Source organism: Thamnophis elegans, chromosome 6 (assembly GCF_009769535.1).
Source record: "Thamnophis elegans isolate rThaEle1 chromosome 6, rThaEle1.pri, whole genome shotgun sequence".
NCBI lineage: Eukaryota > Metazoa > Chordata > Lepidosauria > Squamata > Colubridae > Thamnophis > Thamnophis elegans.
Genome location: NC_045546.1, coordinates 36,447,844 through 36,561,187, shown reverse-complemented (window position 1 = coordinate 36,561,187; position 113,344 = coordinate 36,447,844). Strand labels below are relative to the sequence as shown.

The 113,344-nt window shown below is 38.1% G+C and overlaps 3 protein-coding genes across 8 annotated transcripts; all 3 read right to left on the bottom strand.

Annotated features, from left to right (window-relative positions):
• Nucleotides 1-9,356: 9,356 nt before the first annotated feature.
• TAGLN3 (transgelin 3) lies at nucleotides 9,357-21,940 on the bottom strand. The gene is made up of 5 exons (XM_032220155.1): nucleotides 21,740-21,940; nucleotides 21,212-21,393; nucleotides 20,024-20,198; nucleotides 13,465-13,567; nucleotides 9,357-9,903 (listed from the first exon to the last, which is right to left on the bottom strand). Exons 2-5 carry the CDS (start codon nucleotides 21,389-21,391, stop codon nucleotides 9,762-9,764), a joined length of 600 nt encoding a protein of 199 aa, XP_032076046.1. The 5' UTR covers nucleotides 21,392-21,393; nucleotides 21,740-21,940; the 3' UTR covers nucleotides 9,357-9,761.
• A 9,438-nt stretch (nucleotides 21,941-31,378) lies between these two features.
• Nucleotides 31,379-43,716, bottom strand: ABHD10 (abhydrolase domain containing 10, depalmitoylase). The gene is made up of 5 exons (XM_032220159.1): nucleotides 43,557-43,716; nucleotides 41,506-41,689; nucleotides 37,852-37,963; nucleotides 35,937-36,074; nucleotides 31,379-34,170 (listed from the first exon to the last, which is right to left on the bottom strand). The coding sequence occupies exons 1-5, from the start codon at nucleotides 43,654-43,656 to the stop codon at nucleotides 33,835-33,837; spliced, it is 870 nt and encodes a 289-aa protein (XP_032076050.1). The 5' UTR covers nucleotides 43,657-43,716; the 3' UTR covers nucleotides 31,379-33,834.
• Nucleotides 43,717-50,537: 6,821 nt separating this feature from the next.
• On the bottom strand, nucleotides 50,538-107,329 carry PHLDB2 (pleckstrin homology like domain family B member 2). Of its 6 annotated transcripts, XM_032219855.1 has the most exons (21): nucleotides 107,207-107,329; nucleotides 97,771-97,883; nucleotides 95,813-95,898; nucleotides 94,224-95,560; nucleotides 84,478-84,858; nucleotides 83,294-83,437; nucleotides 80,097-80,234; nucleotides 71,574-71,702; nucleotides 70,325-70,480; nucleotides 69,643-69,753; nucleotides 68,642-68,731; nucleotides 67,304-67,447; nucleotides 64,905-65,039; nucleotides 64,062-64,161; nucleotides 62,577-62,591; nucleotides 59,949-60,156; nucleotides 58,986-59,076; nucleotides 57,180-57,326; nucleotides 56,402-56,621; nucleotides 54,966-55,051; nucleotides 50,538-53,196 (listed from the first exon to the last, which is right to left on the bottom strand). In XM_032219855.1, exons 4-21 carry the CDS (start codon nucleotides 95,547-95,549, stop codon nucleotides 53,056-53,058), a joined length of 3,762 nt encoding a protein of 1,253 aa, XP_032075746.1. In that variant the 5' UTR covers nucleotides 95,550-95,560; nucleotides 95,813-95,898; nucleotides 97,771-97,883; nucleotides 107,207-107,329; the 3' UTR covers nucleotides 50,538-53,055. The 6 variants fall into 6 exon arrangements, with proteins under 6 accessions (XP_032075746.1, XP_032075744.1, XP_032075745.1 ...); XM_032219853.1 differs by lacking the exon at nucleotides 95,813-95,898; XM_032219854.1 differs by lacking the exons at nucleotides 62,577-62,591; nucleotides 95,813-95,898.
• Between the last annotated feature and the right edge of the window lie 6,015 nt (nucleotides 107,330-113,344).

The window sequence follows — 113,344 nt, the reverse complement described above, 5'->3', positions numbered from 1 at the left end:
CAGTTGGCATTCATCAGAAAACCCAGGCTCTGCAGACTGCAAGGCCATGTCCACCCCGGCAAGAGCAATGGAAGCCACAGCAGAGGGCAGAGAACACAGATGCCAAAGACACATTCCAAACAACCATTGGGCAAGCAAGCACCCTGCAGAACATGAAGTTGTGGATCTCCATCCTTCTTGAAGGATTTCCATGCAGCATGGAGATAGACACCAGCTCATCGCTGACCATCATGTCCTGGGCCACACTGAAAAAGGCCATCCCTAATCTATGGAAGCACAAGCTGAGGGTTCCAGACATACGCCTAAGCAACTACCAGGGGAACCAAATTCCCGTTTTGGGTCAAGGCACCTTCCGGTGCAATTTAAAATATTTGACAGCTTGCTTCCTGTTACCATGGTCGGCAGAGAACTGCAGAGCCTCCTAGGCTTAGACTGATTCAAATCCCTGGACTTGGGGGTGACCGGCATCAATGCCATTAAAGACAACAGCATCAAAGAGAGTTTGAGGAGGTCTTCAGCACCAGTCTAAGTATGTGGGGACTCCAATTTCATTTAATTTGGACCCCAATGTTGCCCCCATTAGATTAAAGCCTTGGGAGGTCCCTTTTGCCCTCTGTCCAAAAGTTGACCTTGAATTGGACAAACTAATTGGCCAGGGAATTCTGGAGCTGGTTGATCACGCACACTGGGAGACCCCTATAGTGACCCCAGTCAAGCCTGATGGGTCTGTCTGCATCTTAGCAATAGCAATAGCAGTTAGACTTATATACCACTTCATAGGGCTTTCAACCCTCTCTAAGCGGTTTACAGAGTCAGCATATCGCCCCCACAGTCTGGGTCCTCATTTCACCCTCCTCGGAAGGATGGAAGGCTGAGTCAACCTTGAACCGGTGAGATTAGAACTGCTGAACTGCAGATAACAGTCAGCTGAAGTGGCCTGCAGTACTCCACCCTAACCACTGCGCCACCTCGGCTCCTCCTCTTGCAGAGTTGTCTTCTGTGGGGGGACCAGGTTGTTGTTTCCACCCAAACTGCGAGTTGCAGTATTAGAGGCTTTGCATGTAGGACATCCAGATGAAGTCTTTGGCAAGGGTTACGTGTGGTGGCCTAACATGGACGGGGAGATAGAAGAGTGGGTGGCTACCTGCACATAATGCCAGGAGTCCAGACCAGCTCCCCCAGAGGCACCCGCTAAGGAATGGGAAAGGCTTCAGTCACCCTGGTGGAGGGTTCACATTGATTTCGCTGGCCCAGTTCATGGCCAAGTCTTTATGGTAGTTGTGGATGCCTACTTGAAGTGGTTAGAGGTAGTCCTCATGACCGCCACCATGGCAGAGGCGGTTATCAAGGCACTACGGAAACTCTTCTCCACTCATCGCCTGCCTGACATCCTACTCTCGGACAAGACTTATTTAGCTAGTCAGGGAATCAGATATGTCCTGGTTGCTCCCTTCCATCCGGCCAGTAATGGACAGGCAGAGAGAACGGTGCGATCTGCAAAAGAAGCCCTATCCAGGATGGTGCTGGGAGACTGGCAAACACAGGTAGACCAATTCCTCCTTTACCAGCACATCACTCCAAGTGCTACCACTGGCAGAAGCCCCACCAAGCTTCTGATGGGTTACCGGCTAAGATCGCCCTTAGACCGGCTACACCCAAACTATTCTGCCATGACTCCCCCAGATTCAACCAGCAAAATCAGACAATTTAGCATAGAGGATCGAGTTTACGCCCACAACTATGCAGGGAGGGCTCTCTGGATCCCTGCACTGTTACAGTAATTACAGGGCCTCGCTCTTACCAGTTGGAGCTCGAGGACAGTAGAATTTGGAGGCGGCACATTGACCAACTCCAAGGCTGCATCTCCAACTCCAATCTTAGACAGCTAGAGGTAACTCCAAGAGTCAGCCAAAGTCCTACCCAAAAGAAGCATGAATTCACTCCTTCCACAGACAACTCAAACCCAAAAGGTACCAGGGTACTTATCTGATGAGGTTGCAGGGCTGCAGCGAGTTCTGAGTGCCCCAGCTCCAGAAACTTCATTTGCTTCCTGGAAAGTTCCAGGAGCTTCCACCAGGCAAAGCCAGAGAGACAACAGGCCCATCCAACCTGTCCAAGGTTCCAGCACAAACTGAATTATGCAGGTCAGATCGAGTCACCAGAAAACCCGCCTACCTGCGTGAGTACATAACCAGCCAGATCAGCCCGTCTAAGAGGGGAGGGGTGTTACATACTCATAAACAGTATGGTAGTTTCCACCAAGGTCTCTGATCTGGCAGGAAAATACTCAAAGGTGATTGGTTAAGATGTCTGACAGTTCCCTATAAAAGGGCTGCTACCAGACAGAGTCTTTGCTGGATTGTACATAGTGTTGACTAATAAAGAGCTGTTGTTACTGTTAGCCTGAGTCTGCCTCATCCATTCACCCGCTCTAACACCTTTTATATCTTTACATCTAAAGCAGGCAATCTACTGGGAACTCAAGCTACAGAAAATCTTAGATTCGTATTCTTAAGGGGCTCCTCATATGACACAGACTGTCTGCTTTCGCAGCATAACCTATTATGAACATGCAGCACATGGGATTTAAAACAGTAACTTTGCAGTTTTACAGTGGCTCATAAATAGCCAAAATCTTTCTCTTAGTCAGAATTTATTCAGAAACATAAAAGATATCCACAGCTCCATTTAAGATATCACTTTTCACCGTTTGCTAAAATAAATGTATGATTGTTGTCTGAAAAAGGATCTTGAGAGTTAAAAAAACAAATATTTTAATGTTCATATAAAAGCTGTTACCAATTTCAAATTTTTAGCAGGGGCGACTGATTGTTGTGCACAAATTGCAATAATACAAGCATGCAGAGTCAGGTATCAGTTCTGTGAAGTGATCACTAAAAACTCAATGCCAAGATTCAGTGATAGACTGGCTGAAGACTTTGGAATCCAGAGAAGATGAAGACCTTGGTGATAGTTTAGGGAAAGGAGGACTCTACTCCATCTATGGATTAAATTTTTAGAAGGAAGAATGCCTTTTATTGTTATGGGTTTGCTTGCTCCAATCTCGAATCTTTCATTTGTTTTGGAACCACGATTCTCAGAATTAGAAACCTAATACTGTATCTCCATGAGTATAATATAGGAAAGATTGCTTTAGCACCATAATTCTCAAACTTGGCAGCTTTGTTGTCCAATATATGGACTTCAACTCCTAGAATTCCCCATGCTGGCTTTTTCAGGCCAATGAAATTATAATTATCTCTAGATTGTTTGAATAGGGGTCCCCAACCCCCAGGCCCCAATCTACTACCAGGCTGTGGTCTGTTCGGAACCGGGATGTGTGAGAGGCGGCCTGGCATGCACGCGTAAACACAGCGCAACTCACACAAGGGGTGGGCCAGCACAGATGCATGTGCAGCTCCACTTTCAGTTGAGCCACATGTGCATGCACGTGTAGGTTTCTGATTATACTATCTCATCCCCCCCCCCCCCCATCCAGTCAACAGAACTCAAAGGCATATTTGCCAACTCATCTTATTGCAAACATTACTCTTTTCCTAAGGAAGATTTTCAAAAAGGAAAATAACCTATATGAATATGTAAAACTTTTTTAATGGAAGCATTAATTAGTTTACAATAATATAAAAAGATTACATATTTCCATATTTATAATCTAAATGAAAACATGGCAATTGAACAAGTTTTTCACAGTACTATCAAGTCATTCTTTGATACATTTTACTAAATGAACATTTTCCATCCTAGAAAATCTATCTCTAGGGAGGGAGGGGAACGCAAAGATGTACTCAAATTAATGAGACAAAAGAAAAGTATCTATTTGAGATCTCAGCAGTTTGCCGTATCTGGGCCTGATTGTTAGATGTAAGATGATCAGAAAAAAAAACAGGGGCATAAGGTAGTCCAATGAGAAGTCCAAACAAACAAACATCCTAGAACAGAACAAAGGAAACTACTTCCATAGATGTACATGAATATATCCATATACTCAACTAGAGTTGAACATACCTTGAAGGAGACTCTTTCATATATTGTAGTATTTTTTTTCTTAATGCCAAGGTGAGCAGCTTGCAGTGTCAAGCACCATTAAATATGTCTCTACGCCTCAAAGAACGCCTTCCGCTGCTTTAAATCTCTGGCTTATAAAAGGAAAGTTGGGATATTCTTATTGTTCCTTCAAATGTCCCTATAATTTCTAAGACTTAAGAGATGCTGTGGACCAGGTAGACATATTGTTCCAGGAAATGCTAGGGGCAGCAGAATTAGTACAAGTTGTCTGTAGACTGTCAACCAAGTCAAAAATTCCATAAAATTTAACAAGGAGCTTTTGTGAGATCATGTGAGATTGCTCCAGCACTGCCAGGAGTACTTTCTATCCATTTCAGAAAGGGTATACAGGCAATCCTCGACGTACAACAGTTTGTTTAATGACTGTTTGAGGTTAAAATAACACTAAACAAAGTGACTTACAACCTTTTTCACACTTATAACCATTGGAGCATCCGCATCAATGGTAGGATTCAAATAATTTAACAATCGGTTCTCTGCCCCTAATGACCAGCTGGGTAGGCGTGGCTCAGTAGTCATGTGACCATGGGGTCGTGGCCAACTCAATGTCATTCATGTTGAGGGGCGCTTCACCTTAACTGTTACAATGTAATAAGGGTTAACTGGAGAGGCAGTTTATGTAAACAGGGCAATAAAGATTAGGCTAGGAACAACCTGTAAAGTGGAAAAAACCAAAATAAGATTTCTTCCAAACAACCCGTTCTCTGAACTGCTTAGAAAGTTAACAACCGGTTCTCCCGAGTAGGTGCGAACTGGCTGAATCCCACTACTGATCCCCATGGTCATGTGATCAAACTTCAGATGCTTGTCAAGTGACTCATATTTATGATATAATGATATAATAGAACGACTGATGAAAATATATGCCTTTTAATAAAATGTGCTAGTTGAAAAAGTTGCCTTCAGATTCCTTCTGATTAGATGCCAGCAGGTATAGAAAGCTATAGGCTTTGCCACCATATAGCGTTCATCCATATGTCTGTAGCCCAAATATTGTATGCTTATTCTAGAATTTTATTTTAAACAGATATATTTCATGAATAATACATTATGACAGGCTTTGCAGTAGTGTAATTTTTAGATTAAGCCTAATAGCTTTAATTGTCAACCAATGCACCCATGTTGTTTATGAAATATGGCACTAAGAGGTCAGCTTACACAGAAAACATTCAGCCGAGAAAGAGTATGCTATATAACAGGCCTCAAGTATGAAACATAATGCTTTTTCTGCTACTATCCTTTCTATTAGAATTAATAAATTACAAGAACATCTGGAAGATGTTTCCAGCGAAGAAGTCCTGCCAGACAAATCTAATTAGAAACAAAGGTCATATCATACCATTAAATGAATTGCAACTATATCTATTACTTCTGCTGCTTGAACATAGGATCAGATCTTTATTTTATAACATTACTGAAGGTCACAGATGATGCATTCATAGAGACCCAAGGTTATTGCCCCAAACAACCGCATTGTGGTGAGGACACAAACCATATGTCTAATCATAAACATTACCATATCCATTCATTTGGAAGAATGGGTAAAATAATTCTTTAAGTAAAACTGTCCCAATTGCTAATAAGCTATGCAGTAACAGTTTAAAATAGTTTCAAAATCTCCTTTATTTCTCAATTCTTATATTTGTGCAGTTCCGTCTGTAGTAGTGAAGAATCTTTTTTGTGAAGAAACTCAGAATACTGAAATTGAACCTAAATTGTCAACTCTGCTAGATTTGCAAAATATTTGCTAAAATAAAAAACTCATATTTGTCATTTATTTCATAAACTCAGCCAGCATGCCCATTGCCACAAACACACATCTGGCTGCTATAAATTGAACTTTTCAGTTATTGTAGTCTTGCATTGTTGGCATTAATGTAGTGAGCCTTTAAAACTATGCAACTAATAAAGTCAGAGCATATTTAAGAGTTGTTTATTTTCAGACATCCCAAAAAGTAAATTTAAATCACCTTTCTTGCTATCGTGAGCTTATAGTGAATAAAAAATTTAAAAGACCAATAATTCCAACAATGAAATGATAAGCCTAATTCTTCAACAATTTGTTCACAGCAGTTTCTTCTAAGGGAATATTTACTAGAAATTACAAATGTTCAGTCAGAACTCTGGTTGGCCATACCTAAAATGTGGTATCTAATTAAATAGACAAGGATAATCTAATAGAAGTGAAATTCACCAGGAATCCAAAATATAACTTGAAACATTCCACCATCAAAATTATTTAACTCAATCCAAAATGTGATAAAGTGGCAAGGAGAAAAGAATTACCATTTTCTTCTCCTAAAATCAGATCCCTATCTTAGATATTGAAGGGTAAAACGAAGCAAAGCTATTATCCACCTGTTTTAAAAATAGTTATTACTAATAAATAAAATAAAAAGTAAAATCACAGAAGGTGATGATAAAGTGCTCTATATGGCTTAGAAAAATATATAAAACTGTCCAAGTTCTCTCCAGAAGCTGAGTCCAGTTTGAGGAATTCTTTACTTAGTTTACTCAGAGGAAAGACGGGGTCTATGAGTACAAGTTAAGAAGCTTCTTCCAGGGAGAAGTACGAGAGTATCTTTTTTTGCTCTATTTTCAGATGACGTTCCCAGTTAAATGATACTGTTGCATATAAAATAAGATTGTTGCAGATAATAGTTGTCTAGTATGTTTAGATATTTCCATTTGCAAAGGTAAACAAAAGGAAATGTTTTGTCTTAGTGAACAGTTTATCAGAGAGCTGTTTATATTTCCATAGATTAGTTAACTATATTAAATTTGTTAAGTGACATGAATAAGTTGTGTTGAGCCATTAGAGTTAGGGTTAGGGCTGAGGTTAGGGTTAGGGTTAGGGTTAAGACCTGGGAAGGGAAGGAAAAGCTTTGATGTGCATGGAATTCAACCCAGCTTCAGAGTATCGCTTTTGGAATTATTTTCAACTTCTCAACCAGCAATGGCCATGGGAGATACATGTAATATATTACATTTCTCTGGGTGCTACTGCACTCCATCCATATTTCATCATGTGTGTGGTGAATAGCATGTGATAAATTGCATAGGCTTAGCTCTTGAGTCACATAGCCAGAAGGAAGAAAGGATGAGGACTAAGACTAGAGAGCTTAACAGAATTGGAGGTATTGTCCAGCTCTATCATATTGTTGCACTGAAAGGTTTTTTTATGTATGATGAAGATATTGTTGTTATTGATAATGAAGATAGTGAGGATGATAAAATATTTTTCCAGAGTCCCTAGCCAGATTTGATACACATTTGGACACAATTTCTTTTGCCAGCTTCTCTCCTACACCAAATTTGCTACTGTTGGATTCAGTTTTCAGCAAAATCTCAGAATGATGGATTGACAGATGGATGATTTCTGGGCTCCTTTACATAATTTCTTTCCAACATTACTTTGAGTGGGAAAGTATAACAAGGCTGAGAATGAAGAATTTTAATGTTATTTTTGTTACTCATTTAATATCAGCATAAACAACTATCATCAAACATCAACCAGATTTGATAACAATATACCAATCTAATATTGTATTCCTGAGCACCTATTTAAGGGATAACTGTACATCTTGGATTTCTGTTCATTATATTTCCTGCCTATCATAATTATAGATGAGTTCAGCTGAAAGCAGACAAAAGTAAAAAGTGAAAAAGAAGGTGATAGAATCCTACAACCATAAATAATTAGAAGCAGGTGTAGATGTCCTGATCCTGTTGCCATAATAGTCATACTCTTGATGCAAAAAGCAAAACACATCCCATACCTTAGCCTTGGCTGGGAAAAGGGTACTGCTGGAGTGGATATTTCTATCTTCATCATCCTTTCAAGTTCCAGAGAAAAGAATGAGAATACCTGAGCATCAGTGTAAAACTACTACAAAAGGTAAGTTGATAAGACAAGTAACATCAACTTATGCAATCACAAAAGCAAAGCATAAAATGAGATCATCATAGTAAAGCATTCTGAACTCCTCTTCCCCCAATAGTCAAGACCCAATTTCTCTTATAAAAGTTAACCCTTTATGTTAATCAAGCTTGATGCAGGTTTTATTAAACAGAATCCCACTGAGTGCATTATAATTTTCTGAATGTATTTAAGCCAGCAGAAGTATGCTCATTGTAAGCAATTAATATTTTGGGTAGACAAAGGATAACAGAGAGTAGGAGAATTACACAGAACAGAATCTTGTCAAATACAAATAAGGTGATAATGTATTTTTCACAAGTACGTGTGCTTCTTTTTTGAATTACTGCGTTAAATATTTGGGCACTGTACATTTCTATTTGTTTTGCCATTCCCCAAACAGCAGCCACCTCTGAGTTAAGTTTGGCACTTCTGATACAAGAAGAAAACCATAGGGTATAAAAAAGGGTTTGAGAACCAATGAAGAACTTGGGAAGCCCATTCCAATTAAAAGCATTGATTAAATCAGCTTAATTCTGATTTAAAGATGCTATAAATTTTAGTTTATGAATGGCAGGGGAAGGCGTTAGTCCTTTTACTTGATAGTAATAAAGCTGTAACATGCGAATTCAACGGCAAAATAATATAGAATAAATTATGCAAATATCCTATTCATTTTAATATTTTAAATTTCCTTCAACTTTAAATAAAAGATACCCGAAGCCTCTTAGACTGAAGACTAATGGTAGGATAAGCTTCCTTTAACCATAATAGTTGAGAAGGTTATAATTTAAATGAAATGTTTTGTTTTCCATGTCAAAATCATCTGTTTTATATATATAAGTAATTGGTCCAAATGGCTATTGATAACCAAATTATTCTTTGATTAAGCTAAACATTTGGTAAGTGTATTCAGAAGAAAGTATGGTAGTGGGGTTGAGCATAAATCAGCAAAATTTAAAGGGGTATTTTTAAAAAACCCTTATAATAGATCAGGCCTTTGTCTACACGTGAAAAACTGGCTTTCAAGAGTTGAAGGCAGAATATGACTGGAATCAATAAACATCATACTTCCCATCAATGTCCTGCTTTGATTGTCCAAATTCTTCCTCTGATGCTACAGCTTTTTCTGGAATGATTTTTCTTGGATTGGGGATCTTCCTTCTTCTTAGGTTACAATTCTTATTCTGATTTGGGACACTTTTTGCCCAATCACATTTGATCAGCTAAACAGTGTGTCTCTCTCTCTATGTCTGTATATTGGCAAATCATATTCACTCTCCTTTTAAAACATTTATTTCAGAGAGCATAGAGATACTGCAAAAGAGATATCCAGCCTACATCTTTGCAGTTATTCATCCCATTTTATTTTTATTTTTAGAAGACGAAAGTAGGATAGAGGAGAGAAGAAAAGGACTGAGAAGTTATAGGCAGTTCAATAAGACAAGGGTACAGAAAATAACGAATTGCAAATAAATACAGAAAAATAGTCTTTGCATAGTTCAAAAATGAACATCATATGGTGTCAGTGTGCTATGTGAACTAACACGCAACAAGCACACAGATCCACAATTTCAGTTGAAAGATTGTGTGTATGTGTGCACATGTATATATTTGCATACACACACACACACACATACATAAGCTTAGAGAAAAAACCTAGAAGCAGATCTCAGCATGAACATTAATGAGCTATGTGTTTTTCAGTCAGCCATGCTACCAAGTGGATAAGTGAGAAGTTAAAGGTGGTTTTAAACTATATGATCTGTCTTGGCATTCCATATCCTGTCATCCCTGACTGGGATGCTCCCTTGTTACTTCCCATTTGAAGACCGATGACATTCTGTCCTTGGCGAAGCTGTTCTTCAGAAAATCCTCGCTGGTTCCTCTGTGCTTTCCTGTGAAAATGATTCTGTTTTAAAAGTGACAGGTTTGTTTTGCTTTAAATTCTCAAATGTTTTTTTTAATCAGATTGACTGCCACAGCCCCTGTGTTTTTCTATAGTATAAGGTTAGTACTGTCCTGATTTTGAGAACATGAGCTATTTTGTAAGACAAGAAGAGGTTTCTAACACTGAATTCCACCTTCTGAAGCTGTAGGTGTGTCATAAGATAATGGAAGCCAGCAAGTCCTAAGGACCCTAGGAATCTTTCTGAGGGTAGGGGAGGTCAGGGGCTTGAAGTATGAATATCTTTATATATCAGAGATTCAGACATTCATGCTTTCTAAAACTCTATTCTATTTCCTGAACATATTTAGCCATTGTGGGGGGAAAAGAATAGTTAGGACTCAAAACAAAATGCATTACTTTGCATTTATGGTCCTTCAAAAAAATATTAAACACAAGGAGATAGAAAACATCTCAGTCAGTGGTGGTATTCAGCCGGTTCGGACCGGTTCAGGTGATGGGCAAACCAGTAGCAGTGACCTGTGGGTGGGCCCGCCAACCCACCCCGGCACTATGCCATCCTATTTAGCTAAGTTTTCTAAGCCGCGCACATGTGTGTGAGCCACACATGTGAGCAAAGCACATGCACGGAAGGCCATGTGCATGCACTGAAGGTGTGCAAGCGCTCACACATTCAGTGCATGGTGATCTGGTGGTAAGATTATGTGAAATCCACCTGTGATCTCAGCCAATATGGCATGTTGAAAGTAGCATTAATTACAGTGATATTTAAAGTATTTCATCACCATCCAACAAACGATACAGCTCCCCCTTGGAACCTAGTAGGTGCCTTGGCCTTATTCAAAACAATTTTTTAAAAATTCAAAATTATTACCAAATAAGGATTTATAGTGGATGGATACTACTCACTCCTGTATTGGATTAATCTCATTCAGCATCTCAATACCAGAGAACTAAATCAACCTGGTATTTTGCTACATATAGATAAGTCATATTTGAGAAAGAGTAGAAATATTGTTAATAGCAAAATAGCAAATCATTCAGCCACTGTCTTGGTAGTAATGGTTTTATGTTATCTGGCCACCATCCAGAAAAACACTTAGGTAGATGTTCTGCTTTATTAAGATGAGAGCGTGCAAGATTAAGCACTATTTCTTCAGAGGTTGATGTTACAAAATGTATCAAATATCAGTTTGGGAAAATTGCTTCAGGAACTGTTAGGCAGCTTTCTTAAATATATGTTCATTTATCAACAATCAAGAAGTAGAACAAAATTCTGAGGAAGTATAGTTTCAGAACTGTCTTAGCAGATAGTAATGGATTGCAAATTATGTTTCATATTTCTGTTAATGCTTGGAAAATTGCTGCTACAGATATCTGAGTCATTGCTGTGACTCAAGCATTTTAAGCAAGACATACTACCCTATCTACTAGTGGCACAAGCAAGAGAAGACTCCTTGATACACAATTTATATACTGGGGTGGGCAAGCATTGGATAGTAGGGGGCTCATCTAATGTTTCTAGGATGAGTTCTGCATTGTCAGGGAAGAGACAAAATAAATGGGGCCATATCACATAATTGAGGGTGGTGCAATGGCTCAGCGGTTAAGACGCTGGGTTTTTCAGCTGGAAAGCTGACAGTCCAAGTTAAAGACGAGCACCACATGATGGGGTGAGCTTCCATTCTCTCCCTGGTTGCTGCCAATCTAGCAGTTTGAAAGCAAGTTAATGCGCGTAGATAAATTTGATAACTTTGGTGATAAGGTAACAGCACAGATGATGTTATGATGGCCACATGACCACAAAAATGTCTTCAGACAGCACTGGCTCAATGGCCTTGGAACGATACGAGCACTGCCCCCTATAGTTAGCAGCAGTGGCATGCGGTGAGGTTTATGGCTGGTGAGGCAGTGCTCTCCCCCGACACCCCACTGGCGTTTTCTTTTGCCCACCTGAGCCTAAAGCAATTTCTTTCGCCAACCTGTGCTCGCGGCAGAGCTCAGGCGGGCTGCCACAAGCTCAGGTGGGCGAAAGAAAGTGGTTTAGTCAGTGAAGCACTTTCTTTCGCCCGCCTGAGCCTAAACCACTTTCTTTCACCCACCTGTGCTCGCGGCAGAGCTCAAGCGGGCTGCCGCGAGCTCAGGTGGGCGAAAGAAAGCGCTTTAGTCAGTGGGGTGTCAGGGGAGAGGAGAGAATGCCTGAGCATTGCATTTATTAAAGAAAAAAGAAAAAAAAGGAAATTTGAAGAAAAAGAGGGAGCGGGGGTGGGTGTGGGGGGCATCAGAAATGGAGAAAGAGAGGAGGAAGAGGGAGCATGATGCTGCAGCTTTAAATAGAATGACAGAGTTGAAGCCTCTAAAAAATGCGCCCTCTACTATGAAGCAGGAGAACTGCATGCCTCAACTACCTCAGGATTTTTTAGGCTTTTAACCCTTGCTTAACTCTAAAAAGACAGACTAGATGAGGCATACAGTTCTCCTGCTTTGTAGTAGAGGGCACTTTTTAGAGGCTTTTTTAAATAGGCAGTCATTCACGGTGTGGCAGCAGTTGGTTAGCCTAACCTCAGCACTCGCCTTTTCCCGTTTAGATTTTTTTTCCTTTTCATGCTTGACAGTGGTGATGCTGTGCCTCCCCTGGCTCCCCTGACTGCACGTCACTGGTTAGCAGTGATTAGTGGAATCAAAACTGCAGGGATTCCTTTACCTTTTTAAAAAAAATAAAAATCACATACTTGGAATAGGGAAGGATTTGGAATCGTTTTTGTTCTTTCCCCTTTTTTAAAAGCTACGTATGCTATTAGAATTTATACTAAAGGTTTATATATTTCCTGTCTGAAAATAGTGGGATTCTATGCTTTTCATTTTCAATAGTTTTAGGTCAGAGGTGTCAAACTCAAGGTCCAGGGGCCAGTTCCAGCTCACGGGGTGCTTAGATCACCCTGGAAACAGCGAAGAACCACCCGCCTCTGACAGCAAAAACGGAGCTTGGAAGGACTGTGTGCAACACTCCTGAGCTCCATTATCGCTTGCAGAGGGTTGCAGGAGGCCATTGCAGCCTAAAATGGGGTTCACAAGGACCGCGGGTGGTAAAAGCTTCGTTTTTACTGGCAGAAGGTTGCAGGAGGTCATTGTAACAAAAGACAGAGCTGGCAGAGCGTTTGAGCCACCACAGCTGCCCCCAACATGAGTTACATTGAGCTGGCCATGCCCACCCCAGCCCCCCAAGGTCAAACATAACCCTGAGGCAGCCCTCAATGAAATCGAGTTTGACACGCCTGCTCTAAGTCAATAAGCAAAGGAATTTACTCCTGGGTAACCATTCTGCATCAACATAATTCATTATTATAAATGGCATATTTTTCAATATCTATTCTAAAGAGATCGTTAACTCTTTAATTAACAGCTGAAAAGGGCCAATATTAAGGTGTCTCGCTTTAAAAAACACATTTTCTTCTGTCTAAGATTTGTTTTTGATTAAACAAATGTACATTTGTTTTTCGTTCACATTTAGTCTATGTTTGAAAAATAGAAACAACAAACATATTCTTACCTGTGAAACCAGGAGGGATCCCCTTTGTAACATCCATCATCCCTTGTAACAGCTTCACTGCCTAAAGCCATTAGAGTCCTTTGCACGGCAGCCATGTCTTTTCCTAAAAAGAATTATTCATTTGTTATTATTAAATTGTTTGGTTGTACTTCAGCAGCATTACGTAGACACCTGTTTAACCTCAAAATCCCCAGAGCTTTTATTATTACATTATGTTTTCTGTTTTTATTCTGGTCTCAAGTGAATTTTCCTTGACAGAACTCTTCCTACTTTTAGCTTGCAACCTGCTGGATGACTGTCAGTGTGTCACTATAAAAAGTTTTAGAGATTTAGGAAACCTGACCATATGTTTGAACTCTATGTTATTGCATTAGAGCATGCTAGCTGGGGAATTCTGGAAGTTGAATTCCACAAGTCTTAAAGTTCTCAAGTTTGGACACCCCTGTATTAGAGGCTACACTTTTCCGTAAACTATATCTTTCTAATCGGGTTTGGCAAATTTTTGTGGGGAAAAAAATTGAAAGTAGCTTTTGAGGGTGGGAGTTAGGATTTTCCCCCCTATTCTAACTACCAACGAATGAAGTAAAATACAAGACCCAGAAATAAATCAATGGTTTGCTGCAAGTTTCACCAGCATAAGCTGCATATAGGCTCCAAAATATGATATTATGAGGGAATACAGCCCATTCATGTTCAGGCTATTTTCTATCTATGTCTTTTATAACTCACTGGCCTTCTTCCAATATAGATATATCAGGCTTTTGCTGATTCTCGCTGGACTCTTCTTATGTCAAGCACTTTGTTTTTTCTTTCAGTCTCCAGCTAGTTCTTTTAAACCTCCTTCAATCCCCCCCCCCCAAATTTGAACATATATGAAGCAGGAGGGAGAGAGGTTGCACAGGATAGAAGTAAAAGAATGTTGGTTCTGCCTCACTCTATTATCTTTCTTGTCAGCTTCATGTGTCTATCTGTGCAGGGCTTCTCATGCTAGCTAACTGGGGAGTTTTGGAAGTCCACACACCTGTATCATAAACACTGGTATAGAGAATCACTCTAAAGTAATTCCAAAGCAGTGGTGGGTTGCAGGCAGTACGCCCCGGTACAGGCATACCAGAGCCTGCCCGGAGCATTGGATACCGTACTAGTACGATGCTCCAGAGGGCCCGCCTGCCCGCCTGAGCTCCTTACTGGTCTTTTAAATCTTTGGCGCTTCTGCGCATGTGCATGGTGAGTACAGCACTTGTGTGACGCTCCATTGAGCAGCTAGAGTGTTGCAGAGGCTCGCGGAAGCGGTAAGATGCATCTGCGTCCATGTGGATGATGGTGAGCCCGTTTCAACCGTACCAGTTGGAACAGAATCCAGAACCCACCATTGTCCCAAAGGTACTTTTTCAAGAGGCAACTGGGCTTTCTGATATTCTTTCATACTCCCACACCATTTGAAGCGTGTTCATCCCAAAGGGCATAGCTAAATGCATATGGAGATTCTCAGTAAATGAGAAAGTCCAGTTGCCCATTGAAAAAGCACCTTTGGGCCAACCATGACCTGGATGACTGAAAATCTCCATAGATACTTTAGAGCAGGGTGTCAAACTCACATTGTCATGTCGTAACATGACGTATCCATCACTTTTTTCCCTTTGCTAAACTGAGGGTGGGCGTGGCCAGTGCATAATGCATCCGGCCCCACAGACTGTGAGTTTGATATCCCTGCTCTACAGGGCAGCCCTGTAATTCCAGATGTTTAAATTATGTGAAGCATCTCTACAGATGCAGGAAGTTTTACTTTATAGATAAATCATCCTTTGCATATAGAAGGCAGTATGATGGACTATAGCATTATTTTCATTTTCATTCTCAACACCACCACTCTTTGCATTGACAATTTACACTCAGAGATCTGCTGAAGGAAGCTTTAGATATGTAAAGCTAATATTTATTTCAGCAGCCAAATACTGAACACCAATGAGTTAAAACTCCCTCTACATTTACAAAGCCATACCATCTGTCAAACCCTAGGTGACAAGACAACATAAAAAATCACAGAAAAGAATCCACAGATGTTAATTTCTCATGGCCTACGCTAACAGTAACATCTTTTCAAAAGTTGCCCAGCACTGTTTTCAGAGCAGTCCAGTGGTGGGTTTCTGCTGGTTCGCACTGGACCGGGAGAACCAGATGGTGAAATTTACCGATCCAGTGAGAGGAGGTTCGACCGGTGGACCCAGAAATAACTTCCAGAACGCCTGCCCCGACCTTGTCGCTCCTCGCTCACCCCCGCCCGTCCGGAAGCCGCTTCATCACTCGCTCCCCCCACCCGTCCGCACTATCCTAGCCCAATTTGGTGTCAAGTCCCATACCTGGGAGTGGAGGTAGTAAACGGAGAAGCATGGAGAGGTCCAGCAGCACAATCCACCAGACAGCAGTGGCAAGCTCAGGAGTTTTCTCCAGGATTCCTCTCTGTCATGCCTCCTCCGAACTCCCAAAGTTCTTTCTCCAGAGTGTGATAGCTTTCTACTGGATTCCCCTGTTTTGCCTCCTCTATTCTCCCAAAGTTCTTTCCCCAGTGTGTGATAGCTTTGTCCTGGATTCCCTCTGTCTTGCCTCCTCCAATCTCCCAAAGTTCTTTCCCCAGCATGTGATAGCTTTCTACTGGATTCCCCTCTGTCTTGCCTCCACCAGTCTCCCAAAGTTCTTTCCCCAATGTATGATAGCTTTCTACTGGATTCCCCTCTGTCCTGCCTTCTCCGATCTCCCTAATTTTGGCCCTTAATCCTCCAGTTGTCTATTTTTGGGAGGTTTTCCCCTCTCTTCCCCCCCTCTTCATAGAAGTCCCCAAAAAATTTGCCACATGGCTTGCCCCCACATGGGTGGCCATGTGACTGAGTGTGCATGAGTGAGTCAAATCGGCCATACCTGCCCAGTCACATGACTGCCAAGCCACACCCACAAAATAGGCCACACCCACAAAATAGGTTCTAAAAAAAATTGAAACCCACCACTGGAGAAGTCCTTATTTTGTTCATAAGCAGCTGCTTATGAACAAAGATAGAGTGATTAAATTGACTAAGGCCACAGAAAAGTTAATATTAAAGGGGGATTGTGAGTCACAGAGCCTTGGCTCATTGTAATAAGGAACATCTGTTAATTCCATGACAATAGCACCTTTTAAAAATTGCTTTTAAAAGCCACATTTTTAAAATTACTGTTTGTAGTTGTTTGTAGTTATTGAGGGCTACATGGGTGAAGTAAAAATACAATTCTAAGATTGTCATTTAACATTGGATTATTACAGGCCAGAGGGGCTCTCAAGGGACTAGGCAGCCCCACGGCAAACTAAGGATTTATTTTTTTAATGTAGAAATAATATTTATAAGGTATTACATAATAACTTAATTTTGTATGCTAGTTTCCCTCCCACATACATACACCTTCTGTAATTTTAGGGCATGCTGATCTATATAGAACTGTTTTAGTAATTCAAAAGAATAGAAGCCAACTATGACTTGATAAACAAGAATCACTTTCATTACTTTGGTGGGACAATCACAATACAAAATCCTGCTTCCCAATTTGGGGACAAGTTTGGTGTCTTAATGAGCATGAAGGATTTTTGAGAAATGTTATCTACATTTAGTTATTCATTATTTGCACCATTTGAAAAGACATAATATATCAGATGAACATATTTGCCAGTTTTTGCTCAAGAGTACTATGCTTGAGTATGTGCTTAAGCGTACTAATCATTTTTTTTCCTTCACAACAACGCTAATGTCACTAGAGCTTGGGTTTTTCTGTTCTTACTCCAAAGCATAATATAGATCTAAACTATGAGATCTGTAAATGGCTATCCAAGTAAGTAATCTCAGTGTAACCCATAGTATATGTAAACCTTCTCCAACTTGGTACTCTTCATCTGTGAGAGCAGTACAGTTTCCAGAATTCCTCTTCTGTGAATGCAGCTATAAGTAACCGGACATTACCATTATTGGAAGGCTTCAATACCTTCATCCAGTTTCTGATCCAAGCTTCAAAAGAATGCTGTTTGAATTGTAAAGATCATTTCTCTTTGTCAAAATCCAGAATTTTCTCTCTATATTACTTGACAGTTTTTGATATGGGGATTACTGGCTCTTATCCTGCCTAACTTTTTCTTGGAAACATCTGAGATGTGATTAGTAAAGGAAAGCAAAGATTGCTTTATCATTTTCTCCTCAGAGCCAGTAGCCACATCCGGCAGGGCTTTTTGCAGGAGCTATTTCATTGCTTCCTGGCTATCATTATCAATTCACATCTAAAAAATGTTCCTTAGATACAAAAGTCCCTGTAAATAGGTTAGGCAGGCCTTCAGGCTCATAATTTAATTTAAAGCACAAAATAAATATAAAAGGGAAAGCAGAACTCCTACAGTTGCTGCACAAGACTAGGAAATGGAGGAGGAGAGGAAAAACAAATATAATAAGAATGGGCAATTGTTTTAAATGGAGAGTGCAAGAATTTATTTTGACTCATATACATGACTTCCATCAGAGTGCTCATAAAGGATACATATAAGGAAATATCAAATTCATCTTACAAGGACAATATTATTAATTATATGGATTCTTCTAATACTAGGAAGAGAACTTTTGAAAAAAAAACTCTGAATTTAGGCACTGGACTAAATTATCAGGATATAGAGCAGATATTAGTATTTTACTTCCATTAAACCAAGTATTTCCTGATGCTAAGAGACATACAAGGAATGTTCCTTATTCCAAAATATAATAAAAAGAGGGGCATATAAAGTTACTTTACCATTTTACTGAGAAAAATGTGGAGCAGTGACTGTGCATATGCTGTACATTCTCATTGGGATAGTCAGGAACAGCTTCTAAAACATTCTTGAGAGTTTGGTAAAAGATTAATCTGCTTTTTCAGTTTAAAAAGAGTTGTCTTCTACCTGCTCTGCTGGGTTTCAAAACATCTTTTTGTAGGATTCACATAAATCAAAGTAGGTACTACTCTACTTGCATAAGGTCCATTTTCAGAAGAGAAATGACAACATACAAATTTGAAGGTTCACCCAACAGAAACTCAGTCTAAACTATCCTGACAATATTATTATTGTCACGTTTCAGACCTATTTGTCATGAGTTTTCTTTCATTCAAGAGAGTGGTTATTGTTCATGAGATGATTAATTTCATGTACTACAATCAATGTGAACTTCTCAAGTATGTTTTCCCAATCTGAAACTGAATCAATCGTATGAAAATCATACTATGAATGTCCCAGGGGTGGACCCTGCCAGTTCTAACCTCTTCTATAGAAGAGGTTCCACAAATCTACAGTGCCGTTTAGAACCGGTTCCAGCTCCCTCCCCCCGCCTGTCTGCACATCATCAAGATGAAGAGCAAGAGGAGGAATTCTGGGAGTTGAAGTCCACAAGTCTTAAAGCTGTCAAGTTTGAACACCCCTGGGGTTTTTTTCCTAAAGGATTAGGGGTGCAAGGGTCTTGTAACTTGACAGCTTTAAGACTTGCATGCTTCAATGCCAGAGTTCCTAAGCCAACATGACTGGACGAGGAATTCCGGAAGTTGAATCCATAAGTCTTAAAGCTGTCAAGTTTGAACACCCCTGGGATTTTTTTCTAAAGGGTTAAGGGTTCAAGGATGTTGTAACTTGACAGCTTTAAGACTTGCTTGCTTCAAATGCCAGAGTTTCTGAGCCAACATTTTGGTTTCTAAGCAAGAGCATTGTTAAGTGAGTTTCACCACATTTTACAAGTTGGCCATGCCCACCCAGTCACATGGCCGGCAAGCCACTCCTACCCGGTCACATGGCTGGCAAGCCACTCCCACCCGGTCACATGACTGGCAAGCCACTCCCACAAAGCAGGCCACACCTACAGAAGAGGTTCTAAAAAAATTTGAAACCCACCACTGGAATGTCCCCAACCAAATTTCACAAGATTTTTAACAAATTTCTCCAAGTATACTCTTTCTATATGTCTCTTTCTTAATGTATTGATTTAGGTAATGGGTTCCACTAATATAATTAATTTCTGTTTGGACTTTTACCTAATATGTACATTTTAAAATTTCTGTGCATGTTTCCCATACATGTAGGTTAAAATTAGATAATGAAATTCAGCAAGTATTGTTAGTATACATACTAACTTTGTTCCAAGCTAAATATAGAAAATGCAAAGTGGTTTAGGTTTACAGTTAAATGAAAGCTAATTATATTTCACCATCCTTAAAATCAAAACTTCTTATTTTTATGAAATATTTGCTATAATATAACTTCTATTTGCTTAGTTTTGATGTGCTTCTGTAAAAAAAAAAACCATATCTTTCACTTGGCTATAAGTACAAAATATTTCATTAAGTCTTGCATCAAAATAGGTTTCAAGAGAAAATAAGGCATTACTGGGAGAACAGTGCTTAAAGGCAATCCAAATTAGAAATAATTGTAATGGCATTTGGGAATTTTCTCCATAAAGAACTATATAGTGAATAGCAGGTTAAACAGTGTTACAATTAAAAAAAAAACCTTTATTTATAAATAGGTTTATACCTTCCCATAAATCTACTGTCTGGAAGATATCTGTTGTTCGTACTCCATAGATTTCTGCAGCTTTCAAGAACTGAGAAATTTGTTCCATTTGTTTGAAAGCCATCTTTGATTCTGTGATTCTTGCAATAGGTTCTTTTCCCTTGGGATGAAGATTGTTTATTAACTTGCAGAGCAGCTGGGAGATTGACCATTAAAAGCAGAATTGAAAGAGACAAAATCAATTAATTCCACCAACTAAAGGCAACACAGTGTGTGTATATTACTCTGTTTATAACATAGATATCCTAATGCCACTTAGAAAGTGTCCCCTGGCTCCCTGCCCTTCAAACGAAATACATAATACAAACGTAAGTGTATGCTACTGACAGCATTTATTATGGATGCATTTGAGTCAAAGGCATTAAAAATGCTTGGCAAAGCTTCCCTTTCCACAGATAAAACATACATGGCTGTAATGAAGCAGGCAAAATCAAATTATTCACTTCAGATTATATAACAATTGATAGTCACATGGGAGAGCAAAACACAGCTTGAGCTCAAGTGTAAGTAGTATCAAGTAGTAAGCTGATAAAAACACAATCACTACATTTAATAATTTTGCCAAGTGTTTGGCAAATGAAAGCACCTTTGTGCCACTCTTTCAGTAAATGAATAAATTATCACTTAAAGACTTAGAATTGCTTATTCCTTGAAAAAAAAACAGAATTGTGGCATTTCATAAACATAACTAGCCCATTTTTAAGGAAGATAATACTATTAGGGAAAAGCTCAGGGTTGTAAAGGAGCTGTAATTAACTATCAAAAATTGTAATTTATATTCCTCATATTGCATAACCATTGCTCCATCTGTCTCTGTACAGCTCTATACACTGTTTTTCATACTGTCCTCTGCTCATAAGAGCAATCACCTTCTATGTTTGAATTAGTTTATTGGAGTCTAGAGAAAGGCAGTTTACAGATGGAGATAATAATTGCTCTTAAATTAAACAAATCAAATGTACTTTGTAATCTCAGAAATATTACTTTGTTACTTATTGATTTTATAGGACATGCTACCTAATGAGGTCAGGAATGCATGCAAAAGTTAATTAATTATCTGATATATTTTTGAAATGATAGAAATTTAGGAACAAATGATATTATTCAAAAATGTTACATTTATAGATGTAATATCAGATTATTACTTACTATTCCGTCCATTAGCCATTTCTGAAAATGTTGTTTTCCAGGAGGGGGGTGCTCTATATTTTCACCACATTGTATAATAATCCAATCCACTAAACGACTTTCCAGTTCTAGATCATATTTTTGTTCAATCTTTTCTTGAACTTCTCGGCTTAAGCCATAGCTTGGTCCTCTATTGGCCATCTCTAGGAAGAAAGGAGAAAAAAAAACACATTAACCTTTAAAAGCTACGAATTACCTATCAACTATTATTAAACATCTTACTAAAGATAAAGATAACATCAAAACATCTTTAAAAAGGGGAGTGAGCCTTTTTTTTTAAAAAAAAAAAGCATTCCAAAACAAGCTCTCACGATGGTAAGAGTTTGTGAATGTTTGCTATTACAGTGCATATTTTAAATTTCCACATACAATTCCATCAGCATTAGAAGTTGCTAATTGTACTTCAGATTAACGTTGCAAATTCAAAGTTCTCTCTTTAATGAACAAAAAGCAAGCCACCAAAGCCAGAAGTATAAAAAGCATTCCTACAGAACAATTTAGAAGATCCCTTCAGCGAGGCACGTGAAGATTTTTTTCAGCAATTAACTATATCCAAAACCCGAATCCAAATCAAAGGAAGAAATCTTGATCAAATTTAAGACGAGACAAAGGCAGCTGTGATGCTCTGCTGGTCGTGGTGCTGCTGCTGTGGAAGCATTGTGGTTCGGAGGGGGTTGTATTGATTTGATTTCCCTCACAGTCGAGTAGGGTCAAAGCAGGGGCGTTGCTAAGAGCTATTAAAGAGGCACTCCTATTCCCTCATAGTCAGAGAAGGAGTCCTATTCAACTCAATCAGCTGCAACCAGCTTCTCTGCGCACACTTCCGCTGCTGTCAGACTGTTATTCTGTGCAATGCTCTTATGCTGCAGCAGTTGTCATAGCACCCAAGAACTTAGCTGTTTAAAATACTCTCAGAATCACAGACAACAGTGGAATTTTATTAAACTAAAGACAATCCTGTGCCTATAGCAATGATGTAAAATCTGGAAATGTGGAGGCTGAGTAGAGGGGCATCTGATAGTTGTGAAAAGATGCACAGATTTTTTTTTTTTAAAAAAAACTTCCGCTCCTAAATAATATGCTATAAAAAAACTAGATTTTTCAGCATCCCATCCCAAACCAATAGATCTGCAATGCAGAGCAGAAAGCTTCAAATTCTAAAGCATTATAACTTTCCAAATCCCTGCCAAATCGCAGCTGTTATTTGCTGAACTGCACTTAATAAGCAAATGGAGATAATATGGATTTTTCAGGACTTGCCCAAGTGATTATGCTTTCTTGGATAGAACAGTAAATTATACCATGTAAGCCTCAGTTGATATATAATGAATGGATGAATTTAACCATTTGTTATTCTACATTGATTGTATTTCTCTGGAAAGAAAGTTAATCTCCTGCAAATATGAGCTTTTTGAGGTTGGGACATTATTTTCCCTAATGTAAGACAAGCTTTGTGTGCAAATCACTATGAAGGGACATGACGGTGCAGCACATAGCATTGATTGTCCTTTTCTTTGAGGACATTAAGTCAAGGCTCTCTTGGAAAAGCTCAGGCTTCATTCATAATGTAGCCTTTCTAAGAGAGGCTTTTTGGGTCTGCACCATTTCAGACAGAAAGTTCTTTTGAATATCCCTTTTTATAAAACAAGCTTCCGAAAAGAGCACTTTTTAATGTTAATTTTTGCATGCCTGAGGATTATTTTTTTTTCTCCAGCGGAGAGGAAACTTATTCGTCCAGTTACTTGCAAACAGCCAAGAGGTATTGTCTGTCATCAAAAAAAGAAGAATGCTGACATTTTCATCTCTCTCGGGGCCCATCCTTTAAACGTCATCAAAACACAAACTGTTTAGGCTGAAAAGCTAACTACAGTTGCATAGTCGGAAGCTAACATTGGAATAAATGTACAACCTAAAATACTTTTTTATTTCAATGTAAATTCTTCACAGTCCCTATAATAAAAAAAAGGAAAGCAGATTCCATCATGCTACTTAAGACATTTGGATAGTCAACATTTCTTTTCACATTAACCCCCCCCCCCCCGTCCTTTGTTATTGAGTTCTGATGCAAATAATGAGCTCACTGCTTTATATAAATCTCAGATTTCCCTGGACTTGAATACATGAAAAATTCAGTAGGTGACCTCATTTTCCTGTCAGTCTTCTGTACTGTGCACTGATTTATTTTTATTTTTCAAAGGCTGAAATCTACTTCTCTTAGGGTTATCTCCCTGCATCCGGTATGCTGTGGGTATTAAATAGTGTCTGAGAAAAATGATTTTTTTAAAATTTAAATTTGCAATGAATATGGTCAAACAGTTTGACTTTCATTATTCTAGAACAGAAAACATTGAAACAATATTTATGATTCATAATCAGTTTAAACCGCTCCGAATGCTTGCGACCAAGAAGATATTAACCGTGGCGCCCAGGACCCCTAACATGGTAACGGAGGGGTTCCTTTTGGGCACCAGCCTTCAGCCTTCCCAGGGAGGTGGTCGTTTAGGGAGGGGACCGCCCTTAAGCGGCTCCAGGAACAGCTCCGGAACGACGAGATCCTCCCTGGCGTGGCTTTTTGCATCGGACTTTCTAAACAGCTGGGAAGCGGCGGCGACGGCTTTGTGCGAGAGGCGGAGGCTTTGGCCCTGCCGTTTGGAGGAGTGCCGAACCCCCTCACTGACTGACCAACATCGTGGGGCTGGCTTATGCCCCGAAGAGGAGGTGGGAGGCCCAGGAGAGATGTCTAGACTGGACTGGGACTGGGACCGGGAGGCAGAGGAATTGATTTCCTGTCTCCGTTACAGCTTCGCTCCTATCCCCCCCTGCATTTTAAAAGGGCGTTTTGCCACGATTTCAACGCTGTTTCTGCAGGACCTTAAAAGGTCTGACCATCTATCGGCTTGGTTTAGGAGTAAAACTGGAAGAACTAATTTACGGACTCCCTGTGGCAGCCATTACCATCAGCTGCCACCATTACAATTATCACTGCCTCAGGAGTGCTGTGTTAGCTGGGAAACTGAACTCCCTCTAGTGGCCATTACGGGTACTTATCTGAAACCTTTACCATCATCCAGCACTATTACATCAGAGAGGCAGTGTGCCAAGAACTTAGACTCCCCCCAGTGGACATTGTTAGTATTTCTTTTTGGACATATACTTTTCTGGACCATTTACAGCTTTCTATCGGACTCCCATTAGACCTTATTAACGAGAAGGCCAATCCTAAGATCCTGCCTTCACCAATTCGCACAACCGTTTAACCGCGCAATTTTTTATCTGGTATGATGAGTGCATGGGATTGTATGTGCTTGAGTGAATGATCCCACTTTTATTATTCATTATCATTGTATTTTTATGTGTTTTAACTTTCTGTGGGGACTGCTTGGGTGAATGAATGAGTATGTCTGATTCGGAGGACCTGCCAGGAGAAGCGGGGGCCATGGGGGTGGTTGAGGGAACTAGAGACACGGGAGAGGGTCGGGGTATTATGGTCGTAACAGGGAGGGGCAGATACGGCGGAGACTTCAGGGCAGGCCATTACCGGGGAAGGAGGGTTCGCTACATTACAGAGATCCCTCCTTCCGGCCCTGTGAGTCCCACTCCGAGACCAGATGGCGCAAGTAATCAGGACCCTGGACTCAGGCTGCTGTCGCTAAATGCCAGGTCTGTGGTACATAAAGCTCCTCTCGTCCGGGACTTAATTTTAGACGAGAGGGCAGACCTGGCATGTATTACTGAAACCTGGCTGGGCCCAGAGGGAGGAGTCCCCCTTGTAGAACTGTGCCCAGAAGGATTTCAGGTGCTGCACCAGCCGAGAGCCCAGGGAAGGGGTGGGGGTGTGGCCGCTGTTATCCGGGAGTCGTTAGTTCCTCGTAGGGTCCCTGCTCCGGAGCTTGTCGGGTGTGAGTCTCTGCTGATAAAGTTGGACCTCAAGGGTCAAGTGGGTTTGCTGTTAACGTACCTGCCTCCCAACAACGTTGCAGCAGCCCTCTCCTCGCTCCTCGAGTCGGTAGCCGAGCTGGCAATTGAGTTCCCTAGGTTGATGGTCCTGGGGGACTTCAATTTGCCTTCGCTCGGTGAAAACTCTGATGGGGCGCAGGAGTTCATGGCTTCCATGACAGCCATGGGCTTGACCCAAGTAATTCGGGGCCCAACCCATTCGGCGGGTCACATGCTCGACCTCGTATTCCTCTCGGAGCAGTGGATTTGTGATCTTGGTCTGAGGGGTAACGACATCATACCCCTGTCGTGGTCAGACCATTGCCTACTGAGGCTCGACTTCCAGAGACCAAACCCCCACTGTAGGGAGGAGGAACCGACCAGGTGGTTCCGCCCCAGGCGACTCATGGAACCATTAAGGTTCCAGACGGAACTTGGGGTCATTCCTGATTCTTTCGCCCACAATCCGGTAGAGACTTTGGCTGCTGCCTGGCATTCGGCAGCATCAGAGGCCCTCGACCGGATTGCGCCACTACGGCCCCTCCGAGGCGGCGGATCCCGGAGACCCCCTTGGTTTACCGAGGAACTCCGGGAGATGAAGCGCCGGAGGAGATGCCTAGAGCACCGATGGAGGTCCAATAAGTCCGAATCGAACCGAGCAATGGTAACCACCTGCACCAAGGAATACACCAGAGCACTTAGGGCAGCAAAAAGATCCCACATAGCCACCTTGGTTGCGTCCGCTGAGTCCCGCCCAGCCGCCCTGTTTAAGATAACCCGCTCCCTATTAAATAAAAGGGAGGCGGGGGAACCCTTGCAGGGCAGAGCTGAGGATTATGCCCAATTCTTAGCGGACAAAATTGCTCGGTTTCGGTCGGACTTGGACTCCACCCCTGCAGTTCCAGCTGAGGCACAAGAGGATCAGATGGAACATCTCTGGGTTGAGTTTCAGGATGTTACCCCCGGGGATGTGGACAAGGCCATGAGAGCTGTGAGTGCCTCCACCTGCGTACTGGACCCGTGTCCCTCATGGCTGGTTACCAGCAGCAGTGAGGTGACACGAGGCTGGATCCAGGCGGTCGTGACCGCCTCTCTTCGGGAGGGGAACTTCCCCGCCGCACTGAAAGCGGCGGTGGTGAGACCCCTCCTAAAGAAGCCATCTTTGGATCCAGCTGTCCTTAATAACTATCGTCCAGTCTCCAACCTTTCCTTCCTTGGGAAGGTTGTTGAGAAGGTGGTGGCCTTTCAGCTCCAGCGGTCCTTGGAGGAAGCAAACTATCTCGACCCCTTCCAGTCAGGCTTCAGACCCGGTTACAGCACAGAAACCGCTTTGGTCGCATTGACTGATGATCTCTGGAGAGCCAGAGATGGAGGATTTCCCTCCATCCTGGTTCTCCTTGACCTCTCAGCGGCTTTCGATACCATCGACCATGGTATCCTTCTGCGACGACTGCGAGGGGTGGGAGTGGGAGGCACCGTGCTGCGGTGGTTCTCTTCCTACCTCTCAGACAGGTCGCAGTCGGTGTTAGTGGGGGGGCAGAGATCGTCCCCTAGGCCCCTAACATATGGGGTGCCTCAGGGTTCGGTCTTATCCCCCCTACTATTCAACATCTACATGAAACCGCTGGGAGAGATCATCCGCAGGCACGGGATCAGATACCATCAATATGCGGACGATACTCAACTGTATCTGTCCGCCCCGTGCCAACTCAATGAAGCGGCAGACGTGATGAACCGGGGCCTGGAGGCGGTTATGGACTGGATGAGGGCTAACAAGCTTGTGCTCAACCCAGAAAAGACCGAGTGGCTGTTGTGTTTCCCTCCCAGGGATTCCACCAATATTCCATCTCTCAGGCTGGGGGGTCAAACTCTATACCCCTCAGAGAGGGTCCGCAACTTGGGAGTCCTCCTAGATCCACAGCTATCGTTCGACCACCATTTGACGACTGTGGCTAGGGGGGCATTCGCCCAGGTTCGCCTGGTGCGCCAGTTGCGACCCTACCTGAATCGGGAGGCACTCACAACAGTCACTCGGGCCCTCGTGACCTCTAGGCTGGAATACTGCAATGTGCTCTACATGGGACTGCCCTTGAAGAGCATCCGGCGTCTTCAGCTGGTACAGAACGCAGCCGCGCGAGCGATTGTGGGTGCACCGCGGTTCACCCACATTACACCTATCCTCCGCGAGCTGCGCTGGCTACCTGTCGATTTCCGGATGCGCTTCAAGGTGCTGTTAATCACCCATAAAGCCCTACATGGTAGTGGATCTGGATACTTGAGAGACCGCCTTCTGCCAATCACCTCCCTGTGACCAATAAGATCACACAGATTGGGCCTCCTCCGTATTCCATCGGCCAGCCAGTGTCGGCTGGCAACTACAAGGAGGAGGGCCTTCTCAGTAGTCGCCCCGACCCTTTGGAACGAACTCCCCATGGAGATTCGTACCCTCACCACCGTCCAGGCCTTCCGCACAGCCTTGAGGAACTGGCTAGCCCGTCAGGCCTGGGGATGAAGATAGTTGCCCCTCCCGAATGATGAATGCATGTTGGTTACTGTTTTATTATATGTGTCTTTGTTATTGTCTGCATTTCCCCTTCCCTGATTTTATGTGAGCCGCCCTGAGTCCCCTCAGGGAAAAGGGTGGCCTACAAATGTCAATAAAATCTAAAATCTAAATCTAAATCTAAACAAAACACCAGAAACAAGATTTTAGCACATAGCTCTTTATTTGAAGTCCTTTATAGCTTCCATGGCAACAACTACAGAAGCTAGAAGCTACCTATTCAAAGATGGAAGGTTCTTAGGCAAATATTGTGCACCTATTCTGTGTAGCCACATGCCATAGATGTGTGCTTTTAAAAAAAAGGAACTTGAAATGTATGCTGCTTATGGTCTTTCATTCCATGTTTTAACATACTTGAATAAAAATTAAACACATAATTACACAGATATATTCAAAATTGCATTCAGTATGTATGGGCACCCCTTAAGGATTTCTTTAATAGTAAATTGCTAATATTTTGTCATTTGTTTTCCATTTGGTAGTATGGAGCCAAAGGCAGCCATTCAGAACAGTCCCCATGGGACAATGTCTTCTGTTTAGTAGACATATAGTATGGAGACAGTGCAAATAACAGACTGATTGATAACTCAGAGTTAATTAAAAACCTGAGCCTCCAACAAATCCGTGATATTTTTCACGGATTAGTGAGACTAAAAGAATCCAGCATCTAGTGGCTAAATTCAGGATACTACACAATAATACAATAATCTCTTCTAGCTCCACTTTTTAAGGATTATCAAGAACCATAGTATTCTATGGGATTTATTTATTTTTTTATTTGGTTATTAAATTTATTTACCACCCATCTCCCTATCCAAAGCAATAAGTTACATAGTAGACAGGGGGTTTCAGGGTAGCAGTCGACATGGACAAGTAATGGACCTGGGTTTCTACCTGCTTTGATGGACACGCTAATGGACCTGGGTTTCTACCTGCTGAGTGAACAGTGAATAGATTGGTGCACATACACAGGAGAAAAAAACCATGAGATAAAATTCATTAGAGAATAGAAATAATTTGATTCATGAAAATAAATATTAGATACATAAGGATATAATGCACAATATAGTAATTATCAAACTATATATTAAGGCCCATTTAAGATGGATGGCTAATAAATTCAAATACAAAAATACCAATTTATTAAGCCTTATGTTGTGGTATAATGTAATCTCACACCAATATATGCACTATCTTACCATTTTGGAATGCAGTTGTTGAGGAGAAACTGATTGTTATATTTTATCCGCAATTACCCCTTCCAATTTTGGGATTGGTAGCTTTTATGTGTGAATTTACAGGATTTTTTGTGCTTAAGGAAATCTACTAAAAGAATAGTCCTTGTTATTCTTGCAGAGATAACGGTGAAAAAGCTCTTTGAGGCCTTATAACAGAAGAATGTTTGAACAGTTGACTAGAGTCTGTTTGATGCTTCCAGGGTGTTATAACCGTGTCATCTAGCAGTGACATAAACATGATTGAATTCTTTGTTTTTTAACAATCCTTGATGACAGATCAAAAGACCATCATTTTCCACTGAGCTTGTTCCAAAATAGTGCTTGCCTGGATAAATGCAAAATGTCATATTCTGATGTCCAAATGAATGCTCCCTGACAGGATTTATGTTTTTAAGTCTTGATTGATTTTTGGATAGCTGATGGTGATTGCCAACTTCACAAGGGGAAAATTGTTTTGAATCAAATTGTTTTCCAGTCATGGTTGGGGAGTTTCTAATCTGATGAGAAATTCTAGGTATACCTGGTTGATTTTTGGAATATTAAATAGGGAAAGGTGCTAGTAGAATAAGCCAAATAGTTTCTCTCTGGCCTCAGATTTAGGATACCCAGAGCAGTTTTGGCAGATAAACCAACATAATAAATACCTATTTACCAATAACTGAATAGGATCACAAGTACAAGCCCAGATCTGAATGTACACTGTGATAATAAGGATGGTGAAGCTCAGTACTTGGAGCCGAGATGGTGCAGTGGTTAGAGTGCAATACTGCAGGCCACTTTAGCTGAGTGTTAGCTGCAGTTCGGCGGTTCAAATGTCACCGGCTCAAGGTTGACTCAGCCTTCCATCCTTCCGAGGTGGGTAAAATGAGGACCCAGACTGTGGGGGTGATATGCTGACTCTGTAAACCGCTAAGAGAGGGCTGAAAGCCCTATGAAGCAGTATATAAGTCTAACTGCTATTGCTATTGCTAACTGCTAGTACTTCTGTGTTATTACTAAAACCATGCGATATTGAATTGTGGCACTATTTAAGGCGATCCAGTCATTGATGGGAAATGAACCACAGGTTTATGCAGTCTTTATACAAGTTTATACCCTATAAGCAAGTTTACAAAAGATTTTGTGGATAAATTTGTTCATATTCACTTAGAAGTAGACACATCATAGTCAGGCACTAATGAGGAACATGGGCCAACATCTTGCATATGGGACTCTGTTGAAACTTTCAAATTTGACAAGTTGACAGTAATCCCTTAATAGAAGTAATATTTAGCAGTGATGGCTAACCCTTTTTCTCGTGGGCTGAAATCATGTGCACGCATGCAACAGTGTAGGTGAGCATGCCCACAGCCATAATGCAATGTGCACCCCTGTGCATGTGCACATGACCCACCCTTCCTCCACATATAAGATTGCCTTGTGCATGCGCGAACCTGCCTGTGCCCTGTTTTGGGCCTAGCCCTAGGAGGCCTTCCTAAAGCCTCCTGAGAACAAAAACGGGGCACGGTGGGGACGCCACACTCCCTGTGGCCTGTTTTGGGCCTAGCAGGTCTCCCTGCAGCCTCCTGAAACCAAAAATGGGTTGTGGGAGGCATGACCCCCCATGCTCCCCCCCCACATGCACATGACCCCCACCCTCCACATGTGTGCATGACCCCCCATCCCCACAGATGCATGCACAAACCTGCCCCCGCCCCACATGTGCCATAGGTTTGCCATCACGGATATATACATATATATAGTGTGGATATATATACGTACTATGAGCTAAGTAATAGTATGAACCCAACTCAGGGTTGGGTTCCTCTACCTTCTGTTTCTTTCAGCTGCCAAGGAGACAATCTTGTGTTCCACTTGGCTTGGAGTTTAAAAACTCCAGTAAATGCAACTGATTCTAAATGCAGCTACTTGCTGATGAGCAAGAATTCACCAGAAAACATACTGTACATTGCAGGTGCTCCATTTGTTGCCAGTAAGTTTTTAATACAATTCAAAGTATCAATCAATCAATCCATTAAATCTTTATTATGGTCATAGACCAGCATAAAAATAAAATAAAACACAATTAGGAATTTTAAAAGTTAAAAAATATAAAATACATAAGGTTAAAACATTTTAAAAGCTAAAAATAAACAAAAATTAAAACTATAAAAGAAGTTAAAGAAATTAATGACAGGAAAACACAAAGGTTTGTATATGGCTAATTAATCTATTGTAATGCAAACATTCTTAACAAGTTAAATACTCATTAAGGCTGGTTTGAGATACAAATCACCATCTGATTGGGATTTTGCATTCCTTGGTAAAGACTGTTCATCTGGTGAAGACTCTCTACCAGGATGTCAGTGGGTAGTCTTAAATGATAGCTGCTATGTATTTATTCTGTTGCTATGATTTAAAGTGTGACTTTTTTTCATCCTAGAATACTATGCTTCATTACTGATATAATTCTACATTTTTAAAGTTTCTTTGAAAGTCTATAATTGGAGAGGCATGGCTTTGGTTAAATAAACAAATAAATGCCCCTAGTCACGTTCAAACATCTTAGCATTGAGATGTAAAAAAAAATAATTACAGCCGTTTATTCAGTTGTAACTATGAATGCAACAAGATTTCAAAGGCCAACCCTCTCGCTCACTCAGCTGAAAGGAACATCCTTGGCCTTCAGGCATTTTTGCATTATGAGTGTGTGTGTATGTGTGTGTGTCAGTGTGTTTTTATGCATATATAAAAAAGGAAAACATCACTTGCTCTAGATTCTGCTTTCAAATTTACTGCTCTATAGCCAAGATAGAACCAATGTCAAAATAATGAAATAATTAGATCTGTATAACATTAGTTTTATATTGCCCTCATTTCCTGCTGATGTTTGATTTCTGGAAAACAAGCTATTGGGACTTTGTTTTAAGCCAAAAGTTTTCTTTTTATAACAATATAATAAATCTGAAAGTCGTTCCAGACTTATGTATTTCTCCTGTACGTACTTCATGATTAATTACCCATAATGAATTTAGGTCCACTAATTTCATACTACTTCCTAATTTTTGTGATTTAGAACATTTTACAACATGTAAAATACCTCTCCTCCCGCTCTCACTCATCTGCATTATATATCTTTGTCAAAGTCCTTCAAAAACTATGTGCTTAGGTAATTCTATTTGCAATAGTTAGCAACAAGATATCTACAAACTGCCATATACTTAGCTATTGAATATTTGAATCTTTACTTTCATGCTCCATGTCACCTGTTTTGCAGCTGAAATGGATTCAATGTTTGTCTTGTAACATACAAAGTCAGCCATTAACAACAGGAGGTTAGTAATTTACTAAACTCCTGTTGTTATGACTGACTTTTAATGGTACCTGAATTTATTTTCTGTTCAACTAGGGAAAAACAATCTTACATATACATAGCTTTTGTAAGAAATAAAACTTTGAATAGCATTGCCTAATGTTGAACAATGTTTCCTAGGAATGATCAGGTAAAGTTAAAGTATTATGTAGGTCAAAAGGTTTTATACAAATTAACTTTATTCTGAGGATCCTTATCACTTACAAATAATAGAATGGTAGCTCAATGTATGAAATAACTGAACAATTGTATTATAAATTTTAAAACTACCAGTAGAAGCAGTCCAAAACAGAGTTTGACCATTTACAACTAAGGCTGTGTAAACATTAGTTTTACTTTCTATTCCAGCAGGTTCCAACTTGTGCGAGTGACAAGCCAGCGTGCATGCACATCTGTGCAAAACTCAACTTGTACAAGTTGAGCTGCATGTGCACATGTTCTAGGAAGGCTGCTTGTGGGGCCCGGTCCTGGAAAGTCCCAGCCCAGTAAAGGGCCAAAGCCTGCGGGTTGGTGACCCCTGCTCTATGACTCAGAATTCAACTTCTTACAAGGAATGCGTTGTTGGCAATGATCAGGTAGTCTCACTCAGACAGGGCATTCCAGTCCAAATTGGGACATCATACTGGAAATTAATCTCAAAATCTTCTGTAACCTTAAATAATAGTAAATAATCAGCAAATACTAATAATATTGTAATGTGATCCTTTTCTTTTGTTTCTTTTTAATAAACAACAAGAAGTTTTTGCAACTGATTTAGTGCAACATTTCCAACTCTATGCAGGCAATATATTTAGAAGAAAGCTTCACTAAAATCTATATAAATAATTCTGCTTAGGATGTAATGTTATCAATGGAATTTATGTTATTGAAAGTTACTTCTTCAATGCAAATTGCAAACCAAACTGTTTCATAAATTTCTATTTCCTGAAAATAACCAGTATTTCAAAGTAATCTGTCTTGAGTACAGGTAGAAAGTGGGAACATAGACATAAAAATTAATAATTTAAATTAATTCAATAGAGAGCATATTTATCCCTAGTTTTTAATATTTCCCAATGTAAAAAATACCAAATTATATGCGTATACACATACACATAAGAAATAATTTTAGCTAAAATTCTAACATGCACAGAAAACCTATATTTTACAAATCAGTTGGAAGAACAGTATAGTTTGCATTTAAGGTATAAAAAGGAAAATAAGTCATGCTGCACCCGAAGATAAAAAGCATACTATTTATTGACATTAATCAATCAGAGTACAAAATATTAGAAATGCATATTGCATAGTGATGATTTATATGTGGTAAAATGTGGTTAACAGTAGCATTTCTTCATTTTATTACTTGTGCAAATGCAGCATAAAGAAATTAGTGTATTTACAGAAAAAAAAATTTTTTTAAAGCTCCAGCTTGTTCAAGTTGACCAGTCACCTTTTGAAATTTTCTTTTTCTCTTCTAGAACAATATGTAAACTTAGGTACAACACAATTCATATTAAGTACTTAGCTGCTCAATTAAATCTTCCACAGTATATACAATAACTTTGATATCATCTTTCTCTTTCATCCGATGTTGGCCAGATTTGCGGAGAATAATATCCACATCTGCACTGACAATATTCTCTGCAAGTTTCATAGAAATCTGCCATGGAATATCTTCATCCTTTAAGCCATGGATAAGTCTTACAGGACACGTAATAGGTAGCGGACTGCTCAACACACAGTGATTTTCTGCTTCCTGAATGAGTTCATATGGCACAGAGTAAAATCCTTCTTCATTGTGTTTGGTTGCGAGTTTCCATTCACCCTTTTCTTCTATTTCTTTTTTTGCCTAAGATGTTAAACATGTGTAAAGTTGATATACTGGAAAGAAAGGCAAAAATGCAGGAATGGCACTATATAAATGATGAACAGCAACATTTTATAAATTAGTGCTTTGAGACTCAGAAACCACCATTTTACAAAAGTACCCACAAAATGTTCTCAAAATTATTATTCATTGGCTAAAAACTGATCAATTTATCTTTCTGAAAGACGGTTCTGGTTCACATAAAGTATTATTTAATATAAACTTTAGGAGACTTATTAGACCTATCATAAACCTATCTATACATAATATTACTTCCCAGCAATAAAGACTTATTTATTTATATATTTGGCTGCTTATTTATTCCTCAATGTTTACAGCAAGAAAAACACAATAAAATATAACAGCCAATGAAAACACATGCAAATAAGGAAATAAACCAGTAACCAATTATTTCTGAAAAGCTATTTTTTAAAAAAAAAAACATTTTCTGGAAGGCTAACAATGAGGGTGCCAATCTAATCTAGAGAGAAAACTTGTACATAATATGGGGACTGAAATAGAAAAAAAAATGCAAAAATGCATGGTCCTTTTCATTTGCCTTTCACAGTTTTGCATTAAATTATGCTATTAGGAACATTAGGCTACATCCTAATGAATGAACTTTACTGCTCTTTTAGGCAGAAACATCCCTTCTTCCAATGAAGTGTTATATTCAAGAGCTGTGGTGGCGCAATGGTTAGAATGCAGTATTGCAGGCTAATTCTGAGAGTCTCACAGGCTCAAGATTGACTCAACCTCCCATCCTTCCGAGGTGGGTAAAACGAGGACCCAGATTATTGGGGGCAATATGCTGACTTCGTAAATCCCAAGGCTGTTGGGATTGGCAGAGGACATCGCCACCATTTGCAGCCTCTGTGCATCGCATTTTTTGCATTTTAGGCCTTCTGCATGCCATGTTTTTGGCCTCTGTACATCGTGTTTTTGGGCGCCAATGTGCTTTGGTAATCCCTGCAGTCTTGAACTGGTCTCTAACAGAACATTTGAGAGTTGAAAACATGAGGCACGGAGCCCAAAATTGCAACCCAGAACAGCTGCTGCCTTGTCTGTTTTTCCCTCCTGAGAGCACGTGCATTCACTCACAACTAGCAAACTAATGTGCTGAAGCTGACCAGACTAAGGACCCTAGCCAAATGATCACTTGGTAGGCAGAATTTTTTTTTCTATTTTCCTCCCCAAAAACTATACTCCAGAGCGTCTTATACTCCAAAAAATATGGTATATCAAATTCTGTCCATGAAGAGCAAGATTACATTGAATCTGTGTGTTTTATCAAAAAAGGTTCCACTAACTTTTTTCTGCTCAACATTTCCTAATAAGCTTTAAATCATCATGTTTTATCTTTTATTTATTGGCTTAGATTTTTCATTGACCTCACACCAATTCAATCCTTTGGGTCTTCACCTGAATCATACACAACGGAAAGTACAGAATTATTGCACTAACATTAATTTTGATAAATTGAAATTAGATGAAATTTTGTAAACCCTGAAGCAGGGTGAAGCAACATTTTTGGCTAAGGTATTTTCAACTTGGTTTGTTGTGATAACCCTAAGTTACTTCAGTTAACTAAGTATTTTAAAAGGGGGCTTTTTAAAATATTAACACATATACTTTACATAATAAAAGACTATTACTCTTCCTAATTCTCAAGTGGTATCCCAGGTCCTTAACTAGGATTGTATATTCAAAAAACATGGTGGTACTTGCATTTGAATATTGGTACTTACCTCTAGAGGAAGTTGTTGAAAAGTTGATATAAGATGGTCTGCAGCTACAGCTATTCCAACTAGTGCAGCTATTTTTTCTGGACGGGCAATTGCAGCATGAAGCATCAACCATCCACCCAAACTGGAACCAACTAAAATCTTAACATAAAAATATTAATAGCACTTTTATTACATAAAGAGACATATACATCAGTATACTTAAAAAGGTAAATGATAGAAGCCTATGAAATATACATTACATTGCCAAAAGTATTCGCTCACCTGGCTTTACTTGCATATGAAGTTATTGTAAGTGACATCCCATTCCTAATCCATAGAGTTCAATATGACGTCAGTCCATCCTTTGCAGCTAAACAGCTTCAACTCTTCTGGGAAGGCTGTCCACAAGGTTTAGGAGTGTGTTTATGGGAATTTTTGACCATTCTTCTAGAAGTGTATTTGTGAGGTCACACCTTGATGTTAGACGAGTTTACGTGGCTTACCACTTCGTGGCTGAGTTGGTGTCGTTCCCAAACACTTCCACGTTCTTATAATACAGCTGACAGTTGACTGTGGAATATTTAGGAGCGAGGAAATTTCACGACTGGATTTGTTGCACAGGTGGCATCCTATCACAGTTCCACGCTGGAATTCACTAAGCTCTTGAGAGCAACCCATTCTTTCACAAATGTTTGTAAAAACAGTCTGCATGCCTAGATACTTGATTTTATACACCTGTGGCCATGGAAGTGAATGGAACACCTGATTCTGATTATTTGGATGGGTGAGTGAATACTTTTGGCAATATAGTGTAAGTGTTATTGAACATGGAACTGTATTGATTCATAGTATTTTACATATCTCTTATTTTTAATAAGTCAATATATAGGCCTGTTCACAGTACCACATAATTTTAAACTATAGTTCAATAGCTTTACTTAATTTGACAATGTGACTAGTTTAAGGAGATTTTAATTATGTGCCATGAAATCATTTCTGACTACTAGTGACACACAAAAGAAATGTAATGAAAAAAATAAAATTAACTCAAGACTCCATGATTTCTTCACATAAGCAAAAATTGCATAGTACCATGATATTCATTTATCTATTCTTGGCTCATCTGGAGATAAACAATAGCACAGCAGTTAAACTGGAACTTGTATCCCTAAGGTTCTTATTATTTAGCATAGTTTCAACTTTTCTGTGTTCTTAAAGCAGTTTTATTTAAAAGGCAATTTTGTAGAGATAATAAGCAACAATACTAACATAGTAACCATCGTCAATCAGAAGTTAATTTTATGAAAGTATTTTACAAATCAAGACTATATTTGCCAGGATGACATAGTGATCCAGGTTCAAGAGAAATAAAGTGATCTGCATTGTATGAAATTGTCTACATTCCACTGTCAGCAATTCCTTAAAGAATGTGTCTTTCTTCCTAGGCTTATGTAAAAGCATTATTTGTTTTGAAGGAATGCTAAAAAGTGCTATGAGTAAGCCTAGGCAAGCTCTGAACCACCTTTTCTCTTTTAAGCATGAATAGTTGAACAGTCTTTATACCAGCTTCTCTAAAACAGCAGCTGAATATATTCAGGGGTGGTTTCCGGCAGTCACTGCCGGTTTGTTCATGGGAGTGCCCCACATGCGCTTGATGCATGCACATGCGATGCGTAGTGCAATAAAAATTGCGTAGAATCAAAAAAACAAGATGGCAGTGCCTATAGCGCCGCCCAGAGAACCGGTTCGAGAGCATGGCAGGCCTCGGTCACTGCCAGTTCCAGCGACCCAGGCTGCCAAACCACTACCGGTTAGGCTGAACCGGGCCGAACTGGTAGGAACCCACCACTGAATATATTCATTTATTTTAAAAAGAAAGGAAGGAAGTAAAAGTTGAGCAAACAATATGCTTTGTTTAAAAATAAAGCTAGGCAACCTGTGGTCCCTCTGTGAGTTCATCCAACACTGAAAGCACATCTTTCCGCCACTTTCCTAAAGTACACTCTTTTATACTGCCTTCTGAACTCCCACAGCCTCTGTAATCAAACCTGTGAATTAAAAAAAGGAGTCCAAATAAAATTAGGGTTTTACAAGCAACACTCAATGGGGCTACCAATAGTTATCAAAATAAAGATGTTATAATTTCTGTTCATGCAAGATTTGCAGCAGAAATATTCTTGACAATTCTGATGATACATACAGTACTGACAACTGAAGTGCATGTCTTATTATTCTTTCACCACTGTCTCAATACTATCAACATTTGTCTGAAATGGTATAGGGTTTCCTGCCTAGGCAGGAGGTTGGACTAGAAGACCTTATTATTTTTGAGGTGCAGGAGGCGGTGAGCGTGGTCACCTCATGGCTGCTGCTGTGTTGCAATATTTTGAGGGGGGCTTATTATCGGGGGAGGTCTTATTTTGGGGTAGTATTTGCTTATGACTATTGCTTAGTGTTGTATCTTATGATTCTTGATGAACGTATTCTATTTTATTTTTCTTTATGTACTCTGAGAGCATATACACCAAAGACAAATTCCTTGTTATCTTGACCCATTCCAGTCCGGCTTCAGGCCTGGCTACAGCACAGAAACCGCTTTGGTCGCATTTGATTTTTTTGATTGATTTGATTTTGATTTATTTATTTATAGGCCGCCCTTTTCCCTGAGGGGACTCAGGGCGGCTTACAATCAAAAAAGGAAGGGGGGTGTAGGACAATACCAAAAAGAAATGTGCACAAAGTAAATTAGACAGTAAAACTCAACATTCACTCAACATTCGGGAGGGGCAAAAATAAGATTATCCCCAGGCCTGACGGGCTAGCCAGTTCTTGAGGGCTGTGCGGAAGGCCTGGACGGTGGTGAGGGTACGAATCTCCACGGGGAGATTGTTCCATAGTGTCGGAGCCGCAACAGAGAAGGCTCTCCTCCAAGTAGTCGCCAGTCGGCACTGACTGATGATGACCTCTGGAGAGCCAGGGACGGAGGCTACGCCTCCATCCTGGTTCTCCTTGACCTCTCAGCGGCTTTCGATACCATCGACCATGGTATCCTTCTGCGACGACTGCGGGAGGTGGGGGTGGGAGGCACTGTTTTGCGGTGGTTCTCCTCTTACCTCTCGGACAGGTCGCAGTCGGTGTTAGTTGGAGGGCAGAGATCGACCCCTAGGCCCCTAACATATGGGGTGCCGTAGGGTTCGGTCTTGTCCCCCCTACTTTTCAACATCTACATGAAACCGCTGGGCGAGATCATTCGGCGGCACGGGATAAAATACCACCAGTATGCGGACGATACTCAGTTGTATCTGTCCGCCCCGTGCCAACTCAATGAAGCGGTGGACGTGATGAACCAGGGCCTTGAAGCTGTTAGGGACTGGATGAGGGCTAACAAACTCGTGCTCAACCCAGATAAGACCGAGTGGCTGTTGTGTTTCCCTCCCACTAATTCGGCAAGTATTCCATCTCTCAGGCAGGGGGGTCAAACACTACGCCCCTCAGACAGGGTCCGCAACTTGGGAGTCCTCCTGGACCCACAGCTGACTTTTGAACACCATTTGTCAGCTGTGACCAGGGGGGCATTTGCCCAGGTTCGCCTGGTGCACCAGTTGCGCCCCTACCTGAACCGGGAGGCTCTCATAACAGTCACTCGTGCCCTTGTGACCTCTAGGCTGGAGTACTGCAATGTGCTCTACATGGGGCTGCCCTTGAAGAGTATTCGGCGACTTCAGCTAGTCCAGAATGCGGCCGCGCGAGCGATTGTGGGTGCACCTCGCTTCACCCACATAACACCTATCCTCCGCGAGCTGCACTGGCTACCTGTCGATCTCCGGGTATGCTTCAAGGTGCTACTTGTCACCCATAAAGCCCTTCATGGTAGTGGATCTGGGTACTTGAGAGACCGCCTACTGTCAATCACCTCCACTCGACCTATTAGATCCCATAGATTAGGCCTCCTCCGAGTCCCATCTGCTGGTCAATGTTGACTGGCAACCACGCGGAGGAGAGCCTTCTCGGTGGCAGCTCCGACCCTATGGAACGATCTCCCCGTGGAGATTCGTACCCTCACCACCCTCCAGACCTTCCGCACAGCCCTCAAAATCTGGCTATCCCGTCAGGCCTGGGGCCAAAGACTGTAACCCACCCAAATGGTATGAATGTTGTGTTTTTTAATGACGTACTGTCCTACGTGTTAAATGTTTGTTCCCCCCCCTTTTTCGAGTTGTAAGCCGCCCTGAGTCCCCCCAGGGAAAAGGGCGGCATATAAATAAACTTCTCAAATCTCAAAAAAAAAAAAAATCTCTTGTGTGTCCAATCACACTTGCCAATAAAGAATTCTATTCTATTCTATTCTCTTATAGTGGTAGTGTATGGCTTGATCTCTTGGCTGATTTTGTCAGACCCCTAGTTTGCACCTATCGTTTATATTATGTATACTGGAGATAATTTGACATGTAAATGCTGGATTGTTTAAACTTTGCACTTCTTCTTTTACTAATGTTAATGCTAAACCACTGAAGGACTAAATATGGATGAAGATTAAATGCAGGTAAATAAATGGAAGCTCAGTTCTGTCAAAACAGAAACAGTTCTGATAAGCAGATGAAGAATTTTACAAAAAAAGAAGTATAATCACGTGATCTGAAGTAGTGTTTCTGAAACTTCTTGGGATGCTCAGAGATCCAGTACCAGACTACATTTCATCAATGACCTGGAATGCTTTATATAGCCTATGTCATTTAATGTATCTTTTGAGAGATAATTACAATAATTTATGCCTTTATAATTTCTTATTTGGATTACTCTGATCTGCTTCATGTTATGATAGCTTTGCTTTTATATTTTTTATTATATTCCATGATTTTATTATTATTCATTTCATTAATAATTATAGTTTCACACTTCAACAGACTCTGGGTATCTCATAAAATCTAAAAATAAGTTAAAACAATGAAAGCGGACAAAACAAAATAGCTTGGATTAAAAACAGCCATTAAAATACACTATGACAACCCTTCCCTGCTGTCAAACACATGACCACACAGCCAGGTTTTAAGGGCTTTTCAGCACCTCAGGAGAGTGGATGCTATCTATATATTGGGGCACTCCTATTCCAGAAGGTGGGAGCAATAACAAAGAGGACAAGCTTCCTAGGTTCCACAAATGGCAACAAAGGACTCGGAGTTTGCTCATTTTGTCTGAATGTATCAAATGGCAGAAACAATGGGAGATGGTCCCTTGGATAACCTGGTCCTTGTTGATCCTACCTTTATACCTCACTATCATCATTGCTAAAGACCTATTATATGTCACACTTTCAATAGAGGATAGGTTTGGATAAAGAACCCACATAGTAGAAAATAAAAGTTACCAGTTCCACTTTAGAGGATCGTAATATTCTATACTAGTTTTTCAATTTAATGAGTGAATTATCATGCATGTGTTTTTAGCAGTACTGTTAATTTATATATAACATTAAGGTACCCGAGAGGCAGGATTTATAAATTTAACGACAAAGCAATAATTTAGAAAGTCACATATAAATTAGTTAATTACATGTTACCAATCAACAGGAAGTTTTTTTAAAAAAATATACCTTACAAAAGCATGACCAACTGATTTGCAGAAATCTTCTAATGCAAGTGCCTTTACACCATTCATATTTGAAAAAATACCAGGCAGGAAGACAACCCCTGGACTCCTGCCTTTCAGCTTATTATAAGCTAGCTTGGGTTGATCAGACCGGTTAAGCACACTGTGTGATGATTTCTGTTTACAACCTAAACAAAATAAATAAATACATAAGCAAACCATTCATATTTTGGTGACAATATTAAAACATTTTTATACAAATAAAAAGAAACTGACATTGATTAAATCCACATGTTAAGGCTGAAATTCACAACTTTTAGATATGGAGTCACAACATAAAGTTTGGGGCATGTTTTGGGATCCCAAACACTTTGAAAAGACATGGTTGAATCTAGGAAATTTGAGAAAATGATTCTGATTTATAATATTTTATTAATTTTATATGATGTTCAACTTTTAGTTTTACAATTTCCACCTATGCTCTTTCACAAATTTCCACATAGTGTATTTGTGGGAAATTCATATGCTAATGTCTGACTTATTAACTATGTCTGATTTATAAACTATGTATACGTATTTATAAATATAAATATATTTTTTAAAAAAATCTTTAAAATGTTTGGAGGGAGTTAAAACTACTTAACCAGCACCTCCCACTCATCACAGAAAGACAAAGGTCAGAACTGTTTCTGTATACATCCTAACGAGTCACAAAATTAATTAAGTGTGGAATCTACCAAACAACACTATGTTAGATCTGTGAATGTCCAATAATCTTTTGCCATAGACTAAAAGCTAACCAGCTCACAATAAAGAGGTATTCCTTAATAAGTACAGAATAACAGAATTGGAAGGGACCTTGGAGGTCTTTCCAGCTTAGGCAGGAAACCTTACACCACTTCAAACTAATGGTTCTCTAATCTCTTATTAAAAACTTCCAGTGTTGGAGCATTTACAACTTCTGGAGGCAAGTTGTTTCACTGATTAATTGTTCTAAATCAGGAAATTTCTCCTTAGTTCTAAATTGCTTCACTCCTTGATTAATTTCCACCCATTGCTTCTTGTTCTATCCTCAGGTACTTTGGAGAATAGTTTTGACTCCCTCTTCTTTGTGGCAACTTGAGATATTGGAACACTGAACCTGGATTACAGATGTACTAGTCTACATAAAAACAGACACAATTCACACACTTAAAAGTTTATTTATTTCAATGGTTGAGGCAAAAACGGGAATAAAAAATTCTATTTTTATGAAACCATGATTACTTTTTTTAACACTTAACATGCAAAGGATGGGATTATAATTTTAGATAAGAAAATAAACAGTGTTTTGTAATAGTTTTACAATCTATTTGTAAACTATTTTCCAAGCTTGCTCTACAGGGGAAGAGATACAGGGTGACTTATGATAACTATTTCCAACTTCCAACTTCTTTCTTCCCTTCTGGAAATACAATCATCTTAATCACCTTCAGTAAGTGTGACCACACTAACTGGCTATTCCAAATATTGCATCTGAAAACCCTTCATTCAATAAACAGGTTTACAGCACTCAAAATGTATGCATTGTTGATTTTTGCTGTTAACAATAAAATAGCCTAGATCGCCCAGGTAGACTCAGACTTACAAAACTGCACGTGATTCAGCATTACTTGGATATCTGGGCAAAATGCCTATATAATAATTTATACACACACAAAAATAGCACTCTTTAACATGCTCAATCTTGAAGACTCCACGCAATGAAAGGGGATTAAAAGGGAATTTAGACTTGATTGAAAGAACTTACAAAACGAAGCTCAATGTTTGGGGGGAAAATCTGTTTGTGATTTTTTTGAGGGGAAGCCACTAGGACAGAAGAATATATTCTTTTCCATTGATGCATAAAAGACACGTGCATTTTCGTTCAGGTGCTAATCCGGCATCAATCGTATCCCAATCTTAATTACAAATTAGCGCAAGTGGAGGCGTCTCCTCGATTGCTGCCCTTTTCGGCCGGCGGGACGAAGCGGGATCTCAAGGACAGGCCACTCGCCTCACCCACTCCGCACTTACCCAATAACTGAGGGAAGCCTAAGCCTGTCCTATGAGCGACAGATGAACCCCATTTCTGCTTCCCCCGCGAAAATACTCTCGTAACGCCCGCTACTGCCATGTCCCTCCTGCCCGACGGCGGAACGGGCACACGCCTTTTCCTTCGGCTGCTTTGCCAGCGAAAGAGCATGCGCAGAAGGAGGGAGATGCAGCGTCAATTAGGCATGCGCATAAGCCAACTCGGTACCGCTCTTGGTGCACAACCGCTTTTGTCTCTATGGTGCATATCTCTATGAGGTACAATAGAGCTACAAGCCTGGTTTTTCTATAGTAGATCTTCCAAGTGAGAGATTTCTAAATTGGCAGACAAGTCTGTTTTTTCCCCAAATTTTATTGGAGGATTGGTTGTTTACTTTAGTTTTTTTTCTTTCCTGATTTTTTTCAATAGCTGACCACTAAACAGCAAGGACCCCCTCATTTATACATTCATTTGATGAAGTGCGCTTTGAGAAGTGGATTTAAAAACTAGTTTGAAGAGCATCTGTTAGACTGATGCTTGAAAGCGTAAATAAACCAGAACATGATATGAAATGTGTTACTAATATATACATTATTATCTCGCTGTGTTAGTCTGTAGAGGCAAAAAAAATCAGAAGCAGTCTGATAACACTTTTTTCAACTAGGAAATTGTTCCGATTAGTGCAGTGTTTCTCAACCTTGGCAACTTGAAGATGACTGGACTTCAACTCCCAGAATTCCCCAGCCAGCAAATGAGGTTGAGAAACATTGGATTAGTGGCTGTTTTTGAATAAGAGGTTGTTGAACTCACATGCATCAGTTGATTGGGGCAATTCCAAAAAGTTTCAACAAACTGGATTATAAAAAAAGTACTGTAACTATTGATAAGGTAGTTGTAACCTGTCTCACTTGCGATCTTTGTAACTACCCTATCTTATTAAGCCACTCAATGCATTTAATAAACTGCAATTTCACACAAACTTTAACACACTTTGTTAGTTGGAAAAAATGCTATCCGACTCCTATTACATGGTTATTTATTAATAATGTGAATAGTTTTTCTTAAATTGCCAGAGATACAGATGTTACATTATATCATGTCCCTATTTATAAAGGATTTTGCTTGATGTTTACCCCCCTCCCCCTTTCTGTTGAGGGAAATTCTGTTTTTATCCAGTGCATAGCCTATATGATAGCCAGTAAAGTAGCAGAAACCGCAAGAGTTGTTAGAATGCAATGCTGCAGGGCTAGCTCTCTGCTTACTCCAGGAATTGGATTCTGACCAGCTCAAGGTTGACTCAGCCTTTCATCCTTCTGAAGTCGGTAAAATGAGGACCCAGATTGTTAGGGGCAATATGTTGACTCAGTAAACTGTTTAGAGTGGGTTGTAAAGCATTATGAAACGGTATATAAGTCTAAATGCATACATTTTGGAAGTGGTATGGTGGCCTAGAGATGGAGCTCTCACCTCACAATCAGGAGGCTGTGAGTTCAGTCCTAGGTAGATGCAGATATTTCTCTCTGGGCACAATGAGAATATATCTGCTGAACAAAACTGCATTGGCAACAGGAAGGGCATCCGGCCAGTAAACACTCCATGCAGTTGCCCAAATTCCACCCTGCAAGGGATTATGGGGTGATGATGATGATATAAGTCTAAGTGCTATTGCTTATACGTCTCAGGTCCCAGTTGGGTGGACTTTGGACTAGTCACTTTCAGCCCTGGGAAGGAAGCTATGGCAAATCACTACTGAAAAACTTTGCTGAGAAAACAGCAAGGACTTGTCCCGGCAGTCTATGAGAATTGGACAGGATTGGAGGAGGGGAAAAAAAATCTGGTGTGATGTTGACCACTAGGAGGCAACATGAGTCATTTCAATCTTTTACTGAGACTTTTCAGTTACATGGTATTATACTATTCAATGTATGTCTTCTTATATTTTATTATTTTAACAGTAAACATTTTTAGAAAGAAACCTATTCTGATCTGCCTGAATTGGTGCACTATGTTCCTTAAACAATGCTGTCTATTGGAAGTGTGCCTTTTCCTTAATAATGCCTGCTCTACAGAATGAGCTTCCTCCAAGATTCAAACAACCCCGACCCTGCCAGTATTTGGAAGGGCCCTGAAGGCTGTTTCCCCGCCCCTTTTCTTCTTTTCCTTTGTCCCCATTATGAATCTTACGCCATCTTTGTTAGTTTTGTTTTATGATGATTTTGCCTTTTTTCTGTTGTTTTTAAAGAAATTTGACTCAGTTGGCCTGCATATAAATTTAATACGTTATTACTGAATGCAATAAATAAGTATTTAATAAAAGCCAACTTTGAATGAGACCAGATGGTAGCACACCTCCAATTAACCTAAAGTGGTTCAACTGCTTCTATTATCATATATTGCGCATGGGCGAGGAAAATGGCTGCCGGGTCTTTCGCTCGGCTTCTACACTAAATTTAAAAAACTAAAAAAGAGTCTGTATCCGCACTGGGGAGCCTACCCAAAGGAGGAACGAGTGGCTGAACATCTAGCGATCCAGGATTGGCAGCGAGAACGGAAAATTCGATCAATCCGGGCTGCCAGTCCGAAAAAACGCCGAGCTCCGGAGAAACACCGATCCTCGAAGAAAACGCCGAGCTCCGGAACGCCGAGCTCCGGAAGGCACGGAGGCGCTGAGATACTGTTGGTCGTGGGCGTGGGGGCTGGCAGCGGTAATGGAGAATTACATCACTCCAGGCTGCTAGCCCGAGAAGTCACCGGACAGTTTGTTGAGCTCGGGAGGAAGCTTTGGAGGAAGCGGAGTTGCGGCGGAATTGCGGGAGACGCTGAGTTCTGAGGGCCGAGGGAAGCGCTGAGGGGTCTTACGGGCGTTTCTGAACATCGCTAAACACCGAATGCTACCAACATTGTTGTTTAATGGTAGGAACTGGGGAGAATTATAAGACCGCTGTGGATTATTTGAGACAACTGGTGCTGTGAGAGAGAGCCTGGGAAGCGACGCTGACGCTGGAAAGCATTTCCCTTCCCATTGACGCTGGTGCTGGCTTGCTGGCTTCCGACACTGTTGGTTAGGGAGGCTGTCTAGCGCCGATGAACATCACGTCGTAACCAAAAGAAGAGAACTGGTGAGGGAGGAAACTGCTCGAGGGGACGGAATTGAAGGAGAGTGTGATTGGTGATTAGAACATCTCCCCCCTATCTTTTTCCATCAGAGACAGATATTCTTTCCCCACCCTAGGACTTAACCTGGAAATAACATCAAGGGGATGGCTGGAATTGAACTTAACCATCAGACTTTCTTCACTATGGTTAGCCCCTTGACTCCCCGTTACAGCTGCTGCCCAGATCCACCTTGTCCCCCATCCTCCCCCCCCCCTTGGACGATATTGGTCTCCTTAGCGGAGCTCCCATTAAGGTGCTACCCTCCTCAGGAGAGGTGGAAGGCACCTCCGGACTATTACGAACTTAACACAGACGCTGTGAACCTGCGTGACTTTTTCCTATATTTCTTTTAATCGGTATGTTGAGTGCATGGGATTGCTTGAGATGATATGAATGATCTCACTTTTTATTATTATATAGTTGTATTGGTGTTTTTAACTTTTTCAGTGAGGACTGTTTGTGTGAGAGTTTGGGTATGAGTGATTCGGAGGACCTGGCGGGGTATGCGGGGGCCACCGGGGTGGTTGGGGGGGCTATATCCACAGGAGAGGGTCGGAGCATTGCGGTCATAACAGGGAGAGGCAGATATGGCGGGGACTTTAGGGCAGGCCATCATCGGGGAAGGAGGGCTCGCTGTGTCATAGAGATCCCTCCTTCCGGCCCTAGGAGTCCCACTCCAAGGTCAGATGGCGCGAGTAATCAGGACCGTGGTCTCAGGCTGCTGTCGCTAAATGCCAGGTCTGTCGTTCATAAGGCCCCCCTCATCCGGGACTTGATAACTGATGAGGGCGCAGACCTGGCATATATTACTGAAACATGGCTGGGCACGGAGGGAGGAGTCCCCCTCGTTGAGATGTGCCCAGCTGGATTTCAGGTGCTACACCAGCCGAGAGCCCAGGGAAGGGGTGGCGGTGTGGCTATTGTAGTCCGGGAGTCTTTAGTACCTCGTAGGATCCCTGCTCCGGAGCTTGTCGGGTGTGAGTCCCTGCTGGTGAAGCTGGACCTCAAGGGTCAAGTGGGTCTGCTGCTTACGTACCTGCCTCCCAACTGCGTTGCAGCAGCCCTCCCCTCACTCCTCGAGTCAGTAGCCGAGCTAGCAGTTGAGTTCCCTAGACTTATAGTTCTGGGGGACTTCAACTTGCCTTCGCTTGGTGAACACTCTGATGGAGCGCAGGAGTTCATGGCTTCCATGACAGCCATGGGCTTGACTCAAGTAATCCGAGGCCCAACTCACTCAGCGGGTCACACACTCGACCTCGTATTCCTCTCGGAGCAGTGGAGTTACGATCTTGGTCTGAGGGGTAATGAGATCATACCCCTGTCGTGGTCAGACCACTACCTACTGAGGCTAGACTTCCGGAGGCCAAACCCCCACCGTAGGGAGGAGGAACCGACCAGCTGGTTCCGCCCCAAGCGACTGATGGATCCTGTTAGGTTCCAGACGGAGCTTGGGGTTATTCCTGATACCCTCGCCCACAGTTTGGCGGAGACCCTCGTCGCTGCCTGGCACTCGGCAGCTTCGGAGTCTCTAGACCGGATTGCGCCGCTACGGCCCCTCCGGGTCAGCGGCCCCCGGAGGCCTCCTTGGTTCACTGAGGAGCTCCGGGAGGTAAAGCGCCGGAGGAGACGCCTAGAGCACTCGTGGAGGCCCGATAGGTCCGAGTCGAAACGGGCACTTTTAACAGCATGCACCAAGGAGTATATTCGGACTTTAAGAACAGCAAAAAGAACATATATTGCCTCCTTGGTAGCGTCTGCCGAGTCCCGCCCAGCCGCCCTGTTTAGGATAACCCGCTCCCTCCTAAATAGGAGGGAGACGGGGGACTCCCTACAGGGTAAGGCTGAGGAGTATGTCCAGTTCTTGGCGGACAAAGTTGCCCGGTTTCGAGCGGACCTGGACTCCACCCCAGTAGATCCAGCCGAGACACAAGGAGAAGACTTGGCAAACCATCTCTGGGTTGAGTTTCAGGAAGTTGCCTCTGGGGATGTGGACAAGGCTATGCGAGCTGTGAGTGCCTCCACCTGCGTACTGGACCCGTGTCCCTCCTGGCTGGTTGCCAACAGCAGTGAGGTGACACGAGGCTGGATCCAGGCGGTTGTTACCGCCTATCTTCGGGAGGGGTACTTTCCCACCGCGCTCAAGACAGCGGTGGTAAGACCCCTCCTGAAGAAACCGTCTTTGGATCCAGCTGTTCTTAATAACTATCGTCCAGTCTCCAACCTCTCCTTTGTAGGGAAGGTTGTTGAGAAGGTGGTGGCTCTCCAGCTTCAGCGTACCTTGGAGGAAGCTAACTATCTTGATCCCTTCCAGTCTGGCTTCAGACCCGGTTACAGCACAGAAACCGCTTTGGTCGCATTGACCGATGATCTCTGGAGAGCTAGGGATGGAGGCCATGCTTCCATCCTAGTTCTCCTGGACCTCTCAGCGGCTTTCGATACCATCAACCATGGTATCCTTCTGCGACGACTGCGGGAGATAGGGGTGGGCGGCACTGTTTTGCAGTGGTTCTCCTCCTATCTCTCGGACAGGTCGCAGTCGGTGTTGGTGGGGGGGGCAGAGATCGTCCCTGAGGCCCCTAACTTATGGGGTGCCGCAGGGGTCGGTCCTATCCCCCCTACTATTTAACATTTACATGAAACCGCTGGGCGAGATCATCCGAAGGCACGGGATAAAATACCACCAATATGCGGACGATACAGTTGTATCTGTCCACCCCGTGCCAACTCAATGAAGCGGTGGACGTGATGAACCGGGGTCTAGAAGCCGTTAAAGACTGGATGAGAGCAAACAAGCTGATACTCAACCCAGACAAGACCGAGTGGCTGTTGTGTTTTCCTCCCAAAAATTTGACCAACATACCATCACTCAGGCTGGGGGGACAAAACTTACACCCCTCAGAAAGGGCCCGCAACTTGGGAGTCCTCCTGGACCCACAGCTGACTTTTGACCACCATCTCTCAGCTGTGACCAGGGGGGCATTTGCCCAGGTTCGCCTGGTGCGCCAGTTGCGGCCCTACCTGAATCGGGAGGCCCTCACAACAGTCACTCAAGCCCTTGTGATCTCCAGGCTGGAATACTGTAATGTGCTCTATATGGGACTGCCCTTGAAGAGCATCCGGAGACTTCAGCTAGTCCAGAATGCGGCCGCGCGAGTGATCGTGGGCGCACCACGGTTCACCCACATAACACCGATCCTCCGCGAGCTGCACTGGCTACCTGTCGATCTCCGGGTGCACTTCAAGGTCCTACTCACCACCTATAAAGCGCTCCATGGTAGTGGATCTGGCTATTTGAGAGACCGCCTTCTGCCAATTACCTCCCTGCGTCCCATCAGATCGCATAGAGTTGGCCTCCTCCGTATTCCATCCGCCAGTCAGTGCCGACTGGCGACTACTCGGAAGAGAGCCTTCTCTGTTGCGGCTCCGACACTATGGAACAATCTCCCCGTGGAGATCCGTACCCTCACCACCGTCCAGGCCTTCCGCACAGCCCTCAAGAACTGGCTAGCCCGTCAGGCCTGGGGATAAGTTTACTTTTGCCCCTCCCGAATGCTGAGTGAATGTTGAGTTTTACTGTTTAATTTACTTCTGTTCACATTTCTTTTTGTATTGTCCTACACTCCCTTTCCTTTTTGATTGTAAGCCGCCCTGAGTCCCCTCAGGGAAAAGGGCGGCCTATAAATGTCCAATAAAAAAAATATATATATTTAGGACTGAGCTGCTCATTATGTAACTGCATTAAGAGCTACAGTAAATCTCAAATCTCTAGAACTTTATACCAATTAGGTTCCCAGAAAATTATTGAGAAATCAGACACAGAATTTGAAAATGTTTTTAACATTTATTTAAATGCTGCCATTACAACATGCAAGATACAAAAAAATAGAAAACCTGTAAAATTTATATAGAAGTAAAATTAAAATATTCATTAGAAACAGTGAAACCAATGGCATTAAATTCTGGAATTTATCTTCTAACATTGGTGAAGCACAATTTTCAAACTCCTTTTCCTTCAGAAGACACAAATTAAGTTTTTCATTTGCTTTACTATTTTTTTTTTTTAAACTGGGATGGATCTAGATGAATTGTGTCTAGAACAAAATTCTGGAAGCAATTCATGTTGTTATTGATACAAACTTAATTTTGATAAATTTCAGTGGGCTTACTTTAATATGATTAAGTCTGAATTAAACGTAATGCCTTTTTCTATGGTGAACAAAAACACGAGTAAATACCAGTACGTTAAATAACATATATTGCAGAGTGTATATACAATTAAAGTTTAATACTTCTTTATTTATTTGCATTGAATTAAAAGAAAAACAACTTTAAGCCCTGATTCAACAATTTAAATGCAAGTTTTTATGTGATTTTTCATGTAAATGCATCTGAAGATATGTGGCATCTCCAAACTACTGTAATCATGCTACTTGGCATCACATACTATACTAAATTCAGTATATTTCAATAACTATTTCTGAAAGTGGCTTATTTATAATTTCCTTAAGGAGATTTAAGATTTTTAGTTTAGTGCACTGAAAATATGGCATATATAAGATCAAAATATTAAAAGGCAACATCAAATACAAGCATGATTCAAAATCCAAACTTCCTCTAAATAGAGTAGTTAAAGACCATAAGTTTATTTTAAATGAAATGATCTTTAAGGAATATATAATTTTAAGAACATAACATGGTGATCCCTTGAATGCATTTAAAAAAAAATGATATGGCAAGTGCTAGATATAGATTTCAGACCATCAATTAATTGACCCATGGAGTCTGGAAACCGTAAGACTTAATGATTTAGCCCAGTATTCTCTCTGAGAGCAGTTTGGTAAGATCTCAAGATCATACTGACTATCAAATAATTTTTTGATCAGAGGTGCCTGAGCTTAATCCTGGAAGTATCTGCATAATGCATATGGCTCTGTTACTGAGTTATGGTCCCATATCATTTCTTCAGACATAATAAGGAACAGAAAGGACTGTACTGCACTTTATTCAAGATAAATATTGTGATAGTTTCTTTAGTACATTTGTGAAACAATTTTTTATGTTACAACATAAAGAGTGATCTAGAATATGAAATCTGAAGTATAGCAGTAAAATGAATGTGTAATGGAACTGTTGCAATTTTGTTTATGATGCAAAGTAAGTTTTCCTGGCTTCTATTCAGACACCTATCAAACTAGCTGCAAAATATGTCTGTGTGCCAAAAAGAAATGCTTCGTCATCAATGGAAATATAATTCAGGAAAGATTTGAAGACTTTTCTTCATGACTGATCTTAAGAATGGTATATCCTAAGAAATTCTTCATTCTAGTTTATAAACCAATTTAGGTTGGGAGAATATTAAACTACATTCAAATATAACTACAATCATTTATTTCATATGGAAAAGTTGTGAATACTTGTTCCAAAGACTTGTCATTTTATGCACAAAAATATGTTATTTGGGGAGGTGCTTACATGGTTATGACTTTTTAATTATGGTTCTTAATTCTACTACGCTGTAACTGGTGAAGGAATACTCTTGTAAAGAAGTTGTAATTTGCTAAGAAAATAAGCAACAGCCTCAGTAGAAATACAGACATGATTGCTCACTATAGATTTTTATCTGATTTCTATCCTCTAAAAAAAAAGCTAAAATACCTAAAGATATCATTTTTGTTAACATTCAAAATAACATCCAACATTTCAAAGATACAGATAAATTTTAAAACACTAGCATATATAAAAGAATTTAAAAACGGTTCTATTACATACAATTAAATCTCAACACACGGGGGTATGAATCTTTGGTTGTGTTTTAAGACAAAAAACACTGCAAACAGTAGTTTAAAATTTGCTATAAAATACTTGGAAGGAAAAAAACAAAAAAATTGTTCATAAACCCTGTACATTAAATATAGAGGCATCGTATCTTTCTTTCTCACTTTCATAATACAAAATACTATACTTAAAAGCATAGCAACACTGTTAACTTAATGGCATTTTTTCCATAAGGAAAGTTTTGCCTGGTAGAACTTGTAAGAAAATGCCACAGAAATTGGCTTATGAATATCCGGTTATTCATTTTTGAAGGGTTCTGATCTTTTAGAGGGGATTTTGTCTGTTGTGTCAACATCTAATGAATCTAATACATAACAAAATAAAGTCAATCTCACCAGAATTTCATGTTGCCTTACATATGATGCATTTCCTTTTGAGATATAAGATTAGGTCTAGTAATAGAATTTTATACATATGACTTGTCAAATATGACCATATATGGCTTTCCACCCTCACAAACACAGCTATTATTGCATTATGCCCTATTGTTGAAACTTTGCTTTACATTAACTACAACATGAAGTGTGTGTAACCTTCTGCTCCTGTAACTATTACATCCATCCATATTCGCATAGCTTCTGGTGATGGGGCCACCATATAATATATTCTGTCATGAGTTTTAACGCTGAAGGTAAGCAATGGGTTAGGACTCTGGAAAGAAAGTAGAAGTTTATATAATATATTGATATTATACATTGTGAAACAGATGGAAATCTAATATTCAATATTACATTTTACTATTTTTCTGCATAGTTGTGAAATAAAGAATGTAGCTGATTTGAAATATAAATTGAGTGCATAATTTTATATGCCATTTTCATTACTAGTTATTGATTGATTTAGCTATCGATTTAGTTAAAATAAACATTTATTTTCATCCGGGTTCAGTCCTCTTAGGAATGTGGCTACTGGCAGTCAACAAACATACTCTCTGTCTCTCACACAGAGACACACACAAATAGAAATGACATATAATGTGTCATATAACATTACCCTACACTATGTATTGTTTATCTGTATAACTTTTCTTTGTATATACTGTTCGTTATTTTGTGATGAGGGACTGATTTAAAATCAAAACTTTCTTATTTTGGGTAAAAACAGATTGTCAACTCATAAAGTTGCCATAGTTGACACAGATCATGTCCCAACATTACCAGTTATGTGGGCTGGGAACTGTAGTTCTGCAACACCTAGGTCAGTGTTTCTCAACCTTGGCAACTTGAAGATGTCCGGACTTCAACTCCCAGAATTCCCCAGCCAGCGAATGCTGGCTGGGGAATTCTGGGAGTTGAAGTCCGGACATCTTCAAGTTGCCAAGGTTGAGAAACACTGACCTAGAGGCTGCACAGATTGTATACATTTTAGGTTCCAAACTAGGATTTTGAACAGATTCATATGAAAACATATTTTTCCAGTGATGATGAACCTATGATATGTGTGTCACAGTTGACATATGCCATTTTTGATGACACGTCAGGCTCTCTAATCCTCTGGAGGTTCTGAGAGAGGTCCTTGCTCTCACAGAACCTCTGATGCATCTCTAAATTATGTTAACATTATTTCATAATTTTCTGATGCTCCAGAGGCTCTGTGACAATGGGCCTTCTCAAATGACTTCCAGAAGTTCCAGATGAGAGATTACGAGAGAGGTGAAAAGATTCTGGGGTGGGGATCCAGAGATGCCCCTTTTGTCCAGGGTGGGAATGGTGTGTGTGTGTGAGAGAGAGAGAGAGAGAGGAAGAGAGAGAGAGGGAGAGAGGAAGAGAGGGAGAGGGAGGGAGGGAGAGAGGAGAGAAAGAAAGAGAGAGGGAGAGAGAGAGAGAAGGAGAGAGAGGGAGGGAGAGAGAGAGAAAGAAAGAATTGATATGCTGTGTCCAAACAGTTTGCCATCACTGCATATTTCTGTAGTGGAATACTAGTTCTCTATTGTACTGCATTTTATTAGCTAGAAAATTCTATATGTAGGTAGGGAAGCAAAGAAACTAGCATAAAACCATGATCTGTATAAACTGTCAAAATCAGAATGTCCATAAGATCTATAGTCTCATTAAGTTTTTTGAACAGAATATTTTTGCCTCGGTTTCATTACAGTAAAAAAACTTATAAATGTGGATACTAATCAACCTAAGCATAATCATGTGAGCTTGATCCAAATATAACATTTATTTGTAAATTAATTTTAATTAATGGCAAGAAAGTAATAATATTTAAATTTTCTTAGCATCTGGATAGTACATTTCATTTCAAATAATTTATTAATTCCCCTGTATTTCTCTTATATTTTCATATACTGTTCTTCAAGCCATCAGCTTTTTGCTATTAATTGGTCTTTTCTATTATTATCTATATAATAATTAATGTCTACTTCATCTAAACATTAAAAATATGTGCTAAGCAAGATATGCATCTTTTCTTACCTTGCAAGCATTCTTTAAATGATCATAATAGACTTCTTCAATGGCTTGGAAATAAATTACTCCTTTTAATTTAGTTTCATGTTTGTCTATAGTAAAATAAAAAAATGGGTTGAAAGAAACAAGCCATCATAAAGATTACAGATTAACATTAAGACCTCTACTTAATTTAAAATAAACTGGTGTTTTACTTGGCTATCAGTTTGATTTGATAATATCAATATCAAATATGGGGGGAATGCAAAGGATTTATTAGATTTTCTAGCTCGGACCAGAGGCAACTGGAAACTCGACACAAAACACTTTCTCCCTCCGTCTCTCTCTTTCTCCCTTCCCTTCCTCCGATTGGCTGGCGGCTAACTGTCTCTTGAGCCCAAATGGCCGTGGTGAAGAGTATCTCTCCCAAAGTCCTGTGAGGAAGGCCTGGGGACGGAAGAGGAGTCCCATTACCCAGGACGAACAGCCAGGTCCCTAACAGCGGAGGCAAAGTGGTAGAGGTGAATGACTGGGGGAGAAACCCTGGGGGCGAAATAGGCGTGACGAAGGGCAGGAGAACAGTCCCATTCCGCGTTAGGACGCGCGTCTTGTTTCTCCCCCCCCCTCACTAAAAGGACATCGAGGAAGGGAAGCAGCCAGGCAGCCATTACATTGGGAGTGGGGTGGGAGGTGGCAGGCCAGCAACGCAACTCGCACCCCATTCTCTCTCATGCAAAAAGAAAACCTCCCACCAAGCCCCAATGATAAGGGCAGCCTGGCTGCTTCCCTTCCCCAACGTCCCTTTAGTGAGGGGTAGCAGTGGGGGGAGAAGTGAGGCCCGTGTCCTAGTGCTAGTGGAGACTGACACTCCGCTGCGTTCCTTGCCCTTTTGTCCAGGGAAGCCCCTTGTAAAAAAAACCTCATGCAGGGCTGTCACTCTCCAGTAACGCTAGAACGCATGCTTCGAGCTCCCCCACAACCTGCCACCCCTCGCTAAAGGGACGGCGGGGAAGGGAACCAGGCAGGCTGCCTTTACCATTGGGGCGAGGTGGGCGGTGTTGGGCCACAAGGTGCACCTCTTACCTTTCCAGGTCCGCCGCGGTCCTCGCCATTGTGTCCACAAAAGCCCCTGGTAAAAAAATAGAGAAACCCTTCTCGCAACTTCAAGAAGTTTGATAGAACTCACGAGAAGGTTTTTTTTTTTTTACCAGCGGCTTCCCTAGACACAATGGTGAGGAACACGATGGAGCTGGAAAGGTAAAAGGCATGCTTCGCTTCTCGCCTGCCCCAGAAAATAATAAGCCCTATAATGACCCCTATAATAAGGCCAAGGCCATATTTTGTGGGTCAAAAAAAATAAGACCCTGTCTAATTTTCGGGGAAACACAGTAGAATATATGAATTTAACAATCTTAGTACAGCAACAGGAAGAATGCTATGCCAAAACTAAGATCATAACTCACCTGCATAATAAGAAAATGTTCTCTTGTTTCTATCAAACACAAACCATCGTTTTTTCCAGGTTTTAATTTTCCCTCCCATCTTAACAAGAAAGCCTCGGCAAGTCTTCTCAGTGAGTGAGACATGGTAACAAGTCTCTATATTATGACCAGCTGTCTCTATGTGGCCACGCAGATCAAAATCTTCCTTTCTGACTGGCAAATAACGGGTCAGGGGACGAGACTAAAACAAAGATACAATTAATATTGGTATTAAAATTTTCTGTTCTTCTTATTACAATTAGTCCACTTTTTTCTTCCCTTTTCGGATAAGAAACATTATGCAAAGTGTAGAAAAAAAGTTAGGTTTTCTTAAAGACCCCATTTCAACAGCATTTAGGTTAGGTTTCTCCTGACGTCTCCCCTTCGTGTTTCATATAACAAAATGAGAAGTATGTTCTATAGAGAACCATTTTAGCTTATTTTAATAAACATACAATCATCACGACAGAACATTATCCACTAATTTATTGCCTACATTTGCAAATTTATAAAAAAAATCAATTTCCCCATCTTTTCAGGGTAGAAATAATCTATTTGCCCTACATATTCATCACTTGTATATAATCTGCAATGATATCTCTACTTTTTAATAAAAATTGCTATGCTGGTCTTTGATAAGTTTAGACTTGTACCAAGGTCCTTCTAATCTTGGTCCAACAAAATCATCTATTAATATATATGAACTTCTTCTCTTCCTTTCAAACAGCTGTATTTTTTTCTGTTTTAAGATATTACATACCTGGCTTCTCTGCTTTTCACGTATCTTGACTTCTTTTTCAATTAGTTTTTGTCGATGACTAGTTTCTTCTTGTAACCTTTTCTCTAACTGTTCTCTGCGACGCTTTTCTTCTTCTAGTGCCTTTTTTTTAACTTCCATTTCTCGTTCCTAAAAGAATACAGGAGGCCTAACATAAATGTACACTCTCCACTTTGTTAAAAAATGCATAGTTTTAACACAAGTTGAACTAATTTAAATGTACTGTTTTCTAATCTACCTCCCAGGTTCTGAGCCCTGGTAAATGGGAACGGATGAAAGTAATAAGAGTTGTGCCAGTTTTTCATCTTCCTCAGATTTGGATGATTACTGCCCCTCTATTTGTGATATGTGCATGTCTCCTATCTGCTTTCTGATTGTGTGGAGTGGGATTTTCTTCATTCAGCTTGGGGCAAGGCACTGGTTTGCATTTTTTTTTACTTGATAAAAATTAGAATAATCATGGTTCACCTCTGACACACAATAAAAACATAAAAATATAGAAAATATTAGCAAACATCTGAAGCACAAGAATAATACATAAGAGTCCATTCACCCACTCTGCCTTGGGGCCTGAGGTGGTTTTGTCCCATTCATAAAGTTTTATTTCTGTCAACATTTTTGGGAATCATTGGATTATATTACTGAATATAAAATATATTGAGATGTTTATTTTTAAAAGCTATTGATGTTGTAGTTTAAATACAAAGACAAATACTGGATGGATCTATGGTACAATTAAGGACATATACCCACGTGTATAATACTCAAGGCATTACAGATAGCCATCAAGAGTTTTAATTCTGGAGCCTTGATAACACGGAGTTTGTATCCTCCATGTAATGATACTTGAATAACACAATGGGACTCAAAAAATAGCTCTTAAAGTAGATTTAGGTTTAATATATTCATGCTCAGTATCAATGCTGTATTAAACCAGATTATTTAAACACTTCAAAATATAGAAGAAATTACTGTTTTCCTTAAAAAGTTTTCCAAAATTAGTGTCCTGAATATTCACTGTTAGGGACCATAGGATTTATAGTCTAAAACATGTATGTTGTTAGATAGGAGGAGTTGTGTTGGTTCAGAAAAGCAGACTTAACATTTTTTTGTTAAATCAAATTTGTTATATTTACTTTTTATAAGAGGTTTTCCAATTATGTTGATGGAGTTATATAAAATTAAGGGCAAAAAAACATTTTGTTAAACTACTTGAATGCAGACGATTTTCTATTACTAGAATTTTTCAGAAATTTTCTTTACCTCTTTTTTGTAACTAACAGGTTCCATAGATTCAAAAAACTTCCAAACTCCTCTTCAAAAAAGTTCAAAGCAAAGCAAGTAGCATGATCTCTTTTATTCTCAAAATAACTTTATACCATAGGTGGCACTGACAGAAAATCATAGTGACCTGAATATTTCTAGTTCCAAACCAATATCCCAACCACCATAGCAAATAGGAGATTGATTCCTTTTTTATAATACGCAATGTGTTGTTATAGACACCTCTCTTAGGCCACAAACTTTATCATTCATGTCCTTAAAAATAAGATTATCTCAAGCAACAACTTAATTTGCTTATTTTACCAGACTAGTTTTGGACTACATTGTAATAAATAAACCGGGGTAACTATACACTTTTAAATCTGTGTTGGCTGATCATATTGAAATTGATTATAAGGCAGGTCCTGTCAACTTCTTTGAAAATATACCATACTAATTTCAAAATCTAATGGACATACAACTTCAACAATGGAGTATCTTCGAAGTTTCTATATATATCATTACCCTGGATTCAAGCAATCGTGTCTTCTCAGCATGAGCTTGTTTTAAAAGTCTTTCCATCTCTTCTATTCTTGCCACATTTGCAGTACTGGCACTGTAACAAAACCAGAAATAATAACTGAAATATTTGAGAAATTTCAATCCATTAAAATATATTTCTAGACTTTTTTATTGTTTTCTATGTATTTCCTTCATAGTTGAATTACTTATCAAAAGCAGTTTAGCCAACTGCTTGTTTTTTCCACACATATACAAAAAAAGCAAAGGATCAATCAATCAATCAATCAGCAAAAATACCTAAAACGAAGAGCAAAAACAAAGAACATTTTGTCAGATTAATGCGAGTCAACATGGGTATTCAAGTAGACCAGGATTTTACTTATGAGACAACACGACCTCAGAAGCTTCCAAAGAAATCAATGCTGTAGATAAACTGCTGTTTTCAGCAAAATCATCATTAAGAATACAGTCTGTGGTCAATTTTAAGTTAAATTATTATTTATGTGTTATTTAATCTTATTACTCTTCAACTAAAAGGACTTCCTATCATTGAAATCATACACAGGAAAATGTGACACAGAATAAGAGATGGAAGGAAGAAGAAAAATACTAGTACTTAAAGAGACTTATATTTCAACCATCAGTCAAGAAGGAAACATTTCATCTACTCAAATGAAATGGCTGCTAAATAACAATTGATGGAAAACCAGAATTAACTGGTCATTAAATAGGCAGAAGAGATGTAATATTCCCAATTTCCTATCTTCTCAATTATAATAACTATATCTACTTTCATAAATAGTTCTCAGTATTGATTGAGTATTTCTAAAAATAAATGTTTTTCTTGTACTCTCTACGATCTACAAAACTACATTTTAATAAACTCATATTTAATTATAAAATATTCTGGTATGTTTAATTATTGTGTTGTATTTTCTGGAAAAATTAAAAAGTGCCACAATGTACCTGGAAATATTATCTGGGGAACAGGCAGATATACTTGTCTCCATACTGTCCGAGCTATCTAAACTAAGCGTATCAAAGGTGTGGTCTTTCAGATTAGAATTAGGATAATGAAAGGTATTCAGATACACATTTGATTCTGAGGCAGTTCTGCTGTAGAATTCAGGAGACTTCTGGCTTTGATCCTCACGGAGGTGCTGATGATTATAACCTAGAAAAAGAAGGAAAGTGTTGATTTATGTGTAATAGGGCTTAATAAAATAAGCTGGGTTAATACAGCATTGATAGTGAACACAAATATATTAAACTCAAATCTGTTTTAAATCCATTTTTATTGAGTACTTATCTCTGGATTTGAAACAATGGTCATTAAAAACCAGATACACATTCTATTTTAGATACTGGGAATTTTGTTAGTAAGGTTTCTCAAAAGCATAAACCCAGAACTCTATTCTCAAATTGTGTGTGTGTGTGTGTGTGTGTGTGTATATATACACACATATATATATATGAGATCTTTCTTCTCTCTGCTTGACTCAGACCAGGGTATTATTTTATGCTATGTAAAATTAAAATAAACGAATCTATATCTATATCTAAAGTATCCTATCTATCTATCTATCTATCTATCTATCTATCTATCTATCTATCTATCTATCTATCATCTATCTATCTATCCATCCATCCATCCATCCATCCATCCATCCATCCATCCATCCATCCACACATATACACACATATACATGCCCCCACATTTATTTTATGTTACATAGCATGTGGTGGTGAACAACTTTAAAACTGGGTTAAGTCAAGGAAGCAGAGAGAAAAATAATCTGCAGTTTTGTAACTTTTATAAATCCAAAACTATAGCACCATGGGGGGGGGGGAGAGACACACTAACAGCTAATTTAAAGAAAGGATCTACCGTAGGATTATTGTTTTTGCAAGGTTGCAATGTGAATCACTGTTTTTTTGGACATGTACCATCCAATATTCAAAATAATTTTGCTTCTGATAAGGGAGTTTTCATTTAAACATTGGGCAATAAAGGTTGAATAGGCTTGTATCCCTTGAAATTACATTTTTTAAATGTTCTGTGGAAATAGTATTACACTGTATATTTGGACAACAATTCTTTACATTATATATTTTAGAGAGTAGTGACATTTAATACTGATTCAGGAAACCATTAAATTTGCCAGGAGAATATATTATGGTAGGCAAAATTATTTTAAAAATTGATAAACTGGATGAAGTCCACACTTTTAATTTTTATTTACTCTGTGATTCTAGGTAAGATAAATATCCATTTATTATGCCCTGGTAAAAATATGAGTAGATTTGCTAAAAGAAAAGGTGACAATGAAAAACTCAAATTAATGTCTCAATTCAACATATCATTAATTCAAGGCACTGCACAAAATTGTTGCAAAAAGAAAAAAACCCCAAGCAAGCTGAGTTAATTGACAGTACAATAAATAATAATAAGCAGAAAAACAGTTGTCAGAAACATATTGAAATTAAAATAGAAACCCATTATATTGTTGTTATTAGTATCACAACAGAATGGATTTGAAATCACACAAAAAAGTGCAAACCACGCCAAGAACGCAGTCAAGAGTTCATTTTTGTTTATGGTAGATCAGAGATACTTTTAATATGCTAATAGAAATAATTTTAAATAGTTTTGCCAATCCACAAAATCAGTAGTTGCCACCTCAGCTAGTTTTTCTAAAGTAATAGTTTCCTGTTATCAGCTCAAGAATGTTTATACTTTTAAGAAAACATGGAAAAAAGATGAGTCAATTAAATGAAGAAGATATTTTAAAGTCATTTTTCCTTCCACAGGGCTTTAACAGAACTCACAAGAGAACTTTCTTCCTTTTATTAATTTATTTAATAATACAAACATTAATTTGTTTTCTGCAAACAACAGTGATTTTCAGAAAAAGAATTGGAAGAGAACCAAATTTTTAAATAAATATATACATGCACATATATGGACAAACAGCTCACTACAAATTTATAACAATGCTACTTTTATTCTGTGCCAGACTATATTTCCAATTGTGTGCATATTATTTATTTATATCTTCTCTTCAAAAGTAAGCAACATATTTTGCAAGACCTAGCTGCAATGTATGATCTGGGCTTATTCTATTTGCAAATCCAAGCTAGATTGACATAAACCTGAAGAATTTGTTTGTATGCTGTCTTTACATTATGCCCATGTGATTAATAAATATGGGCAGAAAAGAGCAGGATATTTCAATATTGGATTCATTATCTTCAATAATGAATTTACTGAATAAATACTGTCATTTGAATCCTGGTGGTATCAATCTCAACAGGCTTGCCCACTGCAGTATCCCTCTCTGTCTCCATGGATTTGGGGACAAAAACCAATGGGCATAGTTTTATTTTCTGTTGGATGCCATTTTTAATTATATGAGGGTATGTATGATTTAAACATGAGATTATTTAAATCCTAATACTTTTCTTAAATTTTTGAGTGGAATAGGAAATTCAAAATTTCCATACACATTGAATCTGAACAACTTGACAGTGTCCCCTCTGCCATTAGTAATGTAAAATCAAGCATATAACATCACCAAAAAATGTTTTTCATACCTTTTTTGCTTTTACCTGATTTTAATGACATAAGCAGTGGAAAGGAAAAAAATATATAATTATTTTAAAATACTAAATCTTTAAAACCAAATATTCTTACTGAGATGCACAAATAGAAAGAAATGTAATTGTAAAAAAATGAACTGGGGAAAAAAGGTTGACCATTTCTAGGAAGTACACATAATAAATAAAAAAATAAACTACAAGTAGTGAGTCCAAAATTTCTGTTGCTAAGTGAGACAGAATTTTGTTCCATTTTAAAACCTTTCTTGCCACACTTGTTGAGTTAATCACTGCAGTTGTTAAGTTAGTAACACAGCTGTTAAATAAATCTGGCTTCCTCATTGATTTTGCTCGTCAGAAAGTCACAAAAGATGATCCCATGATCCTGGGACCCTGCAACCATCATACATATGAACCAGTTGTCAAGCAGCTGAATTTTGATCATGTGACCATGGGGATGCTGCAACCATCATGTGAAAAACAGTCAGTACTGTCAGAACTTCGAACAGTCACCAAATGAACTGTTGTAAGTTAAGGACTGCCTGTATTTTAAATCTTTTTAAATTTAGTGGCTATTACTTTTAATTAAGTAATATTAGGACTGTACTATCTAATTTTATAATCAGAGAAGGCAGCTGAAAGTATATTTTTGTTTGTCTATATATTTTCTGTTGCTGTTCTGAACATTAATAAGCATAAGGTTTATACTGTAATACTGTCAATTAATTAGAGATTTTGTACTTTGTCTTAAATATTAGACATAGTTTGACAGTTTATATCCCTTTCTATATATGATTTCTAATCCAGCAGGGTAGTCACAGATTTAGCTAGATATCAAATGCGCACTCAGCAGGCCAAATAAAATTAGGCATGTCTTGGGAAGGAAACCTTCTAGCTTTTCATCTGATATCTAAAGGTTCCAAGTGCAGAAAGACTGAATGTGAGCATCTGTAAATATATTCCTAGTGTATTTTACTCTACATAGGTATATAATACGTATGTGTGCGTGCAAACACATACACAGAGACACACATACACACACCGCAAATAAGATGCAAAGGTAGGTATGTACCCTTGATTTTCAACAATGCAAATGAGATTTAGCATGGCAGTAATTTTCAGGCACTATTCAAATAATAAACAAAGCATCAAAAACAGCTTTAGGACTTCACTTTCAAGAAAAAAACTATTCTGTTTATGATCAATCTGAAAATGAATGCATTCTGAGTTGAGTCAAAATTTCACCAACTCAACATAGACAATGTGCAACAGTGACGTACACGAATAAGAATACTTCAAATTTTGCATGAGAAAATTTAAGAGTTCATTTACAACAGCCAAAGCATAATGAAGTTGAATTAATTAATTGTATGTTTATTCAATTAAAAGAAATATGATCTTAATGTGAATGTTAATGTGAATAGGACTTACTTTAGTATATTATTGCGTGTAAATATATGGAATAATTCTAAGTACCTTTACCTTTATGTGTTCTCCTTGTCTCCAAATCTTTGGTCATAGATCCTGAACAATGAGGAAGTATGTTGCCACAACTACTGCTTTGTCCCAGTGGCAGGTGACCCTGCCAAAAAAGAAAGGAAAAGAAAAAAGGCCTTTAAAAGCTACTACTTTTTATATATAAATTTTTCAAATGAACTTTATGTATAACTGAAAAATTGTTTTAATTTAAAGTAGCTTGAGGCAATGCAGTTTAAAACATAACCTTTGTATATCCTGGGGGTTTGAATCCAAGATAAATACAAGGGAAGTATTTGATGGCATTAACTCTGGTTTATGCTCAGCATACACTCAGGGTGTTTCTTTTAAAATTAATTCACCTTATTTACGGAAGATGGAGTCTAAAATAAAATCAGACCCTGCAGGGACTATGTGAATATAAAGTATTTTGAATTTAACTATGCAATACATAGTGATTATCTGACTGGTTCTTTAACAAGGAGCTCTAAAGTCAAATTTAATCCAGCCATGAAACAGCTTGGCTGCCTGATCAACTGATTTCTCTCACTAATTTCTGGGAAATTATAGGAAAATTATGTCTCACGTCTGCTACTAAAAACTTTTATTTGCACATTAAAGTAATAAAATGTTGTATTACCGTATTGTGTAAATATTGATAACAATGTAGAGACAAAATTACTCTGATTAAATTTACAAGGATTTATGTTGTAAATCAGCAATGTGAAATGAAATAATGGGGAAAGGTGTGAAGAAAAAGCCATCGTTCAAACTAAGATTCTAGTGAAAACAATAGAACTCCGTTAACTCAAAATTCAAAGAAATTCTTTGAGCTGTACAGTTGCTTACTTTAACGCTTCGTCCAAGAGTAGAACTACTGAAATGAGGTGATATGGGAGGAGCTGTTTTCTTGCGAGGCAAAGTATCACTCATGTACAGGCCTTCTTTGTGCTGTTTCTTTCTCTCTTCCAAATTTCGGAAATGCTTAAAATAAATAATAGTGTGTAAAATTCTAGTGTGTAAACCATGATTTAATTTTAAAACTGAATTGAAAATTGCCAAAGATTGAACTCAAGTAAAAAATCAAAACATCTCCAGATTCACAAACATTAGAATACTGATTAGGTAGCTCTTTAAATTGTTTACGGTTACATGAATGATTTCCACAAGAAAAATAATTTTTATTTAAAAATACTGCAGTAATACATCCTTATATCAAAGGGATACAGTTAAGTGTTTTGTGATTATACTTGTCATAAATCCTATGTTCTATTTAATAGCTAAATATAAGCAAAGAAAATAGTATATTTTCACTGTGATTTTAAATACCCAAAATGTTTTTGAACTTGAACAGTGGCACATATAATACATTTTGATATACAACATTTGAACAAAAAGACAAAAAGGTTACACTCGTCTTTTATTGGTGATTTTATTTGCTCTCATTTGTTTTAAATGCAAAGTATAATAAAAGTGGTCACTTACTAATAAGAAAGGAATATTTCACAGGGTTGAATATTTCACAAGGTTAGTTGTTAATGTTAATGAAATTTATTATTGCCAACCGCATGCTAAATAATAATCTCTTATGGGATTAATCTAAGTCCTGCTAACCTATTTTACAACTTACCCAATCAATGTACCAATTTGTAATACCCGATTCTTTCCATATAAAGGTAAAACTAATTAGTTATTGTGGAGTTGTTTAACTTGTCTTGCCATACTGTAAAAAATAAGGGTTCTAAGCTGTTCTATCCAGAAGAAGCTAAAGAATGTTTCTTCCTCAGTAACACACAGGGTGACCAGCAAAGTTTACCATGTAATACAAATGTAACTTTTACGGAAGTCAGGATCTACTCAAAGAAGACAACTTGTGGCTACAGATACAGGAGGTCCCATGAGTTTATTCTTCACTGAAATATTTCAGATTTGCAACAGATTTCAGAGTGCTTTGTTTGTAAACTGTGAATGTGCCTTCAAGGTTATTTTTGAAGCATTCTTAAGATTTCACACCAGATATGATTATTTACTATGCTGATATCAGAATGAGACAATAGCCATTCAAAATGTTAAAGAAGATAAATTTTAACAGTTATGTTCAACTCATGACTTTAACTCCTACTTTTACAGAAAAAGGATTGTAATATAGTAATCAGCATTGTATACGTCAGTGTGACATAAAACTGTTAAGTAAAGACATTGGTCTTAATATGTCAATGTGAAATAAAACTATTAAAGAGTAAAGACACTGGTCTTAATAAAGAAATTGTGCATGCGTAAGAAGACGTTTAAGTGGGTGGTTCTTAACAAGATGCATGTGCATTATCTACTAGTGAATTCTATGTGCAAAATCCTTTATAAATGCTAGAATTCCATCAGTCAGTTTTAAGGGAAAGTTCATTCGACCATATATTCAGACCTTTAGGGTTTTGAAGAGCTGATTGATGGCTATTTTCCATGCACTTTTCAAACTGGGGCATGCAACAATAACCATATCATTACCAAGTCAGCCTGCCTTCTGGCATGTTACCTGGGGTTCCCTTCGGTTTTTCTTAGCTGGTAGAGGAGGTGGTGTATCAGGTAAAGGAAAAGACTCTACATTGGCAGCCCTGACCTCAGGCCAGTCGGCTGGTGAGAGTGGTGCAAGAGGGCGAGGAGAGAGAGAGTGAGGAATCACAGATCCATAACAGAAAGGTGATCTTAGCTTTATAGAAAAAAAAAAGAAATGGTATGAGAGTTTTAAAAATACATACAAGATGCAAATACTACAAAGAAGTATGGGGAAAGCTTTTTAAAAGCCAGAGCTCACTTATTCAAATGCATGAAGTGTTATTAACAGTTTACAAAAAAGAACAAGTAAACAAATGGTATTTTTCTCTCACTGCACCTAATATTTTGATATTAGGTTTGTGATATCCTACTAGGGGAAAATAGACCTTGCTTTGCTGTTTTTCCTGGAAATCAAAATGGGAATGGTGTAAACATAAGGGGTTCAATGAGAGTATAATAAAATCCCTGTTACTTTATCAGCACTCTGGAAAAGAACGTAAAAAGAAGACACGATATACCCAAGACAAATAGACATACATACAACATCTGTTCCTGAAAGAAACCCATAGGGGAAAAATTAACTCAGCTCCCTGGCCAACTTTTTAATTAATAAAAAGATTTACTACAACCTGTGAACACCAAGGGAACAAAATGTGAAAGCATAATGTTTACACATGGGAAATGTCTCTCCAACAAACCTCTTTATTTTGTGACTGGCTTATCAGGCCAGATGTGGAAGATTCAGTGGGAGCAGCATCAGCAGCAGAGGGGGGCTGAGTAGAAGGGGAGATATTCATGGAATTGCCATGCGGGTCACTAATGTCATTTACATTCACAAAATCCTAAAAGGAGGAATTCAGAGGTTAAACATACAAAAGCAAAAGTCAAAAGGCATGCAAGAATATTAAATTTTGAAATTCTCCGTGAAAGTTAGTTTAGAGTGATACAGCCAATACTGTGATATTAGAAAACTATTTTCCTGACATACTTTTTCAATCACCTATGCTGAACCCTCCATGCTTTAAATTTACTACAATTTTCATTATCTCATGTTAATATAGTAACTGCTTAAAACACTACCAAATTCTAGAGAAACTTGTTTTACTATGTAGCACTCTGAACGTTTGACTCTTTGAATTTTCAAGCATGATCCCAATAAAGAATGGGAATTAAGCTCTTTTTTAAAGTAAGCAAACACTTAAAAGTCTTTTAAAATATGAATCTCCCTAATCAATATTGTAATTAGATGAAACAAAAATATGACAGAAACTTACTTTTTCAATTCCATCAAAATAAATTCATGAACCATTAATAATTTAGAGATGTTTGAAATCAAATGTTTTACAGAATACTCTTAATACTTTCTTTTGAACTACAAGGATTATATAATAAGTTGTTAGACCAGCAGCAATAGTAGCAGAAACGTTTTAGGCACAAGCAAGAACTGAAAGGGTGCAATCAAAGAATCTGATTTTCCTTTCTAGAAAGGTTCCTTTCTAATATGTCACATTTTGTATAACTCTAACACTGAAATAAATATCTGCATAATCAAAAAATGAATTATCACTGAAGTATGCATGCAAATGGAGTAAGATGAAAAAGGATATGAAATCTAAGAAACTGAAGACCATTTGGAAGGCCAATTATTTCAGCACCACACTTACAGTCTTATACTATGCCCTGTTAAAATAATCTGTGATTCCTCTTAATTTTGTTTCATTCAAACCCTAGAACTTGCCCAACCATCCTTGATCCAAAAGCTTAGGCAGAACATCTGGAATGTAATGGTTTGTTTGTGGTTCAAAACAATACATATTTCCTTTTAGTGCACATGTCTATGTCACATTTTATTAGAAAATCCTCCTTAGAATAACTGACCACTTTCAACATATTAGCAATTAAAATTAATGAGCCCTTTTATGAAGTAGGGAAGTACAAGTCATTTTTCATTGAACTTTATGAAATAGTTGCAATAATATGAAAAATAAGGCAGTTGTCATTTTGTTTCAAACCCTTTCTCTCAAATCTCACACTACCTCTTTTAGACTGCTGGGACTCAGAGGAAATCCTTTCCCTCCAGATAGAGAGGAATACTTCTTTTCCAGATTGCAAAGATTTTCTTTCTCCTGTAGAAAATGAGTTATATTTGAGACAGATGTTATACAAATGTTCAAGCTGCATATTTCTTTCATAAGTAACTAAATTTTTAAAAACATTTAAGATGTTTCAACTGAAAATTGTTCATAAATGCACTTTTAATTTTTTTTGTTTCTACCTTATTGTATAGACCAGTGATGGCGAACCTTTTCAGCACCAAGTGCCCAAACCGGAATGTGTGTGCATGTGCGTGTATGTGCGTGTGGCCGGAACACCAGAAACCTGAGGAGCAGCTGGCCAGTGTGTACATTCCTGTTTTGGGACCTATTTTTTAGCCATTTTTTAGCTATTTTAAGCCGAAAAGGGCCCAGAAAACAGCCTGGAAATGGTCTGAAAACACCCCCCAAAACTTTTTGGCCATTTTCAGGCCATTTTACGGTGCTCTAATGTCCGTGAAGACCAGCTACCTGGCATACAGGTGTATGCCAGAAACCAGAAGAGCAGCTGGCGATGGTGCACGTGCCCACACAGAGAGGTTCGCCGTCATGGGTATAGACAATACAGATATCCTTCCCAATTTGTTTGCTGGATTGGTTTTAATACCAAAATTTCCCACAGCAAACACTTGATGATATACACAAATACACTTGTACTTTTTCTGATAAACCTGCTGGGGGAACACTAACAAATCTACTGCATGTTAATGTAAAGATTGATATACTGTTATGGAAAAAACAGCTCCGGTTGGCTTCACTATTTACATTGTTCACTTCTTCATTGGACTTTATATATTACAGACCTCTCTATGATACATGGTATTATAACAACATGTGTTTACATATTTTTTTTTAAAAAGAGGAAGTTGTGCCACATAATACAATCTGTACTTGTAATTTAACATTTAATTAAGTTCTTGAAAGAACAAGGAAGAATTCCTTACCCTCTGCAACATCATTAGTAAATTGTTTTTTTCTTTCACAAAATGATCTTGTTCTCTTTGTGCTTGTTGTACAATGTGACTGGCTTGCTTTTTGAGAGCAGAAACCTTTTCCTATCATAAAGATAATGTTAATACATACTTAATATGAGCTTTAGAATATTGTTCCTACAGTTCCTACTTGTTTGAAAGTCAAATTTACAGAGAAGACTACAGAAGTTGTACACCAGCAACATTTCACAAATTGTTATTTTTTTCTTTGAATTGATAGAAGTCCTGTGATTGGACTTCACATGCTTGCATATTCCATCAGCACTAATAGCTGGCACTATCAATACTACTTCTACTCCAAAACAGAAAAGTAAGCAGAAAGAGAAACTTATGGAAGGATATAACTATATGAAAGTTATGGAAAAAACACAAATACATTTCTTGGAAAGGTATCATCTCTCTTAAAAATTAAAAAAAACCTTTCTTGTTAAGAAACAAAGAAAAGGAAATATAGTACTTAACTTAGGAAAACTAAAGTAATTACTAAACCTTAGTGAGCAAATCCGGAAATTAACAATTAACAGAATTGTTAGTAAATTGATCATTGTTGGCTAGATTAACAACTGCAAACAATTGGCACTGAACTAAACTATTCAAAGATAACAATCTAATCATTTTTTTTAAAAAAAATTACCTTTCTACTGACAATGCTACGCTGATATTCAGCAACTTCACGCAGAAGCTGTTGTGTTAAATTCTCCTTTTCTTCATCTAATCTGCTTTCATTTTCAAGCTGCTGAAATTCCAAATCTTCAAAATGTTTGCTTTCTACCTCCAACAAGTCTGCATCCTTCAATATGAAAAAATAAACGTATCAGTTTTAAAGGCATTATATTCCTTGTGAAAGGAATAGAATGACATAAAGCATAATCCAAAACAAAAATTTAATCCTAAAGACTTTAACTGCAGTCTAAGTCTATTTAAGCATGTTTTTTAAAATGCCTGTTGACTTGAAATATCTCCTCAAATTAATCAATGACAACAGATCCATTGTTTTATTTTAGCCTAGTCATCATGAACAGAGGTGAGTGCTAAATATGCACTTCAAAAAAATAAAACAAACCTTAAAATTAAATTAAAGGGGGTGTCAATGTGAAGAATTGTTGCAGCTTAGAATGGGCATGATTGTGGCTTGGGTCATGAGTAAACAGTTCTAAGCTGTTTTGACCAGGTACATCCCTCAGATTTCTTTTTTTTTTTTTTTTTAAAAACCAAATTTCATTTTAATTTTTTCTTTTTTATGAAATAACAAAAAATGAATTTTCTCTCAGAATAATCTGATCTGGAAGTTTAATGGTTCTAGTGTGGATGATATTTCCATATCCCCCAAATCTCTGACTATTTCCTGTTTCTTTTTTATTGTTATAAATTTATATTCACAACAGTTGTAAAATTAAAACAAAGCAGTCATCAAATTATACGGAATGATGAAAATACAATCTAATAGAAAAGAATAATTTGGGGGAAGAATTTAATTTATACATGTCTTCATTTTCAAAATAAATATGTATAGTTAAGATTTATAATGCTGCAATGAGAGTAATCCTTCATGCCTAATTGAGAATTCTTTCCTCATTTAGACAGATTTTACAGATTCCTAATCTGATTAAACATCAAAATTCCACTCACACTCAGTCATACACATCTTTAGTGTTCAATGCCACAGAGTGATAAGCCTTAGATGACTGATAACTTTTGAAGCATGTAGTGCGCATCCATTATTAATCCAGCTTTTGACATTCTGTTTAGTTGTCACCATGCACTTACGTTCTTAACAGCAATATAGAAAATCAGCACCGAAGCCATGAAAAAGAGTTGGTTAGAAATCTTTGGACTTGATCTGATTACATTCACTAAAGAAACACCACATCCATGCTACTGACCCTGTTAAGCTGCTGCTGTAATTGTTCCCTCATGGACTCGGGGCAATTATCAAGCTGAGTCTTCTGCTCGGAGTAAAGCTCCTGAAGCTTTTCTAGTTTTTCCCTCTCAGCATCAAGCTTTATTTTTTCCTGGAGTTTGAGCCAGAAAAATAAACAACAGAATTACCTTCAAACCCAAGCAGTAGTTAGTGATTCTAAAGGGCAAAGAGGTGAAACTGAAGGAATGAGCTAAATGCTTCCAAAGAATGCTTTGCATGCTGGTAAGCTGCAGCTATTTTGCATATTAGTGTGATATGCTGAATATAATTTTAACAACCTGAGAATATCCAAAAGGTGATTTAGTCAACCTGTTATAGATACTTGTAAATATATATTCTGACATTTAACATCATATATGAAAAAATTATATTAATATATAATATAAAAAAATCTTAGGTATAGTCAGAAGATACGGACCTTTATGGTAACCAAAGAGAAACTGTCTCATAGTTTGGAACGTATGGTAATTCTATGTTACAATGTTACAAAAATAGAGTTCCCATAAATCATACTATATGTTGTGTGATGTAAGGCTATTTTCAGCAACCTAGATGTATAGTGGGTCACAACTCTCAGCATAGTGAACAGAAATTGTGGAAGTCATAATCACAACATAAGTGAAGAACCTTATGATGGGGATTTTATTATTTCCATATTCTTCAAACTTATGTTTACATTAATGGAGGTAAAATTTTACTGTACAATGACTTGTACCTTTAATAAAGCCATACTCAGATTTGAGAACATATATGTTCCCAGAATAAACTTTATTTAATTTCCATTTTCTATGTATTCTTAATTAGCAGAAATAAAGTCACAGTTAGATTTGTAATTATACTCCCGGATCTATCATATTATTTCTTGGGTTTTGTTCCAGATGAAGTGTTACCTATAATGCTTTCAAGTTCAATGATACATTAGGTATGATGAAACAGAAAGGGTATCATGTTAATTTCCTAATGATAGAAGGAAAATAAGGCAAAGGCTTTATAGCAGATGTGTCCAACCTGTGGCCCATTGGCTGCATGTGGCCTTGGACAGCTAGTAATGCAATCCAACAAGATAATGAAAGATGTTAAAAATATATATATTTTATATGCAGCCCAAGACAATTCCTCTTCACTCAATGTGGCTCAGGCAAGCCAAAAGGTTGGACAATCATACTTTCCAGTGTGAAGAAAACAGGTATTATTCGCGATAACAAACAGATAACAGACAAAGTGACAAGTAGTCCTTAAGGCAATATATAAGCAGAGAAAGACAGATCATTCAACAATAAGTGGTTTGCAGCAGGAAATTCTGTTTCAGTGATCAAACATGCTGGGGAAAAAAACTAGTCTAGCTGAACGAAGATTATCCTGATCAGATAACACAAATTCTAAGCCAATTAGCTCCGGTCTCAAATATGGCAAAACATTTATCCATAGTTATGTAGATTTCTTTTACCCCAAATCAAAGCAGACTAAATTTTAAGGTTACACTACTTTACAAATTTCTCATAAGCATGTTTGGTTTTGGGGGAAAAAAGACTACAAATCCATAAAAACTCGTTATTTCATCAAATATATACTCATATAAGCCAGATGTTTTGTGTTATTCCACTATCAATAGACTGTTGAAGACTTAACTTCCACTGGCAAGTCATTACTAAAATGAATAGAATGATTATACAAAATGACCAATCATATTACTAAAGGTTTCTTCCCCCCCCCCCCCCAATACTCCTATGATTTTTGCAATAGATTTGCTGATGGTGCAACTCTAATGGGAATAATAAAATATTTTTATTTCAAGAAGTGTCTTTCTTAACTTTTCACCAGGCTGCTTTATCTTTTTTTTCTCTAATTTTCTCCTTTTGATCTTAAACTTGATTAGGAGTCATAGAATTTCCTCATTCACAACTAAATCTTCCTTTAATTCTTTCTTTACTTTCATACGTCCCAAGAAAAAGGGTATGGGGCATCACTAGCATATCTTCATATTCTCCTCGTATAAAGTAAGAAAAAGTTTTAGGAACAGAGAATTTCATACAAAGCAGAAGAGGTAAGCCAATATCTCACAGCTGTCTACCAGGGCTTTACACACTTCCACAGCTGCCCTATCAATGAGAACAGTTTATTTTAATTGTATACTGGAAAAAAATTACCCTGGAACATTCCAAACCAGCAGAAAAAAGCCATTATTTCTCTGATTTATAAGCAATTTTTTTTATTATGTAAAGCATATCAATTCAATATTTAATTTAAGGGTTCCATGGGGAAGCCATACTGTTAAGTTTCAGTTTATATTATAAGCAGTATTGATGAACATAAGATCATATCAATAACCCAACTGAATCATACTAAAGCTAACCTTAGCCTACCTAAATGTTCTTAAACAAGTTGATTGGACAGGGTCCATGCTGATTTTAAGGTGTGTTTGTCTACATGCTTAGTTACATTTTCTTTGATTATTAGTTTGCACATAACAAACGTTAAGCTTGCTGACTTAATAACTTCTTAGATCTTCCTGGATCCCTTTTTAAAAAAATACATTGCAAAACTTACAGCTATAAGTTTATAAATTGTGTTGTCTATTTTTGTTACATGAAAAATAAGTATCTATCTGTTCCAATGGCAATGAAAACTGAAATTATCTTAGTCTCCCAGAATGTTGCTGAGCCTTTAAAAAAAAATCCTATAAACTACTCTTGGTACTTTTATGAATGCTTAGAGCTTCTCATTCAAACAAGTTCATTTGCCAGGGTAACAAGGAAGCTAAAGAGAAAAGTTAGCATCTTCTGTTGTTCAGTGATACTAAATACAAGGATGTCATTGAGCTCATCTTACAAGGAAGTCATTAATTTGGAAGGTTAACAGCTGCATGTAATGGATAGACAAGGAAATATAATGCTAAATGGAAGAGCCATTTCCTATTTTTTCTTAAGACTGGAGACATGCATTTTGTTAGATCAGAATTAATGTATTTTATACAACAGGAACACATTTATAAAGAATAGGGTTTTTTTAGAAAAAGGGCACTATCTTGAACAGACAGTGACCACCATATAAACATGGATATTGAAGAGTTATGGCACTACCTATAATACACTTACTGTGTTATGTGCTACAGACAGATACAATGGGACATATTTTTTCTGAATAAAATGTTACGGAGCACAAGACATATCTGTTTTGTAAAATAAGACTAAGTTGTAAGTTGTACAATTTCCAGCAAACCCTTCCAGAATTAAGGAGTTATTTAATATTAATTATATATATAAAAGTGTATATTGTCCAGAATTGTATCTAGACACAAATATAATTGTTTATTGTTCTTTGCTTACAAAAAAAAATATTACAAGTTTTCATATAGATACTTTAAAAGAGCAATACTTTGGGAAGATTTTTCAAAGTATTTTTTTAAAAAATACAGTAGATATTTTATACAAACCTTTTAATCTACATGTATGCATGCTATGTCTATACAATTTGCTTATTAATTTAATACTATTTTTAAATGTTCTGTTTTAAATGGAATGTCCATATCAGAACGAAAGGAGGAAAATGGAATAGACAATTGCCTGCATCTTATCCCTAAAAAAGTCACAATTTCTAAACCCTGATCAAAACAGAATCAACATAATCACATATATCCTTCCATACATATACAATCTTTTTAATTGTATTTGCAATATATTTTTCACAAAATATTTATATACTCTTTTATTCCTGTCCTCGGTTTCATGCACTCTGTTTTTAAAACAGCAAATTATATCTTCATTATTACGTACAAATCCCAAAGTGTGTTTCATTTATAAAATACAGTGCCTGAGATAATGCATGCAGCTATAAAGAAGTAACACAAAAATCTAGAACTAAAGAATATACATCAGAAATCGAATAGTAGTTTGTGATGCTAGAAGGGAACTGGTTATTTTCTCTAATAGTTAGGAAATCCTAGAGATGTCCACATGCATAATCTAGAGGGTATTATGGAACAGCCTATCACTCTACATACCCTTTGATACCTCAAAGGAAGCCACAAGCTTAGCCAAGTATTCAACTGGGAACTGGCCCAGAACAAACTCCTGCTTCTTAGTGCTGCTGCTATCACTCTCCATTTCCTTCCCCTCTTCATAGTTGGCCTTTTTCCACCCAGATGAACATGCATGATTGAATGCAGCTATCTGTTTGCTTTTCCACTGGAACTTTGCTCTTAGGAAGATTTGAGCATCCTAACCAGGAGATAAACAGCAAAAGAGAAATGAAGCCTGCTGAAGTCCTAAGGCAGGAAGAAGGGAGAAGTCCCTATCCATCCTGAATATATGTCCTTTTCCCTTGGGCAGCTGTGACTGTATCAAATATCACCAACAAAATCCAAATCCTGCTTGGATTCCCAGCTGTGGCAGGAGCCTATAAACCCTGCCTGCTTCACATAAACAAAGCAAGAAATCTCTTTCTTTAGTGAAAATTCCACTTGAAACGCCTATTTTGTCTCAGCTTATAACAAAGCTTTTTCTACTGTGAAAATAATTAGCTATAAGCTCTGTTAGGGAGGGAAAAGAGGTATTTTACAAGAAAACAAACAAATTGCAAACTGTAAAATTTTACAGTTTCCCAAGTATTGACATTCTGAACTGCAAAACAGTTTTGAAAAATGTAGTCTTCCCTTTCACAAAAGTCTTCAAACTTGCTTAAGTAAAGAAATGTTTGTTAAGCCAGGAGTATAACTGAAAAAAAACCTGAATCAGCTAAACTTCAAATCACTAAAAAGTCATAAATTCCCATTAGAAAATGATTCAATACTTTCCATAAAATACCAGAATAGATTTCATTTGGACAATCATACTAGGCTTTGTAAAACAAGGCTTTAGAAATAAAGCAAATATATTGGTCATAATCTTGGCCACATTGGGGCTTTACAATGAATAGCCAAGCTTGTGATAAACCAGAGCTCCAAATTATTCCAAAGTATCGACACAAAACGAAATATCCTCACGTTAATCTGATTTCCTGATTTTTTATATCACACATTATGTCTGAATTAATGTTGTGCCAAGATACTGCACAACAGGATAAAGGTAGAGAGGACAAGGGAGAGGTATAACTAAGCCATACTCAGGTTTATTGTCTCAACAGTCATAATATCAAATTATTGAGTATTTCTAATTAAAAAACAATTCATAAACCCAAGTTTAAGAATTGTAAAAAGTTTTCCTGCCTTGACAGTGTTCTACAAAGACTTTAATGTTTTGCAGATAAGTTGCTCATAAATGCAGTCACTTTTAAACTGCCATTAATAATAATCATATGAAAGAGTGCAGCTGCTGAGCAATTAGATGGAAATCTGGTTACATTTTCATTCATGGCATTGCTTTTTCAGAATTTCACAAGCCCTAGAAACATATGCTTTACAACCGTCATACAAATCCAAACAAGATTTCCTATCAAGCAGGTGTCCAGATCAAGACTTCATAGGGGTTCTTAACCCTTTTCCTGAACACAAAGCTATCAAATGTACAAATACAACTGCTACATTTTAATGAGCGAAAGTGTTCTATCTTTCATAAGATCTTATATTTCACTCTTCATGAACATCCAATTACTAATAAACATCACAACTGTTAAGAAAAGAAGAGGTGCTTCTGGAGGGGAAAAAAGGGAGATTGAAGAGATTCTGTGAAAAAAGAGCTGACAACCCTAAAGATTATTATTGTTAGAAGAAAGAGATATAAAATTGGTTTATTTGATGAAGGTTACAATAGATGTCTTACTATTTCTGGTAATCCTTAATGGACTTCGACTGACACCAAAACTGAAATGACAATGCTTTATGTATTTGTTTATGGGAATAGGATCCAAGAAGAATAGATAAGTTTTATATTTTGAGAGGAGGTGATAAATTACTAATATTTATTTTTGTGATGCAGATGATCAGTCATTTCTTTGTATATTTTTCTTTTTCTATTTGTACTTTTCTTTCTTCTTTAGTTCTATTTTTTCTTTCTTCTCTGCACCTTCTGCTGTTTCTTTTTATTCTTATAACTTTTTAGTTTCTATTAGTTTTTATTGTTGTAACTATAATCCTTAATAACATTACTATAAAAAAGAAAGGAAAGGGAAAACCATAAAATGGAAATATCACTTTCAGAATAATATTCAATATAAATTATATAGTTTTAACTAACAAATAGTCTCAGTGAATTCAGCTGTATTTATTTTAAGGAAGTAAGTGGATGTTTCCAATCTAAAAGAAACAAACGTATATTGGAAGACAACACTATTGTTTGGAATTATTAACATTTTTTTAGAAATTACAAAAAAATATAAAATATATTAGCAAAATATTCTCAGAGATCTTTCTCTACAAAACTCCATATAGAAAAAAAAAATACAATTTAATTAGTGAGCATAATGAGAAGAATAAGAAATAGGATATGACAAAATTATATTTTATTTTTCACATTAAAATTTAAAATTGTCCCTGAATTGAAATGGAAGCTAATAAAGATTCATTCATCGCTAATGAATGAATATAGTTCATGAACTGTATTAAGTAACAGGGGACGGGGGAGTTAGGAGATTCAAACTAGCATATCCCCTACCTTCACATCTTCCCACCAGTTATATGTGCTATATAGAGTGGCACATGCCTCATTAACTGGAGATTAACAAAGCATGCCTAACTGAAGCAGAGTTATTTTTTCTATGTTTTAAAAACATGCTGAAAACCTTCAGAACAGATTGAAACATAAACATAAGCAACAATGACAAATGTCACCTTGACTCTCTAATCAGAATAGTATAGACATTCTAATGGGTTTCTAGAATGGTGCAAGGTAATTCAATCTCCCTTTCTATTGGTAATCCAATCCATGTACCTAAACCAACACTATTGCTATAAAATTATATTGTTAGTCTCCATAAAGTGAGTGGGGAAGATCTTGAATGTGAAGTTGTTCTGTTTATATGAATTAAAAGCTATATCAAATAAGGAACTATCATATTTTTCGGACTATAAGATGCTCTGGACTATAAGACGCACCTAACTTTTGGGGAGGAAAACAAGGGGGGAGGATCTGCCTCTGACTCCCAGCATCCATCTGGTATTCATCTGGCCTGTTTGGTGCAACCTGTTTGCCACGGCCACCCATTTAGTGCAGCCCATTCACCACGGCCCATTTGCTGCAGCCTGTTCTCTACCGGCACTGCTGCCCATTTGCCGTCACCACCCATTTGCCACTGCCACTGCAGCCCATTTGCCGTCACCACCCATTTGCCACTGCCGCCCATTCTAGAACAGCTGATCAGTACTGCACCAACCCCCCTCCTCCCGCCGCAATATTCGGAGTATAAAACACACAGACATTTCCACCCACTTGGGGGGGGGGGGAGTGCATCTTATACACCAATAAAAATGGTAATTATTTGATCCTATTTGTCATCCACCCTTGACTACCGATCTCCCAAAATTATTTTTCCAAGCTGTTTGCTTTTCAAAAGAAATGCAAGTGCTTTAGAGCCTGTCAAAACTATAGCAGGAAGAGAAAAGCATATTCTCATATTCTCTGGGTTTCCCTTTAGATATTCTTTATATAGCAATAACATTCTAATTGTATATCTGTTTAACCCTTAGATAATCCACTAAAATTTAATAAATACCCTATATTTCTTTTCCCTCCCAAGATACTGTAGGTAGTACAATTAACGGCTATATATGATATGATGACCCTATGAGATATATTCAGTGTTTGACAGTTTTGCTCTTCAAGTTTACAAATATTTAATTGTAAACAGTTAAACAGTTGATGGTCATTTATCACTTAGATTGTAGGAGTTTTTCCTGTTTACATACTGTAACTAGCATTACATTAGTGCCAAAATTATGGCTATAAGAATATATCACACTTGTAACTAATGTGCATTACTTAGAAATAGAAATAGTAGTAGGAGGTAGCTATTTAGACATTGAGTCCAATCCTATTGCTTAGTGCAGGAATTCCATCTCATCATCTCCATCAGATGGTTCTGGCTGAAATGTTAAATGGTTATGACAAAGTCTCCTAAAGTGTAAGATTAATTGTTAAATAATTGTATAGCTATAGAATGCAAAGTAAACTATTTAATTCATATATTTTCATTGTGAAAGACAGAATTATACATATATAAAATGTATATATTCTAATATGTATTAAATTACAGATTTTCTTTCATTCTTATATAATTATAAAAGTATAGAATTTTTTAAATTATAAAATTTTTATAATTCAACATACTATTTTCTTTATCATCTGATATGGTAAATATAAATGTCAGTATCAATTTATACTTCTATTTTATTTTCTACAAACTTGGAAAATCGGCAATTGTCTTTTAATTAGTTACAACATTTTTTCTGCCTTTAATTTTAAACAATGTATCATGAGACTTTTTTTTAAAAAAAAAACATTCTCTCTAAAATTCCAACTCTATGGAAAAAAGGTGATATCATCCACTTATTTACCTTGGCCTTTTCACCAATGACATTTCTCTCCAACTCTGCTATCTTCCTGTTCAAATGATCTACTATTTCCTTCTCCTTCAGCAGTTCAGCTGTTTCAGATTTCTGCTCTGCTTCCAACAGAGCACATTCCATATCCATCTAAGAACATTAAAAATATTCTCTGCCTTAATCTTCTTTATAAAGAAATTCCAACATACAGTATATCTTGAAAGCTTATTTATATGTGATATTTGAATACAAACACTGCCCTTAGAAAGAAACATAATGTTTTAAATAGATAAGTATATCTAAACAAACAGAAAATGCTGCAAAATATTGAATGCTTAAATCAAACTTCAACAAGCTTATTTTCATAGAATGTGTAGCTCTTCTGGCTTGTAGTTTAAGAACTTCCTTCCAATCATTGCAGTAGCACATTGGAGCAAAAGTTAAGATTGCAATAAATAAAATTAATGGAAATGTCTATGATTGGGCTAAAATTATTAAGAATTGATTTAGAGGACACTTTACAAATAGCATTTAGATTTATATACTGCTTCATAGTGCTTTACAGCTCTCTCAGCATTTTATAGAGTCAGCATATTGCCCCTCACAATCTCAGTTCTAATTTTACCAATCTTGGAAGGCTGAGTCAACGTTGAGTTGATGAGGATCGAACTTCTGGCAGTGAACTGAATTAGCCTGCAATACTGCATTCTAACCACTATGTCATCATGGCTCATGCCTTTGGATGCTCTGGGTTTTCAGAAGTACAATTTACTGAACATCATACAATATCCAGAGCAATTGCTACCACTGCCAGGAGTAGTCAATCCAAATTGATATCTAACTGCAATGTTCTTATATTTACAAAATGTTAATACAACATATTATAATATTCTGCCAGACTAATCATCACAGGTACAATTCTTTAAAGATGTATTAAAGAATAAATCCCAACATATATGGGAGGGTTTAATTCTGAACTAATATGTATAATTTGATTGGCAGTATGAAAAGCAAGAGTGTAGCCCCAAATTATTTATTTAATTAATTAAATTTGTGTGTTGCTCATCTCTAAACCAAACAACTTTGGGATCCTTAAGTCTTAATTTACCAGTGTCCAATTTAAAGTCTCGATTATAACTACTAAGTCTAATTATCTACCCTATCTTTGTTTTACATCTAAATTATACTAATATCTAGGACTAATTCCATGTAGGAAAGTGCTAAATGGGTTCCACCACAAAATCGCGGAGGACAAAATCGCGCTCGACGAAAGCGCGCATTTGACGTCATCACAGCGGGACGAAAACATCGCGCTGTGATCGAAAAATGTAAAAATAAAGCGAAAACCTTACCCTAACCCCCCCAAACCTAACCCTAAACCTAACCCTAAACCTAACCCTAAACTTAACCGTTAACGTAATGCTAAACCTAACGCTAACCCTTAACCTAACGCTAAACGTAACCCTAACGCTCTAAACCTAACCCTAACCCTTAACCTAACCCTAACCCTTACCTTTATGTGAATCGGCTTGCTTTAATTTTAATTTTATTTAAATTTTTAATTTTTTTCGTTGCGCTGTGATGGCGTCACATGCGCGCTTTCATCGAGCGCAATTTTGTCCTCCGCGGTTTTGACGGGTCATGGCTAAATGAGTTACTGTATTTTTTGGAGTATAAGACATACCAGAGTATAAGATGCACCAAGGTTTTGAAGAGGCAATTAAAAAAAAAAAGTAGGTAGGTAGATAGAGGGATAGAGAGGGAGAGAAAGAGAAATACAGTAGGGAGAGAGAGAGAGAGAGGGAGAGAGAGAGTGTAGGTAGGTAGGTAGGATAGAGACAGAAAAATAGAAAGAGAGAAATAAAGTAGCTAGGTAGGTAGGGAGAGTGAGTGAGTGAGGGAGGGAGGGAGGGAGAGAGAGAGAAGGTTGGTAGGTAGAGGAGAGAGAGAGAAATACAGTAGATAGCTAGGGAGAGGGAGAGTGGGTAGGTAGATAGAGGAAGAGAGATAGAGAGAAATACAGTAGGGAAATCCCTACAGGTAGGGAAGAGAGAGAGACAGTAGGTAGGTAGGTAGATGTTTCCAGGTGTATTTATCCATGTGCTGGAGAAGAAAATCGCTGACAATCTGCACCATCTAAGACTTTGTTTCTGCTGGCACAGCACTTGATCAATGTAATTCTCATCAATCAGTTAAAGAGCTTTCCAAAAGGGGAAAAAAAACTTTTGCACTCTGCAAACCTCCCAAAAACGGCCTGTTTTCGCAAACCCCCCCCCTTTTAAAGAGGCATGAACAGCCCTTGGGGGGATTGCAGAGTGTTCCAGGGGGGCCAAAAATGAACGAAAAATGGCCCATTTTTCGCAAAACCGGGCCCGTTTTTCGTCAAAAAAATGGCATGCATAGCCTTATGGAGGCTTATAGAGTACTGCTGGGGGCTGGGAAGCGGGGCAAAAAACGGCCCTTTTTTGTTCATTTCTGCCCTCCCCAGCCCCCAGCCTCCATAAGGGTATGCACGGCCATTTTGGTGAAGGAGGCGGGGCTTCAGGCGGCAAAAAATGCTGTATTTGGTGTATAAGACACAGCCATATTTTCAGGCTCTTTTTTGAGGAAAAAAGGTGCGTCCCATATTCCGGAAAATACAGTAGTTGATATTGTGGACAAAGTTAACTGTTATAATTATTTCTTTGTATATTCACTTTTTTTTTTTAGGGATGCAGTGGCTCAGACACTGAGCTTGTTGATCAGAAAGGTTGGCAGTTCGGCAGTTTGAATCCCTAGTGCCATGTAACAGAGTGAGCTGCTGTTACCTGTTCTAGCTTCTGCCAACCTAGCTGTTCGAAAGCACGTAAAAAATGTAAGTAGAAAAAGAAGGACCACTTTGGTGGGAAAATAACAGCGTTCGGTGTGCATTTGCCGTTTAGTCATGCCAGCCACATGACTATGGAGACATCTTTGAACAACGCAGGCTCTTCAGTTTGAAACGGAGATGAGTACCATCCGCTAGAGTTGGGAACAACTAGCACATACTGTATGTGCAAGGGGAACCTTTACCTTTTATATTCACTTTATTTGTGGTTCTTTATGATAAAAGCTATTTTCATTAGCTGTATAAATGTTTTGAAAATAAGTATGGATTCTATAACAAGAAATTATAGCATATTTAAAGATGAAACTGCATCATTCAGAAATAAACAAAAGAGATTTTATACCTCTCTGGAGGATTCATCCATCTGATCATTTAAATCTTTGATCTTTTGTTCAAGTTCTTCCAGGTTATTTAGTATTATAATGCGCTGTTCTTCCATTTGAGTAAGTTCTGATGTTATTTGTTCATTGTTTATGCATTCTGGTGACTGTAACAAATCAATAATTGCCTTTTTTAAAGAAGAGCTTTTAAAGGATGAACATGGAATCATCATTTTTTTTCTTTTCCTAAAACAACCAACTTAAAATTAAATAATAATAACTTAATACACACTAAGTAATCTTGTTCTGTTACAGTACTTTCCAGAATATTCATTCATTTTCATATATTTTTTCTATAAACAAAATAAGCACAAACACAAAAGCACGCAGAAAGTATAATTATTGTGGAATCATTTCAAAACGGTACGAAAGTTCTTAAAAATGTAATTCTATAAATTCTATTTAGCGTGTTTCCTACAATGCTGCGGTTAAAGGAATCTGGCTTGAAAGTGGGAAGCAATGAGTTCTAGCTCCACCTTATGCAATTGTGCAACCCTGATTACAGAGTCACATTCTTTCAGCCTAGGAATAAGGCAACAGTAAACTACTTCCTAAAATCTTGTTGTCTCCCCCCCCCCCAAAAAAAAAAAACCCTACAGGGACTGGTCCAGGCAGTCATCAAGACTCAACAAGGACTTGAAAAGGAAAAAAAAAGATATATATTCTCCCATTGAGATACGTTGTTTCCCTTATTGAAAACATCTCTTGATCATTTTCTCTAGAAATTGTGGAGATAATCTGTTTGAACTAGATGTCAACATATAAAATTAAAATGCTGCTCTCTTTAATTTTGACTATTGATTTAACTGCAATCTGTGTGATGATGCTTATGATTCCTTCCTATCATCTCAAAGGAAAATACATTTTCAGGAAAGCAGATTTTGCTGAAGAGAAGTGGCACCTGACAATTACACAGCTTTCTTTTGTGTACTGATAATGATAATCAATCACAAACTACATTGCAATCTATGTCTGCCTCCAGAAAACAACTGTCTTTCCCTCTCTCATCTATCCTCCAAATTTAGTCTCTTTGGAACAGTTCCTAAAAAGAAAAAAACTAAGTATGTCTGGAATTGCTGTTTGGTAAAATACACCAACAATTAAAATTTTTCTATGTTCCTTCCACCAGAAATAGTATTCTTTTTACCTTTGACATAATGCTTAGATAGGGAGATTCAGTGACATCCTTCAGGAAAGTAGAAGATAAAGGTGAACTTGTCCTGTTGCCATTTAAATGTTTATTCGTTCTGATTCCTCTTGAGGAAAAGAAACCCATAGAATTTTGTCCAAGATCACCGAGTTCAGAGAAATCAGAATCTTCAGCTGGAAGCTGCAAAAGATCTCTGAATCTTGAGTCTGCTATTATCTGAGAGTCTTCAAAGACAGAATCTTCATCAGACAACTGGAGTTTTTCAAGTTCTTTATTAATTTTCTGAACATCCGCTACGGTAGTGACTGTGGCAGGTTCATTGTCAGGCTTGGAATATTCTGCACACAGATTAAGAATGGTCTCTAGTCTCTGGCGCTCCTAATATTGAAACAAATAATTAAAAGTAGAATATTCACATACTTTTTGGGCATCATAACATTTTTTTCAGGCATGTAGAAACTATCAATGTCAACCAAAATTTATTCTAAACTATTAATATTTATATTTAATATACATATTAAAGGAGAACTTCAGTATTATTGAATAATCAGAATCCAATGAATGATCAGAATGGCACTGTCAGTGAAAATTGGTTAGCACTTTACCATTCAATCAAAGGGCCTTAAGAAAGGCAGTTTCAAACTCCCAACCCACCATTTATTTTAGAATTTATTAATAAACTCATAAAATCAGAGACTGAATATAGTTCGGTCTCTGGCACTCAGAGTCACCTTGAATCATGAGCTGGGCAGCAAATAATTGATAAACAGACAGACTGACACAGATAAATATTCAATTGTGCAAAATTACAGTAAAACGACATTTCATTTTCTTCCATTCTGTAAAACAGAAGACATTTAACATACAAATGAATTACAAAAGAAAGACTAAAGGCATCCAAAGAAATAACAGACTATCTCTTCCAAGTCCAAAGTAAACCCTGAGCAAAATTTCAAGACTATTCATGGAAATAACTAGTTTTACTATGCTAATTCTATTGATTTTGCTTTGAACTTCTGTGTGTTTTTGTCTTCCTTTGCTTTTCCCCCACATTCCTTTTCCCAGTGAGATCTTGTGAAGGACGACATCTCCCCAGCCCACCAGAGCATGAAAGAAACGGTATGTTGTAGGCCCATCCATTATAGAAGCACAACTTGTAGGACCAAGGAAAAGTCCTTCTCTATGGTGGTTGCCTCCCTTTGGAATACCTTGTTACTTTTATGGAAGACCTTGAATATGTGGATTTGTCAGGAGTTCTCGGGACCCTTCATTGATATGGAGTCAATCAAATGGCTGGAGTGAGTATGGAAGGGACATTTATATTTTAATGTTGTAAATCACCCAGAGTCAATGTGTGTGAATTGGGTGGCCTATAAATGTGTTTAAAATAAAAAAATATCTATAGATTCAACTTCATTGCTTTAATATCAGAATTTCTCATTAGATAATACTTTAATGAGTATTATCTAATGCAAGCTTGGACAGTTACACTTTTGTCTTTTAGGCCTGCAACACATTTTGTTCTATATTTCTACTGGTGGCTATGTACTAACAAAGAACCCTTCAGATATTATGTCTTCCACAAGTCTTCTGCATGTAAGACATATTTTTTTTTAAGAAAAAGTATAGATAATTTGTTAAAAAAAACCAATATCCTTATTCTCTACTCCCTTAGAATTTCTTCTTGTGTTTCCATAATTGGTCTGAAAGCAATTAAGATGATGGTAAAAAAGAAACATAAACAGCAAATTGTATGAATAATTTCACTTTAGTAACATCTAACTGTAATGCTGAATCATACCTACTGAGAAAGTCTAGTCATTTCACAACATAACAATATTACAAAATCTATTGGTAGCTCAAGAGCTTTCTATCTTTAAGTGAAATATCTCACAATTTTAAGAGAATGTATTTTTCAATCTGTGAGCGAAGGTACCATAGAAGACTACTCTACTCTGCATTAAAAAACAGTAACAATGAACACATATACTGAGAAGCTTCATCTCAAGATGAGTATTCATCATAGTATTTCAAAGTGGTGCTCATTTCCCAAGAGAATTCAAATTCAAATTCTGCTTTTCCTTAAATGAAAAGGTAAGAGAAAGCGAAGATATACCGGTAGACATGTAATCAAAGCTTTGCTTAATTACTTAGAAAAGCTTGTTGAGTTCAAAGGGTATAATCCCAAATAAGTACTGAAGCCACTTAACCCTTTGTTTTAGCAGGAATTGGAGGAGGTTATTGAGTTCAATAATCAAATGTTTGCATATCCATGAAATTAATGCAGAAACTTCTTTATTAAAAAAAGAATAGTCTTTTAACTATTGAATTCACAGTTGATTTTTAAATCTGCCTAATTTATGTAGAAAAGTCCAAATGTGGTATTAAAAACTAAGTTTATACTTTTAAATTACCCCTTAATTTAAATTCCCTTCATCCTTCTTTTCAAACAAAACATTAAATTAAAATAATTAATTATTTTATTAAAAATAAAATGACAATGAAATCCTTGAACCTTGAAAGTCCTTTCTTCCCTCCAAGCATTTTCACCGTAAGCCTTCAGCTCTCTCTTCCTTTGCTTAAACAGTTTTTGTTCTCTTCCTCTTAAACCTGAGTCCTTGGAGTACCCAACCCATTTCTGAAAGCTCCGTCTGACTGCTGGCCAGGAACACCAACATTCAGCCATTATTCGTTGACCTTAATGCTACCTTCACTGCAGAATTAAGAACTGAAATAAACAATGCTTGATCTCTGAGCCCACCTCCACATAGTGACAGGATATGTTCGTTTTGGTTTTTTTCCTCACTCACCCTTCAGAATGCAGGATGTATCAAATAGTAGCCCACACACAAATATTTTCCCCTGCCCAGTTCCATAAGAATGCAGCCGAGGTGTACGTTGATAATGATATGTACCAAACTCTTACTTTTGGACAGAATGCTGTCTTGACACTCTACAGATTTCTGTTCTTTGCAAGGAAAACAAAAATCTACCATTACTAGCAGTTAAAAACACAAATTGGTAAAGGGAAGTTTCTCTCTCTGTCTCTTGCACATGTACACACACACACACACACACACACACATACACACACACACAGCTGAAAATAGTAAGAAACGACAAATTATTGCTGCTTACCCCATTTTTACAAAACTTCTTCTAACTTTAAGCAAGAAATATTCTTCCCTTGGCTTTAATCACTACTACAGTGGTAACTGGCTAACATGTTACATTACATCATTTCTATTTCAAAGTGCACAACGTGATATCACAGAACGTATGTGCAGGAAATTCTTTAGGCTGCTATTTTGTGGTATCTATTTTCACCACAGGACTCCAGCCATTCCTTGTTTCACTGCACTTTCATTCTACAAATTTACAGTAAACTGTGTTTTTAAAGCCAATTCAAATATGTATATATAAATACATAGCCAACAGTGTATCTTTAAAATACAGATAGCTGATATTAGTAGCTGGTCACCAAATTAGTTTTTTGTTTTTAATGAGTGATAGGAAAATAATTTTCAAATAATAGAGTAGAATATGAGAGATATACTCCAAAAGAATTGTAAGTCATTTTTTTTATTAATAAAATCATAAAATATTGAAAGGGACCATTGGGAAAATTCATATAAGTAAAAATTATCTTGAGACCTTGGATCATCTAATTCAGGCATCTTTCAGTGAAATCCACACCTTCAACTTTCTGCTAAATGTCCATCATGTCTATTTAAACAACCTTAAAATAATTTTTCACTGTTAAATAACTTTTACTGATATGATTTTTCCCAATGTTCAACCAAAACTTATTTTATGTATTATTCTCATTATTAGTAAACTATTTTTTTGTCTTGTGGAACAGTTTTAATAATTCTGCAATTTCTTATACTGAAGATAGCTATTATCTCCTCAGAATCTTTTTTGCCAGCCAAAATAAATTCCAAATCTGCAATCACTACATCATCATCATCATCATCATCATCATCATCATCATCATCATCATTATTATTATTATATTATCTATTTTATTTATTAAACATGAAACTCAGTCAACTGAACATTTAAAAATGCATCACAAATACCACTGACTGGTACTGATAGTTGATACAAGTTTCTGCCAGCATCCTAGGTATCAACCAAGTACCTTCTTAAAATATACAATGTTCAGAATAGCGCAGTTTTTTGCAGTTCCGCTGGTGTTTTTGCAGGAAGCTGCAATTTGTTGATGTATCTTACAAAATTCTTGGACATGGTACCAAGTGCCCTGATGACAATGGGTATCACTGTTACATGATTCATCCAGAATCAGGTAGTTTCGATGGCCAGGTCGCGGTATTTCATGATTTTTTTCCAGTTCTTTTTCTTCGACTCTGGCATCTCCTGGTACTGTGATGTCAATATATTGTATGTTTTGGCCCTCTACAACTGTGATATCTGGAGTTTTCTGTTCCAAATGACAACTCGTTTGTATTCAAAAGTCCCACAAGATATTCACCTTCTCATTTTCGGTAACATTTTCCACTTTGTGCTCCCATTACTTTTTGGATATAGGTAAGTCATATTTTTTACATAATGACCAGTGGATTAATTTAGCTGTTCGGTCATGTCTAGTTTTGTAATCAGTTTGTGCAATTTTGCTGCATTCACATATTCAATGTGAAACAGTTTCAACTTTGTTGTTGCAAAGTAGGCAGTTTGGATTGTTAGTGGATTTCCGTATCTTCGCTTTCATGGCATTAGTTTGTAGTGCTTGTTCTTAAGCAGCGAGTACTAAACCTTCCGTTTCTTTCTTGATGGTTCCAGTCTTAAGCCATGTTCATGTCAAGTTGTCATCACATTTTCCTTCATTGTTTTTCCAAGTGCTGTCTAAACTATGCTTTGGTTTTCCATCTATTTAATCTGTCATCCAGCTGTTTTTCCTTATATTCTGCCTTTGTTCCTGTTGTTTTTATACTGTTCTCCATTTTCACAGCCTGTTGTTGTTATTATTATCCCATGCCACTTACTATCCTGGCTGCTATCCTCTGACATGATCCAATCTGGTAAAATCATTATTCCTAAAGTGTGTTGTCCAGAAGTGGACATAGTAATCCAGGAGCAGTCTGGATTATTACAATAATGTAATTCACAATAAAATTACACGGCTATCACATGGTGGCTATTCAAAAATCATATACAATACGTATACTATCCAGATAACTGACTGCAACCTCTGATTATATATTAACAAATATCACTAGTTTCTAGGCAGTTAAAACAAATAGGTAATAATTATACATCCATAAACTCTGTATACATATACAATTAAAGCTACTGTGCAGTAGCATTTTGTTAAAAATTGCTTAGTAGTCACCATTCTTACTGAGAAATACAAAGAATAACATATTTCTATAAAGTTATGTAATAAATATATAACTATACTAATGAAAAGAAATAGGTTTTTCCATTTTAAAAAAGCATCTTAAGGAATTTGGAATCAATAGATGCATACGTGCCACACACATAAATACACACACATACACAGATGCCCAAAGAGTTTTACAGAATTTCTGGACTAGAATGTAAGTATATGGACCCATTTACAGTTATTCATTGCTGTGATATGAAACAACTGAAACTAAATACCTATGTGACTATATGAATGAAAATCAATTATTTTTAATTTAAGACTACCATCTAGAGGTAAAAGTGTGAATTTCTTTAAAAAACTGAATATGAAATTCTCAGCTTAGACACTAGAGGCAAAATTATCAAACTCTCCTTGTTATTATTCCCTCTCTTTTTCCAGTAACCAAAAGTTACTGCTTTTATGCAGAAGCAGTTGTTTAATTTCAACGCTCCAGCACCAAATATGAAAACTAGAATTGAAATGCATTTACTAATAAGTTGTGATCCAGTAACAAATTGAAAAAAATGTTATTGTTTTACTGAAAAATATATTGTTTATGCAAAGGTTTTAAGTATAGATACTGACTCACCTTTGACATATAACTAGTTATTTATCTGCCTTACTAGAAATAGCCTTTGTAGTTTAGTTGGAGAAAACAGAACAAGAAAAATAACTCAGCACTTAAGTGTTTGCTTTCACATTAATTTTCTTTCTTTCTTCTTTCTTTCTCTTTCTTTTTCTTTCTTTCTCAGCCTGACAAAATTTGATCCAGGATTTTCATGCATTTCAAACATTTAAAATATGTATATAATACTGCCTGCTTCCAGGGTATTGAAAGTTGAGTCAGTTATAAGATTACCAACCAGATCTAAATGGTAAAAGTCTGGAAAACATTAAATGTCAGATGCAGAAAATTCTTAAACACTTATTCTTTTCAGTAGTCTGGATTTTTACAGTACAAATATAATAGCCCCAGTCAGTGAATGGATGTGGGTATTTGTGCACGTGTAGCCGTCCATCCATCTTCCATTTGCTTCAGATGCCTCTTATAAAGTCAGATCATAGTGAGTTTAATGAGGCATATTCCCAAATAAATCTTACTACCTTTCATATCTATATTTTTGAAAATGCTCATTCCCCCCCCCTCTAAAAATATTTTTTTATTCAACTGCTTGCGTATCTGGATGTTCGTCACTGTTAATTTTAAATTTAGAATTTTAAAATCAGAATTTGGAATATTGGATGCATATTCTTTTTCAAAGGAATAAAATGTCAAATTGACTTCAATCCAATGGGATTTGGGTTTCCCAAGCACAGTTGAATCAAAAAGTTGTTGTAGCAGTGTTTTAACAGTTTTAACAAAATCACAACCTCAAGAAGCTTCTGGGAAGGACAACTGAACTTTCACTACAAGTGAGTTGACTTTCAAAACATTTTTCAAATTGATGCATCATTCTACTTGTGAATGCCTCCACAATGTTTGAATGCATATTCCAATGCAGGATCTTTCACAACAATAATCCTTACAGGATACTAAAAGAAAAAACCAATCAAGTGGGAGGAAATTCCTTTATATTTAAACATGCACTCACTTTAACTTTTTAACATGTTTCAAAGCAAAGGACTTACATCCTGTTCAGAAAAACAAAACTATTTGTATAAAGGAAACAGCTGTCAAATAAATTGGGCAAAAAATCCTTTGTCCTGCCTCTAAACAGAAATGGGTTTCTTTCAGTCTTTATAAAGGTATAATTGAAGAATCATCAAAATAATTCATTGCATATTTTTCTCCTTAATTTTTACACTAATATCAAGAGCTTTTAACAATATAAGAATATTTCAGATTACTCTGAAGCATATTCCCTCTGGTTTTCCTATTTTTCAAGCATTTATTTATTTGTATCCCACCTTTATTTTTTTATAAATAACTCAAGGCAATGAATATATCCAATGCACAGTCACCCCCTATTTTTCTCATAACAACAACCCTGTAAGGTATGTTAGTGATAATTGTTGTACAACAGCAAATGGTTGTATGCAATTCAAAAGGCAGGCATGTTTCCATTTTAATCAATTCCCATCAAGCCCTGGAACCTGAACAGTAAATTAAAAAAAATATTTTATGATAATAAAATAGAATCTCATACAGTTGCTGTATATTTCATCAATCTTGCTTAAGAAATCATGCAAAATTTCAAAATCTTATGCAATTTCATAAGAGGTTCAAAAGACATATTTTTGAAGGGAATTCAATGGGTAAATCTAATTTTAATTTAAAAACTCTGTTCTACACTGTACTCATTCAATCTCCAGTACGCTATATGATCAAAACATGTTTTTTATCCTAAAAAGACTATCTATCACTGTTTAAAGCAGCCCCATCAAGCATATGATAAAAATGTAATGAAAGAGCAGCAGATTCTTAATTTGTTATGATTACATTGTGAAAAGTGTGAAATAAGTCGCTCTGCCTCTTCTACACCCCTCCTTTGATGGGAAATAAAGTAATATTATCAGTTTTTGTTAATATGTATATTGACTAAAGAAGGTATACCATTGATTCTTAGGAAACAAAATATCTTGGGTTTATATTGTTTCCCAGGCTACATAGAATAGATCAGCCTCTACTGACTTAAATGAGAATTGCAAAATTAAAACCATTTTCAGTACTCTTTAATGACTAAATTTTTACAATAGTTAGGCAGGTTAAAATTCTTGGATACAAAAATCCAGACAATTACTAGATAAAAACAGTAAATACCGAATATTCACCCTCTTTCCATCAAAAGCAATACAAAGTGATATTTAGCAGCCCAGAACTGGGAGCCTAAAATTAGGGTCTAGCTGTGAGACAATTCTATATCAGTTTTATATCCATCTATGGTTTTCATCCCTGTCCATCCCTAATCTGTAGTTTCATAGTAGAGGTTTTTCTAATTCAAGCACATACAAAAGCAAAGTTTTTTTTTTTTAAAGAAAACTGTAAACTGTATACACATTAAGCAGGGGTGAACTGGAACCTAGGAATTCAGAATTTTTCACATACTGTACCTGTGCATTTATCTGGACTATCTCACTTCACTTTCTATATATTAAATGCAGATATTCTGTAGACAGACACTCATTATATCCATTTTATTAGACCTAGAAGTTTTGGAATTTACAGTCCTAACCTAACTGCAGCAGAACACTAAACTAGATTCTGCCTATGATTAACAGTGTGGTTTTCTTTCTCCAATTTTCTCTTTCCTTTCTTCTGACACTAATTAGTTATTTTTCAATGCAATGTGCACTTTATCTGTTTAATTAACTGAGGTTGAAAAGACAATTTCTTCAGAACAAATAAACTGCTACTATATTTGGCACATGCACTCAACTTTTGTTTAACTGACTGCCATTTTTTTCCACAAACAAAAGACAATGGGAACAATTCCAAGTAAAGATGTCCTTGTCTGCAAGCCTCTCTCAATTAAGTGGGAATAAGTCAAGATGAAGTATTCACATTTTACACCCATAAAATGAAAAGTGAATTTACATTATCAGAATTTCATTTTTAAGATATACATTCATTTCTGATGTATTATTGAAATTATGCCTCACTAATGTGAAATGTTTTAGAGATTTGAAAAAATACCACAGATGACTTAAGGTTTTTCTCTAAGATATGGGAACTATTCAATGTGCTCAAATTAATAGGTTTTCCAGAGTTTTTTTTTAAAAAAATATGACATCGTCTTAAACAGAAAAAAAATCTTATAGTTAAGAATATTATATATATTAATATTAGATAATTTAAAATCAAACTGATGACAATAATAATGGCATAGAAAAATGTGCTTGCAATTACAAACTGTATAGAGCTGGCCAAAGTTTTATCTAATATATACTGATTTTGAAAATAAATACCATTTAAACCAAAACAGAAATATTCTCTGTTGAAGTAATACCTATGACTATAATTTATAGAACTTAGGTGGGAAACATGTTTTACATATCTTACCACTGCAAACAACTGTGTCATCAACATTTTTTTTTCTGAAGTACTGGATGCCTGCAGGATATAATTTCTGGCTCATAAGTACCTGATCATTTTGTCAGAACACACAAGTTGAAGCACTATAAATTTCTTTCAATATCCTACCCTGTATAGATGGTTTCATTGCACTGCTTAGATTTTAAAACAGGATGTGATTTGACCAGTTTTTGTGTGATGGCAAACACTGACGCACATGAAAAATCAAATACCTGAATTGTAAACTACAACAGCTGCACATATAATAAGTAACTTTAAGGGTAATATTTGATATAGTAATAGCAAAACATTGTTAAAAATTAACTGGGAAAAAAATATTACCAGTCTCTCCATTTCCTGTTCTTTCAGCCTTTCTTCTCTTTGCCTCCTATGGTAGTCCATTAGGTCTTCTCTTCCAGAAACAGAACTAATGCTGCTCTTTCTCTCTCGCATGGAAGGAGTCTGCCTGTGGCTTTCCAAATCTGTTTCATCAAACTCCATAGAGCTATTGGAAATTCTTCTTCTTGCAGGAAACCCTCTCTCGGCATCAACGAGAATAAATGAATTATTAGGGCTTGTTCCTGACAATCCAACCCTATCAAAGTCATCAGATGCATATGAGGAAGTAGATGCCAGAAGCATTTTCCTAGCTACCCGGGGGCTTGCAGGAACACTGAGAGTTGAATTTACATAGGAATTCACTTCAGGTAGAAAGTTTGAGTATGGCAATACTCCTGAAGTGCAAGAAGAAAAATGAAGGTAATTGTCGGCATCCAGTATATTTTGAGGTAGAGGGTCTTTTTCAATAGTCTTTTTTCTTTTGGAATTCCCCAAAGAGCTTCTGGGTGGTAAACTCAGTGGTGTGAGTTGGCTTTCTGTTGATTTATAAAGCCTGGGCAATGACCGACTATAAACTCCCATGTGGCTCAATGACCCACTCGGATATTTTCTGGTTCTAGGCTCCTGAGCTTCCATTGCTGAATCCTTTTGTTTAGTTGACCTAGCCTGAATGGACATAATGTCATGTATATTCATTTTCCTGCTTTGTTTTGGACTAGAGGGCATACTGGCAGCTCCAGAGCTGCCGAATGGGGAAATAATGATATCATTTCCTGAATTCCCATTCCACATTGTAAGAAGAGAGCCAGAGTTTTTCCACCCATCCAGTGCTCCTGGGAAATAGACACTATCATGAGATTTATTCTTCTGACTGTACTTTGAATAGGGAAATTTACTCAGATGTCCAAACTGTTTTTCATTTTCTCTGGTAGCATAAACATCGAAGTCTTTCTTTCCAAGGCTGCACCCACTTAATGATGAGAATGTGCCTGAAATGGGGCCCATATGCTTTAGAGAGGCATTTTTGTCTGAAAGATAAGAGTTCTCACAAGCCAAAGGTTTGATTCCCTGAATTTTGGAAACAGATGGCACACTTTTAACACTGGATGCAGGGCTCAATTTAGGTGCCAGAGGCTGGGAGAGAGTTAAATAAGAACCAGAGTAGTCTTCATTTGTTTTTAATTTCAGACTTGATGAGTATTTTTTCTGGCTGAGTTTGTCCATTATATGCTGGAGATCAGTTTCAAGAGAATTCATAACTACTTCTTTTCCCAAACTAGTGTTTTGTAATTCCACCTGGTTTTGCATATGGCCATATTCTTCCAACATCTTGTTGGAATCTGTAAAAAAGAAAAAAAGAGAGAAAAGAACAGGAAAGAGTTTTAACACGTGAATTATTCACTCTTTTTCCTAGCTTGCAGTACTTCTACAATTCATACTTCATGCGACTTGAACTCAACAACAAATTTGTAGAAACATTGATTACAGTAAATATAAAGATGAGTAATTTTAAAAACTATTTTCAAATCACAGGATTAAAAAAATATTACTGTTTTAAACAGCCCTGTTATACAAAAAGAATCAAGATAGACCTGTGTGAGATGAGACGCCACCAAATCAATGATGTTAGTGGTACACCAGAAACAAATTTTCTGTATAAGCTATTTATCTTAGCTGCCTGCAAAGAAAGAAAGAAAATGAATGGCTGGGGGAAGGGTCAGGATTCTTACTTGCAAGTAGGTAATAGATTGTATTGGATAAAAGGCAGAAACAGCCTTATAAAGCTGTCTCTGTTTCAGGAATAATTTATTTATGCATTAAGTTAAGTAAATTCTTGCCACTTAAATTTGTTCTTATAATGATCTCCCATATTTTGCCCCCCCCCCAACAAGCAATGGGTGGACATTAAATTAGTGATAATATAATATTCAGAGTCACATAGTCACAAACACTTCTCTTTTATGGGAAAACCTTGTCCTACTTTATATATATATTTAAACCTTTTCAACAACAACCACATTCTTATTGTACAAAACCCTGAAAAATAAGACTTCAAAATTTTAAATGTTAACACCGACAAATAACTTTACATTCCAATTTATACAATATAACTGAAGAGTAAGGGGGAGATATCTCAGTGTGCTATCTCATTTATGCAATTAGAAGGAGAGGATTCCTGAATAGATTGAGTATTGCTTTTCAATCTTTCTCCCTATTCCAAAGCTCTTTGGATTCATTGAGAAATTTGGCTACCAAGTAGAAACCTATTTTAAAACAATGCATAACATGAAAAGGAATTTTATTGCTCATCAATCTACAAGGGGCATTATTCAACTGGATCATTCTCATCATAGTTACCAGATTGATAAAAATTATTTCTAATACATGATCCAGCATAAAGCATGGAAAATATTGTGCATTAGCAAGAATTTTGCATTACTCCACCCAGCACATACAAGAATAATTTGATTAAAGTGCTAACACGTACAATATTCTAAACTGCTCATTGTTGTTTCTATATTCATTCTAAAGTTAAATTAAGCTGTTGAAAGCAGATTTTGAGCATCTGCAAATCTGGTTCTGTTTAAATATATGGAATATTAAAAGAGGTTTAGAGGGGGAAGCAATAATCCTGCTCACTATTGTCTATTTTGATTAGCAGCAGCTCTCTTAATCATCTGGGAAATTCCAGAGATTGAAATATTTGCATATGTTTCAAATGTAATTCCAAGAGTTATTTTCAGCATTTTGTACTTATATGCAATACTTTGTCCATTGATTTCAATGGAGATAAAGGAATACGGAAAATTATTTAGTTATACTATTTGTACACTGGTGAATCAATAAAGACTCACAGTAATTTACAGCAGTTCAATAAATATATACACCCATGCATAATAAGTTTAAAAAAATATCCATGGTACATCATCATAAGCAAAATACAAAGGAAAAATGGAACCTAACAACTAGCTCTCTATTTTTAATCTAAAAAAATAACATTGTAAACATAGAAGCAAAATATGAATAGTGCTAATTTTACTCAGCCACAATTTTTTTTTAAAAATGTCTTATTTATGATATTGTCATAAATATGATTTCTGTTATGCCTTAATTGGTACTTCTAGGTTAACACAAACATAGCAGCTTGTTTTGGAAAGAAGATCTCTGTAGGTCAACTAGAGTTGAAATTGATTAACTTTCACTGCACAGTAGCTTATTTCACATGTTGGTAAACAAGTACTTGCTAATTAAAGTTATACCGAAACAATGCATTTGCTATCTTGTTAGTTTCCTAAACAGGCAGAAAACTAGTGTTTCAACATTACTTAGGAGGATAGGAAACCAAAGTTTATGTTGTGCAGAATATATTCAAATCATGACTCCTGTAGCTATTGCAATTCTGAACATTTTACAGGTGAATACGTTATTTTGATCATTAATGAGATAGCATGCACACAGCTTAGTTTAACTTGGACTGCATCATAATTAATCAATAGTTCTAGATCATTAAATGCTAAAGAAGCATTACCATAAGAAATGAATTACATACCTGTTCTAAGACTGTGGTAAGCAGGATTACTTCTATTTGACATCATGTTGCTGCTCGCCAAAAGAGATGGGTTATTACATCCAAATTAGATGAAAACAGATAAATTCTGACACCTGTAAACAACACCACAAGAATAGTAAGCTCATAATAAACAACACTTTGAAATATCTTTAAAAACTAAGTATATATTAAAATATTACAGTTTGCTTTCTAAACTAAAAACTTCTAGTTTATATACAATATGTTTAAAATCCTAAAGTTCTCAAAAAAGAAGAAAAAAAACCCCAAAGCAAACAAATCTCTTGTGAAACAAACAGTAAGTGAAACTGGAAATAACCAACAATTTAAGCAGGAAATGTGAGGAAGACAGAAGAGATGCATAATAGAATAAATATACTTTCAGTGTTTTTACAATGTAGAACTGAAACCTAAAAGGCAACTTAAAATGTTATCTACAGTATTTGTGTCCATGCAACCATCTCAGTTTTAATAAAAGTAAAATCTGCTTGACCATTTATTTGCATTTTCTCTTGGTTCCATTTATTAATAAGCAGCTCTTCCTTCAATTAAGCAACAGGGGATTATAGAAGCCTTCAAATTTGATGGTCCCTAGTTATAATGGAATACAATTTGGATTGGGGGTGGGGGACACGACAGGATTCAGCTGGAGAGTTCAAGGGGCTTCAAGACCTGAGATTTATCATCCTTAGTTCTGGATGGAGTTGCGCTATCCACGACAGACCCAGTGCAAAATCTGGGGCTTCTCCTAGATTCGCAATTCCTGCTCGAAGAGTAAGGTGGCAGTCATGTCTAGGAGAACCTTTCTGCAACTTCATGTTGTAAGGCAGCTGTGCCATGTCCTGGATGGTGAGGCCCTGCAGAGTCAGTCATGCCGTGGTCATCTGCCAACTGTATTACCACAACATGCTCTACATGGGGCTATCCTTGACGAGTATGCGAAAGCTACAGTTGGTACAGAATGTAGTGGTACATAGTGAGGCCCTCAGTGACATATGTGATACCACTGTTATGCAAGTTGTACTGGCTGTTTATGAACCTAATTCAAGATGTTGCTCACTACTTTTAAAGTTCTTTATGGTGTGTCCATAAAGTCCAGGGACTCTAAGGAACTGCCTCACCCCAATGGGAATAACCTACCTTACTCGTTCCAGTGAAAAAGGCTACTTCAGATCTTGTCAACCAAAGAATTTTGACTGGCAGGATCCAGGAGAAGAACCTTTTCTGCTGTGGACTCCCACCCTCTGGAATATTCTGCCATTAGAGGTGACGTTTGCCCTCACATTCCTGGCCTTCTGGAATAGCTACGGCTGTGCTGTTTGGCCAGAGGCCCCAAACAGAACCTGTTACATTGGGGTTGGCTGAGGGGCTAAAGAAGATTATCAACCCCAAAATGTCTATTATCTTAATTTTTAACTTTATTTATTTATTTATTTATTTTATTGGTACGATTTATAGGCTGCCCAATCCCGGAGGACTCCGGGTGGCTTACAACGAAGGGAAGGAATAATAAAAAATGAAAATAACAAATAAAAAAATAAAGAACAGGTTAAAATCAACACACATACATTTGTTATGATCGGGGCTGGACCTCAACAATGAGGTCAACAGCCCCAGGCCTGCCGGAATAGCCAGGTTTTAACAGCTTTTCTGAAGGCCATGAGAGTGGGTAAGGTCCGTATTTCTGGGGGTAGCTCATTCCAAAGGGTCGGAGCAGCCACAGAGAAGGCTCTCCTCCGGGGAGCCGCCAGCCGACATTGTCTGGCTGACGACATCTGAAGGAGGCGCACCCTGTGGGATCTCACCGGCCGTTGGGAGGAATGTGGCAGTAGGCGGTCTCGCAGGTATGCTGGCCCTAAGCCATGTAGGGCTTTAAAGGTGATAACCAACACCTTGAATTGCGTCCGGAGACCAACAGGTAGCCAGTGCAGCTCGCGGAGGATAGGTGTAATGTGGGTGTACCTAGGTACACTCAATATCACTCGCCCAGCTGCATTCTGGACTAGTTGCAGTCTCCAAACACTTTTCAAGGGTGGCCCCATGTAGAGCGTGTTGCAGTAATCCAGCCTTGAGGTGACTATGGCGTGAGTGACCGTTTGGAGTGCCTCCCGATCCAAGTAAGGCCGCAATTGATGCACCAGGCGAACCTGGGCAAAGGCCCCCCTGGTCACAGCCGACAAATGGTGTTCCAGCATCAGCTGTAAATCCAGGACTCCCAGATTGCGGGCCCTCTCTGAGGGGTGTAAGTTTTCACCCCCCAGGATCAAGGATGGACTGTCTGGACTGTCCTTCAGGGGCAACATCCACAGCCACTCAGTCTTGTCGGGATTGGGTACGAGTTTGTTCACCCCCATCCAGATCCTGACAGCTTCCAGGCATCGGCACATCACGTCCGCCGCTACACTGAGCTGGCATGGGGCAGAGAGGTACAATTGTATATCATCAGCATACTGATGATACTTAACCCCGTGCTGCCGAATGATCTCGCCCAGCAGCTTCATGTAGATGTTAAATAGGAGGGGGGACAAGACCGAGCCCTGCGGCACACCACATTTAAGGGGCCTAGGGGGTCGACCTGTGTCCCCCAACCAACACCGACTGCAACCTGTCAGAGAGGTAAGAGGAGAACCACCGTAAAACGGTACCTCTCACTCCCATCTCCTCCAACAGTCGCAGAAGGATACCATGGTCAATGATATCGAAGGCTGCTGAGAGGTCAAGAAGCACTAGGATAGAGGAATGTCCTCTATCCCTGGCCCGCCAGAGATCATCGGTCAGTGCGACCAAAGCGGTTTCTGTGCTGTACCCAGGCCTGAAACCAGACTGAAAGGAGTCTAGATAATCTGCTTCATTCAAGGTCCGTCGGAGTTGAAGCGCCACCACCTTCTCAACAACCTTTCCCAAAAAAGGAAGGTTGGAGACAGGACGATAGTTCTTAAGAATAGCTGGGTCCAGAGAAGGCTTCTTGAGCCTTACCACTGCTTCCTTTAATGGTTGTGGGAAAGACCCCTCCTGTAAAGATGCGTTCGTAATCATCTGGAGCCAACCTCGTGTTACCTCCCTGCTGGTCGAGACAAGCCAGGAGGGGCACGGATCCAGTAAGCAGGTGGAGGCACTCATCGCTCCCATGGCCTTGTGGTGAACTTTTAACTTCTCTATTCAATTTTTCTAATTTTAATTATTTTTAGCACCTTTTAACTTTTTATTTTATTGTAAGTGGCCCAAAGTTGCAGTATCAGTGAGATGGATGGCATACATATATACGTATACATATGTGTGTGTGTGTGTGTGTGTGTGTGTGTGTGTATATATATATATATATATATATATATATATATATATATATATATATATATATACACACACACACACACACATACATACATACACACACACACACACATATATATACATACATACATACACACACACATATATACATACATACATACACACACACACATACATACATACATACAACACTTGTGCTATCTGCAACAACAAACATGTTAAATGACTCTGGAGGAAAGCAAAAACAAAATTGCTACTGAATCATCTGAAAGGACCACAGGGAAGATCACAGGAACACATTATTAACATGTAGTTACGACCTTATATTCATTTAATTAGGAACAAAGTCAAATGAATTCTGTGGGGCCTTCTTGAGAGAAAACCTGCAAACATGTCTACACACTCCCATCTTCATGTTATTATGCAGTGTTGAAGTGTGCTCTCACCAAAGATTATTAAACGACTCCCCTTTTTGTCTGCTGCATTGAAAATATATGTCATAGATGAGTGATCTAAAACAGGCATTGAAAGTATAACAAATGCTAAAAGGTCTATTCATGTTCCCCCTTAAATAGGCTCATGAGTTCATAGCGCAGTTAGTCTAAACATATTTCTGCTCCTACACATTAGAATATTTAGGCGAAAGCAAGACAGTTTAACTCCCACAGCTTTATAAATATTTATCAAAAGAATTCTATCAGTCTCTCTGAAAGATACTAAGATAATCATTTGCATTTGAACTTTCTAAGAAAATAAAATTCAAAGGAGTAAGAAGTTTTAACCAAGCATACTATTTTATTGCCTTAAAGGGAGAAAGAAAACTTCTGCCAATGTAAGTAATAAAATCAACCACAAGTGGAAAAAGTGGCATACACTCAATAGGGATTATACACATATTTATAAATGATGGACTCAGCTCAAAAAAGGAACTAGGTCAGCATGCTATGAGATGAGATGCCACCAATAAAGTGGCTCAGATATGCAAATAGCCCCTGTCAATCTTCTCAAACTCATACCATATTCACTTTCATGCACAGAAATATTCCCTTCATTCACAATAGCTAAAATTATTTCAAAGGCTGAAGTGATTATTCAAGGAACAGACAGAACACTTTAAAGTGGAAGGTGAACCATTTCCCCCCGAACAATGAGCACCTCAGACCCACCTGCACACTATTCTCCCATTTGGCAAAGAGCCTTATAAAAAATGACAGCCAATGCTCTTTCCAGGCTTTAAGATTGAGGAAAAGTTACTATCTCTGTTTAGTTAATAAATGCACATTTCCAGAGGGTGGAATGCAGCAAACATGAGGAGAACCATGTGGGTTGTAAGAGTTTTCTGCCTTGTGTACAGTACAATGAAGCAATAGAAAGAAAACAGAACGGTTCCACCACAAATCCGCGAAGCCCTTATCTGCGGAGACATAAGCGTGAAGAGTAATTCGCGCCGTTCAAAGCGCTAAGGAAAAACGCGACCCTACCGCGATGACATAATCGTGGAGGGCAAATCCGCGCATTCCCAAGCACTCAGTACCCTAAACCTAACCCTAAACCTAACCCTAAACCTAACCCTAAAACAAACCCCTAAACCTAATCCTAACCCTTACCTTAATTGAAATCAGCTTTCTGCTGCAGCGCCGTTTTAAAGCGCCCTTCTGTTGCCGCGCTGTTGTTGCGGCGGTGATGACGCGCGATGATGACGTCGTGGCTTTAGCGACGCGATTTTATCACCGCTATTTTGACGAGCGCGGTTTTGTCGTGCCACGAAACAGAACAACCAAAGCCTATATAACCGTGATGGCGAACCTATGGCACTTGTGTCCAAAGTGGCACACGAAGCCACGTCGCCCGGCACACGCAGCCTTGCCTTCCGGATTTCTGGCATGCATACACACATGAAAATCAGCTGTCCGCATGCATGGCAGTGCTGAAAACTGGTGTGCACATGCGTGCCAGCCAGCTGATTGTTGGGTGCGCATGTGCGCTAGAACCTGGGAGTTCAGCTTTTCTGGAGCGCGATCCCAACAAGGGTGCTTGACATTTCTGTATGACGCTATCACTGCTATATAATACCTCATATAGGTCTAAACCAGTGGTTCCCAACATGGGGCCCATGCCCCACAGGGGCAATTTAATTTTTAATGGGAGCAATTTTAACCTTGTTTAAACCAAGTTAATGGACTTTAAGGCTTTCTCCGCATGAGTAGAGCTCACTTTTTGAGTAAAGTAATAATTATATATCACAGAGGGGGAGGGGCCATCATGATTTTAGGGATGCTTAGGTGGGGCATGGCCAAAAAAAGATTGAGAACCACTGGTCTAAACCTAATTTTCTATTTCTTTCCAGGTATCAGCAGATTGGAAGCATTTCATCTGAACTCTAAATTGTGATTAATTTTAATTATTTAGGCAGCTTCATCAGCTATTGCTAATTGATTTGCTAGTACTTCCATTATCCAGAATTTAGTTTAACAAGTTTACCGGGATTGAGACGACACGCAAGATATGTTTAATTCAATATTAATATTAAATATTCCTTAAAATATTCCAACCTTAAAGTCTGACAGTTTATGTCAGGGGTGTCAAACGTGCAGTGTCACGTTGTCATGTGACGTATCCCCCTTTGCTAAACGGGGGGGGGGGCATGACCAGTGCGTGACACAACTGGCTCATGGGCTGCGATTCTGACATCCCTGGTTTATATAGACAATTCTAGAAGGCTGTGATGAGTTGGCTCCCTTCCCATCCTATGCATTTCTATGAAGGCAGTTTGAATAGCAATATATCAGAAATAAGTTCCTTTGTGATCAGGACTTACTGCAATAGATTTTTTTTGCATAGTATCAACCTACCTACCTACATTAAAACTATGTTTACTTGTTTGTTTGTTTGTCTGTCTGTCTGTCCTCTTAAGTTAACCCAATATGATTTTTCTGTCTTTCTATAAGCAAAGAGAATAGAGAAGCCGTTAGAAAGTGGAGATCACTCATGTTTTTTGTCCATACATGATCATTTTGTTTATCTATAAGTAAATACCTACTCAAAGTTTGTTTGCCACTACAATTATTTTTATATTTATGATATATACCTTTTTAGATGATCATGGGATCATGTAGCATTGGAGTAAAAAAAAAAGTGGTTGGCTTAATATTCATTCTGATCGTATCAGACTGCACTACATACCTTTGTCTCAAAAGATAATCAATGAGTCATAGGGTTTTATAGTCATGAGTAATTCTTTACAATCAATTAGATCTTAAACATATATTTAACAAAGCAAGTTACGGATACATATTAATTACAGACACTCCTTGTCTTAGGAGCTGAATTGAGTCCAAAATTTCTGTTGCTAAGCAAGACAGATGTTGTGAATTTTGCCCATTTTACATTTCTTGCCACAGTTAAGTGAATCACTGCAGCTGTTAAATTAATACTGTTAAGTGCATCCAGTTTCCCTATTGACCTTTCTTGCAAAAAATGATCATATGACTCCAGGACGCTGCAACGGTCATAAATAAATGCTAGTTGCCAAGCATCTGAATTTTGACTATGAGACCAAAGGGAAGCTGCAATGGTTGTAAGTCTGAAAAACAGTCATAAGTCACTTTTTCAGTGCTGTTGTAGCTTTCCAATTTCACTGTCATCTGAAAGGTTGATAAGAAAGACACAAATGTACTATAAAAAAGATACTGATGGCAGGAAAATACACTGATTTCTAGTTGCAAATGTCTGGTCCTTGAAATGTGTGAAATTCTGAAAGCATTTTAAATATGTTGCTGAAATATTTGTAACTTTTATTTCCTTTATCAGTAGGGCAATTATATGTAAAACAGGCTACCAGTGCCTCAGGCACAGGCTACAGAACAAGATGTGCTTCCCAAGCAATCTTGGGTCAACTTACTATCATCTTCTAAAGGCCAGGCTCAAGAGAAGTTTTTTTTTTGATTCAGAATATTTAAGTCCATCTCCCACTACCCACCCACTTTTTGAAAGAAGAGCTGCTAAACTTTTGATTTTAGAAAACTTCAAGAACTTATTCCATGAAAGAGGCTCTCTCAACCTCCCATTTAGTTGTGTCAAAGTAGGAACAAGAATCAAGCTGACATCAAAGCTCTATAACTTGCTTTCCACGGCAGTTAACATAGTTCTGCAAGGCAGTTAATTATTATGTGTATATTTAAAGCTCTGCTTAGTACATAAGACCAGCATTACCAAATCAGTCACCTACAAAACACTGGTAGACTGGAACAATAGTTAAGGGAATCTAACAGTGACATAATAACATCTTTCATATATAACTGCTATTCTGTCCACTACTTTGCAAAATGCAGAATGTTTTACCATTATTTTTACATATATAGTTGTTTAGATGTCATTAAAACAACTCTGGATAACATCAATAGTAACTTTGAAATTTGAAATGCCTCATACTTCTCTGTACTTCTTCCATAGGAAAATGAAGTTATTTCAGCATCTCTCCTGCACAAGTTGCCACATGCAATAGCATAAAAAAAACCAATAAACAGTTTTTATGAATTCAATTAGGAAGACAACCCTGAAGTTTTAAACAGTTATAAGATTTAAATGTCTATCTCCCAGATCTTAGAATCCATCTATTAGACTAGACCATTTTTATCCCACATGTTTTATTTCATCAACAGGACCTTAAAGAATAATTTAAAGATTTATTACTTTCTAAAGATTTGTAACTTAATTGGAATTATCCTGGCAGGCATGCTTTCAACAAATGACTGGACTTAGAAGAAATGTAGGGAGCCTTCTTTAAGGCTCTATGTGATAAGGAAGTCAGCATGGTAAGACTATGTTAGGCCAATGGACTAAAAAGTTTCCAATTCATAAAGCACCACAAATATGTGATCAGTCATTTTATTCACCCAAATTATCTTTCTCCCACTGTGCCAAAGAACCACTTGGCAAAGGGAAGAAATTATGATGGACTTGCAAAAGGATATCACTGGAGAAAGTCAAAAAGCTTCCTTCCAATATCATTAGCTTGAGCCCTTCTAAAAGAACATCAAAACCTATTTTGACTTAGAATAGACTGAGCCTGAAACGGCTGTCCTTTCAGCTCTTGGCCAATATTGAAAGATGTGCTTCTACCTCCTTTCTCTTATCTTTCATACATTGTTTGTAAGTGGTTTTATGGAATGTTTTGATTGTTGGCTTCATTGTACATCATACAGTGTCACTTTGAGTGAGATGGGTGGCAATATAAATTTAACAAACAAATCAAGGCATACCTTTGGCTACAGTGACTATACATCTTCATTTGCTGGTTTCTTGAAGAGCAATGCCCCGTTCTCTATTTTAATTTCCACTATTGGAAAACCTACTTTGCTGTATTAAAAATTCCCAGAGGGAGAGGCAATAAAAAAAGCTTTGGTTTTTTTCGAGCACAACTAATAGCAAGGAATCCCTGGGGGAAGTAGTACTTAAAAATCAAATGCTACCTGCGTGAAAGAAAATTGCTTAGTTCTATATTTTCATAAAATCTGTCTCAAAGCAAGCGCTAATCTCCTCAATTCCAGGGGATCCAGCCAAATATTTTGCTTAGTACATTATTCCCAGCGAAGGAAAACAGTTACACCAAGTCAGCAGTACTTCGGTTTTTCAAACACTGACTGTCCCATTTTAATCCGAAAGGTTGGAAACCTCATCTAAGCAATCCGGCGGCAGACATGTGCGGAACTTGGAAACGGGGGGAAAAATAAAAAGCATCCCGGATTGCTAAAGAAAAGGACGGAAAGATCCCCCCCCCTTTTTAATTCATGGAAAGCACCGCCCAGCTAAACATTCACCCCAATTCAGACAAAACAGGCTGCCTCCTGAGAATAAAAGCAAAGCGGGGAAAGAAGTGCGAAGAGCCTGAGCTTTAAAATAGTAATACTGGAGGGTAAATAGAGGGGGAGGGGGAAGAAACAAGGGACCAGTGTTAAACGTTTCCTCCGGCACTGCTTGCTCGATTTCCGGACTCCGCGGATTCAAGCCAGGGAATCCTTTCTCAAGCGATGCCTCTTTTCCCTGCCTTCCCACCCAGTCAGATCCTCTGCTGGCTCCCGCGCGCAGGACAAAAGCTGCCTGGGTCCCAGCGTCGATCCACACTCACCTCTTCGTCCTCCAGGTTACCGTGCATCCTTCTCTCTCCGATCCCCTCCAGAAAGTCGTTTTCCGTCACTTGCTTCAGCGGAGTCTTCCCTTCCGAGCCGGACAGGATCCAGCCCCCTCCTTCTCCTCCCCCACAAGCTAAACCGAAGCAACAATCAGTCCCGCCCATTAGGGTACCCCACCTCCGTTCTCCAACAGAAGAAGCAAGCCACCACCCCTCCCGCTCTTAGAATGGTTCGTTCCCTTCGGGAGAAGAGTTAGAAGGCAGGACCGAAGAACATATTAAAAGGGGGGGTGGGAGAGGAAGAGAAACTGTAATCTCGGGCTCATATTCTCGTGGGTGTAAGAGGCGTTTGAACAGCTTTTCACCGGATCGCTCTGCATCCGTTTTACGTGCCCTGAATCGTGACTTTGGAGTACCAAGAGAAGTAATATCTTGGAGTGTTTTACACTAATTTCCAATTGCATCCATGCACTTATAAAGCATTCCAGAAAATGCAATTTGCGCTTTTAATTTATACCCGGTAGCTAAGTTTGGCTAAAGTTTTTTCTAAGTGGCAAAGAAAAAGCATTGTCTTCAGCTCTGCCATGGAAAGAATCGTTTGGTCCGGTGAGCAGCCTTTCCTTCAGACCTCCTGGAAGTGACTTTAAAGGTGCAGTACGGCCGTATATGCCATATGGTTCGTATCAGCCACCACTTGTACCTTCTGTTTACCCGAGCGCTGGAGGGCGCATTGCAAAAAGAGACTTGATTTACTGTAACGGCACAGCTCCTGGTTGGTGATTTAAGAAAAAATTCCCCGCCAGAATTACTCTCTGGTGACATCATGCAAACAAATCTCTCGAAAAATGCACCCGGAGCGGGGTGAAGGGTGTTGCTTTCAGCTTGACAAATTTATCCCGTAAACTTTGGACGGATTCTCTGCAAAGCGCAGGCTAGGAAAACAGCAAACAGTTTTTCACCCTGAGTCAGCTTCCTATCGCTCTGACATCAGCAGAAAAATAGACCTGGGTTTTAAGAAAGGCGAGGCAGAAAGTGGGGGGGGGGGAGGAGAGAGAAAATGCTTGGCTTTTCCTCTCCCTCCTTGTTCTCCTCCCGTCCAGAAGTTGGACGGCGCTCAGACTGACAGGAAAAGGATGTCTGCTGGAGCCCCACTCCCACATGAATCCAGCTGTGTTTTTTTCGCCGTCTTCACAAGAGGCTGCAAGAATGTAGACAGAGACTCTCTTAACATTTCTACTCTCTTTGAGGTCCTCTAGGTCAAAGCTCCTAAAATTATTTTGTTGGGCATCCTGGAAAATTCTGTTCCAGACAAATGCAATCAAATGCATCATGAACCCAACAAAATAATTTTGTCATCTGAACCCTTTGCCAAATTTAGGTTCAGAGTTTTATACGGTACAACATATTTCTGCCTTGCACTGCTACAACTTGGGCATTGTAAGATAAAACCTGCAAGATCTGCCCAGCTGTTCACAGTGCAAGAAAGAAAAGAAAATATTTGTTTGTTTATAAAACGTATATGACCACCCATCTCACAGAAAGTAACTCTGGATGATATACAACAAAATAATAAAATAGTAAATATTTAAAAAATTATTTTTTTAAAAAATAAAAAAATAACAAGGCTTAGAGAAAATTAGCAGTATTAACAACAATGGGGCCACCTCAGGATCTCACACATCTTCAGGACACCCAAGTCTGATGACATAACCGGTTTTGGGAGATTTCCAAAAAAATCCAACACAGATGGAGCCAACCTCCCTGGGGGAGGAGGGAAGTACTATTCCATACCGCAGGCATCGCAACAAAGTGGTCATCACAACAGAGAAGGCCCACCTCCAGAGACCCACCAAGTATCTCATACTTGTAGACACGACCCATCCCATGCTTTTTCTGCTGGATCTGGGGTACAGGATCATATAATCAAGAAGAAGCAGTCCCTCAGATAATCTGGCCCTATGCCATGAAGGATTTTAAAGGTCAAAACCATCATTTTGAACTGAATTGTAGAGAAATAGGGCAGAGGCTGCATGAAGTTACAGTTTTAAAATATCTTTCAAAAGTTTGTTCTGTGGATGATCAAATTAATGTTACAATTGCTAAGCAAGTTCCTTTATTAAGGTATTACAATAATTCGATTTTGTTCTGGTATCTTTATTCTAGTTGTTTCTTTGCAAAATTATTTAAGACAAATATTACAGTCTGTTCAATCTATCCCTGTACTGGTGAATGTAGCTCCTATTGGAAGAAATGTCCTTCTGGGTTTGGCTCCAAGTGGGGAAAAAGACACTGGAGACATGGAGGCTGCTTGGAAAGATGGTTTTAATGGTGGACAGGACCACATGGCTTGAATCCTGAACAGAAAAGGTGATCACATGCTTCAGTGTTGGTGGAGAAGAGACGGGAAAGGCCAACTGAGATGCTGAGTCCCTGGTTTTATCCCCCTCTGGTCTTTGATCTTGAGCTTGTATTCTGATTGGTTGTCAGACTCCCATGGGGCCATGCAGGGGCAACTCTAGGCTGCGTTTTGAATCCAGGTTTGGTTGAGTTCTCAGATGCCATGTGGCGAGTTGCGTAAAGGGCCAATATTATCATGCCTTAATCCCATTACTCTGGAGCTGAAGGGGAGAACTCTTTATTGCGTAAAGTGGACTAGCTCAGGCTTTAATGGCTCATTGACAAGAGGGGATTGGCAGGAAGCTGCAGGAAGCTATTTTGTCTTTTAAAACATATTTCTTCCTTTTGACATGCATAGAAATATTCTGCCTTTTCAAAATTTCCTAGGATATTTCATTTTTTCTGGGAGAGGGCTGGGTGATAACTTCCTACACTCCCATTTCTCTAGAAAACAGCTTGTTTCCAGTTACTGCTTGTCCTTGGGTGGCTTTATCAAGAAATGTGTATTGGTGAAGACATGCCAGAACTTGCTATGGACTCTTATTTTTTTTTTCTTAGATTGTCAGATTCCACCTGTCTCAGTTCCTATAGTTTTATGCTACAACCTATTTTAATATATTATCTTGAACTTGATGTAGTCTGAAGTTTTTAGTTTATTGGAAGAAATGTCCTTCTGGGCTCAGTTGCAAGTGGGGAAAAAGACACTGGAAGCATAGAGGCTGCTTGGAAAGATGGTTTAATGGTGAACAGGATCACATAGCTTGAGTTCCTGAACAGAAAAAGGGGATCACACGTTTCCAGAAGAAGAAAAAGAGTGAGGTGCTGAAAGTCCCTGGTTTTATGCCCTCTCTGGCCTTTGATATTGATCTTGTAACCTGATTGGTTGTCAGACTCCCATAGGACCATGCAGGGACAACTCTGTATGCTGTCTTGAGTCCAAGTTTGGTTGAACATTGCTTCTTCGCAGGTGCCCTGTGGTGAGATGGGTAAAGGACTAATACTATCATGCCTTAATCCCATCACCCTGGAGCTGAAGAGGGGAAATCTTTGTTTTGTAGAATAGACCAGTGGTCCCCAACCTTTTTATCGCCGCGGACCAGTCAGCCTTTGATAATTTTACCGTGGCCCGCTGAGCGTGTCGATGACCAGCGCTAGTAGCGTAGCCTTGCGCAGGCGCAGTTCAGTATGGCTAGCGTAGATAGCGTAGCACAAACTGTGCCTACGCAAGGCTACGCTACTAGCGCTGTCTACGCTAGCCCTACGTAGCTGCGCAGGCGCTCTTAGGTTTTTTTCAGGAATCGGCCAGCGCTGAAGCGCTGAAAAGGAATGAGAAGGGCGGCGCTGGACACAGGCGATCATGGCCCCCGGCCGCTGCGCGGCCCGGTGCCAGGTACTCCACGGCCCGGCACCGGTCTGCGGACCGGGGGTTGGGGATCACTGGAATAGACTAGCTCAGGCTTTTTAATGGCCCATTGACAAAGATAGCGGCTATTAAGAGTGAATCTGTTTCCTGCCTAAAAAACATGTTTCTCCATTTCTTATCCAGGGAAATATAGTATTCTGCCTTTTCAATATTTCCCAGGATATTTCATTTTTCTAGGAGAGGGGTAGGTTTTAACTTCCTACAAGTTTTTATTCAGCGCTGCAAATATCTGCAACACTGCATTTTTAATCAGAACTATGTCATGCTACACTCAATATAAAGTTAATGTAAAAGTCTGTTTTAATATTTCTTGAAAATATGATTGTATGTTTAAGTCAACTATCTTGTAATATATTCCTAATTTGTAAATGAATTGCAACTAAACCAATATTTAACTTGGATAGGAGCAATATACAGAATTATACAACATTAATATCTAAACCTATTCATGTAATTCATATAATTCCTGATGTCTAGATTACTCCAAAGACAAAAGAACTACAACCATCATATTTGGTGATAAGCTAATATCTTGTCTAACTACTAATATTGTAGTAATTCCATATCAGTCCAAGAAGAAACATTATCATGATCATTCTTTATTTAGATGACTATTTTCCATAAGGTTTGATGAGCTAGTTATGTTTTCAAATTGTAAGATATGTTTTGATATTGTCTATGTGCATATATTGTATGTGATCAGTTGATTCTGTTAACAGTGAGAATTCTATAGCATAGCTCTTGCAAATTCTGTCTACGGAGGAAGAAACAGAAATTTGCCTGGATTTCATAAGAATGCATTATCCAGTTTTGCTTTGTACAAATTCCATATTTACAGTAGCATATATATTATAAATTCCCTTAAACAGGAAACAGTGTTCTGGCAGAACTAGCTTTTAAATAGCTGGTCCATTAATTTGAGGCAATAAAATCCATATGCATGCTAAGGATAATTACCTTGGGTGTCAAATTATCATATGGAAGAAATGACAACAATTTTGATGAAGCCAATATACTTGTGTTTATCTATACTGTCCTATGTTAAAATTATATGGAGATTCTATGCATGTGCCCTGGGGTTTTATAATAAAAAATGTAAATCATAAACATTAATGATATCAGTATAATACAGTTGGAACCACAGCAAAATAATTTCAATATGGAGTGCTCTTATTAGGATTCCAGGCGGGCAACTGAACTAAGTGGAGGATATTTCCACTTAGTCTACATGAACAAGTCAGTCAGTTTCTGTGCTGCACGTGCTTGTTTTCTAAGTGTTGTGTCTGGGGATGATAGCCCTTTGTTTAAGGCCACCAGCTATTTCTAACACGGTCAATGAAAGGGATGATGAAGACCAGCAGGCAGTTTGCCACATAGCACATGGCCATAATATATTTACATTGATGATTGATTTATATAGCATGTCATCCAGAAGTGTCTATTCTTTAATTAGGACTGAGTGGGATGCTAAGTCCAATGACCATCCATGTAGCCCTCCTCTACCCTTCCATCTTGAGAATGGGCATTCCAACTCATAGATGTTGCCTACTTCTGTAAACTTCACAGTTTCTCCAAATCTTTTTTTCTTCTTGTGCATTTTGACAGTATAAGGATACTCATTCAGAGAATGAGTTTAGGATATTGAAGAATGTTCCCATCTGCTAATATTTAAGGGGACTGAAGACCTGGCTCTTCACCTAGGCTTTTGGTGGAAATGACTGAAGCTTCCATTTAATGCAGGTGGTTTCATCCAGTTTGTGATTCTGCAATCTCGACATTTTTTTTTTTTTTGTTTCTGACTGTTTTTACTATCTTATTTTTATTTTTTAAATCATTTGTAAACGGCTAAAGTGACTGAAAGACTGCTTGTATACTGCATAAATTTACTTAACAACAACAACAACAAGAACAACACTGGTTGAGAAAAATAAGGTCACAATCATAGACATCGCAATACCAGGTGATAGCAGGGTCGCCGAGAAGGAACATGAAAAAATCGCAAAATACCAGGACTTAAAAATCGAAATTCAACGACTATGGCACAAACCAGCAGTGGTAATTCCAGTGGTAATTGGCACATTGGGTGCTATTCCAAAAGCACTGGAATTACATTTAAAACAGTTAAAAATTGACAAAATCACCATCAGTCAAATGCAAAAAGCCGCACTGCTTGGATGTGCACGGATATTACGAAAATACGTTACGACATCCTAGGCCCCTGGGTGGGGCCCGACTAGTAACCAATGCCAAATCCGGCGAAACAACTGGCCGCTGTGATACAATTGTATAATAATAATAATAATAATTAATAAATA

Bases quoted from the DNA above. Each gene is read 5' to 3' on its own strand.
- TAGLN3 (XM_032220155.1), bottom strand. From the start codon at position 21,391: ATGGCCAATAGAGGACCAAGCTATGGCTTAAGCCGAGAAGTTCAAGAA. The intron at 13,568-20,023 runs GTATAAACCTAT...AATTCTTTTTAG, and splicing joins GACAGTAGATTTATGGGAAG to GAAAAGACATGGCTGCCGTG. The intron at 9,904-13,464 runs GTAAGAATATGT...TCATTTTCACAG, and splicing joins GATCCCTCCTGGTTTCACAG to GAAAGCACAGAGGAACCAGC.
- ABHD10 (XM_032220159.1), bottom strand. From the start codon at position 43,656: ATGGCAGTAGCGGGCGTTACGAGAGTATTTTCGCGGGGGAAGCAGAAA. The intron at 41,690-43,556 runs GTAAGTGCGGAG...TATTTTGTTTAG, and splicing joins AGGCTTCCCTCAGTTATTGG to GTTGTAAACAGAAATCATCA. The intron at 37,964-41,505 runs GTATATTTTTTT...TTTAATTCACAG, and splicing joins GTTGGTCATGCTTTTGTAAG to GTTTGATTACAGAGGCTGTG.
- PHLDB2 (XM_032219853.1), bottom strand. From the start codon at position 97,816: ATGATGTCAAATAGAAGTAATCCTGCTTACCACAGTCTTAGAACAG. The intron at 64,162-64,904 runs GTAAGCAACTGT...CTTTTTTGGCAG, and splicing joins CTCTTGGACGAAGCGTTAAA to GGTCACCTGCCACTGGGACA. The intron at 56,622-57,179 runs GTATGTAATATC...TCTTTGTTTTAG, and splicing joins GTGAAAAGCAGAGAAGCCAG to TCTCGTCCCCTGACCCGTTA.